This window comes from Melozone crissalis, unplaced genomic scaffold, assembly GCF_028551555.1.
Source record: "Melozone crissalis strain CALT ecotype California unplaced genomic scaffold, PUWL_Pcris_2 ptg000042l_1, whole genome shotgun sequence".
In the NCBI taxonomy this organism is placed as follows: Eukaryota; Metazoa; Chordata; class Aves; order Passeriformes; family Passerellidae; genus Melozone; species Melozone crissalis.
Window position 1 is genome coordinate 27,221,127 of NW_026535820.1, and position 144,179 is coordinate 27,365,305.

A 144,179-nucleotide genomic window follows, 5' to 3' on the forward strand; every position below is an offset into this window, starting at 1 on the left:
TGATTTCATATCTGGGTAAGATGATGCACTTCTTTATCAGATTCATAATGGATTGGTCCATGTTGTTGTTGGTCCATCATATTATTGTGTATGTAATCATAGCATGGTTAGGTTGGGAGGGATCTTTAAAGGTCATCTAGTCCAACCCCCCAGTGCAATAAGCAGGGACATCTTCAGCTAGATCAGCATGATTCCAGCTCTGTCCAACCTGACCTTGAACCTGACCTCATCTGTCCCATTGCCTAATTAAAAGCTGAGGTTACTGTTCAACATCTACCCTCTATTGCTTCAGCTAAATTAACTTTTCTACCTTACCAGTTTCTCTCTTAATCATACTATTGGTACTTCTGTTATGCATAAAGTTCTTATTGTCCCTACATAAACATGTCTACAGGAAGTTTTTAAGTGTTAAATATAGATGGTGATATGAAAAATGTTATTTAAATTTCCTCCTTTCTTCCATCCAAATTACAAAAACTTTTTACAGAGCTGACCCAAAATGGATAAAGCTTAATATCAGTTTAGTAAAAGGATCCTATAGAAAAGACTCCTTGAAATATTAAAAAATTCATTAAGTCTTTATTGAACAGTCTTTATTGAACAATGTCAAGAAATTAATCAGTAATTTGACTGGTGATACTTGGAAATCCTGCTTTCGTATGTGGTGAAAATAATTCAATGTGTGTCTGAAACAGTCAGCTTTGCTGTAATCTGTATTAATTTTCCCCAATAATAGGCCTTTCCAGGCTCAGCAAGATTCCAAAATGGCATGAAATGTCAGTGAGGAAATACTGACAGAAAATGAATTTTTGAAATTCTTGATAGATTTTTTGGTCTTTTTCTTCTTCCTTACTTAACTTTTTTTGCAACTGTTATTGCAAAATAGAATGCTTGCAAAGGTTGCAGTCCTGTTCTCTTAACCACAACACAGAAAAGCTGCACAAATGCTGTAGGGGAGCAACTGAGTTTTGGATGCTGCTGTGAGCCTTGACATTCACACCAGTGTTCCCACAGTCTGCTTGGGAATGAATGCTCTGTACCCAGGGGGATTTCCAACTTCTGCAGCCTTGGCTGAAGTGGAATATGGCAGTAGAGGTTTAAAACTACCTGTTATTAGAAAATAAAACAGTTACTTATTGGTAGGTGGTCTTAAGCAGAACTTTTCACTGTATGTATAAGTTTATGGTATAGTTCTAAAGACTGGCTATGATCCAGCTTTATATTTGCTGTGCTAAAGTTTTTATCATTTATATTGAGGCTTATGGAAATGATTGTTTTGAAGGTACAGAACCCAAATGTATTTTGGAAATGTTTAGGTAAAACTCTCTTAACTTCTATGTATAAGAGTAATTTAAACTGCAAAACTAAAGAACAGGGGTTTGGACATAAGCATATAATAATGAAAATAAACTAGAACCCAAGGTATTTTCAAACCACCACACTTATATGAGGGAAAACATTCATATTAATGAGAGCAATAAAATGACAATGGACTGCTTCATTAAAGTTATGTTCTTGAAAAGTGGACAGTCAGTATCCTTATAATGTGTTTTAAACTGTATTTTCTGGTACCTACAAAATCAGTATTTTACAGCATATCACCTGTGATACAGAATTATGAATGATGTAATCCCAATGAAATGTCAGTATCTTATGAAAAGTATCTAACCAGTGCACATATTTTCAAACCTGGGGATAAAAAGAAAAAAGATTTCTTAAATGAGAATCTGTATATCTTAGAAGTGAACTTAGGTGTAATTTTCCATTTATTACTGCTCAGATTGTGGTGAGCATTTCAGCTGCTCCAGCTACCTTGTAACACTTCTTTAATTTTAGGAATACATACCTTTTGTGATGTCAAAATACAGTATTTCTTGTAAAAAAATTAGAGAGTAATATGAATGTTAAATTAATTGAATTATTTATGGCAAAGAAGTTAAAGAACAGACAGTTAACATATTCTAGTGCCAGAGCAATTACATTAAAGGAGACACTTTAATTGACAAAATAGAGGTAAATATGCATTCTGCAGGAAAAGAGATTATATAGGTCTCAGAAATCAGACATATAAAAATTTTAGTAGTTTAAAAAAGGCATTGCTAACTTTGTTGAATAGATTTCTCAAAAAATGTTAATTATTCATTACAGGTAAAAGTTGTTAGTGGAAAAATTCTTGCTAATTTGATTGTTAAATTTAACAGTTTGTTGATGCAAAAATTTAATATATTCTTCAGTTTTCTCATATTCTGGGCTTCAAAGAGTTGAATTTTGCCTGTATTAATGCATGAGACGGAAGCCAGGTTGAAGTTGGCATTTGTGCTTCAATATTTTTCTTGTTAGGAACAGGCACTCAGTTAATGGAATCTGAAAATGAACAAAACAACACATTCAACATTTTTTGGAAAGAGTTACTTGTTTTAAGAAGGAAAAAAAAATATATATAAAAGACTGAGAAATACCTATTTTCCCTCCACCTGAATATAATACAAATATTGTTTTTCCTTTAGTGAAGATACCACTTTGTGATAAAAGCACTGTGCACTTTGGAGTTATGCTTTAGTAGTGTCTAAGGTCTGATTCCAGCCTCAGACCACCTGTAAGCTGGATCAGGTGGAAGTGATAGGCAATGTTCCTTTATCTGTTCTGCAGGACAGACAGTGTGTTTCTGGGATTCAGGTGTACTGACGTTCTTTATGGTGTCACCTCTTTTTGTAGAACAGGGGGCTGAGCTCTTAGGAAAAATTTTTTTGCATTGCAGGTCCTTTATACTGTGCAGTGAAGGTGACCTATTTTCCAGCACTTTAAACTGCATTTTCTTCTCTCACTTCATTGTGAATGCTTCTCACTGTACATCAATAATGATTTCAGTCCTCTGTGAGAAGTTTAAAACTTCAGACTCAGTGCTAAGTGTGAGTATTTTTATTTGTCTCATCACAGTTTTTCCTCACAGAGGCAAGTTGCTACAATGTCTGAGAAGACAAGGAATCCATAAAAAGTATCTGGTGTTCGTTCAGTGAAGTAAAACAACCACAATATAAAATGAATGATCAAAATTAGGAAATGAGTGAATCAAAATTAGGAATGGGTGAATGGAGAAAACTTGTAATTAAAAAAATTAATGAATTAACATTTGGAAGAATTAGATTATTCATATGAATGCTGTTTCATATCTTGAAGCCAAATAAGCACCAAGTACCACAGTGAATATTTGTCTTAAATACATCATCAGTCTGTTGAAAATAACAATTACGCACCAGAATTAGTAGAATAAGGAGTCTTGAAGGACGGGTAAGAAATAACTTGTGGGATTATGCTCAATGAACACTAAAACTTTTCAGCTGGGTGAAATTTGCTCAGCTGGGAGTGCCGTAGTCATTGCTTTGATTGCAGATGAAGAGCTGACATTTGACTTTAGTGGTTAAAGTACAGTCAGTATGGCAGCACTGTGCTCTGGAGTTTCAGATGAAATGTATTATGGCAAATGCCATTAACTGTAGCGCTTAAAATGACTTTAAGCACCATTTCCTATGCGCTATTATGTGCTGCTACGAGTGTGACAGGCAGTGATCCACCTTTGCACGCATCTGTGATTGATTTCTTTGTAACCCTGTTCTGTGCTACTGTGCTCGCTTGTGATTTTCTGCTTCCTGAAGGATGTTCAGATGGATGTCTGAATCACCAGTGGGAATGTTCGAATCAGCAGCAAATGAGATGTAATTTAAATAGCAGTGGTGGTATGGAACACTACGCATCGAAAGAAGTCACAGTCGTAAGCAACTTGAGCATCACACCTAAAATACCTAGGCAAGCTGTGAAGGAAAAAGGGTGTTATATTATTTTCTCACCAGGTTGCTTCTGAAGATGCTGAAAGGAGCTGCTCTTCTAACAGGAAGGAAGAATATTTATTTTCTGGAAAAAGAGTACATAGTGAAAGCATTTAATCATTGCATTGACTTGAAATTGATTTGAAGACAAAATGACATTTGAATCAAACTACTACCTGATCCAACATCTAAACCAAGATGCTTCCCTTAAATGAAGTGCTGAAAAAATTTTTCACCCATTATCATGAGAAAAGACTTATCAAAACAGTTGTCAGAACTAAGAGGTCTGTCTTATGAATGTGTACTCAGGCTGTGATCTGGTAGAGAAATGTGCTGCAATGTGCTGAGAGTATGAGGACTTTACTATCAGGAATAGCATTTCTGCAACTCCTGGTTGACACATCATTAAAATATAACAGCAAATAGTCCTGTAAATTAAGTAGAAACAATTTTGTGTCAAATGATTCAGTTGTTATGTTTTTTTTTTGGTTTTCCCTTACACATTTTTAGTAATTTCTAAGAATATAATACAGCACCCATCTGGATCTCCTGTTTTGAAACCTGCTGAAATAAACTATACATATGAGGATCTTGGAAGTCATGTTGAGTTCAGAATTTGTTCAACAGTGTTCCAGGAAAATGTAATTTTCACAGCTGTGGAAGAAGGAAGCAGAAAGCAAATGGCACTATTTGCTGTATTTCTGTTTGGAAAGTCACAGATGATCTCTGGGAATTTATCCAGTGCATCTATACTGACAACAAGTACTGACTGTAATAGGCCAGAAATAAAACTCTTTTACACAATTAGCCTGGTAAGAAACAGTAGGAAAAAGTGCATTTTAAAAGAAAATAACTACCTGCCTTGAGATGAGTGATTTTGAATCGACCATAATGACTTTTTCTCTCATACCATAATTCTCTGTAATCTGTTGTCATTTTTTTTTTGCCTAGCAGACAAACAATCCCTTTGAACAGAGCTCTCTGTAGTGTCACTCCAGGTATGAAGGGATGGAGAAGAAAACTTTGAGCTTTGTGTGGTAACAGATGCACCAAAATCCATGCAGGAGTGAATCCTGCTGGGGTCATCACTGGAATTCAGGTATAGCTAACAAGGCATAACCTGCTATGTTTATTTTACATTATCCTTTCTGTTTGCATGTGTTGAAGATTTCTAAAGCCACTGTACTCTTGACACACCCATGACAAACCATGACAAAGTGATAACAGATTTGGCTTATTGATGGGAAGCCTCCCAAGCCTGAAGATGTACCATCTGCCCCTTCCCCCCTCCACACACTGTGCATTCTCAGCCTACATTTGTTTTGTTACTTTTAAACTCTTTTAATTTTAGACAATTCATCATTTTGGCTGGATTTCTGTTAGGTTTTGGGAGCAATGAGAAAGATCAGAAGTGGCAGATGACGCATTTTACTTCTGATTTCTTATTGAAATGGCAAAGGTTTCTGTGAAAATCTGACTGCTCCAACCATGCTCTGTGATCAACAGTATTAAACCAATAATTTTCTGTCATTTCTAGGGTATCCTGGGCCATTCTATTAATGTTTCTGTTTTTAGAGAGTCTTTATTTTACTAATGCCAGAAACTTTTGGTTTTGCTAACAATCTAACACAGGGCATAAAATTGTATACTTCAGCCTGCAGAAATGACACATTAACAACATATTTATTGTACAGACTTGCAATAAACAGATGTGAAAAAAACCCACCAACAAAGCTCTCCATTTTTATGTATCATAAGTCTTTTATGTGATGGATGAAATATGGCCTATGGCCTTGAAAGGACAGTACTTAGAAAAGGAACAGGATTCTACCTCGTGCACTAGACCTCTGGAAATGCACTGCATGCCTGTCCTACTGTGCTGATAATGAATATAATCAGATTTAGTCAGATGTGATGATAATTTCTCTTCAAGTATGCTGAATTATTTGGATTTCCCACCTCCCTTGAAATATTGTTGGGTTATTACACTCTTCATCCAGATGACTTTTCAGACCTGAGGTTGAGTTTTTGTTCAGATGTGAGAGCTAGCTGTGAAAAGCAGCCCATTCTGCAGGATTTAAGCCAGTAGAGTGTTGACAGGCTTGCAAGGGTTCCTCAGGGGTGAAGAGATAGACGAGAATGTTGCACTCATGATCAGCAGGCTGGATTTATTAATTTTATGATATATAATACATTAAGACTATACTAATAGGAATAGAGAGCAAAGCTCCAGAAGCTGCTAAGCTAAGAATAGAAAAAGGAATGAATCAACAAAGGAGCTCTCTCCGAATCTGTCCCAGAGAGAGCTTCGTCTTTGATTGGCCCTTAATTGTACACATGGAACATGGGCCAATCACAGGTGCACCTGTTGCATTTCACAGCAGCAGATAACCATTGTTTACATTCACTTTCTGGGGCCTCAGCTTTCCAGAAGAAGGAAAAATCCCAAAGAAAGGATTTTCCACAAAAGATGTCTGTGACAGTAGAGGGAATAAAAAATTATTTAGTCAGAGCAAGATTTTAAAGCACATATTATATTACAAATAAATGCACTTGAAGATGTATAACAAAGCATGAAACCATCCCATTTTTTTGTTTACTTTTGTCCCCAAAAAGTAACTGCCTGTCAGATTTTGAACTTGTTTGGCATAAGATTGGAAAAGAATCCAAAGTGTTCTTTGAGTCTCTTTTGCTGTAATATAAAACAGAAATAAAAAGAATTATCTTATTACTGTGATAAGTTTAAATACAAATTGGGCCTAATCCAGAGCATACAAGAACTCATTTGGTTTGATGGACATGCAACACAGGATGTGAGTTTTCATTGGGGAGTGAAGGCAAGAAGCAGGGACTGCAACTCCATAAAGTTTCTTATCAAGAATATTTTGAGATCTTCCACACTGTCTCAGAGCTCAGTCACTTACATACATTCTCAGTAAGAAAGTTGCAATTAAAATTAATATCTTATTTTCTCTCAGTGATAGTGATTCTGTCAGTGATATCTTATTTTCTAGCAGTGAGAAGTAGACTGAAATATCCTTCTGTAGTGGTCTCTTTTTTTGGTTAGAGAATCTATAACTACTGTGAATACCAGTTTTGAAAAAGTGAATGAAAAGAAAGGTTGTTTTGGGGTTTTTTTTTTTAATGTGCTATGAACATATATGCATTGTACAGACAGCATTTCTAGTGATTAGAGGAATTAGAGATGCTTTGGTAGTTTCTCCTGCTCTCAACCAGTTTCTAGTAGCCTATGGGTTTTGTATCTGACTCCTTGATGACTTCCTGGACTGCTTTCAATTTCTCTTTGAGAATACTCAGTACTTAAGCAAACCAACATCCATAGTTAGGCAGTCTGTGTAGCTGATGAAATCTGTCTGGAGAGATAAACCAGTGCTTTCTATTTCCTCTGACATTTTCAAGACTTTACAAGGCAAGTGGACATTCATGCCTCATTACCAGCTGTGGCAATCAATGCTGATGCTTATAAACTAAGACTTTATAATTTTAGTTATAAGCTAAATAGCCTAAGAGATTGGTGTCTTTGTCATGCTGTGTTATATTTAACATTTTTTTTTTTTTGGTTATTTGGTGAGTAAACTTACCATACACAGCTGCAGAGGTCTCCAGAGGAAACTGCAACAGGAATGCCCTCTTCAAGCATCTTCCTAGAGAAAGCAATAGTATAAGGGAAAATCACACAATAATGATTACAAATACTTCCTCATAATAAATTTAACAGGACTGGGCTTTTATTTGCACTCAGCTTAATTATGTCCATTTTTTAAAGATGCAAGGAGATGTATAAATGAGCAAGACTGGAACAACATGTACCAAAATGATAAGACACACTTAGAGAGCTAGACTTCTCATTTTTGCATTTAAATAAACCTAAAAATATGTTGTGAAAAGTGAAGTATAAAAGTAATTTCATGTTGCTTCTTCAGTTTTGGGAATTATGATATACTGGGCTTCACAAGTTTGTTAATTCATATAATGTATTACTTTTACCTTTAAAAATATGTCATATTAAAAAGAAACCCCAAAGGGTTGTAAAGTATTTGTAGAATCAGGTATGTATATGATAAAAGATAAATGTATTATCCAGACTTTTTGGAAGTATTTTCTCTTACAGTTTGGCAATTATAACTGGGATATTTCCTCTTTGTCCTGTAACAGCAGAGTAAATACCAAGTTTGGTAAACTTGTCCTTATTGTAAGCCTTCAGCTATACTATTGCTCTAAATTATTCAAAAACTGATATAACATGACATTATCTAAAATTTGTAGGTTTTTGAGGGTACTGCACTGGTTCATATGTGTAATAAATGTTACAACAAAGTGAGGAATGATGGAGAAATTTCTTTTTTCAAACAGGCCTTTTATCTGTTCTGTAAGACTTTAGTATTGAAAACAGCTAGGAATTGTGTCTGATTTTGGTGCTTCTGGTAGGAAGATTGCATGATGCTCTGCGTGAAGCAGCAATCTTCAGATCAATGCAGTTCTGGTCATCAGTGTAGCAATGGACAAATCTCACAAGGTTCTCCTGACTTACCTGCAGAAACTGCTTGTTTTAATGGAGAGGAGCCCGATGGGGGTACCTGAATTCTGCTGGCACTAGGGGGTTTCACCACTGCTGCAAGGTGGCAAATTCTTTCTGTGGCAACTGAAAGCAGGACCGTGTAGAACTGGGATGTCCTACATAGCACATATAGCTCTCTTTCTGTACTCCTTTGTGCTAGTAAGAGCAAACTGTGCATAGAAAAAGTAGAGATAGAAGGGGAATCGAGAGTATGGACCAGTAAAATATGCAGAAAAGAGACTCAGTGGAGTTTTCTCAGGCAGTCTGCTCAGCTTGCTTTTTTTGCTCTGCTCAGTTTGCTTTTTTTTTTGGTGCTTGTTTGTTTGGTATTTCTCTTTAAAATCCTGTGCAGCCAATGAAGGATGAATTAAGGTGGTATTCTTTGTGTGTTTGCTTGTTTGTTTCTTTTGGCAGAGAGATCTGACTCCCTTTGAAAACCTGAGAATATTTTGCATTTTTTTGCTGTTTTGCTTATGTCTGCATCAAGGCAGACAGGCAGTGTGCTTATTGGCCCTGGACCCCTTCGGAGTTCATAATCGATGCTACCGAACAAGTTAGATCTAAATACAGCTGGAGCAGAAATAAACTTCTCTCACCAGAGTGAAAGGAAGAGGACGGGTAGTGTGAGAATATTGAAAACTGGAGTGTTCTTGTCATTTTTGCTTGATGTTGTTTAAAGGAGTCCCTAACCGAGGCTGATTTCAAGAGGTGCCAGCACAGAGGAGGATGTGATGTGTCCTGGGTACACCCTTTCCTTCCTTGCCAGTGGGTCTGCAGGTGCCCTGTAAGTAGATTCTTACCAGGATTTGATTTAAATGGATATATTAGCTTGAAATAAACATCTCTCTTCTGTATTTGTGCATTTTTAAGTAGCGGGAGTGTCTCATTAATTCATTTAATTATGCAGAGGTGTGACTGAATCTGCTTTCTCTGTTGCACAGCAAATTAAGGCCGAAAAAGGGCCTCTGAGGAGCCACATAACCCAAGCAATTCCCTGAGAAGCTGCAGCCTCCAGAAAATTTGCCCTTGCCTTGCCCATGCCTCCCTGAAAGCAGTCTTGTTCTACTGATGTAGACCGGAGCATGAAGCTTTTTCCTGGTAACTTTCCCCTATAATAGCATGTCCCATGTATTATTTCTTTGTACAAATCCTTCTCTTTTCATAGGAAACAAGAGCCCTGAAAAATTTTCTGTCATCTACTGTGGCTGTTAACCGGATTTACCCAGAAGAATAATTAGTAGGACATAACAAAGCAATATCTCGGCAGGGTTTGGACAACCTGCCAGTTTCTGTTTTGTACAAATATGCCATCAAAAAAACCCAATTAGTTTTAATGGCTTTGGCGCTTTATCCTTGTATTAATGCCTCCTCAAGGCTGGGAAAAACAGAGGTTTGAAAATCGCCGACTCCTGTGGATCACCGCTGTCAGCATCAATTCCCCGGCAGTTCCCGGGATTGGCCACAGGAGGGCGCTGCGCGCTGCCGGCAGCTCCGGCCCGGTGCGCTCCCGAGGTGCCGGGGGCGCGCACTCGCTCGGGAGCGATCCCGAACAATTTCAGACCGGGCGCTGTTGGCTCTGTCTGCGTTACACATGGCAAGATATATTGGATTCGAATAGGAGAAAGAGCGAAAAAGCCCATCCACAGAGTAATAAGGAAAATACGTCCTATTCAGCAGCCACAGATATTAACAAAATTAAAAACTATTAAGCAGCGTGCTCAATTGCAAATATGTCTTAAGGGCATGCCGTTTTTATTCATAAGATAGTCTAATACACACCATGAACTTGCAGCTGATGAGAATCTAAAAGCTGTGATTTTCTGCTTGCATGTTCCACTGCTTTCTCCAATCCCCCCAAAATCCAAACTTCCTAATTGGTTTTAAAAATCAAATCTCTTGGAAGTTCCTGTGGACCTGCTAAAGTGCTTTCTAGTCTTACCTGGTAGAGGTGGGAATATGTTCTTTTTTACTCACACAAATTTTCTTGCCTGTTGCCAAGAAAAATGCGAGTTCAGAGGGCTCAGCAGCAGACAGATTGCCTAGGGAGTGTGAAAGCTCCACTTGTGCCAGGAGAGATTCACAGACAACACAGATCAGGAATGAAATATTACCGGGTAAACTAATTCACAATTTATCAACTTTAGCCCAGGGGACACCCTCTGAAACCCTCCTTACCTGTTTTGTAGAATAAGCCCTCCAAATGTGTACTGAGGAGGGAGAGATGCAGTTCAACGTAACTGGAGTGTGTGCCCAGTGTCATCTTGCAGCTGCAAGCTTTCAGTTAGGCAGGTTGCCTTTCTGGGGATTTATATAGCGTCAAATTAAGTAAATAATTTAAAATAAATGCTTTATCTCTCTGGTCATTGCAGTTCTTGAAATGTAGCACTTCACAAGTATGGTTAATAAAGGGATATGGATAAATAAAGGATGTATCCTCCATCATTAGTAGGATGATATAATAATGAATTGACATCCTGGTAGTTGAACAAAACAAAGCAAAAAAAAATCTGTCAGATGCATGAAATTTTAAATGCAGAACATTTCTAGAAGCAAAATCATGGAGCAGTAGGCAATCTTCATATATTTATTCTTTAGTAAGTACAACTTTATTTTGCCCTTAAAAGCCAAAAAATGGCATTCCTAATGTCCTCAGATGTCTATTTACTACTAATTGCCAGAAAAAAAAGAAATCCTGAATGGTGAAAAATGCTTTTAAACTATTTGTAAATTATATTATTTTAATTTGTGGAGTTACTGTTTGTCTATATATGGCATTTTTCCATTGTGACTCAAAATCCAGTTAATGTTTTCCTCCTTTATTAATTTCCTTCTTGTCTTTCTCCTCATGCATACAATTGAGGATATTTGGGTCTATAGGTAAAGGTTCTATAAGAGAGCCTGGGTTTGTTGTGCTGGTTTGGATGCCTTATGAAACACAATCCATATTAACAGATTTCACAGAAACACAGAATTTCAGAAGTGTCTAAGGTGGGAAGAGTGTTCTGGTCCAACCCCCCTGCTCAAGCTGTGTTGCCTAGAGCTGTGTACAAGACTGTGTCCAGAGGCTTTTGGATATCTCCAGGGTGGGACTCTCCCCTGCCCCTCTGGGCAATGTGCATCACTGCTCTGTCACCCTCACAGCGAAAAAAGATTCTCAAAGGGGCCTTGGGTGTTTCAGTCCTGCCCCTGGGCACCACTGAGAGGAGCTTGTCTCCATCCCCTCTGTTCCCTCCTTTCAGGTATTTGTGCACATTGATCAGATCCTCCTGAGCCTTCTCTTCTTCAGTCAGAACAGCCCCAGCTCTTCCAGCATTTTATCATAGCAGAGGTGATTTAGTGCAGGTGCTTCCAGGAATGCTGCTCTGCCAATGTTTCTGCAGTTACTGCTTCTTGATCCCGGGGATCGTGGCAAAAACTAGAAAAAGCACTTAAAAAAAATTTCAAATCGGTATATAAAAATAAAATCTTGGTTAAAAATATGAGCTTCATTCTGTAGAGTCTGGCTGAACAGGAAGACAATCCATTCATTATTTTATTCTTGGTCCCCTGCTAGGCCAAGGTAAATGTCATACAAGATATTGACATTTCAATTTATATTAGACTATGAACTAGTTCAGAGAAAAGGTAGAAAAAACCCCACACTGAACTCTGTCAGCATACAGTCTGCAACAGAATCATTTGTATATATATTTTACAAATATCTGCCAAGCTGTGAATTTTTAGCATACAGCGAGTAAAGTGCAAAACAACAGCTCATGTGCAACAATAAACTAAGGACTTCTACTAACTACTTTTGAGATTTGACATGCAAAGCAGTCATCAGGATGAGAGTTGTATCTGCCAACACATTAAATCTGTCACAGATAAATCAGCACATAGTAACACATTGCCATGGGTGAAGAGAGAGCTTTAGAGAAAGTTTAGAGAAGCCCTTCCACTGAGTCACGAGGTGCAGGAAGGATCCCCATGCTCTCTAAATGCCTTCTCAGAGAGGAGCCTGGCTGCAGCTGGACTCAAATCTAGACCCAGCCTTTTTCAGTGCCTTAAATGTAAGGAATTATGCAGGTGTGGTTGAACCTTTGTTCATCTTTGTCCTGTAGGTCTAAGGATGGCCAACCAGATATATTTATATAAAAATTAATGATTTACTATGATAAATGACTAGGCAAAAAGATCATTATCAGAATTATTTACTACACAGTACAGAAGCTAAAACTACTATTATAGCATAGTGCAGTATAGTGTACTATATTAAAGCAGCTATATTAAATCTAGCAAAGAAGAAGCAGTTATTAAGTAGAAATTGATGTTTCTCACCCATACCAATGACACAGGGCAAATCTCTTTTGCTCAACCTTGAGGGGATCTCACCCAAGGGAGGAATCTCTGCACACAGTCCAGGAGGAACCTGCTGTTTGAAAGTGGGACTGGACTTTCAGAGTTTAAAATGACTGATTGTCAGTCGTATGTCTCAGGCCAGCTGTACCAGCTCAGCATTTTTGATAAGGATAATTTACCATGTCTGCCACATCTTTACCTTGATGTCAGGGTGTTTAACTTTGGGATTGATGAGTCAGACTGGTTTTGACATAATTCAACACCAAAAGCAAAATGACACCCCTTCTCAGTTCACCACTTTGCAGACAAGGCACTGTTTGAGATTTTTGTCAAAATTCAGGCAGAGCATCCTGCTGCACACACCACTGCCTGAAAACTGGAATTACCAACATAATTGTAATTGTACAGTATGTTGCTGCATTATTGTGTCTATGCAGATATGTAATGTCTAATGTAATTTAAAGCTAATGCACTATTTTTGAGCTTCATTGTTATATTGCTGGGATTGCATTATCCAGACATACCTTTCTGCAGGACATAAAAGCCAAGTCTGGGAGGACTGTGCAAAAACATACAGTTTCTCCAAACTGAATTGCTTTTCAGGATTGTCAGTGATACTGACTTTGTATTGCTTCTAATAGTTTTGTTTTCAGAGAAGAGTTTATATATATATATATATTTATTTATACATATTTATATATATGCTCTAGACTTCACATTCTGTGCTACTTTTGGGAAACCTGCACTTATTTACTCTTGTTACTCATTGCTCTGAGTAATATCAAGGATAAGACTAATGAACAGCAAAGCAAAAATAATAAAAATATAAAATTATTTTCTAATTAAAACCTGATAAAAATATGGTTAGTGGGTAGAGAGGCACAAATTTCATAGGGCATTGAAATGCATGTCCATTATTGCTACTGATTTTGGTGTATTTTTACAGGTTTAAGTAAATAGGCATTCACTTAACACATTAATTAATAAGCCAGGACCTTTGTGAAGAAGCTTTTATTTTTTTCCTCTGTAGATAGGGGCTCTAGAGACTTTTTTTTCACAATATGTGTGTGCAGGTGCAGTCCACATCAACACCTCAGCTCATTTGGTCTGTGCAGTTGGCTGGTGCAGTTGTTCCTTTCTCCTTGGGGATATATAACTATAAAGCACAATGTCAGCTTTTGTTTTAAACAAGAACCTCTAATCCTTTTCTTTGTGAGTAATAATCTTTAACCAGTGTAATGTTGTAAGGCTGTTACTGAGGTTGAGCCTCTTGCTCTAATCTGTCATTCTCTGAAGTTCAAGGCTTACTTGTGCTCCCTGGGACTATTCAGAGCCCTTTTTGGGACACTGTCAAACTTCCACAGCATCTATTCATGTTGGAAAGGAACATCAATTAATTTCACAGTTAAAGGGAGTTTGCACATCTGGCAATAAACCCACATAAATCTTTTGTTTACTATCAGATTATATTTTGTTTGATTTTAAGCTTTACTGCAATCTATTCACGACTTCATATCCTCTCTATATCTTATACTAGCAATTTTTATGTCTTTATTTCTCCCACTGCAAACTGAGTGTAAAATTCCATCTTGTATCCTGGACAGGATGCTGAACAATCACTGTCACAGTAGCTCAAGTGAATTTATTTTATTTTGTAGCTGGAACAGGCTAAGAAATCATGAACCATACATTTGGCTTTGATTTACTGAGCTTAAAAATATAAAAAAAATTATTTCCAGTTCTATGGACAAAGTAGATTTAACTATTTGAGATTCATTGCAGGAAATTAGGCATTACAGTGTCTCAGATCAAGGAAAATTCCTGGCTTGATCACATTCCTGTTTCTGATGAAAGATGAGGGACATTTAAAGAAAACCACACTGACACTTATTGCAGAAGGGGGACACAGCCCTGTGAATAGTTGTGAACAGTTGTATAGACAAAGATGATGAAAGTGAAAAATTTCAGGGAGGTCAGACAGTATGTGACAAGTGTGATCTGTTTGTTATGAAACAGGAAAGCCAGATTAACACAAATGCTGAGAGCTTTACTCTCAGGTCCTTATTTGAATAGACAAAATCGATATAATATAACAGAATTGGTAAAAATACTTTGGAGCAAAATTTTGCTGTGGTGTAATTGCTATGTGCACTCACAAAATTAGTGTCTGTGTTTCCAGACACACCCCCAAAAGTCATGCAATTCATATAACAGACATCCCTTACATTGTTAGTTTATGAGTCATCATACTTATATGTGCATTGAGTCTTTTCTTTCACACAGTTATTGTTCTACTTATTTCCTTTTTCTGTCCTTCCAATATCACCTTCTCTTGAAATGCTTTATTGTTTTCATTGGCCGTCTTGCTTTCCTTCCCTATTTTTGCTGTATTTTTAGGCTCTTTTAATGCTTTCTTTTCAAAATATATCACACAGCGCTTTTAATTTAGCACAGGGAACTACTCAGAAGCCTGATGAAATGCTTGCTGATGCTTAGGATATGGCACACAAATACTACCAAAGTCCATTTAGTTCTGCAAGACTGTACTTAACAAATTCCCTTTTGTGAATTCTTTTTGAGACATTGAAATGTGTGAAGGTACAGCGGTCATTAGGGACAAGGGCCAGGCTAAGGTGACACAGAATAACATCATTCATATTTTTTGACAAATCAAAAAGAAATTGGTTAGCTCTGACTGTCCTTCATTCTCTTCTGTTTCTCTCCTTCAAGAGTGAAATGGAAATTTGAAGCTGGGAAATGGCATCTGGCATTTGGTTAACCACACAGTGTTACCAGACAATCATCCTTTCTTAAAGCAAACAAAGCTAAGTTACAGAAACCAGTTCTGTAATGAATAAGTGGCAAACATAAAAGGGCATTGCAGATAATGCGGAGCTTTATTGTTTTTCCTTACTAGTTGATTTTAGATAGATGTAGCAATGCCAGATAGGTTTTAATGGCATCTAAATTGCCATGCAATTTCTGAATTAGAGAAATTAAGGTGATATCAACACAATCCCTATTGCATATGGTCAGTGCAGAAGTGATAAACAAGAAAAAATTAGCAAGACAACCCTTCTGATGGAAGAAGATGGATGATGATATTGGCAGCCATTTAAATAGCTGTAAAAAGTGCCTATCAAACAGGATTGTTCCAGCCCTGGGACCATTTTACCTGCAAAAGGGGGCAAGTAAATCACATGAGACAGATTCCATTGACTTTGAGGAAAAGGAAAGACAAGCCTTTTTTATTGCTATTGATGTTTGCTCTTATTGACTAAGTGTTTGCCATGGACTCAAGTACCACCAGACACATAAATACAAGGAGAACCTTGTGTGTGTCCTTTATCTGACTGGGGGAAACAATTTGCAATTTACATCCAAGGGATCTGCGGCTTTCCTCCAACACACACAACAGTTTGAGAAAAGTGTGCTGAAAATTGGTTCAAATAATCCTCCTGTCCTACAAAGTCCTTGCTGAGTTCAAAGAGAATGTTTTCCTTTATAGTGCAGAAGAAAACATTTGACACTCTATCACTGTGATTTCACTGCCTGAATTATCTCTGAACTTTGCTAAGTCACAGCCTGGCTTAGTTTGCTAATGCTATATTTTGTGAAGATGCTAGGGCATAGGGTCACCTTAAAAGAGACTGCTGCAGGAATTCCCTTCCTCGTATATTTTTGTCGGAAAAAAACAGCTCTAGTAAATGTGTGCAAAGGAAAAAGAAAATGAAAAAAATTGTAGCAGCCTGGATGATTAAGAAGAGGAATATTTCTGAATGATCAAGATACAAGTGAAAATCCATGAAAGTAATATACCTCTCAGCTGTCACATCCCTCTCTGGGAACCACAGAGGAGCTCATGTTTCCAGAAGGGATAACAGACTTCAGCTGTTACATCTAACAAGGTTACTAATTTATCTCTGGGGGTAGAAATCTGTAATTTGTTACTAGGGGTTTCCTGTCCAGACCTCTCAGGAGGGTCCTTACAGTGAGACCAACTGGGGATTGGGTAATATCAAACAGAGAATTTAGGCTTTTGGCCAGGATCACAGCTGAAATTCTGGGAATAGAAAGTGTGTTCTTGATATTAATAGCCATCTTTATGGATCGTTATTTTACATAGGCCTCAACTTATTTCAAAAGAGCTTTACAAGAATAAAATCTTCCTATGCTATCTGTAGTAGTCATATATTTTATCATATATTTCATATTATACTGCTATAATATGGGAATTCATATATCATTTACATAGAAAGCTAAATTTTGGACTTCTTTGTGATTTATTAATTGTAAAAACTTCAGTACTTAGAAGAAATTAAAACTGAAAAGACATTCTATTTTCCTTTGCTGATGAAATACTATACATTTTATGACGAAATACAGCGTATCATTACAAAGCATAAATTCTAAATTTGTAAGCACTGTTAGACAATATGCATCTTTTGAGTAACTAAATATAATGCAACATAACCTCAGCTACAACCGTGCAATAAATGTGAGCAGATGACTTTCCTTTTTTTATTATTATTTTTGTTAAATTGCACTGTTGGTCACAGTTTAGTGTGAGAAAAAGAACATGCAGTTTTAGTTAGGTGAGTTATCTGGGCTAAAGCAGTTTTCACAGGGACAGCTGGCAAGCATCTCTTTGTGCTTAAAAAGGGATGGGTAAATTTCAGAGGGAAAGTGATGTTGTTGCTACAAGGATTACAAAGACAAACTTTGAAATATGGATCTGTATCTGCTCCTGCAAGGTGACACTCCATTGACTTCACTTGATACTTGCTTTACTGAGAATCGTTCCAATAGATTTTAATGCAGACAGTATAACAGAGAAAAAATGCTTTTGGCACAGCTGGCAGTCCAATGTTGTTTTAAACAGATAGATAAATTGAAACGCTTTCTCTCCCTTCCTCCCTGTCTTTTGCTTCAAGTGTTTGTATGACGATGGTCTTTTTCTGCATTTAATCAGCTCATAGATACAAGTGGCTATTCTAAAGTCACTTCTATTTTTGTCAACCTGTTTGCTTGCATATTGCTGGTGGGAAAGTTTTCTAATCACAGCATTCCATTGTAAAGAAAATCTATAAGAGGCAGGAATAAGAGATGGCTCAAATCACCTTGTAGCCAGTGTTTGTTCCAAAAAGAACAGTCTCTAGGCATTTGTCATTAGAACTAGAAGGATTTTATGGCCCGAAAAACAGAGGTCAGAGACTGTATATACTTCTATGCTGCATTAATCATCATTTACAATTGTACAAGAAATGGTGTGAAATGGTAGTCAGATTTTGTTGGTTTTGTCTTAACCTCTTCTCATTTAATAAAGTCTATATCCCAATGTGAAGCCTGAAATTAAACACTAAGATTTCTCTGTCAAGTGTTGGGTCACTGTGCTCTTCTGAAAAGGTTTGCACTACTCATCCTTGGGGCAGAAAAATAAAAAAAGAGAAATAATAAAAATCTCAAGTTGTTAGACTGAGTTTTTGTAAGCCTCCAGGATGTCAGTGTTTCACATTTAGCACACAGTTTCCAAAGAAATATCTGTTAAATGTTCAGTGGCTAAAGTAAAAGAGGAGATATTGACTGAGCTAGTGAGCTAGAGGAGCCTGGGGTTTGGGATATCAGTGCTGCCATTTTGTGAGCTGTTTAAGCTAATGGTGCTTATGAGGGTAATTCTGGGCTTGACTCAGAATTTGCTGAAGACAGTAGAGGCCCTTCTGTCTAGTGTCATTTCAGATAGGTTCATAATTGAGAAGGGGATAAAGCCAGCTGGGGAGAAATAGCATTCCTTAGATGTCTTCATTGCTTACATATCTGTATGTTCTTTGTATATAGAAATATTTTTAAAAATTAAAAAATCTGTCTTTTTTGATCCCCAACAGAATATGCTTTTTCTTCCCCTTGCTTTTTTGGTGGTTGGTATTTATCCCAGCAGCAGCAGCATGACTCAGTCACTAAAACAAATATCATAGTAATGAGGATTTGTGGCTCTATGCTTGACAATTCATAGAAGTGTCACTCAGATCAGTCCTTTCTCATGTATGTTAATTAAAAAAGTGAATATTAATGTAGAGATTACGCTTTCTGAGAGTTATTTTCTTGATAACATGACTGTCTTTTATAGAATCAAAAATTGCCTTGGAAGGGACCTTAAACATCATTGAATTCAAGTCCCCCTGCCTTGCACATGAGCCACTCCCATAAGAGCAGGTTGCATCCAGCCTTGAACATTTGCAAGGATGGGAAATTCTCATCCTTTCTGGGAAACCTATTCCAGTTCCTCTGTAAGAGCAGGTGGGCACCTTTAGAAGACTTGTAACTGTAGAGTATCTGCTTGGCAATTGCTTGGCAGTTGAAAAACTCAACATAAATATTCACATTTTAGACTTTAGCCAATACTTGAATTTCACACCAGCAGAACCATGGGCTGAAATTAGCACAGCCTTGAATGCTTCAGCTGGGCTTGTAGCAGAGATTTACAAGTGATGTTTCAGCAAGCAGTGGCCAGAATCCCATCAAGGATTTTCTAAAAAGCCCAAAAAGCTTAAATCTAACCCCCTTTCCAAGGTAACTCAGAAGATACATAGTCAGATGACCTAAAATCTCCCTTGAGAATTGTGTGGAAATAAAGAATTTTGTCTTTTGGTGAGAATGGATACAACTCAAACAAATATTCTGTAGGAGAAAACAAACTAATTAAGAATTTTGCAGCAAAAGAGCCACAGTATGTGGCAGACCCCTGCTACTGAACTGCATGATGCTTTGCAACACAGACCATCCCCCTAATTGCGATGATTTATTTTTATTCAAGAGCAGTTAGAACTCATTGTTTTGTTGCCTGCTTAGCCCTGCCCTTGCCTGGAGACCACTATAGCTTAAACCTCAAATATGTTAAACAAGAAATTGTAAATAGTGGCATGAAACTGTGGAGGAATTAATTGGAATGTAAAAAAGGCAGTATAATTTAAAAGTGTAAATTGTAAACATAAGCACAGGTAACTGCTGGAACAGCAAAGTGCAAGGAAGAATAGAATCCATGGGATCAGTCTGCTGCCCCTTCATAAAATAATCATGAAACCCAGAAAATCACATCCATTTAAAAATATTTGGAAATATATACATTCCCTGAATACCTCATTCTCCCTTTTTGTGATAAATATATTTTTTCCTGTGGAGCAAAACCCCCTCCTCCCTCCTCTTCCCAAAGCCACCTCAGGGAATAAATACAGAAAAACCTTCCTACAAAGCCTCACAAGCTTTCTCTCTGCCTTGACTTTGCAAAGGGGTCAGCCAGTTTTGCCTCACATGAATATCAGATCAATTAGTACATGCAGATTTGTTGATGGTTTATCATATTTCTCATCACAGCAACAGCTTCCCAATCAAAAAGACTACACAGAGGACACCTTATAAAAATGTAATTATGTGACCTGGAATTTCAGCTCATATGGAATGAGAAGGGGTAGCTAGATGTGTATTCATGAAGGATGGTTCCAACACAGGTTGTGTAAAATGACAGATGCGCCTTTGGGTAGCTACTATGTGTGAGGAATTTTAGAACTAATCAAACTGTACTTGATTCTCAAGCACTCCCAGGACTTCTAATGGAAGTGGAGGGTAACACTGTGGGACTTGTGAGAGTTATCCTGTACCAAAAGGAAAGGAGTTTTCCAGGTGGGGAGGTTCCCACTATGGCTGATAACTTCAACCTTGGAGTACAACACAGGGCAGCTGAAGGAAACAGGCTGGTTCTTTAAGTGGCTGCAGAAAAAAAGTCACCTCTACTCTGTGCTCCCTTCTTAGTTTGTGGCTTGGATTTGAGGACAGATGAGTTTGTGACACGTGGAAGAGTTAACTTGAGATCGTGATGCCATAAAATTTCCTTCAAAGCTATAGTTTTCTATAGCAGCAAGACTGTTGTAATGAGATATACCTGTTACCTGTAAACTTTGATCTCTTACATATAAAAAGTGATTCAAAATCATCCTGTGGATGTCAGGAACATAAAATAGAAATATATTTTGCCAGAGATATTGCTGACTGTAGAAATGAGTATTTCTTAGTATTACATTGATTAAGACAAAAATCTGCCTCAGTAATACTGAAGTAGGAAATAATCCTAGGACACAAGTTATGAGAGACCAAATTCTGCTTAAATGTGGTATTAATGGCAAATAGTGGTGTAGGAGGGGAAATAATGATAGAAAATATCAAAAGAAGAACTTTTGACCTATAAAAGAGGATCCAGAAGCAGTGGTAAGAGAAAGAGCAACGCAGATACAAAAGTAATTATATTGCTAAGTAAGCACATGCTTGAGAGATTGAAAACAGCACTCAAAAATAAAGAGAGAAGAATTTAAAAAAATATATTAATGAACCAAGGGAAAAAACATAATCTGTGGTCAAAGTGAAGCTTAGAAAAGTTTTAGCCTTCAGATAAGAAGAGGGGTGTTGAGACTAGGCAATGTAACAGGGAAGCAAAGGTGAAGACTGATGCTAAGGTTTCACAGGAGATTAGTAGTGCAGTTATTCATTTTTTAATTATGTGTGATACAAGAAATGCAAGGCAACAACTATTTAACAAATGACCAGCATTATTTATTAATAGAAGACAGAGCCAATGGAAAAGGACAAAATATTAATTAATTTTTCACTTCAGGATTCCCAGCAGAATGTGTAGAACAGATGCTGAAGGTAAACAAATATCTTATGCTGCAACTGGACTTTGCCATAGTCACTTCTGGTTGTAGAAGAGGAATAGTATAAAAACTCAGTTTCCAGACCACAAACCTAATATTTTATTTTCTTCTGCAAAGCAAGTGTTATTTTATCAGTATTTGTTTTATAATAGTTTAATGTACAAACTTCTGACCAGACACTTTGTTCTTTGTTCAAATATCTCAGGCCTCACAATGTCTTTCTGAGCCAGTGTTTCTGAACCTTTCAGAAATGAAATTTGATTCTGCCATACCTTTTCCACAACTCCTTCCACCAGGTGTCATTGCTTGATTTTCTCTCCAATCTCAGTTTTTATTCTTTCCTCCTGGGATTCTGCTGCTTTCATCTCACTTGTCATCCAAAAGCAAAAGCACAAAGGGGTTAAATAAAATCCACAGAAATTTTGCACCAGGACACAGCTACATATTGCAGCTCACCTGTAATCTACTCCAAAGCATCCTTTACCAATCTGTGAAGTGACTTGGCTAGACACTGTATTCAACAGGATGATACCATTGATTGATTAAACTGAAACAGAATAGAATTGTGAAAAACACAACTCTAGGCCCATGTCCTTATCACTGTCTGGTCCAGAATTGAAAGAAAGAAAATGATTGAAAAAAAAAAAATTTCTGATTTTTTCAGAAGTTTTTCAAAAGTTTCAGTACCTTCTGAAAATTAAAACCAAAAATCTCAATATTTAAAACTTTACCCAGATGCAAGTTAGCCATCTGCACAGAACAGTAACTGGTGGAGTTTCTGGAAGCTTTGGATCAAGTCCCAAGTATCATATATCAAATGCAGAATAGTTTCCTTCTCTAGGAATTGACTTTTCAGAACATAAGTAATTCCCAATATTGAAGTGTTTTGGATCTTGCTGCAGAGGATACAGACAAGAGATGTGTTAGATTTCTCTCTTGCAGGCTGCTTCCTGATGAATAGGAAGTACTGCATATGAACCACTGCTGAAAGGTGTTTTGGAAATTATTCTCTTGAGAGCAACAATTTGAGAGCTGGTAAAAGTTATGAGATAATAAATCAAAATAACTTCTGCTACACAGATTGTCAGAGGATGGTCTGAAGCTCAGACAAACAGATATTAGTCACTTTTTCAGTGTAGAAGAGAGATCCCACCTATTTAAAAACATACCTTCTCTTCTTTCTTTGTGTTCTTTGACTTGGTGGTATTCCACAAATATCAGCTGTGCCTAAAAATAGAGAGATTGGGATGTTCATAGAGTCATTAATATTACCGGCATCATGAATTATTGATTATTCTCAGGCACATGGAAAAAAAGACTTTATTCCTTGGAGAAGTTAGATGTTCCATAAATTCTGATTTCAGATAAACAAAACATCTTTTTTTGTGCTGTTCTTAACTAATGGTAACAATTTTATGTGGAACAATAAATGAAGCATTCACAATTATTCACACAATTCACAATTGCTACCAAGGCACAAAATCACTGTATTAATTAGAGATTTTTTGGGAATAATGGGTATGAAAAGCTCACAAATTTGCTGCCATAGCTCTATTACACCATAACACACTTTGCAAGAGATAGGAAGAAAAGATTTAAATAGCACACACTATGTCATTTGAAAACTAAAACTTGACAGAGGATGAAGTCCATAGGACAGGGTTTTATATAAGTTTTAGAAACTTGTTGAAGCTCCTAATTTAACTGTAGCCTTTCTTCAGCAGTGAAATCAAGTTCAAAGAGGACCTTAGAAACCCAGCTCAATTTTGTTCTCAGCAAAACCGGGAGGAGGTCAAAGAAACATTTTTCTTTAGTTAGATCTTTAAGAAGAAATCACTGTGAAACGGAAAGATGTTTAACAGGCAAGGAAATTCACTAGAACTTTACACATATCTTAAGTATAATAAAAAAGAATAAGATTTTAACAGGAACTTGCATAATATTGCAGATTTTAACATCATATTTTGCGTCTCTGAGCGGACAACAAGAGACAAAAGACCAATTTTGAAGGTGCCATCAGAGACTTTCAAAGGTGATCTAGTATTTAAGAGTCTGTTCTATTGGAAGATTCATCCAGCTCTTTTCTACGCATCTGAGTCCTAGAATTTGACCAAACTTTTCAGAAGAAAGAAAGCTATGCTTTTTCTCCTTTACTGTATTGTATTTTGATTTTGGTTATCTTTTTATCCTTTCACTCTGAGTACTTTTCCCCATTAGTTACAAGAGAAGTAGACCTAGCAAGCATAAATATATTTTGAGATTGTCAAGAAGCCTATTTGCTACCTTTAGGTTAACTCTTCAGTACCACCTTTTTGATAAATCCTTACTGCTAAACTATTTATCTTGGTGATTAAATTGAAATTTTTGGTTAGATATTATTTAGCTTACGTGTAAAGTATGCTCATGTCTTAATGGTTCCCCCATTTCTCTTCCAATTTTCAGTTGCTCAGTGAAATAATGTTTTGGCTATTTGATCTTCATATTTCCCTTCAGCCCTTGTTAATAATAATTGCTTTATTGCTTATCAGACAGGATAGTCTTTCTACTGTCTTCATGTTTAGTAATATATATGAACACATACTTGCTTCAAGTAAATTAGGAATATTGAATGCATGAATGTTTTTACTATTCTGAAAGAAAAAAGAGAGTACTATCAGGTTTTTTTTTCCCCCATTTTTATCAGTGGAGCTTAAGGAAGCAAATTTATACTGTGGAAATAGCAGTTTTTACTTTATGTGTAGGCATTAAATAAGAACTGCTTGCAAACAAAATTCAAACACTTGTTTGAATTTATTCTTACAAAGTTCTCATCAGGAATTATCAGACCTGAGTGGTACTAACAGAACGACAGAAGCAGAAACAGTGCACTGTGAATGATCTGACATCAATTTTTACAAGCTGAGAGCTAAAAGAAGAGCCACCAGGTAGAAAGACATACAACAGACTTGAAATGGAGATCTGGTTTTCCAGAAGGTTTTGGAAAGTGACCACTGGAGAGGGATGAAAAATCTGGAACAGAGAAAAAAATATCTCGTGCATGAAGACAAATATAATGAAATATCATTCTATGGTAGTTCTGGCTGAATAATAATTGCTAGTGAGTTCTGAAAAGATGACTGATTCCACTCATTGATTACTTGCCTGGGAGACATATCTATTTTTTAGTTCCACTCAGTGGTGGCTTACTTGCTGAGACGTATCCATTTTGATTTTTTAAATCAATCTCCTGTACAGTTGCCACTGTACACAGCAGCATTGCAATAATACTCTTTGATTCAGTGAAATGGGGTGGAAGGCAGGTAGGACTGGTACCCTGGAGGTAGGTCAGGCAGCCTTCTCAGAAAGATTATGTTAAATATTGGTTTCCTTTGGTTCTTGATGTCTGAAAAAGAATATTAACTTTCTAGCAGGGAAGGTTCTTAGACATTTATACAGATTATGAACCAAATATTTAGTTTGTGTGCAGAAAAATTCCTTAAACATAGTAAAATGAGCTTTGGGATTAATCCCATCAGACCAGAGAGGCACTTTCATGTCAGGCAGAGGCTGCAGGGGTTGCTGCGTATAGCTCCAGGTACAACAGCTGTGCCCTACGTAGGTAGAACTCATGTCACCAGGCTACTCAGGGATGCTGCAATGTGCTCACAAATGGCTTTATTTGTGGGGCTAGTGCTAAATTTTACAGACCTGGCAATGTGCCCTCACAGCCCAGGGCACCAGTCCTATCCTGGATCCAGAGCAGCGTGGCCAGCCGTGCAAGGGAGGGGAGACTTCCCCCTTGCTCTGGGAGACCCCACCTGCAATGCTGCATCCAGCTCTGGGTGCCCAGCACAGGAAGGACATGGACCTGTTGGATCAAGTCTGGAAAAGGGCACCCAAAAAGGTTAGAGTGCTGGAGCACCTTACCTATGAGCACAAGATTAGAGAGTTGGGATTGTTCAATCTGGAGAAGACTTTGGGTTGACCTAATTGGGCCTCTCATCATCTGAAGGGGCCCTACAAGAGAGATGGAGAAAGACTTTTCAGAAGGACTGGTAGTGACAGGACAAGAGGAAATATCTTTAAACTGAAAGGGGGTAGGTTTAGATTAGGTGTTAAAATTATTCTTGATTGTGAGGGTGGCAAGGCACTGGAGCAGGTTACCCAGAGAAGATGAGGATGCCCCATGCCTGAAAATATTCAAGGCCAGGTCTGGGAGCTCTGAGCAGCCAGGTCTGATGTATGGTGTCCCTTCCCGTGGCAGTGAGGTTGGAACTAGATAATTAAAGTTCCTTCCAATCCAAACTATTATATAATTCTATAATTTTTGAAGATGTCCAGAATTTATTCAGCATTGCAGAAGCTCAGCATTTGCTGTTTCAGCTGACATGGTACCTTTCAGAGCCTGTCTTGGCTTGCCTTGAACAAAGTGACAGCATCTCCAAATCCCATTTGCTATTGACTAAGCAGCAGAGGAGCCAGATGACCTCTATCAGCTGTTCCTGAGACACCAGAAGAATGCAAATGCCACCTCTGTAGGTCTGTGCTTTGTAAGCCCCCCTCTTGTTGACAGCGTGGAGATACGGATGCTATGCATGACAGCACATCAGAGATTTCCTGATCTAAACTTGTACAAGCCTTGCCATCTGACCAGACAACAATCCATCAATTGTTCAAGCAAGCAGAAAGTGCTCAGTGTTTAGCCACAAAAAGAGAGCAAAACTACTTACACAGAAAGTGTACTTTCTACCTTTGTGAGACTTCCAAGGGGGCACCACCGCCTCTGATGGTAGGTTTTGCTCATGATTTCCCACAGAGTGCTGGTTACCCAGGTTTGTCTTTGCCTGATTTCAAACCCTTCCTGGCGGTGTATCCATTGTCAGCATTGTGCACATACATCTGAGGGGAGAGAGCCAACAAAGAGGGAAGGCACCCAGGGGGAAGGCCATCAGTTTGCAGAAGTCTAACATCCTCAGGATGATCACTAAGGGAAGCAGATAAATTAAAAACCTTTCCCAGCCAGCATTCTCCTGAGGGGCTGTCTGTGCCTGCCCCTCTCTCTCTGCTCATCACACTTCACTTTTGCAAGCAGCAGGCAGCCCTGAGATGCCTTTCTCCGTGGAGGGCTGTTGAAAGGGCTCATCCTTTCCAATGTGTTGTTTATTTATGGTGCTGTGCTGCAGCGGGCGTGGGGCCTCTGCAAAAGAACACACGGCTCTGGAAGACAATAAAACAGCCAGAAGGCTTTCTGCGTGTTTGTGTCACAAAAGGCTCTTCAGAGAGGAACAGTTTTAGTGTCTGAGGAATGAAGAGCTATTTCAGAATCTGGAGGCTGCGGGTTCTTTTAACAATGGAATGATTTGTCCATATTTTTCTTGTAATAAAAAGAACAGCACAATATGCCTCCTTGCTTGCTTAGAGACCATTTGAAATTTTTAATGCTTAAACCAGAGAGAGAGCATGGAGTTCATTGCCAGGTTGACATGAACACAGAAATACTTTGTCTGTCTTTTCTGGGGACTGAAATGTATAATGGAAAAGGCTTTTAAAAGAGCTGTGGTCAGGAGGATGAACTGGGGAGTTGATGGTCAAGATCTAACTCTAGCTTAGATGCAATTTCAGATGTCATATTAGCATGGCATAGATTTGCCTCCTACTAGACGACTTCAGCTGAAAGGTCTTTAGAATTTTAATCCTAAATCTAAGAAATTAGATTTTAGTGCTGCTCTTTTTTTAAAGCAAATTGCTTTTATGCAGATGACTTCAGATTATCTTTTGCAGCAGGCTGTTGAGATTCCTAGTTTTAAAGAAAAAGAGATGCAAATAATTTTTCTCATAGTGTTGCAAAAACTTTATATTCAGAAATTTTGGGTTGAATGCTCATTCCCTTATTTGCTGAAAGTCAGACAATTTTCTGTGTGAATCCTGGTCACTCAACCATTCTGTACGGACTCTCACCTTTTCAGTTTCTAGATCAATTCACATGGCACATTTTGGTAAATAGGGTGATTGGTGCTGCTCATCAACATCTTGGTTTTAAGTTTCTTGTACATTGCGAACAAAATCCTTTTGTTTACATTTGCAGAGTTTGTTCTATAACTTAGGCAAAAACCAGATTTGTACTGAAGCATATATTTTGCAATAATGGAACCAAGGTACAAAAATAGATAAAAAACCCAGTATAAGTTATTACAGTTATAATCAAGTGTGGAGATTGGCATGTAAGGTACAGTATTGATTCTCCACACCCTGCATCATCGATTGCAAACCTTAGAGAAAAAGTAAGTATGTCTTTTCACGTCCAGCTGTCCAGAATCACACAGCACAGAAGCTTGGGAACTTCTCTCAAGAAGGATTAACCTCCTCTTTCTTTTTATTTTAGATTTATATTTAGATATATATAGACTCAAATGTGTCATGATTTGATGCTAGGGCATGGCATCACATGATTTGATGAAATATATTCTTTCCTCTTCTTTCAGTGTTAATATTACTGTTAGATACCTCAATGAGGTAATTACTGACAGCAGATTATACTCTACTGACTGTTGCCTCAGCCTAGCGTGCATAACTTTATTAATTGTATGTGAGGACCAACAGTCATGTCCTGTCTCATTACAAAATGTGTGCTTTTTCTCTTGATTCATACCTCTCTAGTTTATTTGCATTCCTTAGTCATTATGCACCTGAGATATTTGTTTCAATTATTTTCAAAAGGACTTTTTTTCCTAGAGATTATGAGTTTATTGCATTCATGATTATAATTTCAAAGAGGAAGTGCTGTTTGTTAAGTTAATAGCCGTGTGTTTCATCAGTTTCTTTATTTTATGTATAAAACTGGGTGACTTAATTTTGAATAAGCTTCCCAATGCAGCTATCAAAGTAGCTAGATGGACATAAGTCAATTTTATTTTTCGAAAACAAACTGCTTTTGTTAATAAATCTCCATACTATAAAACCATCAGGTAATGAGGAATAAGAAAAGGCTAAGAGAAGAATTATATTTCTATGTTAGAAACATTAATATTACTATTATAAATCATGAACTGGAGGGAGAAAAGCAGTTCTTTTTTAATGTAGCTCTGAGGAAGAGATACTGTATTGATAATGCAGGTGAATGGAGTCGTGTGCCATATGGGTACTGGTTGTCCAAGCCTCTGCAGCTTACTCTTAACTGTGTTTGTAACACCTCAGGCTGTGAAGTTTTAGCTTTGAATAGTTTATTCACTTCCACACACATTCAGCTTATGAAATACCTGAGAGAACCTCGAGATAGAACTGGTTATATTATTTCCAGCAAGTAATACTGGATATTAATTTTATCTGCTTTGTGACTCAGTCCTGCCTTCCTTTGTGGAAAAGTTCTTTAAATGACAACACAGTGTGCATTTGAGGCCTCCTGGTTCTCTTCTGTTTCTGTGTTATAGCATACAGGTTTTATATCAGAAAAATATCTGTGAAATGGAGAAGTGACTCATTTTGCTAAAAGCATGAAAGCATTTGAGAGGCACTAGATAAAAACTTAGGCAAGGACAAGGAGGAAGTCATCTGCATCACAGGTCTAATGGAATGGCATGTTCCTTCCTATCCATTTGCATAACTGAAATATTTTCTCTATAAATGTAGCTTTTTCATTCCAACCACTGGTAGCTGATTAATAGCAAAAATACCTGATATGACCCAGTCTGCAGTCTCTGGGATTTGTGTGCCTGACAGGCTGCCCGGCAACTGTAAAGCTGGGCTTCATAGGAAAAGGAATTGCAATTTTAAGCTGAAGCACAACAGTTTTCTAATGTTGTGTCGCATTCCCTTCACCTCAGACACATGCAATTCTGATTATTTTGTTTACTAATTGCTGTATTTGCAGTCTTTGAGATTGGTTCTCAAAGAGAGGTTAAGGAAATAACTGCAAAATTGTGAAAATTAGGGAAAGTTGATTATATTCTAGAGTAAGCAGAGACACAAAATTTTCCACACAAGTGTTAACAAGACTGAAATGTCTCTGATCTCAGTTTCTTGGAATAACATGACCCTTTACTAACACTCTTTGCTATGAGAAAAAGGACTCTCTATCACTATTTGACTTGATCTCTGAGACACTTAAAAACAGGCTTTTAAAGATAATTTTAAAAATTCTTGTAAATCACCCTTTGAAATTGTTTTTTTTAGAAAAAATATGAAAAGTCCTCTTATATTTCCATCTTTGATTTATTGAAACAATATATAAGGCAAATATAGGAATAGGAGGTTTATACAGACTTTCCATCCTTCAATTTTGCAAGATTTAATGCAGCAAGACAAATCTATGTATAGCACACACTAACTTCATATGTTTCACTGCTGCAGAAATCAATAGTCCTTGGCTATGAAAACAAAAGAGAAGCCCTATTAATTCATTAGCAGTCCAGGTTACATGTTAGTATGGTCAGTCTACAATAAATACTCTCTGGAAGTGAATCAGAAAGAGTAGTCTCTGTAGTATGCCAGATTGCAGTTGGCAGAGAAAGAAATGTTTTGGTTTTGGGATAAACTTCTCAATTGCATTTCTAACAGAGCCTGTGACTGAAAGATGTAGGAGCTGAAGAAGTCAAAGGAAACCTTCTGCACTATTTATGACTTCTCTTATGCTTCTTGATGGAGCAGTAAGAACATTTCTGCCCATTTCATTGTACTTGAACATGCACTGAAACCTAGAGGTTTCTTTCACAGTTGTCTCTTCCTGTGCCTTTCCCAGATCTGCAAGTGAAAACTTTGTATGTAATATATTAATTTCCTTCTGTTTTCCTGTTGGTATTTTTCCGTGGTAAGCATCTAATCTGAAGAGTGACTATTTTCCTGAAGTGCCAGCTCTGGGAAATTATATCTAATGATTCAGATGATAATTCTAAGGTTGGCAGTGAGCATGAGAAGTAATGCATACTTAGAATATGATAGTTATTCTATTTTTCAGTCAGCAGATGTAAATTTTCTTGCTAAAAATCTATGCAAAGGCAATGGGAATCTTAATTTTCTGTTTCTTTTACTGTTTCAAAGATTAAAGCTAAAATAAATTCTTATTTTTATATGCCACTCACAGAAAATGTGAGGAAATTATGTAATTCACACATGAATATACAATTAAACACAGATCTGGATTTTAAGCAGCTATGATTGGTACTTGACGTACAGAGTACTTCATGTGAGGCACATGTTCTGAAACCTCTAGTCAAAAAAATCTTTTTGGTCAAAATTTTCTTTTTACTTTGCAGTGTTTTAGTATCACAATTTCCTGTGTTTTCTAGATAGCACTGTGGTGAAGGTTTGGCCCCTCACATCCTCTTAAGGGGCATCTCAAGCTGGCTGCTGTGATGGGTATGACCATGGCACCATGTAGCCTTGTCCAGACATTCCTCCTCCAAGCAGACTCAATACTGTCATTTAGTATGATTTGCAGTCATGTAAAACTCAGATTGAGTATTTGGCCTACTAATTCTAGCCCAATAAGGTGGAAATAGTAGGCTCACATAACTTCTGCAGCAATGTTGTCTGGTTTCTAAAACATAAAACTTCAGTCCTTTTAGACATGAACAAGTCCAAACATAAAAATTAATTAGATAATGCCTATATAAGTGAAAAATCAAAGTCTGTGGGATTTTTTTGTCTTTAAATAAAGCCATGAACTGTTGTCTACTAACACTTGTTAAATCAAGTATATTATGAATACTTTGTAGATTTTTTTCTCTTGATGATGAAATACCTAGTGATTCTTGTTGGATTGCTTTGTGCAGGTTTATATGCTTTTATCACATATTGTTGCTCCTAAATTATGAAAATTCTGACCTAGAACAAGAGAAGATCCCTTGTGTAAGATGTAATTGGAACCACCAGCCTCTGTCTTTAGTCTTATTGCTGTGTCATGGATTTGCATAGCTCTTGTTGGAAAGTACTACTGCCTTCTTATTTTAGTTTGGCTTGTATTTTTGCACACTGACTTTATGACCAGTTCCACAACAGTAGTTTTGGCAATATGTAGAATATAGTGCAGAAATGGAAATAAATTTTGATTAGAGAAATTTTCAAACTGGAAAATTATTACAAGAAAAACAGCAACAAATGAATGTCAGATCCTAGACTACCTCATCCATCTCCAATGGAGAAACGTTCTGATCTTTGGAGAATTTATCACTTGCAGCTGAACTACCTACAAGTCTTTCTACTTTTCTTGCATTTCAACCCAATCTTATGTCGCAATAACAATGTATTGTGTTTCTATAATTTCTGACAGTACAGTACTCTAATGCTTAAATTGTATTTGTATGCCACTGACTTTGATATCTCATATTGAGTAAATAAATGCCATTTTCAATATTAGAAAGTATTAAAAAATATGGAATTAAGATAAAACAACATAGTATTTTATTTTAAGTAGGATAATTTCTTTATTTACCCAGAGAAGGATATCTTTAAAGATACAGTTTTGTACTTGCTCATCTAATTTTTTTGCTATAATTCAGAGAATAATTTGGCCAAACTTGTTTTAGAGTAATTAGAATTATTTTTATTATGACCATATTTAAATCTAGGCATAATGCATAGCTGGGCCTTGCTCATCAGTAAATAAATTACATTTATTCTGTGGCAATCCAAGAATGACTTTCAGAGCAGCTTGATATTCAAGTGTTCTCTATTAGGAAAAGAAACAAATACATATAAATCTATAGCACAGGGTACAGAACTTGATGGCAAAGATAAAAAGTGTAAATGGAAGCTTAATAGCAATAATAAGAGTTTGTGAAGATGCATAAATTCCCAGTCTTGAGCAGTATTTTAGTAGTCAAAATACAATTCTTCAATAATTAAAACATTAGTCTCAAAAATTATTGTTGCAAACTAAATCCACAGTAATTTATTAGCAATTTGCACGTCAAATTTACAGAAAAGAATATTTCAGCATATTTAACTTGAAAAGAAAATGGCCTAGCAATAAGGAAGGAGCCTCAGCCTCAGAGCATTATGCATGTCTGCTTGCATATATTTAATTTCTCACAGTTATATTTCATTCACAGAAGAAAATATGTAGCATGATAGATGTGACATATAAAGGTTTTCAAATAGGTTGGTATGCAAAAGTTTTCAAAAACTTGAATTATGTCTTCATTTTGAATGAGTTGCTCTACAAGTTCTCTCCTCAAGCACAATCCTTTGAATTTCTCATTAAACAATGGTCCATGGGGCAAAAGGATGGGGCTAGAGGTGTGGCTTCCCAAAGCCCCTGCTGATGGTTCCCTGACATGTGCTGTCTCAGTTTTATAAATTAGAAAACTGCTAATTTCAGATTAATATCTAAGCAATGCCAGCTGTCTCCCCTTCAAGATATTTTGAAGCTTTTTCATAATTTTATTTGTAACATTACTGCAGAAAGGCACACATAACTGATGATGACAATAAAAATATTGCCTATTATTTTCTAAAAAATCCCAGATATTGATCTCTATTGAGTAAAATTCTTTAGACTCAAAATCAAACTAAAATACCTTTGCTTTTAATTTCTAAGTTAAAAGGAAAAATAATATACAAGGAAGTGCCTCTTCTGTGGATGTGTACGGTATTTATATGAGATAAGCTCCCTCTTATCTTTGGGTTAAAAGCGTTTTGCACTTGCCTGCATAATCATAGACAGGAAATTTGTGTTGTAGAAAAATGAAGTTATGGGAGAAAAATGAAACTTATGGGGGATGTTTGTTTACTTCATATTGATATCTATATTCTTCACACACATTTTCCACAGCATTCATCTAAATTATTTGCTCAAAATGAATATGGGAAATACAGTCACAAAGAGAACCACTGGATGGAGCTGTTTGTTGTGACTTTTATTTTACTTTGGGATATTAGACATCTGTAGGTGCAAACAAAATATCCTCAGGGAAATAAAAAAAGAAAAGAAAAGATAATGGGGTACAAATGACAGAGGAAATGTACAGAAAATTAAACAGAAGCCAGGATCTAAGTAGGCGAACTCCCTGGACCTAATTAGGCAAACTACTGAATGGAGAGATCTAGACTGAAGGGGAGAGGATTGAGCATGCTAGGAAACTGGGAACAAAGCTGAAAAGTAAAATTTCCCCCCACAATTGCAGCAATATCATATTCAGGTGTCTCACTGGATATTTAGTTCTTAGGAGATTGTGTTTGCATGTAATTTTCTCTTCTGCCTTTAAAAACAATAAAGCACTTGCAATTTAGTGAAACAGATATTGTTTATTTATAACTGAGAAATGAATGATAGTAACAATAATGAATGATACTTTTCCAAAACAGCACTAAAACTCCACTTCACTAGGCTTGCCCATGTTTTCTTCAGATGCAAGTTTACTAACTGAAGTAAGTAAGTAAACTTCAGTTTTAAGTGTTTAAAATAAAAAAGCAGAATCTGTGAAATGCAGCAATAAACACTTGGCCATATGCTCATTTGTACTTTCTGAAGTTTAGATTTTTATATTTCTAATACTTGGAAATGCTAGAATGATTTCTAAGATCATGAAAGTGCTGGTGGTGAATAGTGCTGGTGTATACAGGGGAGATCCAATACCTTTATTCATTTGTTTCATCCATCACAGAGCAAAATGTGGGAAGGTAGTTGTTCTGGAAATAAAAGGAAAAAAATAAAGGAAAAATCCCAGCAGAACATCTAGATAAATTCAGTTTATTGGTTGTCTCCTAGCTTTTTTTTTATTAAAAAACCCTAGAATTAAATGAGAAACTTTAAAGAATTATTCTTAAAATGGTAAGTTAATTCCCACCACAATCAATACTGCAGCTTTTAAAAAGGTGTGAAAGAGCAAGTATTGAAAAATAAAACTATTAGAAGGATAGTTAAGACAGGTGTTAATAGTAATTATGGATGAGAAAAACTAAACCCTAAAACCAGAGAGCTTTCAATTAAAAACATCTAATGCTTTTTTTCAGGAAAAATGAAATTAAAATAAAAAATACCCTCATTAAGGGATTAGAGTCAAGCTATAGAACCTCAAAAATATCTTAATTATTGTCCATAGGATTATTGTACATTTTGATAAAAAGGAGTCATAAAACAATAAAACACAAGATGACAAAAGTGAATAAAATAAGCCTTTGAAGAGATCTATAAAATATTTATTGAAATTCCTTCTGTGTACTCAAGAAAGTACACAGGGCTAGTGACAGAGATTAAATGTACAGCATCTATATTGAGATATGTTGAGGTTTTAATGTACTGAATATTGATTGTGTGATGAGTCCTAGAAGTTTGTTTCCTGCAGTTTCTTACAAGGGAAGGGAGAAACTAAAACATCACAGAAGATTCATGTGCATAAAGTAGGGTGTTAATGGCTTTGTTGAAAGGAGAATCTCCTCTTCAGTCTGTGCACGTCACTAATAATGTCTAAAAGCCCATCAAAATTGCTGAACTTTTTTGTCCATGAGGGTTGAGAAGTCTGAGACTCAGCTTATGGTTACTTTTAGGATGGGAGCTTCCAAATAAAATGCTGGGCTCTAAAGGAGATTCTTAGGAAAGTGATTTTTCTTTTGCTTTGGGTCATCTTTTCAGCACTTGAGAAGTAAAAATTCTGTTTCAGTAAGAATATACAGTTCAAGAAAATTAATAACGTGCATGTCGTGCAAATAACAAAAGTATAAGAAAACTTGTACTGATAGTTGATCTCAGGCTGATATTCCTGATACGTCAAAGAGCTTTACCAACACAATACCCTGGCACCTATGAGCCATTCAAATAAAAAATCTTGCAAGATCTACAATCTTGACATTTTCTCCAGCTTAAGAACTGAAATGATGTGAGAAAAAATGGGTAGCACCCTCGCTTTGAAGAAGTAAATTATATCTGGTAAATCCATTGGCAAAGAACTCTGTTCTGCAAGCTGTTGGTCTCAAAAGCTCCAAGTTGAGTTTGGTCTGCATGAGGGCTGCAGGCCATCTGCAATTAAGTCACTGGATCTCATCTCATCTCCAGGAATCATTTGAACTCTGCAAAATTATCTTTTATGGTTAGGCAGACATCAGGCCTCACTGCAGTGTGCTGGCACAGGAGGTAGACGGGGAGCTTGCTTGCAGTAGTCATGCATTGTTTCCACTGCTCTCCATCCGCAAGGTCCTGTTGCTCTCTTCTGCCACAGCCAAGGTGATTCTGTAGGAAAGAGATCTTAGAAAGTGATACTGTTAGAAAGTGATACCTCTAGGTGGTTTAAAAAATGACAGATCTTATGGCCTGACACAGCTGGAAGGAGCAATCCTATGAACAAATATGAGGATTAGAAAATGTCGGTTGACTAATTCAATAAAGTAGGGAGCCTGCAGAAATCATAAAAATATTAACTGGAGTTCTATTTACTGTTTTTTTTTTTTTTTTTTAATTTTAGGAAGTAGAATTCTTTTTAATTTATCTTTTTTCCAAGATTTTTAAATTAGGAGTTTAACATTTTTCCAGATGTTGACAAGCAAATAATGACACTCAGTATACTGTGGCACACATATGAACAATCCTCCCTGTTCTGACATGAACAATATTTTCACAAGTAGGAAAGTGATCTGTTCACTCACGTCTGTTTCCAGACACCACTTTGAAAAATCCTGACTGAAAATCTATTTTCAACATGGAAATGAAGCTAAAAGTAACTTTTTTGGAAGGAAAAATCTTTACAGGAAAAATTTTTTGCTGTTTCTGACAATGAAGGACATCACTAAACCAAGTTTATTCTCTCTGGTCAAAGTTAAACTAGAATAGAAATTCCAGTAAGGCTTGCTGATTTTTCTACAGAAAATGCCTTAAGCTATTTCAATTAAGGTTCTGGTGAGCAACAGTCAAAAAATAAGAAAGAAATAGTGAAAATTTTCTTACAAATTCCACGGGGAAAAGGTATGTGTAGGTTTTGTGGTGGAATATTTCTATATGCTGACCTACAGTCTACACAGTCTGTAAGTATGTAACCATAGGTGCTGAGCATGGGTGGAGAGGCACAAAATCCCTATGTTAAAGATCTCACTGGTGATATCCTTGCAGTGTAGTCTACCAGGTGAGCTGTTCTGTAATCTATTTCAGCCTCAATTTGCTTGCTGATGAACTAAAACAATACATCTTTGTCCAACTGGCTTATTTTGACTAAGTGGCTAATGAGCTATTCAGTAAACAGTTGAATTTTCAGACTCTCAAACCAAATTGAATACTGCAAAATAGCTTCAATCACTTTCCCTGAGAGAGGCATACGTTTGTGCCAGGAGCTGAATGCAGTTCTCAGAAAAACAATAAAGTGATGTAAAGTTATAGGGCTTGCTAATTCCATCAGTCACACCTGCACTGAAATGACCCATTGCTCAACTATGCAGAGATCTAAATATCTTAGATATGTCTTAAATATCTTAAATGTCTTAGATATGTCACTCATTTTTTTAATAAGTCCTCCTGGCAAGCAGAAAAACATTATGCATATAGATAATTCCTTTATTCCACAGGCTACAATTTACTTTTCCTTATAAGCAGGAAAATGGGAGAAACAAACTGTATGTGACTCATGTTGGCTACTGAAAACTTGTGATATTGGTGCTTCCTTTACTTGAGCTGTTCAGCCTGAAAAAAAGAGGACTTGAGTGTTTAATTCACTTTTCTATGTTCAACTCCTCTCTGATGATTATTACTAAAGAAAAAAGAAAAAGGAAGCTAATGAAACAAAACAAAACAAAACAAAACAACAAATCCAGCAGCCAAGAATCACAGTTTTTAATCAGTTTTCTGTAGACATATGTAAAACAGGGAGAGCCAGAAAAAGGGAAGTTTCCTTCCATCTCATGTCACAATGCAACCTAGAAATCTAACAACTCTAGACTTTTTATCATTTATCATTCCTTTTCTGCTGACTTTTATGCTCTAGAACATTGTTTAAAACATAACATTTTGTATTTTCTAATAATTTATTTACAAATCAAGATATTTATGTTATAATTAGTCTGAAGAACATGGAACTATTCAGGCTGAAAATATTTTAAGCACTCAAAATGATATATATTCTTTCTTCATAAACTGAGAATAATTTGAAAATATCTATATTCATACGTAGTGTAAAAACCTACAGCATAAAGTTAAGAATCATTTCACATTGGACAAATAAAATAGATTGAATCCCATTGTTTTTCCTGAATTGGTGTGTCATAGTTTAGCAAATATTGTAAATATTTCCTGAGTCATCAGCCTGTTTTTGTCAACCTGTATTTACTACAGAATGGTAGTAAATTCATGAAGGTTCTGGAAAGGAAACCCAAAGAGTTGTGTGACACAACTTGCTGTTGATGGTAAGCTCTTCAGTATGGCATTCATATTTATTTTCAAGAAAACTGACAATGAAGGATTACAGAAATGTGATGCATTAAGTGGCTGGGTGGTACCAGGGGACATTAAGGTCAACATATACAAAGATAAAATAAGACAGGCAAGGGAAACCTCCCTCTGCCTCCAAGTCTACCTTTATGCATGCAATAGTGGTCTTGCATTTTTCCTTTGCAGAGCATTCCTGGTGTTTTGACATATGGTTTCACCTGAAGAAGGGCTCAAGAATGGTTGTGAAAGTAAAACAAGTGAGTGTGATTCAGAAAGCAATAGGTCACAAAGCAAAAACCTGCCTGACTATACTCAGCAGGGCCCCATCTTGAAAATGCTGTGCTGTTTGTTCCTCTTTTGTTAAAAGACATACACTGGATCTTAAAAGGACACAGAAAAGAGCCCTGGAGTTCACCCTGTACTGTAACAATCAATTGTTAGATGAGGTAATTCTTTCTTTCAATTCACCCTTTGGACAAGAACATCTGAAATTTAAATTTCTGGGAAAAGTCTTGCTTTCTTTTTCCAGTAGCACTTCCTGACTTTGTCTTAGAGAAGTCTTAGAGAAAGAACTTGATGTTCTTATTTCTTTCTCTTTTAAAGAAAGCAGGAGACTGGATGATTCATTCTTCTGTTACTTATCTAAAGTCCTTTGCATAAACTATTTAAAAGCTAATATTACATTCCTGATGTTTTTGAAGTAAAAAATAGCAGAAAAAAGTTAAACACTATTAACTCAAATACTAAAGATTTCAAGAAGAGGGCAAGCAATGCAAAATCAATTTGAAAAGTAACCCAGCAAATTTTGACTGGTGTAAGCTACTCTGTCATTTGTACTTCAGAAAGGACAGAGTCAAACACTATGGCTCCTGGAAATTTAAGCTGAAAACCTCCTTGCCACCAAAGGGAAAAAAAAAGGAAAAAGAGGTTAAAATAGCAGCCAACTGTTACTTTTACACTTACAGAGATATCTCCTTAGAGAATACAGCCCTGTTTTCAGCTTTGCTGTTACCATCATAAAAACCTCCAAACCAACAAACAAACCCAAACCAAAAAACAGAAGTGAGAAATGCAGTGCTGGTATTTCTGCACTTCCCTGTGCAGTTGTATTAAAAATGTGTTAACCATTCTCTTCCAGGCTACCACACCTAAATTTCAGCTTTTTTAACAGTATCAGACAAATGCATGGTCTGTACTCTGGAAATGGAATGACAACAGAATCTTTTATTTAAAGTTTAAAGCACAACTGTTCAAGTATTTTTTTTTATTTAATTTAGTGAAAAAACTTGACATTATTGTAAAAAAAAAATAGAACTATTCTGTCTTGGGTTCAAATATGTGTCTTTTGGTCACATGAAATCCTGTGTGTGCATGTCTAAAGACACCATTTTTCCCACAGCATTCCAACAAAAGTAAAATAACCATTCATGTAATTCTGTAACATACTTTGGTTGCTATAATTACATATAAGGAAGAATAAATAATGTCAAATCATTTTTTATCTTATATATAATAGCTATATCAGAAATAGCTATCAAACCAAACTGCACTGACTTGATGTTAAACTACAACAATCAGGAATTGTTTTTAGGTAAGTAATAGTTTTGCAACACCCACAATCCAAGGAAAGAGAGTTGCAGATTAAATAAGAGAAAAGAAGATTTTGAAATACTGATTTTCTAATATAAATTTTAATATCATAGAAAAAAGTGAAGACATGATCACATTGCTACTTCAAAATATAACTCTATGCATTATTGCTTTCTTGTATTTTTAGTCAATTTAATCTTAATTCATATTTATGTGATTGTTTTACTCTTTGTCATGAAAATAGGTCAACTTTATGTCACCTTTGTTTCTTACATGAGAATAAGGCATTAATTTCTTCCCATTTTTATACACTTTGACATTTCTAAGTGAGGAACAGTGGTTTCACACAGATCAGTTCTAATTCTTCTGCTGAAATTAACTATTCAGGGTGTCTTCCAGCTACCTGACATGGGTACAAAGGGAACATGCTTTTGTTTTTGTGTCTGGACAGCTGTGGATGTTGCTTATGATGTCTGATCTTTCTAGCTGTTTGTCATAATGATATGCATATTAAATAACTAAATATTCACAATTAAGCATCAAAAATTCCCATTGAAATTCCAGAGATTTATTACTGTAAAAAAATTGTTCAGTAGGTATTATACATATAATTTTCTTCAAAATATCTCCTTCCTCCTTTTTATGTTTATTGTTTTTCCTCTTGACAAGACTGTACTTTAGGAATTTATAGTAATTTGAATTCTTAATTCCTGAGTGCAGAACGTAGTTATAAATGCCATTTTGTCTGTCATTTGGTGTGTTTCATTCTTAATGCTGTTTTATTCATTTGCTAATCCATTGTGTGTGTTTCTGTGCAATGTCATTGCTTTGAGCTAAAACAATGCTTTCAGAGTTAGAAAACAACCAGGGTATATATTGATTGAAAAAGTAAATCCTTCCTGTTTTCTGTGAGTGGGCAGTAAATGAAGAGTGATTTTAGGTGTGGTTTGTTTTGTTCTGGGTAGAACAGTTGATGTCTTGTGTCTAAGCCTCACTTAGCAGGAAATCTCCCCACTAGCAACTTAAAAATCTTGTATAGCTCTGATGTTAAGGCTAGTTTCCTCCTTCAAAGGCTAGGCAGATGCTGTGAGTCTGGATGATGCAAGTCAATACTCTTACAGCATATTTTTTTCTTTTTCTGTAATAACTAAGTCCTAAATACTTGTTGTTGCTGGTGCTGCGGTTTTCTTGTTTGGGGGTTTTTGTTTATTTTTGTTTTGTTTCCTTGAATAGGCGTAATGATTTTTTAATTTATTTTTATGGTGTCCTATATACACTTTCAGAGTTCATGGGCCAGACTAATCCAAGTCCAGACACAGGATTGAATGACCTTGTGTACCATGCATTTTCCCTTTGCACTGCTGATTGAGAGAAATGGCTGTGACTGAGGACTTCTTACAGATCATGACAATCGAACATGTGAGCTGGCCCCCAGGATATCCTGAGGCTAAAGGAAAGAATTCCTGAGGAATTTGCCTTGGAGTGATTAAAAGAAAATGTTTGCAGAGAATTACTTTCCCAGTGAAAAGGTAGGTTTACTGGTAATAGAGCTTGACAGGCATTTGTTTTTGCTGGTGATTATGAACCTGTACCATATGGCCAGATGCAATCACTTTGCATTCACTTGCTGCAATGATTGAAAAATTAATTTTGAAATCCAAAGACCTGCAACTGACAGCCTTTCTAATGATGAGTGATGTGGCTATACAAAATTGCCTAAAAAAATATTTCTTGAGTTCTGATCTTTTGATTCATGTCTTTATGTTTATTGAAATATTACTTTTTACAGTGTCACTGTGTATATTGCCAAAATGATTCTGCTGAAGCTGTGTTTTTATGTTTTTAATTAGTATAAATTGTATTATATCATATTGGAACTTACCCAGGAGGAACTGAGAGCAATGCATTTTGGGTAAAGATATTCAGTATTTAATCAGTCCATAGTAAAAGTATATAAAGAACTTAATTCCCTAAGTTTACAATCCAGTTGTTAATCATCAAAGCTATTCAGTTTCTTTATTTTTTTGTGTTTTTCCAAAACAACATTAAATATTTCCAGTTATTTTAATTTCAGTTCTATTTCCCCACGTGAGTAGAAAAGTGAATATGATCTGAGGTTCTTATTGCCAGCACAGGTGCTATTGTTATCCTAGGTAAGACTCTTGGACTCTTTCTTTGGGTAAGATAGATTTGCATATTGAACTGATAAAAACCAAACATGAATAATGTCTATATTCCAACCATAATGGAAATGTCATGCTCTGGTAGTGGAAAATAAGGACTCTCCCTAACATGAGTGCATCTAAAATTATCACCCTAATGATAAGATTAATAACCTGAATTTCTGTGCTGAGAAGGCAAGGTACCACTGTAGCATCAGCAGCTCCTGCCACAGGTTGCCTAGACAGCTACTGAAGAGTTTTGCCATCCCTGAACTTTGCAAGGAAAGGTAGCACCATGACAAGAATCTTCAGAAGAGGCCAGGGACATTGGATGGCAGTCTGGAGCCTGAGTCAGTATGATACCATTGCAGAGAAGGGAAAACACCTCTCTGGAATGCACAGTCCTCTGTTCTAGGAAGCCTTGGCAATACCAGAGATGGAGTGCTTCGTCCTGTTCAGCAAATGAGAATGGGCAGAGCTTAAGGAAATGTGATTTATGTTGGGTTTACATGGCCAGGTTTTGGTAGTGTGGGGTGGCTTCTGTGAGAATCTGCCGGAAGCTTCCTCCATGTCCAGCACACCCAATGCCAGCTGGCTGCAGGATGGACCTGCCACTGGTCAATCAGAGATGAGGGTTAATGCTTCTGTGACTACATATTTAAAAATGAAAAAAAAAAGGTGTTGTGCAGATGTAGCTGTGGCCAGAGAAGACCAGGGTGAGAACAAGTGAGAGGAGCAACTGTGCCATCCCCCAAGGTCAGTGGAGAAGGAAGAGGAGGGGGAAGAGGTGCTCCAGGTGCTGCAGCTGAGATGCCCCTGCAGCACATGGTGAAAACCATGGTGAGGCAGCTGTGCCCCTGCAGCACATGGGGGACAGATCCACTGTGCAGGAGACCTGTGCTGGAGCAGGTGGATGCTCAAGAGAAGGCTGTGGACCTGTGGAAAACCAGCATCAGAGCAGATTCCTGGCAATGACCTGCAGACCCATGGAGAGAGGAGCCCATGCTGGAATAGGTTTCCTGGTAGCACTGTGGATGACCCATATTGGAGCAGGCTGTGCATGAAGGACTGCATCCCATGGAAGTGTCGCCTGTGTTGCAGCAGCTCATGAAGAACTGTATCCCATGGGATGGACTCATGTTGGAGAAGTTCATGGAGAGCTGTCTCCTGTGGAGTTCTGGAGCAGTGGTAAGGCTCCTCACCCTAAGCAGCAAGAGAAACAACCTGTGATGACCTGACAATAACCTCCATTCCCTGTCTCCCTGCACTGCAGACTGAAAGGGAAGGGGTAGAGCTGGAAAGGAGGGAGGGGGGGAGAGAAGGTGTTTTAAAGATTTATTTTACTTCTCATTATCCTGCTCTGATTTTGTTAGTGATAAATTCAAATAATATCCTCAACTCAAGCCTGTTTTGCCTGACATGGTATTTGGAGTCTGACCTCTCCTAGTCCTTATCTCAACCCATGAACCCTGCATTGAATTTTCTCTGTCCTGCCCTGTCCCCCCTGTAGAGGGGAGTGATGGATAGGCTTTGGTGGGTTCTTCGTGTCCAAAAAAGGAGATCAAATAAACTGAGATTTTTTGAAACAGGAAGGGAGACATGAGTACAGCTTCCTGAGGCTCCACATATACACATAACTATGTTTGTTTTGGCCCAATGATTTTTTCTGTGTTTTAGAATGTCAGAATGGATGTAAAATATACATGCAATACAGTAATTTACTATTAAGCCCAAGGGTTTTTTCCTAAATGCACATGCCTGTGAATATATGCATACTACTTGCAAAAATTATATTTTTCTATCAAGTCATCAAAAAGGAGGGGACTGTATTTTATTTATTCAGAGATCTTAGTCTCCTACTTTTCTGACAGCTAACAGCCCCAAATGCCACTCAGTTGTAATAGAAGCTACTAATAAAGATCAGAATTTTAAAAAATATTTTGTCTGTGGAGTGAAAATTAGACAGTCATTATGAAGGTGGATGTGGGATGGCAGAGTGAAGGAGAGAAAATGTGAGATTCAGCAATGTTCTGACAAGAAAGTGATTGTGTAGGTGGACTTCCAGAGGCTTGTCTGAATATTACCTTTGCAGTGTGTTCCTGATGGGAATGACAGAATTCATTTCAGTGTCTACCATGAGAAGGGTAAAGAAAAAGAAGGAGAGAGAAAAAAAGAAGAAAGGCTTAATTCATTAATCAGCTTGTTAGACAAGAGAATCTGCTTCATAATGAGCTGCCTCTGAGATCTATAGAAAGAACTGGAAATAGTTTTACTAAAGAAGACTGATAGCTTAATGTGAAATGCAGCACACTGCATTTTGTCACTAAAATGTGATGGCCAGAATTTGGGGGCTAGTAACATGACATTTATTTGGTGCTATAGTGTTGCATAAAATAGTCATGATACAGCAGATTATTTCAGGAAACTACTAATAGAATTAAACAGGTCATGATTTGGTCACTACTTAACTCTACCCTTTACGCTCTTGAGAAGTCAGAGTGAAGCTATGTACACTTCCATTACATGTGGTCATTCTGGGCTCTGGGCTATTCTGCTCCCAGAGTAACTGGGTATGTATGCAAGTCTGAGAGATGAACACTGGAATTATCTTAAGAGTTCTTTGTAAAACTGAAAATGTGATGTAATAAAATATATATGTATGTTGCATATACATTGACTCTAAAAAACTTTATCGCCGTGAAGAACACTACATATTTGGTAGCTGAAAATGCACAAATATTTCCCATTCAAGACTAACAAAAATTTTTCAAATATGTTTTCTTTTTAAATATTGTATAATATTTAATAATATGCTGTATTATCTGAACTGATCTTTGTGACTAAAGAGAGGTGATCATATGATCTGGCTGATGTACAATCAAATTGCCAGTCTACTGTCTAAGTTTCATGAGCAACATAGACTGTGTGGATGAAAGCAATTTTTCAATGGAACTAGCAAATATGAAAAGCACACCTCCAATTTAGATGGAGTGGAATTACAGATACTGAAAGGTACTAGAAGGCTGCATTTTTTTAAGGTAGAAGTGGACTTGGAAAATATAATGGCACATCCTAGCATCTGAGATAATTTAGGCTGTGGGGTACAAACAGGCACTGTTTTCAGGGGTGTTAATCAGGGAACTGCAACAGAGAAAATTTGTGTCTGTGTCTTCCCAATTAAAGATTTTTCTTTTATGACATAACAGAACTTTATGTATCATTTTTGTTTAGAAAACAAATTCCCACAAGGAGATAAAATTATTAACACTTGATGCATCTAGGTACTCAGAGCAAAAAAAAATTTCTTTTTCAATAAAACATGTTGAAACACTTTTATAGCATGAGATGGTCATTTGTAGATGCAGCCTTTTTCATTATTAAATGCCAGAAGCTACGCAAGTGGAATTTTTATTCTTCCCTTATTCATTCCAGTATCAGCCTTGTCTTCTCTTGCCTAGCTTTCCACCACATTTTAACGTTCAGTGCAGAGGTATGGTGCCATAAACACAGAGAACTGCAAGAGAGAAGTGTATCAGGGTTGTGTGGCGAGACTTCAGTAGAGGAGAGCTCCAGAGGTGGCTTCTGTGAGGAAATGCCAGAAGCTTCCCTCATTTCTGGCAGGGCCAATGCCAGCTGGCTCCAGGACAGACCCACTGCTGGCCAATCTGAGTCCATCAGCGATGGTGGTATTGCCTTTGGGATAATGTAGTTAAATAGGGGAAGAAGGAGGGAGAGGAAGTGCTCCAGGTGCCAGGGTAAAGCTCTGTGTTGTGCAGGAAGTTCAGGAGTGCAGGGAGACCATAAGGTCCCCCTGAACCACAGAGAACATGAAGAAATATCTTCAAAGGAGGATTGCATGGAGTCAGCCCCACATGTAGTAGGGCTTCATTGTAATCAGAGTGCCAGGCTCTGTGGATGATGCTGGCTGAAAGCGGTGTGTGCTGAGCATTGCATGTGACAGTCCATTATCCCAGTGGCTCTTAGCCTAGCTGAGAGGGCAGCAGTCACTGGAGAGGTGATTGTTGGGCAATTCTGATATGTTTTAAGCCATTACTGAATCCTTTTATCCAAAGTTGTATCACAGCTCTGTCAATCAATCTGTACAACACTGTCTCTGTGCAAAGCCTTACTGGGCAGCTGTCTCTCAGTATCAAAGTGTTTCCTGAGAGAAGACAATCTTTTGTACAAAATAGAGATGTCCTGATTGTAAACCCTTTCTGTTCTGCAATACAAAACAGAACTGAAGGCAAAACTGATGGTTTAGTGTCTGATGACTCTACAAAGCAGCATGGGGTTGAGGTGACCCTACACTGCCTTCTAACTGGTGTGGTTTAGTGCCCACAGGGGAAACTGCTTCCTAAAAACAAAGCATGCTTTTCTTGTGTAGAAGCATCACCCACAGAATCTACATATGTATGTTTTAACTTTTTAGATACACTTCCCATATGTTTAAGGAAGCTTGAAAATGCTGTTCTTTACCACAGGGTTTCTGGCCATCCAGGCTGTGCTGGGAGAAGCAGTCTGCAAGGAGTGGCTGTGCAAGAGCTCTGGAATTGGCAAGGTGACACACTGAATATGTAGGAATCACAAGAAATGGCCTGTCAGTTGAAAGACTCTTGCTCAGGTGCTTCAAAACACCAAACAGCTCCCGTCTTAGTTAGTTAGAAGTTATCATTAGATCTATCTGTCAATAGCACTACTTTAGTTTGACTTCCAGAAACTAGAAAAATTAAGTACAGACAAATTATTCTTCCACCTAAAAATATGGCTTGTAATAAAAAACTTGGAAAATAACTTTGTAATTTTTCATGTCTCTCAATTCCTTCTATTTATCTCTTCTAAGGAAAATACATAGCATTTTTAAAAAATACTTTGTCAAGTAAAGGTACCAGAGAAACACTTTGCTAAGCATTAAGAAAACCAAATCTTATTTATACTGAAAGCAGAATGAATCTTTATTGGTTCAGTTTTGGCTGTGATTATTCTGTAAAGCAGTTTAATTCTGTAAAACATAATGCTGGTATGACAAGTACAAGAAAACATTCACCTGCTCTACTTAAACAGGAAAAAAAATGGTATGGATTTCAGTGCATGTTGATATAAATTATGCTAATTCATCCTTCAGAGAGATAATTTATTTATGTGACCATGCATTCAAAACTTCACTTGATGCATAAATATACTATTATGTACTGCAGATGTCCCTTGTGTCTGATGGTGGTGTTAAAACCAACAAATAGCAATTATCTAAGCAGATGCATTTTATGAATACAATGTAGGCCCTCAAATTTGAATCCAAAATGAAATCTTTCACAGTGTTTTCCTAGTGTTTTCACAGTGGTGTCCTAGTCTTCTTCTTTTGACAGTGTCATGGTAGGAAATTCTAAATTCTGTACTACAGATACTAATTACACTAATCAGAAGTATCATGTTGCACATGCTATTTCAGTCTGTGTTTTGCAGGGAACACATGTTTGGAAGCACAGGTTAAACTATCAAAATCTTAATAATTACTGGGACAAGGATGGCAGTTATAAAGATAATCCACATTTAAATAAGACAGTGTTCAACATTCAGACACCTCTAGCAGAGATCCATCTAAGGCTTAAGGACATACAGAAAAAACAGAACTTAATTGGAAAACAAGTTGGACTGAAGAGTAGGTAAAATATGTAAATCCATTTTTATTCTCCTAATTTAATCTCTTGAGTCTAGGTTTCAAATTGACATATGAAAATAAAGCTATAGTCAGTAAGATATCAATATGCATATTTAACACTAGGTGAAAGTTCTTATATTTGAAGCAACTTGAGTATAAATGTCTCCAATAAGCATTTAATTTAAATTTACGGAGGCAGCTCCTCAGCTAATTAGAAACCCATAGACTGGTGGAAGTGTAGCTATCAAACATTAGTATAGTGCCTACAAATGACTAGTTCAGTAGTCATGTAATCAGTTCAAAGTTATATAAGCAGTAAAAGGTCATGTCCTCAGGGATTTCCTCAAATTTCTTTGCACTTTTTTTACTTTTGTTTTTCATGAGAGTTTCTACAAATCTTGAGTACTATGTATTAAACAGAATATAGAGAGCATGAGTTTGTCTTCTCATACTTAAGTATATCGGTATTTCAAAAAAGGCCTCACAGAGTTTAATTTTTTTTTTTTTTTTTTTTAGTAAAAAGTTTCAGCAGATCTTCAAGATCCATATAAAAGGAAAAGGAAAAGAAAAAAAACATCAGATGTTGTCATAGGAAGGTATGCTGGTTTCAGTTGGGGTAGAGTTAATTTTCTTTATAGTGGCTAGAGCACAGCTATGTTTTGGGTTTGTGCTGAGCACAGGGTTGATAATCCAGAGATGTTTTTGTTATTGCTAAACAGGGCTTGCACAGAGCCAAGGCCTTTTCTGCCACACTGGCAAGGAAGTTGGGGCTTCGTGGGAGGTTGAGAGGAAACTATTGGGGCAAGTGACCCGAAGTGACCAAAGGGATATCCCAGACCATATGGCATTGTGTCAGTGTATAAAATGGGGAAAGAGGGAAGAGGGAGAGGTATGGCATTGGTCAGCAGGGCATAGAGTAATTGCTCTGTGCATCACTTGCTTGTTATTATTTATCCTTATTACTGCATTTTATGGTTATTTTCTGTTGTTAAATTGTTCTTATTTCAACACAGTAGCTTTATGTTTATTCTCCTCCCCATTCCACTGGGATGAGGGGGAGGAGAGGGCAGTGTTGAGCAAGTGACTGTGTGATGCTTTATCTCCAAATGGGTTTAAATCATGACAGCAGGAAACAGAGTTATTTACCTGCCTCTTATTTCCCATCATTTTCCAGCAGAAAGACAGCAGAGGTGTGGAGGGCAATGACATGTTAGAACTGAGACCCAAGCGTGCTGTGTTATGCCTGCAGTTGAATTCAGCACAGTGTAAAAGGCACAGAATTTCTATTCATGCATACACAGACGACATTCCAAGGCACAGTGTGGTTTAGTGGTAAATGCAGTGCACCTGTGGAATGTAGTGATGACAGTGTTTGCAAATAACTTTCCTTGAAGGGAAACATCCACTACGTTTGGCAAGGCCCATAATGAGAAACAATGACTCACTTCCATTCACTATTAATCTCCCAGATGCAGTTACATGTCATGGTTATACAGGGAATATGCCAAATATATACATGCATAGACATATATATATATATTTTATATAATAGACATATATATATATATTTTATATATATATGTACACTCTGGAAGGTGTGAACAGGAACAGTCAGCACTGGTGTTGCTCTGTGTTCTGCTTGAATGTCATTAAAAATGTAAGACAATTTTGGATTGGACACAGTTGAATAATTACATCGGAAAATGCATCTTTCTTTATAATCTAGTACTTCTTACCTGACTTTTGGTGTACTTGACAGAAGGAAGGGAGGAAGGAAGGAAGGGAGAGAGGAAAGAAAAGAAAAGAAAAGAAAAGAAAAGAAAAGAAAAGAAAAGAAAAGAAAAGAAAAGAAAAGAGAAAAGAGAAAAGAAAGAAAGAAAGAAAGAAAGAAAGAAAGAAAGAAAGAAAGAAAAGAAAGAAAGAAAAGAAAGAAAGAAAGAAAGAAAGAAAAGAAAGAAAAGAAAGAAAAGAAAGAAAAGAAAGAAAGGAAGGAAGGGGTTTTGCTTTCCCTCACTTTTTCTCACACTGGGCAGCATCTCTGAACTCATACATGAGTGGTAATGAAGTATGATAAGGCAGAGTTTGCTACAGCTTGTACTCTTTTAGGAAGAAAGGAAGGAGGGGTAGAACTGAGTCTCTCAATCTTTAGCTCCTGAGATTGTGAAATTATACCCAGTGCTTTAATAATAATAACAATAATAATAATAATATTGAAAAAAAAACCCCAATAGAGTCTGCATTTTAATATTTAGTTATACAATGATTGTATAACCAGGGGAACTTTATGAGCTACCTCTTGCCCTGTGTTTTTATGAGCTTCTGATTTCAAAATGAACTGCCTTCTTTTATTGCCTCTGACCAAGGTAGGGCACATTGCTTGATCTTTGGAGATTTGTTCAATGTGGGTATTTTAACCTAAATTTTTAGGTGAGTTAGAATAATTTTGGACCTTCTTTCTTTATCAGTTAATTTATTTTCCTTCACAAATCATCCAGAGGCATATTTCATTCTTATGCAGTTATCATTTACCTTCCTAGAAAAGTATAAATAAATTGTATCCCTAAAATATTAGAGGTAAGCACTGCCATTTTCTTTGGAACAATTAGTGAATGTGAAAGCAATCAGATTGTGCTGTTATACTTCCCATAGGAATGCCAAATGGTGTTTTATGAATGTCATTAATATAATATGCAAATGGCCTGCTTGGCTTTTGCTCCTCTGCTTGGATTAACCCAGTCAATCAGTCAGATGTTGCTATGAGAAAGTTGATGAAAGCTTCTCCAGTTGTTGAGAAGGTCAACGAAATGACAGACCCCTCTCTCTTTTCACTTGCCCTACAGCTAGAATACCATAAATAGCAATGTTTGCATGATTAACTGAAGTTATCTGGGTATTTATAAGGGACGCCGAAGCACGTTGTTATAAAATTTCCTATAAAATACTTTTATCATTGTGTGAGCTATTATAAAAGAATTTAACTTTAATGTATTTGTATTAATAAGGAGCATTCAAGTAAAATGAAGGCTTCTTATAATCAGAAAATGCATTTAATCATAAAGATAACTTTCTAGAAAAAAAATTTAAATAGCAAGAAGTCCCTTCAAGGTACAGATTTTGCTTTTCAGTCTTTTTAATTTATTCAGTTTCCTCCTAATATTTTTCAATAATTTTTTTCAAGTGAGCAGAAGTGAAATTTAGGTTTTCATCTTCCTAAACTCTATGCTGCTCTGCAGACCCAGAAAAATTACTAAAAATCTCCTCTTTACAGAAGACAATGCTCACACAGAAGATAAAATCTCGAAATAATGATTATTTACTGTTGGGATAGCAATAGAAATCTTTGTTGCAGGGGTGATTGTAGCAGCATCTTCAGCTCAATCAGGATAGGTGTCCTGAATCACTTTTCTACTTGGTTTTTGTACTCTAGCTGCCCAAGGTCCTACATAACCTCTTCAGCAACACCTTTAATCCTTCATTATTGATTGTATTAATCTTAATACAAAATACCTCCTTAATATTGATGTACAAAAGACTTATGATGCTGCATCTGCAGGAACAGTTTATACTTACAGCTATGTAAGTAAAGCTACGATTTGGAATCACCTGATATTCTCTGTGATAGTCCAAGTCTCCACCCAGGATATTAATCTACATATTTAAACATAACAATTGGTTTATGCACAGCAGAAGCTGCCTAGGGAAATCTCTAGACCTTTCCAAAATTCCAAATTATAGAGTTCCTGCAGCAATTAGGAAAAAAACTGTGTTGTGAAGGAGGCTGGGAAATACGTCAATCACCTTTTCTTATCTCAAGCCAGTCCATTGTATTTATTCAGCCTCTGTGCAGAGGTCATCTGGGGAGTTCCTGGACCAGACAAATAATAACTTAGTGCATTGGGTGTGTACACAGGCCTTGCTTTGATACCAATTGACACCACAATTATAACCATAGGGCAAATCTGAATTAGAATCCTATTTTTCCTTTATGATTTGCATACTAAAGGTATTATCCCTGTATGTTTTCTACTTATGTTTATAACATGGCAAAAGAAAATCCTTAGGTGAGAAATTATTAAACAATACTATAAGCTTTGCTCAGAATAATTTGAAAACCAAGTGGTTTAAAATGTTGAAACTAAGAAAAGAAAGTCACACACTAAAAATATAATTAGATTTCATCAGCGTTTCCTTTCAGTGAGAATCTAGCTGAGGATGCAAGTACATCATGATGCTTCTGAGCTTTGTATTTCAATAATTTTATACTAAAATGTCTTTTTAGATGATTGCATTATACAGAAATATCACCAAATAAAGACTGCTTTTTAGAAGCTATTATTTCAGAAAACCTTGAGTACTGCAACTTTAGTCAAAGGTAGATGACTTCAGGATAGCTCAGTTAAGGAGAGCGCTAAGAAATTCTGTTTTGGCCTGCAATCTTTTTCTAATTAAATATAATTCCTGTGAAATCTAAACCAACAGTACAATATTTTTAATATTAGATTTCAGTGCTATATCTTAGTGGCTTTTTTTATGGGAGAGCTACTTCTCCTCAATGTCTGAACTTCTGGACTGAATTATGCTTCCTTGTCTGTCTGGGCTTCTACTAGGAATTTCTGTAAGAAACAGCTTTGACTGTACTGTCTGAAATTTCCTTCAAAGTTCAAGGAAAATATGGCATTGAAGATAATATTTTTTTTGAAAGTAATTGTCTATTGGTCAGTGCAATGCAGCAGTTGTGTTTTAGCCCCAGCCACCAGCTAATCCCCATACAGCCACTCACTGAATCAGAGCTGTACAAGTGAGAGAACTCATGGGTTGAGACGAACACTGTTTAATAATTATAAAATAAAAAACAGAAATAAAAAAACCACCAGAAACCAGAGAAAAATTTTAAAGAGGAAAATATATTAAACCAAGACAGACAAGTGATGTAAAACCCCCCAAATGATCACAGCCTCATGCCCAAGCAGTCCCCAGACAGATATCAGCAGCCACAGATGACCTTCCTCATGGACAGTTTTATAAGGGAGCATGATGCCATGAGGTTTGGAATGTTCCTTTGGTCAGCTGAGTCAGCTGTCCTGGCTGTGTCCCCTCCCAGCCTCCTCACTGGTGGGGTGGGGTGAGTGGCAGAAAAAAACCACTTGCTCTGTGCAAGTGCCGCTCTGTGGTATCAAAAGCATCCCTGTGTTATCAGCACTGTTGACAGCACAAATCCAAAACACAGCCCCATCCTAGCTGCTGAGAAGAAAAGCAACTCAGTTCCAGCCAAAACCAGTACAGCAGCTGATGAAATTCCTCATCGAGTTAAGATGGAGGGCACTTCAGTAAGAGAGCTGACCCAGCATGACTCCTGGAATCCGTCTTGTCTCTAAATCTCTTGTCCAGCTGCAGTAAAACCTTTCAAAATTGCCTACAATCTCAGCAGCCCATTTACTCCAAGGCCTCTTACTCCTGTCCTCAGGAAGTGAGTAGGCATACAGTGTCTGTAGCCTCAGATTGCTACGAGAGTCCAATTCCAAATGGCTCATTTGGCACAAACTGGTGTGTTATTTATTTCCTCACAAAGAAGATATTAATCCATTCAGCTTTAGTGGGGACATAAAAATGGGACTATTCTGTGAGTGTAGAGTTATAGCACTCTGCAGTCCTTGGATACATGACAATAAATGTACCACAAAGTTCCCACAGTATCTAAGTCTCCCAATTATCTCTGGACTAAATAATGTGAATACTTATGTAGTAGTAGACTTAAGAGTAGTATCAGATTCACCATTTTCATGTAACCAAAGATTGTTTTAAAATCAATTGAAGTAATTGAAAAATTGTTCCTCAGATTTCTGTGGCCTTTGCTTTGTGCCACAAAAAGAACAGATGAAAATATGATTACTTATTTTATGAATATTACTCTTTATGTGACTTGTTTAGGCATTTCTTATGAGGAATATTTATTTTTGGTTTTCATGAGGCTTTAAAAAAGTAATCGAAATTGGATCTTTCAAATATCTGAATTCTAGGCATAATTGAAATATTAGCATGTTTGCTATGAATACAAAAAGAGACTTTTTCTACCATAACAAAAGCAGGAAATTAATTCATTGTAACAACACCATTAGAGAGATATTCTGCTTGTGCTGTCAAAAATGACACAAAGGTATTTAAAGCAGGAGATTTCAAGTCCCATTTTGATTTGACAGGAGAAATCAATAGGCATAAAAGAAGATTGGTTTTGTTTTGATAGCTTTTTTTTTTCTTTTGTGCACTAGTGTCCTGAATTTCCACTGTTCCTTAACAACATTGCTATTATTTTAAGAAAGGATAGTTCAACAGAGTGCTCTTCCTGGACTTGTAGCCTTCAGGAGGGCCATCTCCAGGAGCTGTCCTTAGAGCTGACATGCAGATATTCCTTCTTCCTGCTCTTCTGCTCTAGCACTACCTATTCCAAAAAGAGAGCCAAAAAAAAGAATTACCTTAAAAAGGCTGACTACTTTTTGTAATGATGAGTGTGGCTTCTCAGTTGACACTGTCTGCCAATAGCTGATGAGCACTGCCTGTATGAGCAAGGTGTCACTGCTGAAATCTTCAGGTAACAAGGAAATATCTCTCAGCAATTCAAAAAATAATTGTCACTTCATTCGTCTTTGCAAAAAAAAAAAAAAAAAAGCAGCAGAATGGAAAAAGAAAGCTGTATAAGGAAAAAGAAAAAATAATTATAGGATGATTTGACAAGTAATACAATGTAATAATAATCTTTCCATTGCAATGGGTTTCATGTCAAATTAATTCAAGGTCAATTTTCATAAATTCAACATTTCTGGAAAAAAAATGCAAGCTATTCTGCCTTCCATAAAAGTGAGGGATTCTAACTTTCTTCTCTGCTGACAAGTCATAGTTATATTATGTGTCATGACATGGAACTGTCAATGAAATAATGTCAGCTAATTTTATAAAAAGCATAACTGAAAGAAGTGTAATTAGCTGGTGGCATTGCAACCAAACTGGAACCTGGGTGTTTTGTGAAAGTCCAGTCCAGACTAAGTTCATTTACAAGGAAAGTGAGAAGTCCATAGACACTTTTTTCCCCAATGTGTTTATAATTAGGCTGGCTGGCAAGATGTATTTCTTCTGCTAGACATATTTTTAAAGCCATATCTTTAACAAACTGGAACAAACTTCTTTGTGAGATCTTTTACCTAAAAATCATTATTAGTTTCTATTATCTGACTTTTTGGGATCATAGAGCACTCGAGCTAGCTACGGAAGCAACCTCCTGAAAGTGTCAAAAATCCTTGGGGACATAAGAAAGGGACACCTGCTGTGTGAACGAGCAGTTTTAGGCACAGACAGGGAATGTTTGCCATGGAGCCAGCATGTGCCTGCAGCCACAGCTGAACAGGGGATGCAGCTGGGGCCAGCCTGAATTTCAGTGGTGTCCCCATGGTGGGGGACAGAATTGTGGTGTCCCCAGAATGGGTTTGGCAGGGTCTGACAATGTGACAGACCTGGAAGTGGAAAGCAGCCTGGAAGGCGAGGGTTTTGGTTGAGTGGGCCTGTGGGCAACCATATGGAGCTTCACATAAAGTCCTTCCAACCTTCTTCCAGCACAAGGCGAAAGACATGCTGCCCCTTCCAGGAAGGGTGTCTTCTGCCCCAGCCAGACAATGCCTTTTAAAAAAATTTTTATTTTTAATTTTTTTTTTTTAATTTTACTTGCCTGTTTTCTCAGAATTCATAAAGTCTGATAGTCAAAATTTAATTTATTGAACATGGGCCTCAATGATGTGGGGTAGCAATTCAGAAGAGATGGAACTCATTCTGCTGGTGTTTCCCCTGAAATCTAGCAGATTTGAATCAGTGGTATGTATATACTGGAAAAACTAAGAAACAATCAATAAATAAAATATTACAGAGACTGTTACAAGATTAGATCCAATCTTCTTATGGCTGCTGCACACAAGTGCTAAATGTCACACACCAAGAGCTAACTTAATATTAACATTTACCAGAACATCCTCAGAATAGGCTTGAGTTTCTTCAGCATCAAAAAGGTGGGAATATTTGTTAGTTGTGGCTTACTCATTCATTGAAAGGCTGGATGTTCAACCAGGAGATACTTCACTCCAAACTCAAATAAAGGCTGTAATTTCAAACTCTTTTTATTGATTTGTAACAGCTTGTACCGTAATTCTGAAAACTCTTGAAACTGTAAAGAAATTCATACTCCATGATGCAGCTGAGGGACTGCTGGATATTTTTATTGTCTGCAGTATTGAGGCTCTCCCCCTTTCCCTCATTTGAGCCTTTCCTGGTGCAGAATATTCACACTGCATGGAGCAGATCAAAGCATCTTTGTGTGAGGTCCCTTCCTGAGCTGAAAACTTCCCTGGTACCCTACAGGAGCACCACTGTTTCAGCCTTGTTTTATCTGGGGAGAAAAGTCTGAAGGAAATTTATTTTTCCCCTCACTCTTTGACCTCCTCATCAGCTAAGCAGTCATAGGAAGACCTCTTTTGCAACCCTGCCTTGTATCTGCATTGTTAAGCTCTGTTCTGCTGTCATGGCCCCTCCTTTATCCTGAGCTCTACCAGTCAAAAAGGACCAGAACCTATTGAATTGCAAACAGCAGCTGCTGGGCCACACCAATGAGCACCACAGAAACCCCATCTGGTCTCAGCTGTAAAGGTGAGAAAAACTCTAGTGGTTCATTCAGTATTCCCACATCCTTAGGTCTTCCTCTGACCAGCTATACCCTGCTCGCCACTCCATTACAAGATTGTCGATAATCCCTGTGGGTTTTTTTTCTCTCCTTTCTCGATATTCTAACTCTTTCTACCAAATTCCTATGGATTTAATATACCATGCTGTGAACAGCACTGGGAGCTGGGTATGATCCATGTCTTTATAAAAGAGAGACACATCTATACACATCAATAGCAGTTTGAACAGTAAATCAAACCCCATTTCAGTAAACCAGTGGTTTATTATTTAAATTGCATAATGCATGCCATTGATACTGGTATAACTTTGATTTATGCTTAAAAATAAACGTGAATCTGTTCTGTTGTATTATGAGTCTGAAATAGTCATGGTATAGAAGATTTGTAAGTCTGTTACTTTTGATTTATAAAGCATTTGCTTTAGTAACAAAAGCAACCCCAAAAAATCTGAAACTGTTACACCTCAGAGATAATGACCAAGAGAAGAAAAAGTGGTTTTGTCTAAATAGCTCGATAAGATTATATCAGGTCAAATTATATTTGTGTCTCCTTTCAGTTATAAAGAGAAATCCTAACTAAACCCTAGCACACTAATGGATAGTGGTAGAGAAATGGAAAACCACGGATCATATAATAGATTTAAATGTCAAGGTCTCAGAAGCACATTTCTTTACTGTTTCTGAAAGAAAGCTTGGCTCCATTACCCCAGCATTTAAAAGTAACAACTTCATTTTCTTCTGCCTAACTCACACAACCTTTTAACATCAATAAAGTTTCAGTGGCTTAAAGGAAAACCTTGGTTCTAGCTTTTATCCAGAGATAATGAATAAATAAATAATGAAACTTCTATTCATTGCATTCGCTCTGTTTCTGCCAATGAGAAAATGAAAGTTTTGTTGCAGAATGGTAAATTCTTTCTGAATGATAGTAGTTTGCCCTGTTCTTGTTCATGGATGACCCGAGATTTTTGTGTGTTGATATAGAAAATATACAGAAGAAAACTGCATATAAGAGAGAGTTTTTCTCCATATTTTGCAATTATTTTCAAGAATAATTTGCACTATTTCATTTAACGTTGGTCTGTAAGTTCAGTGTAACATTTATAATAATGATTTATATGTGTGATGATAAAGGTTCATTCCAAGAAATGTCGTTGTAAAGAACTATTTTGCTCAATTAGTATAGACTTTATCTGTTATTCATATAACATAGCCAAAAGATTAATAAAATGTAATTAATAAAATGTAATAATAAAATGTAATTAATTAAATAAATGTAAAAAAAAATGTAGTTCATTCTAGCTTCAAGGAAGACATTGGGGTGCTGGAGTGAGTCCAGAGAAGAGCAAGGAAGCTGGTGAAGGGTCTACAGGGTAAGTCCTATGAGGGGCAGCTGAGGTAGATGGGCTCATTTTTCCTGGAGAAAAGGAGGCTCAGGGGGGACCTTACCATTCTCTACAACTGCCTGAAAGGAAGGTGTGGCCAGGTGGGGGTTGGTCTCTTCTCCCAGGTAACGAGTGACAAGACAAGAAGAAATGCCCTCAGGATGTGCCAGGGGAGGTTCAGGCTGGACATAAGGAGGAATTTTTTCACAGCAAGGATTGTTAAATATTTGAAATGTCTACCACCAGTTAGATGGTAGCATCACCTTCTTCCTGGAGGTACTCAAGAAATGACTGGACTATGGTAAACCAGGCCATTGTGCCATGGGCTCTGGTTGACAAGTTGGTGTTCACTCAAAGGCTGGACTTGCTATTCTCAGAGGCCTTTTCCTAGCTAAGTGATTCTGTGATTCTGTGTATCTACTTAGGTTATACAAAACAATACTGTAATTCAAAGTTCTGATCTGGAGCTAAATACCACAAATTTATTACCCCAATGGAACTAAAAGAGAATCATAAGATTGAAAAAAGATGTGAAATAAGTGAAGTTCATATCCTCATGTGCATTTGGTTTTGCCTTCAATGCTGCCCAAATGGAGCATTTGATGAAGAGCAGGTTGTGACCTGCAGTTATTATCCTATTATTAGTAACCTTACTATTGCTATACAGTTTCCTGCTTTTTGGTGTAGCTCTGTTAATTTTCCCTGATACTTAATTCAGAAGACCTAGGACTGCCTTTTTATCTAGCATTTTAGAGTCCAAGTACTAAATGTTAATTTAAAAATTATATTATTTTTAAAAATTACATCTGGTTATCTGAATTTCAAGTGTTACAAAATAGAAGTGTTCTGTCACCTTGTGCTCGTGAAAAGAACCATGAGGGCAAACTCCCCCACAAATGAAAATACAAAACACGTCTCTCCATCATCTCAACATCTAAAAATGTCCTGAATGTCTTCTCTAAATATTTGAAGTGAAATAAGTTTATCGGGAGTAGTCAAATGGATTCATTGAGGGGAAATCATGCTTGACGATTCTGATAGACTTCTGTGGTGGAATGACATGACTGATGAGGCGACAGCAGTGGATGTGAGGAGGTCAAGGCTGCTGTCTCCCATAGCATCCCCACAGGTGAGCTCAGGAAGTGTGGGTTACATGAGTGGACAGGGAGAGGGTTTGGCCATGGCCAATGGCATCCTGAGCTGCATCAGGAAGACTGTGGCCAGCAGGTCAAGGAAGGTGACCCTGCCCCTCTACTCTGGTCTGATGAGACCACATCTGGAGTTCTGTGTCCAGATCGGGCTCCTCTTTATGAGAGATACATGGAGTTTCAGGAGAGGATTCAGAGGATGGCTGCAGAGATATGACGGATCTAGAGATACTGAGGTAGCTGTGGCTTCTAGTTTGGAGAAGGGATGACTGTGATGTGACCTTATCTATAGGCACAGACCTGGTCTGAGATGAGCTCAGGTGGTTGGAGCATGGTGCTAATAATGCCAAGGGTTTGTGGGTTTGAGAGTTGGACTTGATGATCCTTGGAGGTCTCTTCCAACCCATAATATCCTGTGATTCTGTGAAACATCTTGAAGACGAGTGTCAAGATTATATGGCCAGACTCTTTTTAGTGGTGTCCAGTGACAGATCAATAGGCAAAAAATTACACACAGGAAGTTCCATATGAATGTGAGAAAATTCTTTACTTTGAGCATGTCAGACCACTGGAAGGGGCTGCCCAGAGAGCTTGTGGAGTCTTTTTCTCTGGATATATTTAAAGCCTGGATGTGGTCCTGTGCAACTTGCTCCAGGAGAATATGCTTTGGCGGGGAGGGCTGGACTAGATGGTCTCCAGAGGTTCCTTCCAACCACAAACATTCAGTGATTTATTCAAGTAAATTCTCATAAGTGATGTAGGATCTTCAATAGGACTTAGATGTCTAACCACTCTTAATACTTTTGGCCATTTATTTCAATGAAGCTAATTTCTACACTATTAAACAAGATCTCTTCAAGAGACAAAATATTTAAAGCAGACCAGAAAAAGAAATTTACAACTTGTTGGCAATGTGCTTTAACATTTCCTTCTGAATTTTACATACCAAGACCTTCTTACAGTTTTTCTATCCTGACTTTGAGGTGGTCCAATTTCAAAAGCATGTAGATTATTTTCTGCCTTCCAATAAAGTAGTCATGAAATGTGTTTTCCTTTTGATAATTCAACAGGCATGGAATGTATACACTCTTGGGGACAAAGAAATAGTGCTAAATAAGGTGTCTGGTTATCCTTCTATGTTCTGCACATAGCTAAATTGACCATAGCTAATTTTGTTTTCACACGATTGGCAAGAGGGTAGGTGTTTGGAACCAATATGTTAAATGTTCCACTTCATGAACTGGAAACGTGCCTGGAGCAGCTGATTGTGCCAGCTGGCTGATCTTAGCACAGGGTGTGTGTTCACTCTGTCTCATGGCATTGAATTAGCCAACTGTCTGTTGTCCCCTTTTGAGTCAAAACTAATAAGAAGTGTGATTAAAGAACTACTTTATTTCACTGATCTTTGCCTCAAAAGTAGACAAAAATCCTATGCCAAAGGGTAAAGTTCTGCCCTTGGTTACCCTGTAGGTTAGCAAATCCAACTAAAACCTCAATTATGAGAAAATATTCAAAGTTTTCGTGGTGATGCATTTGCTTTTCATTTCTGCAAGTGGAAAATTGAATGTCCATGTGTGTCACAGATGAAAATGAGTAACACAATTTGAAACCTCAATTATTTATTTAGTAATACTGAAATATAGGAATTTGCACTTAAACAGAAGAGAATAAAACCTTTTTCAGTGTGAGTGTGTTTAAAAACTGGAATAGGTTTCTAGAGAGGTTGTGGAGCCTCCATCTTTGGAAATACTCAAAAACTGACTGAATAAAGTACTGAGCAACATGCTGAATTTGACCTTGCTTGAGAAGAGCTCTTGAACTGAACAATCTCCAAAGATCTTTTCAAGGCTCAATTATTCTGTGTTTCTGTGGTTCTGTGATACTGAACAAAATTTCAGGAAAGTAAAAGGGAGAGTTATTGATTTTATTTGGCAATTGAAGTGTATTTTGGTTATTTTTGTGGTTTTCTCTCTCAGAAAATGCTATTAGCTGAAATCTGAGCTGCACAGATTTGTGCTTTTACAAGTGTTTGTATCTTTATGAATACTATATTTTAGACTCCCAACAGATGTTTTGTAAAAAATTGAATTTGCTAGGAAAATAAAATACAGGTTGCAATGTTTTATAATATTTTGTGGATCAAAATGAAATAGATGCTTTAACAACTAGTATTGTTTATACCATTTGGCTTAGAGCTTTCCATGGATTCAATAAAAAAAGCATGGTGTAGGAAGGCTAACTCCTGAAAAGCAGTCTAATTGGGTTCCCTAGAAGATTGTTTTGTTTCTTTACAGCAGCCACTTCTCTCTGTGTTTTCTCTGTATCACAGTTTTCATACTGCCTGTGAGGGTTGTTTATCCCTGTATGAAAATGGCAAAAGAATGAGGTGGGAAGAGAGTGAGTGCTTGAGTAGACATGAATAATAGTTATTGAGAGACCAAGTGGCATCATCAGATATGTACATCTATGAGGCACCAGCTGTTAAACAGCATGCTCTGATTAGGTGCCGCCATTCCAAGCTCTTACACAAGTGGAAGCTGAGGAGAGTGGGATCACTTGTCAATAATGCCCCTGATCTTAACCAGCACTGTCAGAATTGATGTTCCAGGTACTGGTGCAGAATGTTACTTAGAGGCATGAGACCTGGGTCAGAGGTAGGATATTTGGCAGGGTTACTTCTGTAATTACTGTGATCCACAGAGGAGCCTTTCCAGTCATCACTCCAAGAGTGACTCAGCTTTTGTTGCTGGATTGGCCCTGGAAGAGGAGGCCTAAGCCAGGGTGAAAGAATCCTTCATAGCAGTCACCCTGCTGTTCCTGCACGCCATTAATGCCATGCTGTTGTAGCAAGGTGCTCTACCTAAGCAGAGATACAGAAGCTTGAAATCGATCTTGTTCCTTAACCTTAAGAGTGTGTCATCACACTTTTTAAAAGTTATCAGTGATGGCTTGAACAAGGAAGGTCTGCTACTTGCTGGAGCAGGAAAGATCTGCTGATCAGTGATAAGACCAAGCAAAGAGGTCTTTCTGCTGCTTTTAATGTTGAAGAATGCCAAGACAAGCTTGAGAACTATCAGACCCACCAGGAGGACATGTGTCTCGGTTTGGAAAGACAGGAGTCTGCTAAGGAGCTCTGCAGGAGCCTCCTCTGAAGTGGAGAATGTAAACCCTCCCCACCCCTCCGAATTGCTATAAATTCCAAATTAAGGGGCTCTCAGGCAAAAATATGGGAGCAGGGAATAACAGTTCTTTAATAGGGAAAAAAATTTAAAGAATGAAATAAAACAATGCAGTACACCAGAACAACACTGACAGAGTCAGAACCCAACCTGACACCCTGTGGGTCAAGGTGTTGGTGACAGTCCAATTGGAAATGTGGCTGCAGTCTTCCTGAAGTGTCAGGTGTGGTTCTGTTGGATCAAGGGGGAATCTGTAGAGAAGGATGTATTCTTCCTCCGAAGATCTAGTGGAAGAAGAGGCAGCTGCTGTTCCTCTGGGCAATCTCGTGGAGAAAAGCCATGCTGGTGCTTCAGAATCTCAGATTATATCTGGGTAGCAATGCTTGGCTCCTCCCTCTGGGCAGAGCATCTCACAAAGGGATAATTCTTACCAGTCATGCACTGACATGCAAGAGTCTGTTATCAGCAGATGTCTCCTCCCGAGGGAATTGTGAATGTGGTCACTCAAAGAGAGAGATAAAGCAAACTGCCCACTTGACAAAGGTAATCTGCCATACAGATGGTAATGGAAAAGACCTTGCATGCAATCTCCAACAACATGCAAGACAGATGCTCCCTGACTAAGCCTGGCAGCAGCAAGGGTGTGCAGGCCCTGATAGAGAGGGGAGAATCAGGATGAACCAAAGAGCTGCTGACACCTTTTTCAGCACAAAGTGTGTTTTCCTGAGTAAACCTGACAGAACATAATCTAAGAAATGATGCATATGACTGACAATCACTTTATACTATAAGAGGCCAGTCCCACTTTTGCAGTGACGACTTCTAGCATGTCTCCCTAAGGTGTGTAAAGATCCTGCCCTTGAGTGGTCATGCCCCTCAGTGTTACTCCTTGAGGCTGAGAGAAAGAGATTTCACAGGCATTGGTATGGGTAAGTATCAATCTCTGCTTAGTAATTGTTTTGCTAGCTTTACTATAATTGTGCCACTATAATTGCTTTAATATAATTGCTTCAAAATAGATTTTGCTGTAGTAGTAGTTGTTACAAATATATGTATTGTGTAGCGACTAATTCTGATTAAGGTATTTTTAGTTATTCATTGTAATTATTTGAATAAATTTGAATAAATTATTTATTATATTTGTAAAAATAGATTTGTTTTGCCATGCTTAATCCTGTAGAACAGGATTGTATAAAGGTTCAGTTATATCTGTATAATCCTTTAGATGTAAACTGTTGACTAAATCTGGGCCTAGGATTGGATACAGCCATGCCCAGGTGACTCTGAGGAAAGGTTTAGAAAGCAAGGTGGTCTTTCCTGCACCTTGACACTCAATGGGAGCATTTCTTTAATTGGTTTCATCTGAAGCTCCCACTCTTCCTGTGACAGCCATACATTGTCAAAGCAAAGCCAGCAATGACAATGAAAAAGTTTGTCAGTTTTGCTACATTGAGGACCAGCAGTAGAAGAATTTGAGAAGTGTTGATTCTATGACTCATAACCTGAAGCAGCAGTAGTGTGCTTAGGATACCTTCTGAGATACATACTGGTAAATTGAATCAGACCTTGACTTGAAGATGGTCCTGAATTGCTGCAAAAATTAGGGACTTGTAATTTTTTGTGTTTCTGATCACCTGCATGCTATCCATGAATGAGTTCTGGGGCCAAACATGCAGTCATTCAGGAAATTCGGATGGGAAGGGTCCAGGAACTGTGCATGGACTCACCTTGTGGTGATTCCCTCCAAAAATTCACTCTGTTCTTTTGAACATTGCATTCTAGGAAATACTGTTAACATTGAAGCAGACATAGTTTGTAATTTTAGGGCTCATTTTTTATATTCCTAAAGATGAGGAGAAATATACAAAAGGAATACTTTTTTAGTGATTTGTCCTGTTTTCAAGAATAATTAGATTGTAGTTAGACTATTTATTGCTGAATCTGATGATGAAATACATCTCATTTAATGAAAGCAATGAATTCATGCTTTTGAAGTACAATAGCTCAGAGTAAAGAAAAAAAGGAGCATTAAGTATGTACTTCTGAATTTTAAAATTCAAGGTGTTCCAGGGAAACTGCTCTATGTGTTTCTTTTCTTTGTTAATGGAGGAAGGACAATTGGCAACAGGCAACTTATTCATAAGCTGATGATATATATTTGTGTTGATGCCAACACATCACATCATTTTAGATTTCATTGACTGGATGATTAGCATGTTTCTCATTTTGCTTGCCACAGGTTTATTGGAGAGAGATGGAGGAAGAGAGATTTGCTCTGAAAAATCAGTACACCCGTTTTGAGGAGGAACATTAAACAATTTAAACCAGCATTGCCTTCTAGCAATTTAGTTGCTTCCCTGCTGCAATATCTCCCAGCACTTCCTAAATATTGTATGAGGTACTTAAAGGTGAGGACACAGCTGTTGTGAATATCCATATCCATGAATCATTATTAATGACAGTGCTTACTGATAGAGTTCTCAGGGTGACTATTGCCCCTGCCTCGAGTGGGACTGACAATCCCTTTAAAAATGCATCAGTTCTTTTCGCTGTTTACATTGCGTGGGCTTATCAAACATGATTAACCCTGTTATTCCTTGGACAGACTGTAATAAATGCTCCAGCACTTTTTCTCTCTCCCAGGGCTGCTTCAAAATCTGCTTTTGCAAAGAGTGACTGAAACATATCTTTCAAATTAGAAGTCTGGGAAAGTAAGAAAGACAGCTAGAAATGTAGCTTATCCTGGCTTCAAAATAATCACCCTTTAGCACCCTTTAGCATTGGTAATGCCCTATAATACCTTTACATTTACTTCCTGATATCCTCATAAGAAGCATCGTGCTGTCATGGACTAGATTTCTCAAGGAACTATGTCATGAGATTGAGACTAAGAGCATAACATGTCTCACCAAGCTTGTGGAAGCAAACAGAATGTAGATATTTTCCAGGAAAGACTTCCTGGGTGGACCAAATTGAAGCTACCCGAGGGAAAAAAAAATAAAAATAATTATGAGACGTATTTCCTCTTTACTGCAAATTCATTCCTCTGGAGGTTTTCAGGCCTGCTGTTGTTAGATTACATAGAATAAAATATTTAGTCATTTATTGTCTTGTGTCTAGACTAATGTTATGGTTGTCATGGATCACAATACATTCATGTGGCTCACTGCCCTTTGTTACTTTCTATAGGTTATTGCATGTGTAGGTTTCCTTTTTTTTTTTTTTTTTAGTTCAGAAATTAGGGTGATATTTTATGGTACCAAATAAAGCTTTTGTGGCTGTTTCTATATCAAGTTCCAATTTATATTTGAAAGATTATATTATTTACATTTTTAGAGTGCCCCAAAAGGATTTTGCCATAAAAATGATTTTCTCTAATACTGAGGAGTACAGAAAATCTATTTGATACCAGAGAATTCATTGCAGTCAAAGCTGAAGATATTTGGGTTGATATGAGGCAACTCCAATCACTGATATTTTGTATTCCATGATTTTCAGTTTCCCTTAAACTCCTACCTTGCTATTAGCATTTAGCATGTACAGAATTTGGTTCAGAATTTTAGATAGTTTAATGCTTAGGGATGGAACACTTTTATATTTAGAAATGACTCTGCTGTTTTAAAAATGTGATCATAATGATTTCTTGAGTAGCCTTTTGTCTTGCTGTGTTACAAAGAATTGAGCTCCTTTCCCAGAGCTAGTAGTTTCTTTTAATTTCTCTTCTGGAGGAGAATAAAAGCTCTTCAAGCAATTTCCTAATTATTTGCCTTGTTACAGAATGTAACAGAATGTGGTCCCAGGTGTTGTTTACTGAGCAAGAAAAGTTTATCTCTCAGTCACACGGATGCTCCACCATGGACATTTTAATCTACATCCACCCTGTGGAACATAATTTTTCTTGTCAGGAAGGATTTGAAAGAGTAACTATTGATGACCATAATGTAAAAATCTTATAGGAAAATAGGCAAGATATAATTAATAATTAGGATTTAGGATTATATGCAAACAAAAAAAAATGAAACAAGGGACTCTGTATCACTTATTAAATATACCGAGTAGCTATTCAATGGGAAACACTAATCTGAAAACAGATAAATACTGAAATCTAGGTGGTAGAATAGGAGGTTGATAAAAATGGACTTTGACATGGAAGGATCTGAGCATGAATATGAGTGCTCAGTATTCCTCATATTAACCAGAATCCTCTTCCCCTCCACACCCCCAAAAAAAGAAACAAACAACAAAACAAATAAAAATCCCAACGCCTCAAGCCCTTGCTTTTCAATGTTTCCCAATAAATACAATCCTAAACAAAGAGCTGCATTCTCAAGAATATTTTTTCCTTCTAGCCAATAATTTCTCTGTCGTCTTCCTAAAAGTTCTTTTGAAACAACTTTAGTTTTAATAAACTATCCTTTTCAAAGTCTTCAGAAGGCTTTTCAGAAGTAACACTGTAAGAGATAGGGCAGCATAATCCAAATTTCAAAACTTTTAAAGACTGCTATTTAAAAAAAATGTAGAAGACCAGCTTTCAACATGTAATATAACATTGCATAGCATAGTGAAACATAGCATAACATAACATAACAAACACAACATAATGTAACAATATAGCATAAAATATAAAATAAGATAGCATAAGAACTATGTGTAGATGTTTTGCGTGTAAAAGCAGCTATCAAAAATGATTGAATCTGGACCAGGAAATCACGTTTTTGGGTTTTATTTATGTATTTTTTAAAGATTAATTATTTTAAAAATAAAAAAACCCCAGGTATTATGGACTGAAGGAAAATAATTTAATTTTTTCCTTTGACTATATGCATGTAAAAAAATGTTACTCCATTTATACAACCTCATGCAATATCATCAGTATTTTAATAAGTAAAAAGTATTTCCTTGTTAACATGCCTGTAGGATTATGTGTTGATTAAAAAAAGAAATGTATTGCAGTACATATTGTTGTGTTTTCTTTGAAGATTTTTTGTGTGTGATGTCAAACCGCAATTCTCATTTTCCTACTACTTCTCTCAGAAATTTGTACTTGCTAGCATCAAACAGAATTCCAAACTTTGCTAATGGTACCCTGAACAGAGAGTTTTAACTGGAAATCTAAACATTCCTATTACCAGTATTTTTCTCCTACAGAACATGAAAAACCTTCATCTTTTCAGTAAAGATATTTTTCACACATTGAATGATTCAGTTATGAGAAGGTTTCTGGTATCTTTAGGCTTTTTCATTTGAAATGGGATCTAAAGTCCATTGAGTTTGTTAACTTTATATTTGTATGCTGTATGTGATGGCACTGGCTAAATCAGAGACTCACAGGAGCTCCTACAGATTCCCAGGCTGAATTACTGAAAATGCATCTGAGGACTCTGAGATCTGTGTATGGTCATGCACAGTCAAATAAGGTTATGTTTTTGGGTATTATACAAATTTTTTAAAATGGCAGATTGTAATTTGTCAAAACTTTTGGAAGCCATGGAGTTTCCACAGACATGCAGGAACATTTTCATTACAGGTTTTGAATTTCAGAGGTTATGGCTTGTTACAGACATAAAGAAAGTTTGCTTGCTGTGATTCCAAAAATGGAGAAGAATTTGTGTGAGAACTTTAAAATCTTACTGCATCAAATTAAATAGGTATATTTACAATAGGTATATTATATTGATGCCTCCTTTTTGGTTATATGCTTTTAGCTTCCCCTTTTTTCCCAAACTTGCATGGATGTCGACATCAGTGAAAATGCTAAAAACCCCTAAAATTTGTATCATATACTCTTGTTGTTTTGTCTGAGAATTGTGTTATGACCAAAGAGATTGTTGTTGATGAAAGAGGTCCTGAATAATTCTGTTGACATGGAACTATAACAGAAACTATTTTCAGGTTTTGATTTTTAGCATTTTGTAGGTGAAAGGTTATAAGTGAGAGCACAACATTTTTTGAAAGCTATAAAGTAAAATTATAAACTGTTGTGTGAGTGGTTTTCTAAAAACTCCAATACTTGTATCATTTCTTAACAGTTAAAATTATTCAGATTTAATATTTTGACCTTTTTTCTCCTAACAGAATTTAAAAACACTTCATGAATTCCTATGGAAGGGAACTCTATCACTTGAGGAATTATATGTTTGGCACATTTCATTTCATTCAATACTGGCATTTTTATCCATATTTGTATTATGTGCATGGAATTTAAGAAAATATTTCTCTGTAATAGATGTTTGTATCTGAAAAGATTGCAGCAATATCTTGGGCAGACAACAAGGAGGGTCTACCTATAGGGAGAGCAGTGTGGCTATGGTACAGGACAGGAAAAGCCATTTCCCTGTCTCCTCCTGGGACATTTTGTTACCACATTCTCACAGGGTCAAAAGTTCTCCCAACTCTCTGGCTCGAATTTTAACTTTTTAATGTGGATTTTACAGAAAAGATCCCATTGTAGCAAGGAATCTGTGCAATCGTGCTCTCCTGAGTCTGCTCAGATGTTTTCTATGGCTGTGGATGCCAGTGAGTGCAGAGCACCAGCTGTTCTGGAAATCTGGAAGCCTTTATGGCTGTGACCCCAGCCTGTCCACCTGGCTGCTCTTTCCAGAGCAGGAGCTTCTGAAAGCGCCAGGTCCATGTCCCAAGGGCAGGGGACATGCAGGGCCCAGCTCAGAGCAGCAGACCTTGTGAAGTCAGACACTGCAAAGGATGGCACAAAAAACTGACATTGCGTTTTAGGCTGGACAAGATTGTCCTGTTTGTTGGGAGAGAAGGCAGAGATGAAACAGCCAAATGCTGCTGGTTCAGCATTTGGTGGTGAAAATCTGCTCCATTTAAATGTCCCTCAGTAACGTTCCTTCAGCTTTCCTAATGTGCTTCAGTTTTAACCTGGTAATTTACCCTGACATCTCTATTTTTTTAAAAAGGCATTTTGTCCTAGTGTTATTTTAGTACAGGTAATCTCATTCTTCCACTTCTTCCGTTGTAAATTATTTTATAAATTTTCTTTTATTTAATTTTAATGTATTTTATTAATTAATTATACTCATTAATTAATTGAATTTTGTTTTCATTTGTTTTAATTTTATTTATTTTTTTCTTAGTAAATATCATCAGTTAAGACTACAAGACTTGATGTAATTTTTCTCTGTATTTTATATATTTTATTATATTATGAAAGCTAAAATTTTAAGGAACAAGAATTTTGCAGAAGGTGACTGGCATTTTTACAGACTTCCAGATCATTAATAGATGTGATTGTTAATGTTACCATGCAGAAGGACTGTCAGTATTCCCTCCTGAGCAAATAATTTGCATGGGTTTGATTATTCTTGCCCCTTAGCCTGGAATTACTGGTTGATTCATCTACTTCTCTTTTATTGAGGGGTCATGTTAGAGCTTGTGCATCCATCTGACACTCAACATGTGAGTTAAAATGTCTTAATTATATATAGTGATTTTTTTTCCACATTAAGGTTTTTTTTTCCTTTTTTATTTTAAATTATTATTATCATGACTCAGTCCCCTTCTTCTCTCTGATTCAGGATTCTGAGTTCTGTTTTTGAGAGAGATTCTCTGTACATGTAGAAAATATTTTTGTTGTTGCTAAACTGTGTTATGTTCAGACTTTTGTGGCTGTAGGCCCTGTTATATGGGAAAGAGGATCATAAACCAACAAATTATTGAACTTTGAGTGTCTGATAATGGGCTTGTTCTTTTAAATTTAGAAATATCTAAAAGAGTCCCTTGAAAATGCTCACAGATATTTGTGAACCACTGAACTAAATGTTAGAAGCAATGTAGTTAGATTAACCCACAAAAGAATTCTTATTATCCCCTAAAGTCCTGGAAAAGACAAACTATCTTCCCATTCTGGTAAAAGAAAAGAATCAATTAAAATTAAAAAAAAAAATGGAAGGTGAGGCAGAATCAAGTTGTGAAAGGATAGAAACTACTGTGGGAATAATATATTTCTGATGAGCACAAAGATGATTCAATGTGGAGGAATAAGTGGAAGAAGAAGGAGCTCTCAACATATTTGATTTTAGCTTTAATTAAAGGTGCTCAAATACCTTAATTATATGAAAATCTGTCATGATGCTTGGTAAGATGCTCATGCAGAGAAAAGGCAGCCCTGAAAATTCAAATATGAAAATGAACTAGCATTTTGACTTTTGTTGGGTCATAGTTACGAGGCCCTCTCTGTCATAATAGGGGGCAAAATCTGGACAGTGTTAGTGAACTAATGGGTTTGGAAATCCTCAGACTATGTAAATAGAGATAGTTGTTTCTGCAGTTTATTTCCGACTCACAAAATTCTGGGTATTTTGGTGCAACAGCATTTTGTGCTGCTTAGCTTTTTTCTTTTCAGCTGGAGAAGATCTGTTGCCCTTTAGCAACCTTGGAGGATCGCTTGATCAAGGATATTTTCACTTCTTATCCAGAGCAGTGTGAGCAAACCTCACATGACAAACAGCACAAAAGAGCAGCAGACAAACTGCAAACCAGATTAACTGTGCAAAGACTGTCCAGTCATCCCCAAAAAATAAAAGGTAAGGGAACAAAAAATAAAAAACAAAAAAACCCCAAAAATCACAGAAAGGGGAAAATAAAAGACAAAACAAACAAACAAACAAACAAAAATAACAGGTGAGGGAACAAATTTGGAGAGACAAAATGTTTGGTGAATAGAATGAACAGAATCAAAATCAAAGTATGGCCCAATCCTACTAAAATTGTCATGAAAAGGACAACTGAAAGAAAAGATGAATGAAACAGAACCCATAAAACTGAATTGTCTTCAAAACAAAGAAAATTAAAGGACTATTAGAGACATGTGATAGAGCAATATAACAAAAAATATCTCAAAGTATCATAAGAAAGCGCATGTGAATACACATAGAAATATGTACTAAACACAGGATAGTATAAGCTGTCACAGTTACTCCACACCTCCTTTTCCATAGTCTTTATTGAAGATGCCAATTATACCTCTAAAATGAAGATATGCATATCTCTATTGTCCTTACTCAGTTACTGGAGCATCTAGCACCTACTTGCATTTATGTGGAATATGTACATTCTGAAGGTATGATCAATATTTTATAATTTGACTATGTTTTGACATTTTTTTTCCCAAATGAGAATTTAGAATACAAATCTTCAGCATATGAAAGAAGAAACGCAAGAAAGAGAAACAAATGAAAAGCATGAAGATGTCAAATTTAGATGAAGTTGTCCCTGTCAAGTTAACAATACACAGTGTGTGACTCAGTCACTTAAAGATGCTGAATAATTGAGAATCAGGAAATGGAATGTCTCCTTAATAGTATAAGTAATAGTATCAATAATAACAACACCTAATTTCTAGTGGGAGAACTTACATGAATGTATGCAGGCATGTATAAATATTTACATATTTCCTTCTCACTCATAGACACACACGTTCCAATTAAGATGCACAATTTAAAGAGTTAAGAGCCTTTGTTTAACATATGAATGTCTCTTTTGTCTAATGAAGTATTTTTATTTTTCTAGGTTGACTTCGTTCATTGTTAAGAAAGGAGCAGTTCCATAAGCACATAAAAATATGTTTTCCCCTCCTAAAATGTTATGTTTTGCTTCATTTTGTTTCTTTGTTTCATATTGAAATGCATTCAGATAGATCTATTCTTGAAAAAGCATCAATTTTTCACCAAACAACAACAAAAAACTTCTTAAAATTCAACTCGTAATTAAGTCTGTTTAGTAGAAATGATACAACATAAGTGGTAGAATATTTGAGGTTATCTTGGCACAAAAAGATATTTCTAAATCAGCCTCATGACAGAATTTGAATCACAGAATCATTAAGTTGGAAGAAACCTCTGAGATTATGAAATCCAGTCGTTAACCCAGCACCACTGAGTTCCCCACTAAACCCTGTCCTCACACACCACATTCACCTTTTCTGCACATTTCAAAGGATGATTTCACCACTTCTCTTGACAGCCTTTTCCAAAGCTAGACAAAAGTAACCTTTGTAAAAATGTGATGTAAACCTCATGCAAAATAGCTTCAGAGACCTCAGAGTGTAGTTTTACAGAGTATTTATTACAAAGCCAAATTCTTGTTTAATTTACTATGATTCTAGATGAATATACAATAAGTGTACATGAAACCAAGAATGCAATCTGGGCTGTAGTGTTAATATTGTCTCACTGCAAATTGAATATTTAAACTTAAATTGACCATTGAACAAATGCAAATTTTGAGCCAGACCTAAGTCTAAAAAGAAAAGCTTACTCAATATATCAGTAAGAATTTCACAGTGATTAGCTTGAATGTTGAACCTTGCTATCAGCTTGATCTCCTCTCTTTAAAAAGGGGTGTATTGCAAATACAATTTAAATTATTTTATGCTTGTATGGAGACAGGTTAATATTGATCTGTAAGACTTTAAGTCTGTGTTTTTCATGCAGAGGCTTTTCCTTTGATGCAGATTCACAAACTCATCACCTTAATATTGCAGTGAGAAGGCTTTTTCTAATACCTATTTTTAGGGATCTCAGGCGTCTATTTGTATGGGCCTGGTTCTCATGCTAGGTTCTTGGCACTTTTAGAGTTAGAACAATAATATTGCTTTACTCTTTTTCAGCTTTTGAAAATCAATGCCAGATCCTTAAACATTCTGATTGTATAATTTCTCATATTTAGGATGTGCTGTAGACCAGGTTGTACAGATGCAGCCAAGGATGAATGTTAGGTGTGCCCTCAGGCTGACTAGTTAATCTGGTTAAAAACCTGTTTCAAAACAAGTGTCTGAACCCTGATGTATAGTGCAGAAAAATGCTTCTTTTTTATTGTGCTGCTTTTGGGTATATCATACTGAGAAGACTCTGGGTGATATGCTAAGACTGAAATTTGATGAATCATAAAAACTGGGTTGAAATGCTTTAGAAAAATGGTGTATTCAATATATTTTATGTCTTTTAATAACTCACATACTGTCTGCAGGCGTATTTTTACATTAAACTAACATTTAATGACCATGGAAGCAGAATTCCTGATTTGTTCCAGTAAATAACTGTTTTAATACACCTGACAGCTAATCTTTACATTCTTTTCTCCTCCATTTTCCCTTAACTTTCTGCTGTGGTGGACCTTCAAAATTTACCAGCTTTGTTAAATTGCTCAGTATCTCACAGTCAGAGCAAACCAGTGCAGGACACTTTCACAAAGCACTCTATTATCTCATGGACAGAGACAGCTCTACACCCATTCATTTAAATACTGTCCTGAGATGATACCTTTTGATTATCAAAGATGAAGTTTAGTTTTATCTGTCTTGACATACAGTGGACAATTAATATTTTCTTCTGGTTAATGTGTCTGAGTGATGTTAAATGGATGAAGAAGCAGACATGAATTTCTGAGTACTGTTCATGCTAAAAGCAGCCTATGATGAAACTATCTATGAAAACCTTAGTATTTAAATATGTTTTCTATCAACAATTATACATGAAATTCAATATTTATAAATCATAGCTTAAATACTTTTATATGACAGAATTAAGGTGGCTTGCTAGGGTTTTCATATTTTGAAATATGAAATTTAATTTAATTTAATTTTGACATCTATTGTGTATAATATTACAGTGTTTTGCAGGTTTTGATGCTACTCTTGATGCTTCAGAGTTAGGAGGGAATACAGCTTAGCAAATTAATTATGGCATACCCTCTTTCTTCAATGTAGCAAAACTGAGCAGAAGATTTTAAAACTTTGAATATATTTGAGTCTTCTTTGTGACAATTGCCACTATGTTGGTTTGCCCTAAACACTGGTATTTTGGAACAGGTGCAAAAAATTGTATCCTCACCCTGTTTTAGGAGAAATAGACACAGGTATAAGAAGGGCAAGTTTTGCCAAATCTCAGCTGCTTTTGAAAAACCACGATTTTTAAAAACATATTTATTTTTCTATTTTCAAATTTTTTGCTGAAATGCAAAAAAACAATTTTGCACAAAAAATATGCCCATTGTAATTTTGTAGATAAACTCATTTTCAGCTAAGAAGACAAATAGAATTCAGAGGATTTAATGAAGTTCCAGGTAATCATAAGAAGAAACATTTTGTCTATGATTGCACTACATTAACAAGATATTTAACTATTAAAAATATTTTTCATTCAGTTGTTCAAAAGTTTTTAATGCCCCACTCAAGTAAAATTACTTAGTAGAGGTTCATTTGACAACCTAATATAAAGTGCAAAGAATACCCATAATTTATAACTCCTCTCTGCCGAAAGGCTTTGGTAAAAACTTGATTGATTGATAAAATCTGATAGAAATCTTTTTTATGACTAAGATGACTCTGAACTTTAAAAGAAGCTTTTATGGATAGTGAATATAATATAATTTTTATATAACATCTATATGTCATATATTAAGAACAACCCCTTGGGGAACTGGTTGTTGAGTGAAACAGAAGTAGATAGAAGTCTTCCAAGGAAATTTAGTGGTTTTTTTTTTGTTTTATGAGTGAGTTTTGATTATCTCGTATAACATTAATGGATTTTAAAAATGCAAATACGTTGCACAATACTCAAAATAGCTCAAAATTTATTTATTTATTTATGAATTTCATATTTTTATGTAATAAATATGGTTTTGTAATCCTGGATACAGTTTAAGTATATTCACTGATTTAAAAATGGTATGTTCTGTTACTGCTGAGATCTCTTACACACTTATAACATTTTGACATGAAAAAAAAGGTTTTGTTTTATAAATTGGTAGGCAAGTCTTATCACAAATGATATAATCACAACACCTTTCTAAAACAACTTTAGATCATTCTAAAACAACTTCTCCTGATTCAATTTGTGTCATATAACATTACATTATTTTGTATTAAATAATCCATTATTGTGGATTTTAAAGCATATGAAAGTTGAATAATTTACAGTGGATAGAATTTGTAAAGCAAGGTAGAGGTATAGATATGATAATTTTAATTTTTGAGTGCAGAAATTGTTATATCTTTCAGTTAGTTTCTAGATTTACATGATATTAAGATTACCCAAGGTGCCAAACCGAAGACTTTGAAAAAAAAATTGATAAAGCAGAAAGACTAGTATTTAATATATTCAACGTGTAAGCTACAATTTGATTTGAATTCTTGATGCAAATATTTTCAGCAAGGGATTTTTTTAAACAAGGTCTCCAGTGTCTGATTTTAATTTAGTCTTTAACTTTTAAATAAAAATTATAGTATTATAAAAGAAAAAATTGGGTCAACTTAAATACCTTCTTTGGTATTGCTATGGATGCCCCAGTGCTATGTATTTCATGCAGAAGGAAAGGAAGGCACAGTGAGTGCTAAGCATGAACCTGGACTTCCCATGGACATTAATAATACATGGGGAATTGTGCCTACCCAGACATTCAAAGCATTGCAGTCACGGCCTTGAGCTGCTCTTACAGAGTGATGTAGCAGAATTACAGCTGCTACCTGTTCCCTGCAGCACTTATTCATGTTGTAAGCATGCAACAAGGGTAGAACACCTGCTTTCCTAACTAACCCTAGGAAAAAATTCATTCCTGGAGAGCTTCTTCTAATTCTGATTTTGGTTTTAAAAGCACATGCTTTCATGCCAAGAAAAGGATAATTATGGAAAGATCTTGCTATAACAGTCACTATTGTTTTATGTCATGGAGTGTTTATGTATTATTTTCGTATGGATGAAAAGCAGATTATGAACTACAGTTATGCTTTATGAAGGATTTATGGAAAATGAAGTAAAAGCTGATGTCTTGGGCTTTCTGTAATCAACATTATTACATATGCATTAATATTATATTATAAATATTACATTATTTATAATGAAACCACTACCATGAGTCAAGAGTTAGTATGAATGTGTGAAAGTCCTTGTTTAGATTCGGGACATTCTTGGATACATTCATTGGTGTGTAAGGGAAATATGAAGTCCGCAGCAAATTATTCCAATTTGATTGCCCAAGACATTGAAATATTACAAACATCTGTTGAATTAATGACAATGGTTTTTTCATGTCAGAATGGAAGGGAAAACAATCCTTTAATTTTTCAAGTTCAAGAGATATGTGGGAGGAGATAGTAGTTCTATGAGGTTGTTTCCACGAGGTTGTCTAATTGTAGCATTTTGCATTGAAGAAAAAGGCAGTAATATTTAAAAATATTTATTTGCTGATGTTTCTGATTGTCTTTTTTTTGGTGTTTGTTTCAGAAAGACCAGAGTAAATGATAATGCATAAAACCTGCTCCTCTACTTTGTTCTCATGAGACCCTACCTGGAATGCTGCACCCAGCTCTGGGGTCCCTGGCACAAGAAGGACATGGAGTTACTGGAGTGAGTACAGAGGAGGCCACGATGATTAGAGGGATGGAGCACCTCTTACAAGAGCAAATGTAAACAAAATTGGAACAGTTCATCCTGGAAAAGAGAAGGTTTTAGGGTGGCTTAATTGTGGCCTGCAAGTACCTGAAGGGAGCCTGCAAGAAAGATGAAGAGCGACCATACACAAGAGCATGTAGACACAGGACAAGGGGGAATGACTACAAACTGAAAGGGCAACAGTTTAGGCAGATTAAGGAACAAATTCCTGTTGTGGTTAACTGGCACAGGTTGCCCAGGAAAGTTGGGGATGCCTCATCTTTGGAAGTTTTTAAGGCCAGGATGGATGGAGCTCTGAGCAACCTGGTCTAGTGGAAGGTGTCCATGCTCATAGCAATGAACCAGAAACCTTCAAGTTTGCTTCCAACACAGACCATTCTATGTTTCTGTGAAATCATGAAACACAATAAAGTACAATGAACATGAATGGGTTAACACGACTTGGTTTAGCACAATGAGCTTGGTATCTTTGTCAAAGCAGAAACTCCATTTCACATTAATACTATTGATCTGACACTAGACAGAAAGTATAAAAGTCTGCAAGGAACAGAAATGCTAAATGAATAGAGGAATGTTAGCGTTTTTGTTTAAAAATGTTGATGCTTTTCAAATAATATAATCACAATATAATGTGCATTTTGCAATCATCAAGTTGCTTTACAAATTACAAACTTATAGCTCCATCACACTGGAGAATCAGAGCTCTCATCTGGGGGAACAAAATATTTCCAACCCTTATTAATGTAAGAGATTAAAAATGTTTATTAGAAGCTCAGCTGTGTGCAAGGAGCCTATGAGACATAAACTGCCTCTGACTATTTCATTCATAGATGTCAGTGGGTTTGTCAGGGAATCAAATATTTCTCACTATTTCAAGAGATGGGGGAAAAAACCCCAAAACTACAAAAGACACCGATTCCATTTTTATGCCCATTATGAGAAGTGGACAGTTTCTACAGATAAACTGGAATCTTTACTGCCAGTTTTCATTCTCCACTAAAATTTTCAAATACTTGGATGTGTTCTTCAACTTTGTCACTCATGCCTTGGAAGAGGTCCCAGTGGGTGTTAAAAACACTACAGCTTCATCCTCTTCAAAATCTGTCACTAAGCACCCTTTTGCCATCACATCTATAGTAGTAAGTTGGTACCTGTGGAAGTCTCCCTGTTCCATGGGTACTTTCTATCAGGCAGCCCTGGGGTGTTCAGGTTCACAAATGTAAGCTTCTATCACTCAATTTTCAGAGAATTTACCTGAACCTGCCCACTGCTCTCCATTTTTCTTCAAGGAGGACTACTTTGCAGATGTCTACAGTATTTCTGGAAACAAACATGAGAGAAGACAAAGAGCAAGGATTCTTGTCACAGGCAGATAATTCAGGAAAATAAGGCTGCATCTGAGGAGAACAGCAGCAAAGGGTATGAGAAAGTGGATTGATGATGGGACTAGTGCTCCAATTCTCAAACACTCATGAAAAGAGGTAAGGAGATTCTGAATTGTCCGACTCGAGTCTGTATTGTAACCATTGAACTCAAATCATTTAATAGAAAGATGTAATTGTGCTAAAATGGTTTAGCAGTTGTGTATTCTTAGCATAAATCACAATAATGTAGATATGAGAGAGATATGAAAGATACTCTCAAAGACATAAATATTGCCACAAAATTTAGATGTGCTTCCTTGAAGTTTTTTGTTGTGGCAAGCATAACACCATTATCATGGGAACCTGTAAATTCTGTCAAAGATGCTTGAAGTAGAAGTTCATTTCCATAGGATTTAGACAAGAACTCTTCTCTACTCTAATTTGTTCTCAGCAATTCAGGTCCTAAAAGCACAATTTTTATATGTTAATTAATTTTCTTTGCAGACTTTAGTTTTTTACAACATTAAATATGTTGAATTAAATGACAGCGGTTGTTCAAAAGGTTAGGCCAGCAGCTGAGCTGTGTTCCAATAGGCTTTCTAATTGTACAGAAAATTTGCACACTCTATTATCAGAATAATACTCTTGAAGGCTGAAGTTTTGGCCATTTGCAGCAGCTGTGTTCTAGCTGTTATTCCTCAGCTAGCTGTTTGACAATTCCCTGCCTATCACTTCTTCATGTACTGCTGCTTCATGTCATTTCAATTTGATGAGTGTATATTCCTTTCATTTTTATGTACACCTGGTTTTGCATGCTTTTTCTTTTCCTTTTCATATGTCTTTTTTCACAGGACTCTTCATTCCATTATTACTGTCTACACCTGTACCATTCCAGATGAACCCTTCAAATGCTGAAGAAAAACATTCTGAATTAAATCTCTCTCATATTACAGATAGCACTGATTAGCCTTCAGCACCATAAATCACTAACTACTTATTCCTGTGCCATGCTTGTGTTTTTAACAAATAGGTGCTCCTGAAAAGCTAAATGTTCAGTTTCTGGAGGATTAATGCCTGGGGACCAATCTTTTCTGCATCATTTGAAATGAAGTTGTAGTGGTGCATATAGGATTTCGGCCATCAGATATAAATCAACGTGTCCAGAGTCTTTGGCTTCAGGAGCTGAAAACAAAGTGATTGAATTTTTCTTTTAGAATAATTTATAATTCTTAGTAGCCCCAAAATATAAAAGAATATATTCCTATGGTACTAATGGTACTAATAATTAGTGTACTTGTCACTGTGGTCGGTTTTTTGGATCATTTTAATACAGCTGGTATGATGGGTCTGCCTTTGTGAAATTTATTTGAAAAAAGGGTGGTGTAGGTTTGAAATTTATTAGTGTGGCAATCATTATACTAAATGCAGGACTTCTCTATAACGGGTAGAAATTAAAGACAAACAAAGAGAATGTATAAAGAATAGAACTGAGAGACATGGAATGTAATCACCAATTTTGCATAGAAAATATGTTTTATGATATAAAGTTGTTGCTTTGGAATTTGTAACTTCAGTAAGTGATCTGTTTATAACCAGAAGAGTTTCTTTGGTCAACACATATTAACTATAAATTGTTGCCAAGACAGGCTGCAGGATGCATGCATTACATTGAGAGCTGAGATAGCACTGAGGAAACTTAAAAAAAAAAGTATTTTACCTAAAATAATAATGTATGGACAACTGAAAACTCATGCAAAAATTTTAATGAGGAATTTTAAAAGTAAGACTTTCAAAAGAAGAGGTCCTGAAAGAATGGATTGCTAGTTTATTTTGTAGGATTTGTACACTGATTTATTTCATTAACTCACCTCCTGTGGAAGACATTTGCTAAACAATTAATTTTGACTTTGAGGAACAAAAGTATAACATTAATGATTTATAAATTAGAAGCCTCACCATGGCAACCTAAAAAGGAATCAGTTCTTCAGACTTGTCAGATCTCCCACAGCTGCTACTGTTGTTCAAGAGAAACCTGCTGTCTCAACTTACTGTGCTTTTGGACTTATTTCTGAAGGTCAGACCATAGTTTTTAGGACACAGTCAAGGTTCTTTCCTCTTAAAAATAAAGGAATTAGTGATACTCCCAGGAAGAGGCAAAAAAAAAAAAAAAATCCAATATGTGTTGCTGCTGTTGGGGTTGGAGTTATAATATGAAAAATAATTAGAGTATAAAATTCAACACCTTGGGAGATGGCAAAGAACTGGCAAAATTTCAACAAGCACTTAGAAAAAAATTAGAACTTTTGATCATACCTTGCTTCTTTCCAACAGAAACAATTTACCAGTGGTGGTCCAGCAGAGAGGCAGCGGTGATAGCTCCAAAAAAACCGAAAAATAACTCTGGGTTCATTAACAAACTGTTCAGGTATGTGATGCACTGCCTTGCAGGCTGGATGGCAGATGAAGCTTAAAGAAGTCAAACTGAGCAAGTTGTTGAATGACAAGAAAAACATAAGAAGAGATATTTAATATTTTTTTTCTTTTTAATGGGTCTTGGTGCTGGTAGTCAGGCTTTAGAAGAAAATGAACCATAGAAATGTCATTATAAATATCTTCTCAAAAATAACTCAAAATAGTCCCAGTCAAAAAAAAATTATTACATTTCCCCCTATGTAGAAGTATATGTGTTTTTTTTAATGCAAGTACAGCACAGAGAGTGTTCATAGATGTGAGGTCAGTGCTGCCAAATCAGGTAACTGCATATCTGAGTCATATCAATCAAGGGAGAGGAAACCAGCTTCCAGAGAAAGAGTGTTTTTGGGAAAAAAAAAAAAAACCCCAAACGATTTATATTGCTTGGAGGATTTATTGCTGATGAATGTACAGATCCCAGATCATAGTCAATAAATACATCTGTAAAGAAAAAAAAGAGTAAGTGTAAAATTAGTTTTCTGCTTTATTTATAGATAGCTGAAGTATCTACCTGTGTAGAAGGAATGCCTTGTTCAATGTCAGAAGTGAAAGTTGTGACATTTCCAGAGATGAGTTCTTGATTTTATGTGTCACACTGGAGCTTCAAATAAAAGACCTATACAGTTCTGTAAATATTAAATTTCTTCAATACCCGAAACTTTTGGGTTTTAGTATTTTTAAAGACAGTCTTAGAAACAGGGAAAAGAATCCCATTGTTAACAAGGTCAGCTGCAAGAAAATCAGCTGATTTACACATTTCTTCAGAAAATTCCAAGAGTGCACAGTAATAGAGGTGTAATTTACAACAGTCTGTAGGCACTTTTCTTCATGTCATTCAAAATTTCCTCCTGCCCCCATTTTGCTTTTTTATCTCGCAATAGCAGCCAGGAAGGGAAATGAACTTCCAAATTTATCTGACTTTGTAGTTGCACTAGATTCAAGTGACTCCAGTGATTTGATGTGGCATGTTGATTACAGTCACATCAGAAGGAGAATAAGACTCAGAGGGAAAAATGTTGTTTCTTTCACAGAACCTATGTAACTTAGTGTATAAATCAGAATAAGCATGCAGAAGTTGTTTTGTTATATAATCATATTGCATTGCTATTATATCTGTTTGACAAAAGCTGGAAATAAGCTGTGATTGTAAGAAATAGTTTCAGTGAAATAACATTACTAACTTTATCCTCATTTCACCTTTACTGAAATAGAATAAATTCTGTGGGTACATGATTCTTTGAAAGTTTCAGAATAACTTGCTCTGCATGAGCTTTTTTACATAATTCCTTTTGAAATATTGTAGAGAATAAATAAACGTATTTATGGCTAACAATGTTTGTAATAGGTGTGTTGGAACATGCCAGTAGCTCACCAAGAGAATAAAGCCAGACCTTTGCTATGGTAAGAAATTATTTTTATTTAACACTGACAAGTTGTATGATATCTTTGATAATGGAGAGAAGAAATGGTACAGTGTAGCGCATGCAGAATGCTGTGACCATCCTGGATTTTAGGAAGCTGATGTGTGAGGCTAGATTAAAGAGAAACCTGTGTTTCACCTTCATTGCAACAGTGTCAAAATCATATCCAGCATACCTTGGAATCACCCTAATGAAGGATACTATCATTTTCTGTAGTATTTTCCTATTTCCAGTAGTAAAATCCAATCCCACCATTGGATAATATTCTATTTTTAATGTTTGTAACTGAAGAGATTAAGATAAATATTTGTAAATTTCAGAAACATCCTGAAATTGTTTGAAATCTTGAAAAATGTTTGGTTTATAATTTTGAATTAGAAGGTGCCACAACTGAAGATTTAGAAACTATTCTCTAAAAGTGAAGAAATTTGTGACTGGAATATTAGCATGCTTGATTCATCAGAATTTAAAACAGTATTAAAATTATCAAATAGATCAACAAGCTAAGTTAATACTTTTTTGTTTGAGCAATTAGAAAATTAGTTCAAATAACTTTGGAGATGATTAAAGTCTCCCGTTGCATTTGCTTGTATCTTTTCCAGCCCTTCAGTTTTATGCCCTTGCTTCATTCTCTGTAAAAATTTGTACCTAATGGTGCGTATAATAAATTCCATTTTTAAAACACATGAATCCATGTACAAAGATTTTGCTAGCTATTTTGCCACACCAAGAAAAGAGAAGTTTCTCAGTATTCAACAGTATCCAGTCCCTGAAAATTCATAATTCTTTAAAAGTGGTAACATTTTCAAATATGGACAGACTGCACAGAAGTGCTCCTAGTCAGGTGATGTGGTCACACATCAGAGTCCAGCCAAAACAAGCTATTTCCCATTGCACTTTCCAACTTAGTTGTCCCTACTTTATTTTACGTGTTGGCATGTAAATGCATGTTGACAATCATGGCACAGGCCTAGAACTGGGAGAAGAAAGCTGTTCTGACTAGTAGGCTCTACTTTTCAATAGTCACAGAGAAAGGAAGAGGATTCTGCTGAAAAGCGAATTTATGTTAATTCTATTAAAATTCAGCATCTCTCTATTTCTTGTTCAAAGAGAAAAAAAGGTTGTTCATCATAAGCCGCCTGTCTTCCTACCTGAATGGTCTCTACTTGAAAACACTTCAGCTGTGGATTTTGTTCTGTTGTTTAGGAAAAGTAACAGAGGAAACAGAAGGGGCAAGATATGAACACACACCTTTTGTCTAACCTGTTCTCATAATTTCTGTGTTTTATATTATGAAATATGAATTTTTTTTTCACCAAGCTCAGACTTCATGGATCTTGAAAACAAAATGTTGATTAGTTCTTTTTAGTTTCCTTTTGACAGATCTGAGTTGAGCTTCTAGGCAGGGTAGAAAACATGTCTTGGAGGCATCTCTCCAGCTTACCTGCTTTTTGTCATTGCCAAACAGAAAGTACCTACAGTCTGTTTTAAACATTCTAGAACAAAAAATAACACTGAAAAATGGATATTAAGGGTGCGTGGTGAAGCAACTATCTGTATTCTGCTCTCAGGGCACCCAGGTGTTCCAGTCTTTTGAATTACTGCCTACATCAAATATTCCTTGTGTGATATAGATCTGTACTAAAGAAACTCCCCAGTTATTACTGAGTTATGAATGAGATACAATAATTCAGCAGGGAATTCATATTCCATGGCCTTTCTGCAGCACTTTAAATGAATATGTCTTCAGGCAGCAATGTAAAGTCATTCCATCACAAGTCATATGTCAATATTGTTACTTAGATGGGTCCTCTCCTGATATCAACACATGGCTACATAGCTTATTTGAAGTACCTTTAAATAGGAGACAGCAGCTTCAGGTGAACACCAAAGGGGAAAATCACTGATACACTGACAAATGATTTTTAGACCATTTCTGCCTGTGTGACCTGGTCTGTGTTTCTCCTTAACTGTTCTTGCTTGGCCATAAATCTGCTTGGTGATTCCAAAGCTCACTCACAGAAAATGCGAATGGAGGTGGCTGGTGTTCCCTTCCTCTACTCATATCCATGAGAGGCTGCAGGGACAGGGCAGCTGCAGGGCTAGAAGCTGCTCTCTGAAATCACTCTAAGAAGCCTGATATTTTGACATCACCACGTAAGACAAAAAAGCTTTTGCCAGCACTTTGACAATAGTTTTCTACATGGAAAGATTCTGCACTGTGGGAAAAGAGTGTCCTGGCTAGCCACATCATTATCATCATCATCATCATCATCATCATCATGGTTTTCCAAGTTACAGCCCTGTGCCTTTCCCAGAAGATGGTGGCTGAAAAAAATCTGCAACACTCACTACCAGGCTTTCAGTTAAGCGAACAATACAAACCTTAATTCTAGTGCATTTTTTGCATCAGTCAAATTAGTTTCTACTAGAGTTCCTGTGCTAGTCTTCCTCTTTCCTTTTCCACTTTTCCTCATTTTTTCCCAGTATGAGCATTTTTATTCTGCTTATTTAACATGTAAAAACTTTATTAGTAAAATTGGCACTAAGAACAGTTTCAAAAAAATCTGAACATGTCACTTCCAGCTCCTAAAAATGCACAATGTGATGCTGCCATTCATTGTGATCCATTCCAAACTGGAAATTAGAAAACTTTTGTTTGTGTGTATGTTTGCATGAATGCATTGTGTGCATATACAAATAGCCAGCTAGCTAGCTGAGTAGATATGCATATATTTCTTTTTCATATCTATGAACTTACTGCTTCATGATGAAAATTTTCCATGGTGACAAATGCTATTTTAAAGAGAATGAGAATGCAGGCAAATAATGCTTCACCTTTAAATTTCTTACACCTATTTTTGTCTCACCTTCTTGTCTTCCATACAGCTTATATACAGGAGAGATTTTTTTTCCTCGAGTATTTAAAATAATGTTATCAAAAACCTAGCCTTAACTTTTAAGAATGTAGAAATCAGCAGTTTTCCTAAATTGCTTTAATTCTCTGGAGATCCCCAGCTCTACCTTTTCCCCCTCTTTGTTCTTGCTGTCTTTGTTAACTCCCATTTAACTGAGTGATAGCTTTAATAAACACTGAACTCAGTCACAGGTTGAAATTGCACATGGAAAGGAAAAGGCATTGGTGAACTTTGTTTTAAATGCCAGCCTTCAAATCACTGGTGGCACACATTCCTTTAATATTTCAATGCCTTGCTATATCTGTACTTTTATCAGTCTGCAGTTTGCTGCCAATGACTTTCTGCCACATAGCAATTTGTAAGTAAGCCTTTCACAGAATATTGTGAAGCTCTTTCAGAGGTGCATATAAGGCTCTCTGAAATGCAGAGCAGACAATAACTTCATGACTGAATTAGTGGCTTTAACAGGGAAAAAAAATTAAGAGATTGTTTAAGAAGATGAGGGTTAGGGTTAATTCTGTATTACATAGTCGACTGTACTTAGACACAGAGAGTAGTGTCATTGAGCTTCATTAGTTTTGGCCTGGACATCAGCTTTGACCATGTGTGGTAACCCAGAGCATGATATCGTAGAAGCATGGAATGCTTTGCATTAAAAGGGAACTTGAAAGATCCTCTAGTTCCAACCTCATTGCCGTGGGATGGGCAGGAACACCTTCCACTAGACCAGATTGCTCAGAACCCCTTTCAGCCTGGCCTTAAACACTCCCAGATATGGGGCATCCACAACTTCTCTGGGCAACATGTTCCAGTCCTCACTACGCTTATAGTCAAGAATTTCTTTCCAATATCTACTCTAAACTGATGGTCTTTCAGTTTGAATCCATTCTCACTTGTCCTGTACCACGCTCTGGCAAATAGTCCCCATCTTTTCTGTAGGCTTCCTTCAGGTGTTGGAGGGGTGCAATTAGGTCACTCTAAAGCCTTCTCTTTTCCAGTCTGAGCAACTCCAGTTCTGTTTGCCTTTCCTCTTGGAAGAGGTGTTCCATCCCTCTCACTATCTTGGTGGTCCCTCTCCGGCTCACTCCAGCAGGTCCATGTCTTTCCTGTACTGAGGACCCCCAAGCTGGATGCAGCCCAGGACTCGTTTGGCTTTCTGGGCTGCAAGTGCACAGTGCTGTATCACGTGCAGCCCTTCACCCACCAGGACTTCCATTTCTTCCTCAGCAAGGCTGCTTTTGGTACTATACCCCCTTCCACTTAAGAAAGTAATACGTGCTTTTTCTGGCTTATTAGTTTGAGGATACATTGTGGCTTTGATAAGACAAATATCAGCACAAGAAATTCTACCAAAGACTTCAGAAGAGCTCTGACAGCACATGGGTCCCTTTGCCTATTTAATATATGGTCTCCTCAGACCTCACAGACCTTCATGTTTCTGAAGCACTCGTAGTTGTAAAACTGTTTCTGAACTCTTTGACTACTCCAAAAATTGAAAAGGCTGCTAAAGAACAATTACCTGGATTTAACATCCTGTTGTGAAGGGAAGAGGCAGCTTTCAAGAAGTATAACACTTGGGGCTGTCCTCTCTTTTTGTTAGCAAAACACTTCAAGGCCTCTCTGAAAATACAAAACGAGAAGAAGAAATAATTCACCAAGGAAAATTCCTTTTCTTGATATTTTCTTTATTTCAATTACATTACAAATTATATTTATGGAATGAATTATACAAGCCCTGGTACTAAGAACCCATGAAACAGGCTGCATATTTCTATCTCAGTTATTAGCAAGATCAGAACAGGAAAAAAAGGCCTTTTATTTTAAATTTTTTATAAAGAAATTTCAGAAATTTCCTCTAAAATAGACTAATAGTTTCTTAGAAAAAAAATAAGTCAGATGTGCAAAAACATTACTTTAGTGAGACTTTTAAAGATTAAGTGTTTGCATCTTAACTGTGGTATTTCTGAATGATTTTCAGCTTTCATAATTCTTTAACTTCCTGTCAGGATGAAACTGAAATGTGAACCACACTCCCCCCTGCCATTGTAATTTTTGCCATAGAAAGTACTTGAATGTACTTCTGTTTAAATAGAAAGGAATCCTGGTTTCATGGGGAGGAAGGAAAAATAGGATTCCATGACAGGTTCACAATCTGCGTAATTGATAAACCAGGACTGAGGTCTGTGTGGTGCAAAACACTTTCCCTTCAGTTTTAGTATAAGTTTATCTGTCCTTTCAATATCATATTACTAGCATTCAAGATTGAATCAACTATTAATAAATATTACTTATGTATGTAATGCAAATACTAGAAATGCACTCTGGTATCCTGCACATTATGAACATTTCATTTATTATTCATTAGTAATTCAGATAAATACAACTTCTTTTAGTTGTTTTTCTGCATTTTTTCATGTAGATCCATGACTATTTCATTGCATATTTTGTTGAACCCATATCAACACATTTTTTCTGAATTTGTAAACTAGCTGATGGCTTCCATGAATTAGTGTTACTTCTCTTACATCTCCTGAGAGTTTTCCTGCAACATTAGCTTTCATTTTTGATGGATTAAGATATTGTAACTATATAAATTCTTTTCCCTGTTACATGAATGTGAACATCCTTATGGCATGCATGCAATTAAATTGCACAAAAACTAAAATGTCAAAATTGTGAATATTATTGTAAACTACAGTAGAAAATTCTGATAACCTATTTGTGCTATAATCAGCATAGAAAATTTTATAAATGTAGTTTCCCTTCCTTTAGTAGAGAAAGCAAAAGGTGAAGAGAAAGTAACATTTAAAAAGGGAATTTTCCCAAGAGCAATTTTTCCTACAGCACCATATAACTGTTTATTCAACACATAATCTACTCAAAAACATTTTGTCACTCACCAAGTGAAGTGTTGTATTTCAGTGGGTTAAAGAAATAGCACAGTATCCCCACATGGGAGTTTAATCAATTTAACCAGTCAGCAATCTTGCTCAACCAGCAGGTGTTTGGCAAGAAAGTGCACAAAACAAGTCCCATTAATGCAGGGCATAGTTTATCTTATTTGAGTGCAGAGGGGGTTTCATTTGCATATGGAATTTGCAGTTGAACGGTCTAATTATTACTAATACCATTTATGTATTTAGAAGTACAAATAATACCTGTGGTTTCCTTAAAACAGCATACCATATTTGAATCAAATTAAAAATGGTGCAAAATTTTAAAGAGTTGATTCTTGTTGACCTAAAAATATTTCTCCCTGGTAGATTTTTTTTGTCATCAAAAAATTTGTAAATTTTGAATACCCAGAGCTACTTTCTTTATCAGAACTTATTTACTAATAGAAAAAGAAACTTCTCGCCCCTCTTGACATTAACTCTTTATCAAGAAAAATTTTAAGCATCATTTATAGTGTTTTTTGTTGGATGACTTTATGATATAAACTGAATTTAAGATTAAGATGTAGTGCTTCTCAAAGGTGAGATTACAGAAACATACAGAATTTTCTATCCTTTACTAAGGAGAAAATGCTTCAGCCTTTTATCTTTTCCGAAGTCTGATCATTATCAACATTGTTTTATGGGCTATTACCATTTCCAGTTCCAACTCTAGTTTTCCTTTTAACTCATTGATTCTATTCAACACGTAAAAAAAAAATTTCATTGTTAAAAATATTTACAGAGAGTATAGATTTAGATTGATCTACACAGGAAAATTTCTTCAATATCACCTAAGATTTGGATATATATAGATGTACAAATATTGTCACATGGATATTTACCATGCAGGTTGTATCCAAAAGGAAGAGATCAGGGCAGTAGTGGTTGGTTTAAGATATTTTTGGCTTTGTGCCAATTGGGTAGGCAATGGTCACTAAGCAATGGAGGCTTTGTGCAATATTGGGTATGCAATGGTCACTAAACAAACATATTTAGAAAAATATTTACCATGTGCACAGTTTTTCCTTAAAAAACTGATGAACAGCTATAATAAAAGTGTTAGATACTGAAGATGTTGTTTCAAATGTCTTTCATTTAACTTGTTTATTGTGCCAGCCCTTAGCATACTGGTTCATGTCTACTACACTCTTTGTGTCTTCCTCATATGGGAAGAAACCACCAGTGTTTTATTTCATAAGCTTCTTTTTCCTCATGATGACCTTGCATTGTTAAGTGACAATCCTTAATTTTACAGAATTTTGCAGCATTGTACCTAATTTAAATTACAAGTCCTTACAGATCAAATGGGGTGACAACTCCTTCATATCCTTTAAAGTCCTCAATTGACTTTTTAGGTTTTCCTTTGCAAACTTAAATTCTCCTTCAGCTTTAGAAAAATGTAAAACTTTTCTAAAGCCTGGAAAGTTAATTTATTTGAAATTTCTCAGTAGGTTGAGGAAATCCTACTGCTGTTTGTACAGAATGTCAGCTATCTATGGCTACTTCACAATATCTTGTCCAGTTTTCCAACATAACCCTGAAAAAATATCCTGAGCCTTAAAATCTTTGTAAAACACTCTCTCCTATTGCTGGCTAATCCCTAGTTTTTCTATTCCAGGTACCTCTTTCGCTATTGTACCTAATCACATCTGCCTCTCCATGTTTTAGTTTTCCTCTCTGCCAGTAAAATAACTTGTGAAAACATCTTCCTGTTTTCATCTGAAGAGATCTGTGCCTGTCTACTTCCCACATTTTCCATTTTTTGGACATATCCAATCAAAGAGAGACAACTGATATCCTCCTGTGTTGGACACACAGTCAGTGCTACAGAATAGGATGTCTTTCATGGCTGTGACAGATAAAACCATGGCACCCAGATTTTTTGTTCCCCAGACCATTCAATAAGAAATACAAATAATACAGGGAACTTCACACAGATTGTGAGATGGATATTTGAGTGCTGCAGGGACCACGTTGTCAGTCAGGGTATGTCTGACAATTGTTTTGCAGTCTACCCCCTCTGCCTCATTTAGAAATTTTATATTCTGTCCACACTCTTGCAGATGTACATCCCCTTTATTTGCCAGGACCTGGAAAAGTTTTGACCAAAAGACATTCCAGCAACATGAGATCCAGTTACAGACTATGGTTCCCAAAATTTTATCTTAGTTTTTAACTAACAAAGCAGTATGATGTGCCCTGTTTTCTTTGTAGTCAATCTAAGATATTTGCAAAGGAAGAGGAATTAAACATATAATTTCTCCTTCTTCTTAAACTTAAACCTAATCTCACTGGAAATATTGTACTTTTAACATAGGGTGATAATTTCAAATGATCATTTTTCTCTGGAGCTATCCAGTCTTTTGAGCTGTTGATGACAGCTTTATGTTCTCCCCTCTTTCCTCATGGTTTCTCCTCTCTTTTTTGACTGTTTAATTGTAAACTTGGGGCAATTTTCTTGATGCTTAGGAAGTGCAATTAGTTGGAAACTTGAACATCTGCTAATTAATCAATTTATCTTGAAAACCAAATAAATTAATTCTATACTAGAAATAGCTTGCATATAAAATAAAATATGATCAAAGGTAGCTAAAATATAAGATTTTCCATCAGTTCTACAGGCATCTCAGGAATATAGATCACATTGGTGACTCTCAATAGTGGATGTAAATATCTGGGACTTTGAGTTTGGTGCTTTGTGCAGGAAAGAAATAAATTTTATACAGAATATCAGGAGGATTCAAGTGAGCAAGAAATCCATGTCTCTTTATTTTTACTAAAGAAGAAATTTCACTCATTAATATTTTTCCTTTCTTAATGCTAAAATAAATGTGAAATATCCTGATAGACTAAGAAATAATTATTCCCTTTGAGGGCTGTAGGGAGACCATACTTCGTTAGGCAAGGTCCTATTCTAAGCTGCTGCAAATTATTTATTATTTATGCATAGTGTTCTTTACTGTAAATAGATAATGAATATCAGAGATTTTTCTCTTAGGTGTGATCTGATTCATATTAAAATAAGGTTATGATCATTGTGTCTGAATGGCAAAGGAATACAAAATTAAATATTAATCTCTTGGTATGTATTTCCATATGTCTCTTGGTACTTTTTTACTTTATGATTTGGAGAAATTTGTTATGATTGTTTTGTGTTTGAAGAAATATTTGAGGAAAATGAAATCAACAGTTATAAAATAGATTTGATTTTAAAATAAAGTTTTATTTCTTCTTGAGCTTGACTTGCTTTTCAGTTTATCTTCTGTTTTAGTGTAATTAAATTCTTCTGTTTAAGAGATGCAGTGAGTGTATCTGAAGAATAGCTAACAAATGCTTAAACCATAGCAGCACTTTTTCCAAAACAGGCTTATTTTGTACTGCATTAAAAATTAATTTTTTTCCTTAGATTCCCTTATAAGAGATGGGAATGCCTGTGGGTTTCTTTTGTACATGTAACTATTTGCTGATTACCAAAACCAATTTCAAAGTCCAATAGTGGTGAGCAAGAATATCCTAATAATGTTAAGTTATTCAGGTTACTAGAGGACAGTTGAATATATTCACTACAATGTGAAAGACACCAGAGAATATAATTTTAATATTTCAGTTTATTATAGGGTTATTATAGGATAGCTGTCCAGTTTCCTCACATGGGATGAACAGCAGTAATAGTGAATTTCTTTTTCATTTTATGAGATGGTGTTTTTCATTTGGTTTTTTTTTTTTTTTGGTGTTAATTAGAATGCTAAATTCTGTAGAAAAAAATTACTGTTAAAAGGGACCTAAATTTTTATGCATTACAAATGTCAGTTTCCATTATTTCCCTCTTTTTGTTTCCATCCTACTGAAGTTTCTTTTCCTGCTTTCTTTCTTCTTTATTCTGATGATATCTGATCAAGACAACTGCCAAATAGATAAATACTACATTTGGACCTGATGTTAGAATCTAAATCAGAGACTGGCCGCAACAACACAATGTCCTCTGGCAGGTATTTAAACACTTTTAGATAATAGATGCTTCTTTAAACACCAAGAATTCCTGTGGCATCTTGAAAGCTTGCTATGCTGTGAAATGAATAAGGTATCATACACCCCCCCAAGAAGTCATCTCTCTGGAATTCTGAAAGGCCTTTGACATGGTCCCCCCACAACACCTTTCACTCTAAATTAGAGACACATGGATTTGATGGATGGGCTGTTCAGTGGATGGAGACTGAGAGCAGCCCTGCTGAGGAGGACTTGGAAGGGCTGTTGGGTGAAAAGCTGGATGTGATCGAGGAATGTGCACTTACAGCCCAGAAAGCCAAGAGTGCATGGGCTGCATCCAAAGCAGTGTGGCCAGCAGGATGAGGGAGGAGATTCTGCCCCTCTGCTCTGGTGAGGCTCCACCTGGGAACGCTGCATCCGGCTCTGGGATTCCTGCTGCAGGAAGGACATGGACCTGTTGGATCAATTCCAGATGAGGGTTGTAGAGAAGATCAGAGGGAGGGAGCACCTTCCCTGTGAGGAAGGCCTGAGAGTTGGTGCTGTTCAGCCTGGAGAAGGTTCTGGTAGACCTTTTAGCAGCCTCCCAGTGCTTAAAGGGGGCCTATACAAAAGATGGGTAAAAGCTTTTTAGCAGTGATAGGACAATGGACTTTTTGTTTTTATAATAAAGACGGCAGATTTAGAGTAAATATTAGGAAGAGATTTTTGCAGAGAGGGTGATGAAACACTGGCACAGAGAAGAGGTGGATGCCCTGGAAACATTCAAGGTCAGGTTGGACAAGGCTCTGAGTAATCCAGTGTAGTTGAAGATGCCCCTACTCATATATTTCACTTAGACTTTTTTTTCTGTTTTACATAACAAAATTTCTAAAAAATATCGTATGGGTGCTTATTTTCAGCTATGCTGAAACCGATACATTAAAAATAAAGCTTGTATTTTGGACACATAGGCATTTATGTATTGGCAAGCTGGTTTTTTGGATGCCATTTGGCATAAACTTCAAGTCCTTTTTCTCTGGGAAGTGTTTTCAAATCAGATGGTTTTGCTCATTTATTTGAAGTAAAAACACAAAAACACCAGAACAAATAGTAAGCACAAACTCTTCAAATAAAGTTGGCATACTGAGCACAGACTGCCAGGAATAGCCTTTTGTTTTAATTAGGCCCACTTCCCAGAAAGACATGCACATTACTTCTGGCTTAAGTGTATCAAGTTCCTTGACCATGCTGTTCTGATGGATCTGTTGTTAGGACCCACAGGTTTGTCCTTTTGAATGTGTGTTTATACACTCCAGTGAAGCCATGTTTTGGTTCTTATTTTTGATCCATTGTACAGATTGAAAACTCCTCCAGCAACTCTCACTGATATATTTTCTTCTCTAAAATCATGTGATTACTAATGGACTAGACTGTAAAATTGTGCTAGGAGTAGATTCATTTATTGTAGAAGAAGTTCTCTGGGACAATTGAATGCTACATTTTCTGTTGCCATTAGATCTGGCAGAATAATTTCGCTAATTTATGTTATCACTTCTTGTGATCTCAGTGTTGTTGAATGTGGTGCTAGTTACAAATCAATATCAATTAACCTAAGTATAAATTTCTGTTCCTTGAATTCAGTAAATCCTTCATTACATCTGCTTTAATGATAGACCTTAACAAATTTACCTGATACATACAAAATGCAAATGTAGGGCTCTAATAGTAATACAGACTGATCTGAGTGAGATATTCTCTGCATCATTCAATTTTCAAGTAATTTAGAAATACATGTATACTGCTACTTCTTAGATAAGGTAAATGGCTACCCAGATCCTGTGAGATCTATAGATATATAATTATCGATGCAAAGGCAAACTTGCCCTAAAGCTTTTCTGCATCATTTCAAAACAATATTTTGGAGGTAGGGTAGTTAATTCCATAAACTTCAAGATAGTTTTAAATTATGAGAGAAATGCACACGATAAAGAGTATATTTTCATGAAGCAGTATGAAAAGCCCAAACTTTTCCCCTCAATTTATTCTGTTTTTTTATTTCTTGGATGGAAAGTTACCTTTAAGAAGTTTGCACCTTTAAGCAATCTTTCTTGGCTAATATGCTTAGGGCATTGTGATACAGTACAACAGACAATGTCAACATATATTGAAATTCCAACAATTAATTCTTATTTCTGGATCCATGGTGGTGATTATGTATCCTTTTACTTTTATATTTCTTTATTTTCCCTTATACATTTTTAAGTGATATTTTTATGATTTTATATCACTGTCTTACAATACACAATAACCAAAATGGCTACTTACCTGCTTCTCCTTGCAACTGAATTGGTCTATAAAAAAACATACATAGATGTATGTATTTATGAACACTGATCATTCAGTGCTATTTCATTCTAATCTGCCCCAAGGGATCTATTAACAAGAACTTCACATTCTGGGGTGAGTCGTAAGAGATACAGGTGGAAGAGTAAAAGTAAAAGTTTTCTATCTGGTAGTACAGAATACAGGTGGAGAGATAAGCTAAATTAGGTGAGCTGCCTTATATTGAAACCAGATATTTATTTTCATCCCGTCAAGGCCTAGCTTGACTATGTTTTAATCATTTGAGTTCTTCTTCTGGGGAGGAAGAACAGACGTTTTTAAAAAATACTGTTTAAATTTTCTGTCTGTTTACACATTCGCCAGTAAGAAAATATTCAGAATTCTCTCATGCCTGTGCTCCCACAAAGGTCTGTCTTATGGAACATTTGCTAGATAACAGCTTCTTAATTACTGTTTTGTTCAGAACTGTGTCTGGCTGTTTCCCCAGTAAAATTAAACCAGTACTGGGTCTGTTTCTCTGGCTCTGAGTCTCTCCCAGCTGCAGCTGTACCTGGTTCTACATTTCCCCTCTCCTTGTTAAATTCTAGAACAACTATCTGCTGCTTCATTTAAGAGGAATTCCAGATTTGATTGTGACCTGCCACTGGAAGTGCATAGCCTGAAGACTCAGGGTGTGAGGGAGTCAAGATACAATCTCTCTTTATTAGCTCTTCCTGACCTGGGGTATTATAGCAGTCAAGAAACTTATATTCTGACACTTATCTCTCTCTGAGTAACATATGGGGAGTTTAGGTACATGACTCACCTGCTACATGTACAGCACATTTAAAAACTGCTTTCAGTGATGAAGGATGAATTAACTTAAGCCTTCACTGAATTTGTTGTAGCTTGTTAAATCAGTGCCTGTATTTTCTTCACCAAAATTTTATTTCATATTGACTTACTCAAGCTAAAACCCCTTCTTTCAAATGGGCACAGAGCCTCTAGGAACACTAGAAAATTGACCTATACAATAAAAGCTTTTTAGAATATCAGATAATGAGCTGTCTAGGACTTGTCATTTTTTAACACAGAAATAAAAGAGAAAAGAGAACTGGACAGGACAGACCTATTGAGTGCCAATTAGGTTTAAGGTTCAATGACAGGATGTAATATAAGTCACTTTGTGTACAAATGTTGCAATTGATTTTCTGTTTAACAGTATTGTTTTCATCCTTCAGCAATTACTATGTTTACTGCTAATTTTTCCCTTTAATGCCATATATAGAATAATTATCTTTTTTCCTCCCCAGTTTTCTGCCTTTCTGTGCTTACATTACTCTGATTTTCAGACAGAAGTATTGTGATCTGCAACATCACTTTTTCTGAATTCCTTGTATTTCAATAAAGGGCTAAAATCATACATCAAGAATGTCACTAGTCCGCATCATTGTATTTCATGAAAGTAGTTCACTTGCAGTACAGTGAAAGAGAACCCTCAGTCTCTCAAAGAAAACATTACACTTTATTCCAGTGTTTACATAGGCAGTTATTAAAAAATCTATGAGATTATTTTTGATTTTTGACTTCTTAATAAAGTCTGACAGGAAATATCTCTTATTTTTTCTCATAAAAATGTTATTTTGCTGTTTCAGCAAAAATACTTTGAGTCTGTATTAGGTTTCTATGGCCAGGTGTTGATACTGGGAACTTTACAGGGGTGGCTTCTGTGAGAAGCTGACAACAGCTTTCTCCACCTCAACAGAGCCAATCCCTGGCAGCTTCAAGATGGATGTGCCACCAGCCAAGGCTGGACCAACTAGAAATTGTGATAACACCTCTGTGATAACGTATTTAATAAGAAAAAAGTTTATGTGTGGCTGTAATTGTGGCCAGGTCAAAGCAGGGTGAGAACACCTGGGAGCAACAGCCCTGCAGACACCAGGGTCAGCGAGGAAGGAGGGGCAGGATGCGATCCAGGCGCCTCAGCCAAGGCTCCTCTGCGGCCTGTGGTGGAGCCCACGGTGAAGCAGCCGTGCCTCTGCATTCCCTGGAGGTCCATGGGGATGCAGAGATCCACCCTCTGGAGGAGCCTCGTGCTGGAGCAGATGGGTGCCTGAGACTGGGCTGTGGCTCTGTGGGAGGCCCTCTCTGGATCAGGCTCCTGGAAAATTCCCTGCGGACCTGTGAAGAGAAGAGCCCACTCTGGATCACGTTTCCTGGCAGGACCTTGTAGGGGACCCACGCTGGAGCAGGCTGTACCCCCATGGAAGGGTAACCCACATTACAGCAGTTTGGGGAGGAATGTTGCCAATAGGATGGACTCAAGCTGGAGAAGTTCATGGGTGGCTATATCCCATGGGAGACACCCCATGTTGGAGCAGAGGAAGGATTCCTCTCACTGACCACAACTCTTATTCCCATCTCCCTGCACTGCTTTGGGGAGGGGGTAGAGCTGAGAAGGAGGGAGAGGTGGGAGAAAAGTGTTTTTAAGATCTTGCTTAATTTTCTTATTATCCTGCTCTATTTTTGTTGGTAATAAATTCAATTAATATCTCTAATTTGAAAGTTTTTCCTGTGATAGTATTTGGTGAGTGCTCTCTCTCAGTCATTACCTCAACCCATGAACCATTTGTTATGTCTTCTCTCCCCTATCCAGTTGCAGAGGGAAGTGATAGAATATATTTGGTTGTTTCCCGGAATCCAGCCAGAGTCAACCCACTACACTATATGGAAAGTTCAACTCACCTAAAAAGTGTTTTTTGCAGTATTTAACCAGCACCTTAATTTTTAAAAGGGTTTTCCATACCTACACAAATGTCACCTTGCAATCAAGAATATGCATGCATCAGAAACTGTTCTGAAAAATTTTAATTTACAGAACAGATAGATACAAATGACTGTAAGACTGATAGAGGTACAGTAAAGATGGAAAGAACTATTCTGGTAAACATTATCAGTTCAAGAAGACTTACCATGAAAATTATTAAGATTTTGCACTCCTTGTACTCTATAAATTTCAGTCTTAAAGTGGTAATTTCATCAAACATATCTACCTGCTTTAAAATAGAATTCAAATACACAACTATATGAGTGATTTCCTTTTTTCCTTTTTTTCCTTTTTAATATATACCGTTGTTAAACACCGAACTTCTCTACAGATTTTATATTTAGAAGCTCTATGACATCCAAGGGATTTGTAGTGTGCTCAGTGGTCTTCTGATGATTCCTGGAAATATTTTAATTTTGAACAGTTGACTTCACATCATGTAGGCAGGACAATAACCAATAACACCCTGTGTCCCTGTTGAGCTTTAAAATTGAAGTCACACTTTCAGAGCACTCTCCTAAATTTGGTTTCACAGTAGTCAAATTGCAGCACACAGGTGGCCTCAGGACTAACACCTGAGCTAATAATGCATACATGGTGAAATGCCCATGATTTTCCACAATTTTCTTTTTGGCTCTTTCATACCTGAAAAATCCACTTTTTTTTTTTTTTTAGGTTTATATTGGGTCATGTTGGCACAAGCCCCTCTAATCTTACCCCCCTCTCCTTCTTCCCTTTTCCTCTCTCTTTTGTCTATCTCACCCCATTTCTCTCTCTCTCTCTCATTCTCTTGGGTGGGTATTCTTCAGCCACTTGTCTTCAGAGACGTTTGAAACAATGGTTATGAGTGACAATGGAATATATCAATCTGCCACCACAGGCTCTGGTGCCCCACAGAGAAGGAGCTGTTCAGTAACCTCCAGAATATCTGCGAGTTTTGTGACCCTTTCCCAAATGCCATCTAATTATTGTCTCACCACACTTTCTTCAGGAATCCATCTGAAAATTGACATTCCTTAGAATTTCCCATGCGTTCCATCTTCCACTTCTTTGAGACTTCCCTGTAATATGTTTCTCCCACCCATGTCCCCTCTGCCTACAATGTAGCTATCCAAGCAATTGCCTAAGGAGTGCCTTGCTTTCTCAAGAAAAGCTGGAACAATCCTTCTTGAGCCCAGTTATACCCAGCCCGAGTCAATTCTTCACTTCTTTAGTCTCCCTTACGCATTTGAAGGGAAGAAAAAATATATTGGTTGCAGGAGAAGAAAACAGCCTCCCTAAAAAAGTATTTAAAATTAAAATTGAAAAATACTCAGACACTTTTTAATCTTTTTTTCATGCTTCTTTCTTAGTGATGAAGGATATATTCATAAGTTTTTGAGTCATTGGATTGTTTATAAAAACGAGACAGTATTGTGTTCCTAATGATTACTACCTTTAAGAACTCCATCTGTTGGGAGGATCTACGCCTAATGTCCTTAATAAGCTCATATGGAAGAGTATATATTTCAAATGGAATAAAAATAATGGTTTTTCACAAATATTAGGTAGCTATTTATTAGTTTTTAATATGAGCTTGAAAATGAAGGCAGGGATCATTAGTGTATTTCATATTTGGAAAATCTGCTCAACGTTAATGGGTACTTCTGTTTTTAATATATTCTTGGAATTACTTGCCGGAACACATTTGTCTGAAAAGCCACACAAAAGTAAAGTTTCTATGAATGATCTTAGATTTTCTTTGCTTATTTGATGCTATATTACACTCCTCACTCCATGAAATCACAAAATAAAAACAATTGGTGAATTTGCATTCCCAGCATGTTGCATTTGTTATGCAGACAGGTAAGACATCACAACACTTTCAGTGGTTAATAAGAGTCTTTCTACCTGCAGATTCCACAGCTGTACTTTAGTCATGTTTTGTATTTTGTAGCCTAAGAATTCTTACATGAAACAAATTTCCTTTCACAGTTCTTTCTCTTGCTTTCCTTGCTACCTAAATGGCTATTGAAATCTTAAAATAATTTGAAAATAGAGATGTAACCCATCCACTCAGAAGCCAAATAATGGCTGTAAATGACAAAGCTTTCTTTGCTGATTTATTTAAAAGTGTGGTGCTGCTGCTATGCAGCTATTCTTTTGAGAGATGACAACCTATGACATTTTGTGGTAATAAGGGTAAAGAGAAAGGGCTCTTCCAACATATTGTCTGATGAGAAAGCCTTTGGGTATGTTTTTAAATGCTGAAACAAAAGATCACCAGCATGATGCAAAATTATTAGCTGTGCTTCTACTAATTATTGCTGTTTGGAGAGAGACAGGTAATTATTGCTTTGTCAGAAAGCTTTAACTTTGTGTTTGTTAGCCTTTCCCCAGACTCTGAACCAGTGTTTTGCCATAGTTCAGTAATATTGGCCTACTACAATCATGCAAATAATCTGTTCTATTTGCAAGCAGAATTCTTGATGAGAAGTACTAGATGGACTAAGAAACAAAGAGGAAATGGCCTCGCTAGGATCAATGTATGAAATGAGCAATTACAGAAGGTACATATGTTATCTGCTGGATGGTAGATTAATAATTAAAGGCAGATCTGAATCTGTCATTGAACTGGAAATTTTTTTCATGAAAAAGTCTTCAACTGAATGAGCAGCTGAAAGTGAGTGTGGTCTGAATTAAAGCACCACCAAAGTGAGGCTTGTATTCACACACTTCATCAAGCCAGGCTGAACTCCTCAGGAGATTGGACTAAGTCTAGATAAGGAACAGAAGACTTGTTTCTGATAAGAACAGGAACCATGGAGTTGCAAGGCCTGGGCTGTCCTCCAGAAATGTTTTTTATAGTTGTAGGCAGATCATTTAATCTTGGTTAAATCACTTAAGTCAATGAGGTGGAGACATACCCTTTAGTAGAGAAAGGGAAAACTACAATTTATCTGAAAGCAAATGAATCATTCCCTTCAGTCCTTGTGTTGGATAATTGTGAATCAGATACTGAAGGGTTTTTGCCGTCTAATAACTCTGCTCAACATGCACGTTAATAAATTAAATTACTCGGTAATTTAGATTATTACATTTATCAGTACATTAGATTAAGACAAAAGCATTCTGGGCCTGTATCCTTTAATTCATCTTAGAGCGAGAAATCAATTCAGCTCTGAGTCCACTGATAGGAAGTTTCAAGAAATTATTATGACATAGCTTCTAATACTTTTGTGTGTTACTTAACAAACTGACAATATATTCTACTTCTGATTCTCTGCACAGGATTAGGTCCTCTTTTCTTTTCTATTCTGCTTATGAAGGCATTTGGATTCCCTGCTGGGAAACATTGTATCTTGCCTACTCACCAATTAAAGACCAATGTATTATGTCACTTTCCAGAAAACCGTGGGTAAATTCAGAACAAAAAAGGAGCAATTCCTTTAGTCTTCATATAATTCTTTGTCATTCAGAGGTCCCTCCTAATTAAGTGCCTTATATGTCTTTATTTGTTATAGAAGTCCTAAGAACTGGTTGACTTCCATTGCTGATAATTTGTTTTAATTTATATATTGATAGTGTATACTAAGATGTGCCAATTTTAGCAGTTTGTAATCTAAGAACATTTCTGGTATAGGCTTAAATTTCTTCACAAATTGATTTAATTGACCGTAACTCTGACAATTTTACCTTTCTTTAGACCCCTAAAAATAATCCCAGTGCTGGAGGAATGCTGTGACTGCCTGATGCTCCTTCTGCTCCTCTCTGTCGTGGAACTGGGAGTAGTGATACAGAAACTGTGTTGGACTGAGAAATTTGGCCTGAGATGAAGAAGGTGACCTGTGTCAGATTCACTGGCTGGGAATAATATAAAGGTGCATCCAATATGAACTGTATAAGTCTGTGAAGTATTCATAACATGTATATTATTATGTGCTTAATATGTTACATGCAAAAATTATACATGGCACTTTCTACAGATTCCAACCAAGAAAATGATGGAGTCAGTACTGCAAGTGCAGCATGCTTTTCCCAGAACGTTTTCATCAGAAAATCCTTGGATGCAAAATATATGGGTATATATATTAAATATACACACATTTATATGCTTATATGTGACATATATTACTTGTATACATAGAGATGAACATATATTACTTGTATACATAGAGAAAAAAAAAATAAAAAGAGAAAGCAGGGGTACAGTCTGATGAAAACAGAGATGTTTTGCTCAGTTCTTTACCAGTTGTATGTTATCAATTTGACAGGAAAAGAGCCAGAGCTATCTCTTTCTGCCACTCCCTCGATGGGCTGTGAGACTGATGGGAACTCTCAGGGAATTTCTTCAACAATTTCTTCTGAAGTTGATACAGAATGCGTATAGAGCCCTATAAGCAACACCAATTCTTAGGCAATGGAAAAAGAGGACAGTTTTTTCCTCTGCTGTATTTAGTTGGCGTAACATGAGACTGAATCCATCAGTGAAGTAATGCAATATTTAACACTCTCAAATATCACATGTTTGGGGTTTTTTATCAGATTAGACTAACAGGATATGCTAATGTTTTCTGGGAAAAGGGATGCTGTGAATTTAGTAACAATGTCTCTTAAAATGGAAAAATAGAGTGAGTTTCTTGTTCAAAACACAGATGTATCAATTCCTACAGCTAAAAAAATTGAAAAGCTAATGAGCGACAAAATCTTCTGCTTGATAAACAAAAAATGTGTCTTTGATACCCAGTTAATATTCTATGAGAAGTCACCACTGAAGTCATTACAAGAGCTTGATGTCTATTTTTTTGCCATTTTGTTTTCATAAATATTTTAGCAAGCAGTTTTTTCACCCAGTAGAATGTATATAAAGATATCTTAGTTGAGTGGGTGGTTATAGTCTCAAAATGTTAAACTAAACAAAATGTGTGCACTTAAGATTACAGTAGAGACAAGATCTATGCTTTCCTACCAATGTTATTTTCAAACTATGTATTCAGATTTATATCAGACGAGTACTGCACACCACTTGACATATAGTGTTGTTCAATAAGAGAGATTGCTGCTCCACTTATATTGTGAAATAATGCCCTTTTTTTTCAGATAATTATAGGATGACAATAGAAGTGGAAACTCTCAGCCAGAGACCTGTGCTAATGCTGCAAAAAACTTATGAGATTGATTTGGAAAATTGATTTATTTTCATTCTCTTTAAACTAATTTTTGTTTGCTTTCTGATGTGAATAATCACTCTATAAAGGTCTCTATATAAATCAGTTGATGCAGACTAATTTGGAATCCTGCTTGCAATATGAGTGGCCTTGCTTTGAAAAGGAAATTGAAAAATTAGACAAGTTTAGGGACAGGCAGTAAGTACATTGGCGAGCATAAAAAAAAGTCCAGGTTTTTATGAGAAGACAGTTTTTGAAATTACTTGGATTATTTAATTTAAAAAGGTCAAAGGCATAAACACGGCAAACATAGCTTTTATATAAAGATAAGAACAGATAATAACTTTAAAACACAACAAATATTTTATTAGGGATTTGTTAACCAAACTCAGCATAAGAAAAATATCCTATGAATGAAGACATTTATGATTTCTATCTAATGACAGGATTTTTTGATTAATATTAAAATATATTCACAAATGTGCAGATTTTATTTTGGGCTAAAATTACGGCAAAGAATATCCAGATTTTACTTTTATTTAATATTGTGGCATATGTCTATTTTCTTCATGTATTTGCAGGCCATTGCATGGCCATTGCATAGCTATCAATATTTTGCTATATTCTTCCAGCTTTCAACAGCCTTTAACCTTCAGCAAGAAACCTGACATCAACCTCCTAAAAAGTCAACTTTGTTGATGCTTTTGAGGCAGAGATTGCAGTCTTGGACTGATGACTGCAAGTTGAGGGAGGAGGTGACCTGCAAGAGCATCAACACAGGCAAAAAGCCATATAATGCTTTCTCTCTTTGGCATCTCTTTTTCCCCTCATCCTCCTGCTTCATCTCCTGCAGCAGCAAGAGCTCAGTTCTGCTCTCCCTTACCATGGCAGCAACATTTCATTTTGATTACACTGATGGGAATATTGGAAATGAAAGAGCAACGCTGAGCAGGCTAGAGACATTTTTATTTTGCTGCAAATGGCAACAAGAGCCTTTTCTGGATATTGAAGTGTCTGCTAGGGTGAAATAACCAATAAAAGAGATCTTAGATTTTGTTGATTGGCACAATATTTATGTGAAATATTAAGACATACAAGTGTTTCCAGATTGGTATTATTTTGCAATTTCAACATTCACTGAGATTGAACTAAGGTTGATCTGATTTTTTGAATAGGCCAAGGAAAATTATATGGCTTTAATTTTTTTCAACTATATATTACTCCTAAATTTAAAATTGAATTTCTCAATTAGGTAATATATTAAAACATCCTGCTAGAAATTACTTTTTTTTTTAATCACAATGACAAAGTTGTTTATTCATAGGAATAGAAACTCCCATGCAAACTTCTTAATGATATAAAGACCTGATTTTCAGCACTGAAGCTGTCTGCTTGAAAAAATGTTGACTCATTTTAATATTACAAAGTGTTTTAATTGGAAAAAAAAAGGATGAGTTTTCTCTCACATTATGTTTTTGATTTTTTTTTTTGTCCTTTAAGATTTAATCAGTCTCCAACATTAAGGCAAACTTTTAATTGATATTTGGGGATTCCTCTTTTCAAATAAGATATTAACACTTGTCATATAATTAATTTACTCATTTTGCTTTGTGAGCAGTCCTCACAGTTTGTTCTCTGTAATGAGCTGAAGGTGTGCCCATGAGAAAACTATATTCTGTTTTCTGAAGTGTTTGTGAAACGTGAGCTGCACCATGCTGAGGACATTTTCTTGTTTCTCTGGCAGAATTCTACAAGGAATTTCAAAGGTCATATCTTCATGCTGCTGCATGTGAAAGGAACAATCTCCTTTTATTTTAAAATTTCTTTCCCAGATGTAACTGAATATGGAGCTTCTGTCAAAAGGAAGGAGTTTGGGGAAGAGTCCTGATGACATCAGAATTAATTATTTTCATAACTGAAGGTACTGGGAACTTAGCAAACCAACATTCTATGCATTTAGTAAGGTCAAAATCACAGGCCTTGTATGTGCTTTGAACCTATTCATTTTTATACTCTTTAAAATGTTCTAGGTCTTCATTATTTGAAAATTAGGTAGCAGAAACAACTTTTGTGTTTTACAGGTGGATTCCAAACAGTAGCAGAGAAAACTGTGGTAGTGATTTGTCCCTTATCAGTGAATAAACATTTAGAAGAGTCAGAAACATTTGTAAATAGAATCGCATTCATTTTTAAATTTAAAAAATTCCAATTATGTTGAGGAAGATCCCTGCAATTGTATTCCAAACAATAAGCTTACTTGGATTTAAACACAGTTCTGGAGATCACAGACTAATACCATGATTTCACACCACAAGCAACAAGTCGTCTTTCCATTTAATATGTACTTATTGAATATATGCATCCGCTGTGTCTTGGTGTGCTAATTTTCTGGTAGGTTTATGTCAATGTCTCACTTTTTTTCTTCTCAATTTTAGAAGACGTTTCCTGGATGGAATATTGTGCTGACTTTGGCCATGGTGGTGTTAATATTTGTCACAGTAGCTGGTGTGAGGCTGTGTTTTGGATTTTTGAAGGAAATAATCTTGCTAACCCAGAGATGTTTTAGTTTCTGCTGAGCAGAGCTCACACAGAGCCAAGGCTCGCTCTGCTTCTCATTGCCTCTGCTGGCCAGGAGGCTGGGGCTGCACAAAGTGGGCACAGCCAGGACACCTGACCCCAGCTGACCAAAGCATCACGAGTCATCGTGCTCAGTATATAAAGCTGCGTGAAGAAGGAAGGGAAGGGCATTTGAAGTGATGATATTTGTCTTTCCAAGTCGCTGTTATGCAGGAGGGAAGCCTGCTTTCCCAGGAAAAGCTGAACAAAACTGTCTTCCCATGGGAAGTGGTGAATAAATTCCTTGCTTTACTTTACTTGTGCACATGGCTTTTTCTTTCCTTATTAAAGTTTATCTTAACCCATGAGTTCTCTAGCTTTTACATTACTGATTCTCCACCCTATCACACTGGGGAGTTCTGAAGGGGAGTGAGCAAGCATCTGTGTGGAGCTCAGTTGTCAGCTGGGGTGACAACTGTGAAAAATTTGAAGTAAAGGTTGATGGTTTAATGATCTAATACAATCACCTTAAGCATGTTTTTTTTCTCTCTTCGTAAAATGTCTAGTTAGGTGCCCTAAAACCAGTGGAATTAAGACAGGAATCTACAGAATACATAAGGAAACTGGTTCAAAATGTGCTTGTCTGGTACACTGTAAAATGTTGATCAAACTATAATTTTCTGCTGGATTCCTTCATGTAAAACCAAACAAAAATTTTCAGCTAAAAGCTTGCTACACTGCACACACACACACACATACACACACACACACACACACACACACACACACGAGTATGTGTGATACATGTTGCATGAGTACTTACCAAAACCTCTGTCAAGAACACTCATAACATCATTGGCTTAATTTAGTTTTGCTGCTATAACCACTTTCACTGCTTTCTGCCTGGTGGAGAACCTCTAGAAACTAATGGGAGCATCTAGATATTTACAAGAAGAGCATCTATAACGTGTCAGAAGTCCAGTGTTATTTTACAATGAAAGGTCAAGTTGAGTCATCATGAATCTGTTGCACAAGAGCTCTCACCTTGTTCAGGAAAGCACTTATGATACTTCCATGAGCTGTAATTTTATGAAATACTTGTTGAAATCCATTTGCTCAGAAAACAAGAAGTACCAAATAAACTCTACTGCTGTTAAAATTTGTATATTTAAAGGATTTATTTTGACTGGAATAAAAATTATATGTCAAAATATTCCAAAACTAGTAATATTATTATCACCACATGGCTGAAAAATGGCACTTTTTATTCCAAGTGTGTGATTTTTTTGCAAGGATCAAAGATATTGTACAGGAGGGATTTTTATTTTAACTAATTCATAGTGTAACTGATGTAAAACTTGAGAGCTTTATTTGATTCTTAATTCAATGCTCAATTTGAATAACACAACCCCCACTCAAGTATCAAACAGCTACTGAAGAAACTTTAAATGAGCTTTGATATGGCACCCGGAGTATCTGAAAAAGTAACTTATCGTTGTTTGCCTGCGTTATTTCTGTGTGGTTTGTTCATGATCAGCATCAAAAACATCGAAACTGCTTCCCATAACTACAGGATGGCAAGTTCCCTTACTGCCTACATCCTTCCCTCTTTGCAACTTTTGCCACCCTCATCCTTACTCAGATTCTCCAACAGCATGTACAAAGAGTATTGATTGCAGGCTTTTACAGTTCTGAGCAACCACTAGAAGGAACTACACATTGTGCAGAGTGAGAAGAAATTCACTCTAAACACGTAAGCCCAGACAGCCCGAAAGGTAAATTGGCTTTCTGAGGAAATTATGCCTAAAGGTTTTAGCCATTCTGCTTGTTCTCACCCCACGCAAATGGGACTGATGCAAGTGCTTATGCAGCCAGGGGGTAAACAGCATCAGGGAACTGATCCAGCTGAAAGTACTTCTCTGGGTAACTTTTTGACTGGACTGATTTCTCTGGTCTGATAATCTGTTTGCACTTCTACATCATGCTTGGGCCAATTGGCAATGCCATGGCAGAAGCAAGTGGCCAGGGTATTTTGGGAGCAGGTGGCAATTAAAGGAACTAGATTAAAACCTACAAATACTGACTGAATAGCTATGATCTTGGCTGTCAGCAAAATTTCAGCAGTCATTATCTTTTGTTTATGCAGGGTAGTTACCCCATTGCTTATTTCCAGATACCTGGTAAGCATTAAAAGCCATAAAAGACTTTGTGGTTTTGGCGTTTTTTACCTTTTAAATTGCCATTTTATTGTCCGTGAAGCAGTGGGGAGTTGAGATGTGGGCACTGGACAAAGGTAAATCCTATTAGGGTGAGATGAAGGAGGAGTCTGCATCAGAAAAAAAATTTTTACAACCTAGGACACTTCTACATGGAACTAACTAGTCTTAAAACTGTCTGTGCAATGCACAGTCAATGTGATTTGCCAGCTCCTTGCCTCTGCCTCTGACTCTTTCCATGCCTCTTTTTCCTCACTTTTCTCCCTCTTCTCTCTGACTCTTGGGTTTAGAGACCCTTCTTGTGGTGCTTGTTGGGCCCTGAAAGACATCAGGTAAGAAGTCTGTTTCTGTAAAATTCATATGTGCTTCCATGGGTGTCCAGATGTGCTACAGATAAGTTAGTGAGACAAGAGAATATTTATCTAGGACTAAAGAAAAATGGGAGAGGATTCCCTCTTTCTGGGACCAGTAGATTGTTAGAGTGGTCCTATTATCTGGGAAGATATTAATTTTGGTGGAATTTTTTATTGGATGAATGAGACTAAAATGCTTCATGTTTTCTTGATGCTAGTATTCCCATCTGACTGACCTAAAAATCTGAGAATGTTTGCTCCAGCTTCTACATCATCACCACAAGTGTATTTTCTGAATGCATTTCTGTGCTTGAAGCAGATACATTATTCTGCTGACATCAATAGATTAGGAAAATGTAGAAAGTGTAGTTTGTCAAAGAAAATCAATGCTCCTTATCACCACCAGCTCTTACTATATTATATTTTCCTTGAAAAATTTCAGTATTTGCCATTTTCTAACTGTGAAAAATTCCAGACAGGGAGGTTTTTCCACATGGCAAGTATTTTCTTAGTTCTATTAATTATCAGATGTTTATGATAAATACTGTTTTTATTCTTTCTCCCCTATGTAGAGGAGAAAGTGAAGGGACTTCACAAAGCATGTCTTTGGATGCCTGGATTCTCTTTAATACCACCAAAGACCATTTATCAGAGATGAAAAGGAATAGCAATTTCTGGCTGATTCATATGAACTATTTAAACAACCCTCTTCTGGGGATGAAGTGGTTCATGGTGTCTCTGTAGTGCAATGTTTCTGAGAGCTTGTCATGGCTTAACCCCGGCTGGCAGCTCAGCCCCACACAGCCAATCACGCAGTCATCCCTTGTGGCATGGGAGACAGAACTGGAAGTGCAAAATAGAGGATCTCTGGGTTGAAATGAAGTATAACAGGCAAAGCAAAAGCCATGTACATGAGCAAAGAATTAAGTCACCACTTCCCATGGGCCATTCATGCCCAATGGCCATTCAGCCATTCCCAGGAAAGCAGAGCTCCACCAGACATAATGGTGACTTGGGAAGACAAATATCATACTCTGAACAACCCCCCTCCTCCTTTCCCCAGGGCTGTATGCTGATCATGACCCTACATGGTGTGGAATGTTTCTTTGCTCGATTGGAGTCATCTGTCCTGGCTGTGTCCCCTCTCAGGTCCTTGTGCACCCCCAGCCTCCGTGCTGGTGGGGCAGTATGAGAAGCAGAAGAGGCCTTGTCTACATGTGAGAGCTGCTCAGTAATCCCAAAAACATCCCTGTGCTATCAGACTGCTCCCAGCACAAATCCAAAACACAGACCCGCACCAGACACAGTGAAGAAAATTAACTTATCCAAGTGCAACCTGGAAATTAATTCTTGCGTCACCAGGTAGAATATAAGAGAAATAAAACAGTTTTTCTTGAAACTTGCATTTTAATTAATGGCTACATAAAAGTAGTCAGAATGGGATTAATAAAAAAGCTTTTGCAAGGAAAGAAATAAAGGGCATCAATCATTTTTAAGCAAGCCAAATCAATTTTATCTTTGACAAACCCCAATAATTTTTTTTAATTGATGCTGATGTTAATGGACACAATGTTAATTTTGTTGCCCTTTTAAGAATAATTTTTCTCAGACTTTTTATCTCACTTGTAATAGATAGATTTTTCCTTGAGTCAATGCATTAGGAAGTTAGTTGCCTAAAGAGGGTTTACACTGCATTCCTCTGACCTTAAATGTTTTCCTGGACATCTAATCTATTTTGAATTTAGGAGTGCTGCCCTTAAATTTCACACTTCAAAATCAATAATTTTATTTTAAATGTTTGATCCATGTCTGCAAAGAGACCCCTGTTGTTCTAAGATCAACAGAAGATAGCTGTATCAGAGGAACTCAACTGGAGTTGTACAAAAAAATCAATAGTCAGAAATATGTCCATAGACAGCCTTATGAATAATTTCTTCTCCAATACCAGCTGGATGAACTATGTTCTCCTTCATGATTAACCAGAGAACTTTATGAGCAGTTTATCTATATAAAACTCACACAAGTAAATTATTTGATGTATACGATTTTTAAATCAATGTGTGGAAAAGTGGAAAATAATGTAAATTTTAATGAAAAAATTCTTGGTGAAATAAAATAGATTATAGATTGTGGAAAATGGATTAAAACATTTCATTTTAAATGACCATATTCAACAATATTCAACATTTCTTAGGTCTCTATAGGAGCACGCATTTCCCTCATGGAGAAGTACTGTATTGATTGTAATTCTGACACTAATAATTCTCAGCGTAAGAAAAAATAAAAATAGAATCAGCTTGCTAAAATGTGCTCACTTGATTACAATATTGAATGTCAAATGTTATTTATCTCATGAGTACTCAGCATCCTCATGGCTAAAAAATACATCAAGATGTATTTATTGCCCAACTAGCTAATCAAGAGTTTTCCGGGGCAGAAACTTGCAGAAATTTAGCCAGAGTCTGTTTATATTGATTGTTTTGGTCTTTGGATCCTGTCCCAAATGAAAAATAAATAAACAAACAAATAAATCAGAATTTTTTAATGTTCTCTCTTTGTTTAATTCAGTGTTCAACTGATTTCAAAAATCTGACTTCCAGTCTGGGTGTATTTACTGTATTACATAAGTGAATAGACAGAAGTGTTTCACCTGAGTTGGAAATCCAGGGCCTTATAGGGAAATAGAAAGTAAAACCAATGCACTGCTATGCAACATCACTATTTCAATTGTATCCAAAAGAATTAGTACTTTGCAAGTCTAAGTTCTCAAAAGGAGTCCTAAATGGCTGAGCACAAAATGAATACTTTATCTAATCCCAAGAGTTGAAATATTATTTTAACTTCAAATATTTGTCATGTTTTGGTGCTCTTGATAGCTTTTTCAGTGAGATTTTATGTGAGAGAATTCTATGACTGGTGGATTGGTGTTAAAACCCAAAATAAGAAGGTATTTTGTTAAAGGTTAATGAAATTATCAACAGTTAATCCTCGAAAAGTCATCAAAAGATAAATATTCTTTTAAACAACAGCCACATGGATTTGGTTATTATCTGTTGGAGATACTTGTGAACCAATAATGAAAGGCACTAGCAATTACTTTTAGTAACGAATATTTAATTTGTAACCAGGAAAACAAAGATATATACAAATGAGCACTGGTTTACTTGAGGAATCTATGGCTATGATTAAGCTTGTGTGGCATTATTCTGGTCTGATGAAGGAAAAAAAGTGCATATTTGATCACTAATTCTTAAGAAAAATACAAAAAAATGACTGGATCTCTTTTATGTTTGGAACCTGGAGTGGATTTTTTCCATTGCTGGTAAAGACTACTTGTAATTAGAAGAATAAGATGTCTTTTTCTCTATGGCAACCTTAGAAAAACACCAAAGCAAGGAAAAATGACCCTTTTTGATGCAATAATATTTCTGAGAAGGGGTAGATATAAGTATTCAAAAGGAGAAGTGAATACTGAAGATGCTTCAGTATTTGGCAGACTTTCTCATTTCTACATTTTATGTTACTCATCACCAGCTGCCTCATTTCTGTTTTGTCTGTCATTGTTTAAAGCAAACAAGCAAACCAACAGGCAAACATGAAGGAGTTTCTGAAAGACTCCCTTTGCCCACTGTTTGCTGGAAATGATAATGATACACAAAGCAGGCACAGGCCTGTTAGGAGATGGAGAGCATTTAGAGCCTTGTTAAGATGCTAAGTACCAGAAGTAAAAAAAAATTACTGTATGTGGGTAGATAAGTAGAAATAATTCACAAATTACAGGTGATAATGTGGAGAGAATATGTATAATTTACTTCTCTGTTCCACATCATAGGCAATTTCTCCCCCCTACAATGTAACAGCAGATGTATTTCCCACTTTTTGTCTGTGGACAAGCTAATAATTTAAACTTCAGTAATACCTTTAATTTCTTTCATGGTAATATTTAATATTATGATCAGCTTTTTTAGCAGAGTCCTTCAAATCCCTTTTAGTAGTTATTTTAGTACTTTAAGGGTTTTTTTCCCCCTTTTTCTTATTTTATTATAGTTTCTTTTACTTAAGTTTCAAAAAGCTTTTATACAAATTTAATACATATTCTTTACTGCAGCATTCATAATATTTCTTAGAATCTTATGAGTGCTTTTGTTTTTTGTTATAGGAAAAAACCATGGTAATGCAGTTAAAGTAAATAAATTGTGATGTGAAAAATGGGGAGTCACTGTCACAGGAGAGAGTAGTTTGCAAATGAATAATTCATTCAGAGATTTTTTTTTTCTTTTGAGATATTTCTGAAAAAAGATAAATTGCAGTTTCTCAAATTAATTATTTGAAGCTGTTTGCTGAAAAATCCTCATGAAGAAATATAACTTATTCATAATCTCATTGTCGTAAATATTTAGTAGTCAAAATTTTAATTTCAAGATTTTTTTGATATTATATTGCACTGCCTGCTGAAATCAAGAGAAACCATTTCACTGTCATTTGTGAGCATTGGAGAGTGGAGTGTTTGTGTGTTTCATCCCTTTTTTAAGATAAAGTGAGATTTCAGGGTCAACCTTCTGCTACTTGTGCCTCATTTGTCAGCCTCTACATATATCTACACAAATTTTTGGCATGTTTGCTTTACCAGGGGAAATATTGCTGTCAATACTGTTAATTCCTCTTAATTTCATGCCCTAGGCTGCTACTGAAGTTTGAGGACATAATGAGGTATGTTCACTTTAAATTAACATTCATAAATATAAATTTTAGGTTTTATCTGTGTGGGGTTTTTTACTCACACAGACATACTTGTAAAGATCAGCATTTCACTTGTGCTATGAAGAGACTACTGAGAAAATTATTGGAATCTGTTTGCCATCGTGGTGTGAAGCCTCTGCTGCTATTGCACTTCATTACCACCTAGGGATGTTGCTGTATTTAATGGGATAAATTGACAAAAATGTTAATAAACCTCTGCAGAGAAATTCATCCATCAGCTGAATTTGCCTTTCTAAAATGCCCTTTGTGAAATTACCTGGGGACATGCAACACAATTAATTTAAAACAGAGACACCAATAAAATTTTAAAAGGCTTAATTCTATGCAACATTTTTTTAAATGAAGTCTTAAACATGTTGTCTGATTCGAAGTTCATAAAGAAATTGACCCACAGTGCCAAAGTGTGAAAAGGTACAGCCTTTTGAAAATGTTTATAAGAGTATTTATAAACTGCATTTTGGTGAATGGAGCATGGAAAATTGAAATCCATAAACTTTAAATTAAAATCCCTTTGATTTAAGTGGTCAAAAGCTTTAATTGGGAGAAACGTGTCTTAATTGCAATTTAAACAGGGTTGCAGAACTGTTTGAGGCACAATATGTGTCTTTTCAGTTGAATTGCTCACCAACAAGAATTAGCTTGGAAACCAAGAACAGAAAATTGCAGCGTACCAGTTAAGGCAGGGAAAATAGACACCCCCTGAGCAGTATGAGCTAATATCTGTGCAGCTGCCCTCAGGAGCCCACATCTCAAGTGCTCCATTTCAGAGGTGGTAACAAGGCACCTTGATTACATGACTGCTCTGAACTTCTAAATAAATCTCAGAACTGCTCCAGCTTCAAGGTTACAGAGTTACCTGGAGGACAAAGAAAACTTCCACTGATATGAGAGGCGAAAATATCTGACCATTATTTCTTTGCTATGTCTTCCAGGGTAAAGGCAGGTCACCTAGCTGCAACATAAATTAAAAATTCTTCCAATTTTGAGCCCAAAACACCTAAGGAAAAGGCAGTTCATTATCTAGCATCTTGTAGAAAAGGATTGTAAGGATGGTGCTATAAGTAAATTTTCAGTTTCACCACCAGTGCAGTGAAAAGCAGCATTTCATTCTAAGGTCCCAGAGCAGTACTCAAAGAGAAGTGTTGAACCCAGCTCTTATATGAAGACAGACTGAGATTGCTTCCCCCAAGCTGCTGCAGTTCGGCTTCTTCTGAATATACAATCTTACTGTATTGGAAAATTATTGTATAATTATGGCATTTGATTATATGAAATAGCCCCAGTGATGATTGATATGAATGAAGGACTTTAACAAAGGGAAAAGTAGGGCTATTCTATGTGGCAGGAAAAGCTGAAAAATGGCTAAAGGACAGAGTTATTTTCACATTTGTAACCAAACAAGAAAATTAAGATTTAAAAACATAGTGTTATGTTAGACCTGAAATATGCATGCAGAATTGGATCTAATAAGTGATGTAAATCCAAGGAGTGCAATATTCACAGTCACTGAACTGTCAGAGACTGATGTGATCCACCTGCTCCCCTGTCAATGCCTGTGAACACCAAAAGAAACACCTCAAATATGCTGTAATTAAACATGAAAATGCTTCTTATTGCCCAGCCATTCTGCCAAAACTGCTCAAAAGACATAACTAGGGGCAAGGAATGCTTTTACATTACCTGGGGAAGAGAGAGGAAGAAGCTCATTATGAATTCATTTCACTCCATCGTTTTCTTTCTAAGCAAATGGCAAGGTTTTGAGGAATTATTTCAGTGGATGGCTTTAAAAACAGAGATTCAGTTTGGTAATTCCAGTCCTAAAAACAGCAGCTTTAAAAACAGAAGTTCAGCTTGGTAATTCCAGTCCCAACAACAGAAGCTCCCTCTTCTGAAAAGATTTCTGCCGTGTTTCTGTGACAGGGAAATGAAGGCCAGGAGCTGATCTAAGCTCTCTGCCAGCTGGCTAAAGGTACTGTTGTGGCATGGAGAAGATTTTTGGGCAGGCAGTTACAGCTCATTTTATGGCACAGTCACAGCCCATTGTAATCCCCTGCTCATCTTCCAAGTGCAGTGAACAGTTAGCAGAAAAAGTGTATTCCAAATTCTGTATTTTTAAATGGGTTTTTTAAAGTGGTATTAACAAAATTTATAAAAATACTTGGATGGGAGAAATCTGACACAGTCCAACATATTTCTGTATTACTCATTTTCTTCCTTTGCTCTTAAATCTTACAGGAGTCAACTTTTAGACTGAAGCCTTATGTAAGTGTCCCCCAGGCTCAGACTAGTGAGTTATTTCTATTTCTAATCTGACAGAACAACAAACACCTCTGCGGCATTCTGTAATGCTCCTGTGCTTTTTGTCGCATCTCTGTCATTGTCAGTCTCAAGGAAGAACATAAAGTCCTTTTCTCTTTGTCTGTTCCTTTCATTCTTTCTTGTCTGTTACATCTCGCATACCTTACCCATCTTTTGTTTCTGATAGAGCTCTTTTTCTCTCTTTTACAGGAGCATCCAGAATGCATTTGCTCTCTGCATTCAACCTTTCATTAGATGGGAAGAAAATATAAATTCTGATGGTCAAATTCAAGTTAGTGCAATTTCTATCAGGCTTTTTCCAAACAGTAAAGTCCTTCTTTTTTTTCCCATACATATAAATATTTGACCTGATATTTGAAGTAGGAAGCTTCATGTGACCATAGGGCTGAGACTTCCAGAGGCAGCCATTCAGTTTCAGCGGACTGTGAGGTCATTGCAGCACTCCCAGCATATAGAGCTAATCCGGAGGGGAAAAAATCTGTCTCTGTGCTCTCTTTCTTGCCCAACCCCTGTTCAGTATAATCCCTTCGTTATTTGGATATCTGAAGATTTTTTTTTAATTTTAATTAATCCTATCTTCTTCAGAAATACTATACAGAGACAGTTTATCATTGGTCTCTCTGTGGGTGGAAGTTTGTTCTTTTCTTGACACTGTTTAAGAGGAAATGCTGCAGCATATGCTGTAAATGTACCAACTTATGAGAATATGGAACAAATCTGGAATATGGTATGTAATGGCATGTAATGGTACATGATGTCAGCTTCTTCAAATGGTTTTTAAATTTGAACTACCTAAGCATCAAAACATATGATCTTCTGGGACCTATAGGATCCAGACTGTGTTTGATGATCATTTGATATAACAAATATTAAATATTGGTAATTATTTCCAATTATGCAAGAAAAAGACATAACATATGTAAAATCTGAAAAGATGAAATGCTCAAACTGTGTAAAATAGTGTGAAGGTAAATGGTTTTTTTTCTTTTTTTTCAATAATCTCTTCCAAATACTATGGGTTTGTTTGTTTTTTTGTTTGTTTGTTTTCAGGGAATGCATTTCTTTTCTCATGGTAGATATTTACTTTCAATGTATCTCAATATTTCTACGTATTTTTCAGATAGCTGGAAAACTGAGTCCCTAAATATCTAAGCAAATGAATAGCTTTCTTAGTGGGAGGAGTTTTACCAAAATTCCCATTTTCGGTCAATAAGTTTATTAATGCAGACAAAAACTATTCTAATACATAAATGACACTTACAGGCTTGAACACCATCTTTTAAAAATTACTAATAGCAAGAGTACAAATAAAAAACATCTTTATAAAATAATAACCTCTGAAATCCAAACAGGTGTTACTATAAAAATTTAAAACTAAGTGAAAGCTATTGTTTATTGTTTTAAAATAAGCAAAGAATAAAAATGTATGTGTCTTACTACTTATTTTTTTCTTTGTAGGTAGTTTACTTTCTGAATCTGTTGCACTGCATTCCAAGAAGAATAGACTACAGGTAGAGTGTAGACATTTTTTGCTTTCTACTGCTCTTAGCAATATTTTTGGACTCCTCATACCTAATTCAGAATAGATTTCTGACTGCTTTTCCAATGTTTCTCTTTCACACACATCTCCTTACCTCAGCAGAAAAGAATGAAGAAAATAAACCAAATCATCCACCCTACCTCTGTGGTAAGGGAGAATAAATAGACATAAAGTTTTATCCTGTTTCCCCTTTCCATCCAGACCACCTATACAGTTTTCCAATTATACAGGGATCATCTTAGCTCCTCCCTTGCATCTCTGTGCACTCTTTGAGGGTTCCTTTATAGCTGCTGTATCAAAGATGTGGAAAATTTTTCTATAACTCAGTTTACATTTTCTGCAAAGCCTGCACAAAAAATGGCTTAATGTCTAGAAGAAGGCAAGCATTTATCATGCAAAGTTATTAACATCTTTGTTTGCAAAGGAAGACTTTTTTTTGTATCCTTTATGAAACAAAGTTTTTGCTGAGGTTGATAAAAATATTTAGAGTAAATTGTGCTCCCTCTGTGCTCAACACCTGATTTCATCTGCTGCCCTGTGAGAGACGACATCTTCTAGGCTGTCTTGCAAGAACTGCAAAGCTCAGCCAAAACAGAGCTCAGTTGCTTTGACAATGAACATCTGGCAAAGCGCTTATTGGTTCTCGTGTTCTTTTAAATAAAATTAAGACATCACAAACCTCAGTAAAATTTGTTTTCGAGTTTTCAATGACCGGAGCATCTTTAATAATGTACTCCCTGTGTCATGCCATGGTGTTATAAGTTGTTAGACGTTACCTGGATAATTTTAAATATCATCTGGCATAACTGTCTTTTGACATTTGCCAGGACACCTCAGTGCTAATAGGGAGCATAGTTCTGCCACAAGGATATAAGGATCAAAATACATGCTCCTTCTAATTGACTGGGTTTGCATAAACAAACTTTTTCCTTTTTTTTCTTTTTTTTTTTTCTTTTTATTTTTTGTTTTTCTTTTTTTCTTTTCTCTGAGAACATCATGTTGGAGATTAATTCCTGATACTCTTCATTCAATCTTCTGGTATTTTTAATAAATTTCACCAGTCTTCTTCCTGCTCTAAAACTGTTTTCTACCTATTAAACACCATGCCAGAGTCTCAGAGAGAAATGAAAGTTTAACAAATGCTTATAGTGCTCGGAACCAGAGATTTGGTTCTGCAGGCTCCAAAATTAAAGTTAATTCAGTCAGAAATGATGCTCAGTTAAATCAGGAAAAAACTCCACATGTTTCAGTGTCTCATGCATTGCGTCTCCACATACATTGTGCTCCTCTTGAGTATGTGTGTGTACTTCCTGAGAAATGCGGAAATAATCTTTTCAATTAATTCAAGAGGAATTTACATTTTCCTGAAAGAAGTGAAAGAAAGTGTGATACATTGCATAGGAGTTGAACTGTTAAACATTATTTGAGAAAACATAACAATTTTTTAATTGCATGAAAAAATTACTAGAGGAGTATTTGTATTTTTTTGGATGACTTTGTACTTTGAATATTTGTACTTTTTTTGAGCTCTAAATTTGTTTTAGGTTTTGGATATAAGCACATCCTTGTCAAAAACTGCTCTTGAATTTGCTTTTCTTCAGAGAAAAATAACTAAACTTATTACAAAAACAATCCTTTACGTTTCAAGAAGCTCATTTAATAAAGGTTTCAGTGAGATAAGAGGAAGGCAAGTAGGAAAATTACTTTTCTTTGGAGGTGGGTTAATCCTGAGAAATTGAGTTAGAGGAAGCAAATGTAAACTATGATGGAATTAGTGTGAGACTAATGTGGTTCATGTCAAGTACCATGAAGAAAATTAGAGGTGTTATGCAAAAGCAACAAATACTTCTTTCTCTGATGATCAAGGATAATAATGATATTAAACTATGATTTGATCTTGCTGCATCATGGGCTTGTCCTTTTGCAGATGTTGAAATCCAGTTTCAGTTACCTTACCATCACAGCAGAATTTGCCCTAAGAGATGTACTTGTCTTGGGTTGGAACATCAGTTTTTAAGATGAGCTCTCAGCTCCATTAATGTAATGTACATCAACCATAAAATCTGGAATTTCATGGCAAATTTTATTTTTTATCAGCTATACTTTAGAGGAGACACTGGCCCCCTTTTCTAGAGGGGCTACTTCTATTTTTCTAGCTACATCCTACCATCCTCAACCTAAATCAGGTTGTCCTGGCAGAATGATTTTATATGCTAAAAAAACCCCCAAAATTTTAGTTTTAATGAGAAATCTGTTTTGAACAAAGCATTCAAAGCAGTGGGTTATTGTTGTTGCTATGCCATTTACACAGTTATTGAATATATCCTTATGTCTGTAATTTGGGACTGTTTTTTCCTGTTAGATGCTGTTTCTTTTCTTTGCATAAATGATGTGAATGAACATGGTCTCAATGTTCCTATACTTGTCTAAAATCACATCAAGACCTATTATGCATCTTCTAGAAAGAGAGCCAGACAATGCTGTGGGTCAGCCACAGTCATTCTGTTGTTTTAGCTGAAGCATTGGAATACCATTTTGACCATTGTGGAAGGTATTTCATAAAAATTAAGATGACTTTTGATTTTTTTTGTCTTTTTTCTTTATATTTTCCTTTCTTCTGGGACTAAAGTCAAATAAAGTTCAGACAGATATGATTGACAAAAAAGTTTTGTTACTTTTGTTTTTTACTGTGAGTGATATGAAGTTTCTTTCCTGGCGTTTTCATAGAGGCATCATGTGAGAAAACAAGCTGTACTCAAAAATGTACAAATATTGCAAAGGACCTTTTGGTAAAAACCAGTTATTAGCTGGCATTTCACTTATTTTCGTTAAAATTTTTCTATAGTTTACTGGATTTTGGTTAATCTCAGTTTTCTAGCTTATGCATCTATTTTGAGGAATATTTTGTTAGTCTCCAAGGCAGGAAAATTCATGGTACTTTTAAAAAATTTTTTCTCTTCTTTATGTTGAGTTGAAAATTCCCTGCTCTAAATTCTATTAACAAGTCATAAACATGTAACTAATGCCACTATAGTAGAGGACCCATGCCACAGACAGCAAAACTGGAAAGTAAGACGAGAGTATTTCGGAGAAACCTTTGTGTATTTTAGACCAGCTCAGTGACAGTGAAGGAATAATATGCATGGGTCCTGCCAATATATTTCACTGCGGATAGTAATTGTACTAATCCCTTATTATATTTTTTTCTGAAATTTTCTTCCAAGATGAAAAAAGGCAATGCAAATTTATTCTTGATAATGTTATCAGGCGTAGAATTTCTACCAGTAGCTCATTTTAGGGTTAAATTTCTTTTTAAAGTATATATCAGAAACCTTCCTATTTGTAGAAAAGTTCCCCCTAGTTTACTCCAAAGATGATTTGAAATTTATTACAGGTGAAATGAGGAGATTTATGTACATCAAGATACTAAGGGGAAAAAGACTATTGCTTTTTTAATTTACTCCCCCTCCTCAATCACACTTTTTCCAGAAATAGTCTCTATTAAGCACAACTGCTCTAGAAAATATTTTCCATCCTGTCAGTCTCCCAAGCAGATGGCAATGGTTTGGTTTGTTGCACAAAAATATCTTATAAATCACTTGTGTATGTGGTGACAACAAAGGATTCTGAAGTCTTCAGTTGGCAAACATGATGTCATCATTATTACATGCTTGGTAATGTTGTCAGCAAAAAGTATTATGGATGTATTAAGGAAATCTCAACAAAAATATTGGGAAGTTTTTCTTAAACTTCAGTAGTGTAAAATAATCTCAAGTGATCAGAGTAAATGTAGAACTGATTTTTAAATTCTGTTTTAAATGACAGATAATTAATTTCTGCCTGTAAAGACAAGTTTTAAAAATAGTGTTTATATTATATAGCAATTTGACTTTCTCAGCACTTAGTAAAAAATAACAGCTGGGTGATAGTAATTAAGTTGTTTTGTGAAATTTAAAGAAATTTCTCAATAATTATAAAAGAAATTTTTCAGAAAAATATAGAACGAGAAAATACAGCAAACAACTGCAGATTTGATCGGCATCCTTTCTTCCCTCATAATGCTAAGACCATTTTACACAGGGCTTAGATACCCTATATAAGAAACCAAGGCATAGGTTGGTGAACTAATTAACTTTGCAGCTGTCATGCCAAAGGCTGTTAACAGCCACACAAGCAGAACCTTCTCCTTCTCAGCTTCAGTGTCTATTGCAATAAGCCTCTTTGCCTTTTTAGCCGTGTCTTATCAAGAAAAATGGAACAGTAAGCAGATAGTGCACTGAAAAAGAAATTATTTTTTAAAATGGTTATTCAGAATAATCATTACAGCCATTAAAAGGCTTAGCATATGTCCAGGTGTATAGCAAAGACGTATCTGAGTGCTCTCCAAAGAATTCAGTCATTGAGTACCTTTGTAGGATCAGAACCAAGGAACAGTTTGGGTTACAAGGGACATTAATGATCATCTAATTCCAATCCCCCTGCCATGGACAGAGAGGCCTTCCACTAGACCACATCACTCAAATCCCCATCCAACCTGTCCTTGAACACTTACAGGGATGGGACAACTACAGCTTCTGTAGGCAACTTATTGCAGTACCTCAACTTCCTCACAGTAAGGAATTTCCTCCTAATATTTAGTCTGGACCTATCCTCTTCCAGCTGAAAGGCATTCCTTCTTGTCCTGTCACTACATGCCCTTGCAAAAGGTCCCTCTTCAGCTCTCTTGTAGCCTCCTTTAGTTACAGGAAGTCTGCTATAAGGTTTCTCTGGAGCCTTCTATTTGAAAAATCCAAGCTCTCTCAGCCTGTGTTTATAGGAGAGATGCTCCAGTCCTCTGATCATGTCTCTTGCCATCCTCTGGATTTGCTCCAACAAGTCCATGTCATCCTTGTGCTGGGATCCCAGAGCTGGATGCAGCACTGCAGGTGGGGTCTCAGCAGAGTGGAGGAGAGGGCCAGAATTCCCTCCCTTGCCATGCTGGCAATACTGCTTTGGATGCGACCCAGAACATGTTTGGCTTTCTGGGCTGCAAGGGCACATTGCTGGGTCATGGCCAACCTCTCATCCAGGGACACCACCAAGTACTTCTTGACAGGGCTGCTCTTGATTCATTCTCCATCCAGCCTCTGGGATTGCCTTGACCCCAATGCAGGATGTTGAACTTGGCCTTGTGAACTTCATGAGGTTCACACAGGCCCACATCTCAATCCTGGCTTGATCCCTTTGGATGAGCTCCCTTTCCTGAGGGAGACTGCGCCACACAGTGTGGTGTCATTGGCCAACTTGCTGAGGGTTCACTCAATCCCACTGTCCATGTCACTGACAAAGATGTAAAACAGCACAGGTCTCAACACTGACCCTGAAGCATGACTTGCCACTGATCTCAACAAGAATATTGGTTCAGTGATCCAACAGACACTAGTCTAGCTTAGTTAGGCTTAGTTATACTAGCTTATTTAGAAGTAAACCGTAAAAAAAAAAATAAATCCCAGTTTAGATGGCCTGAAGATGATTTTGAAAGGTGTCAGGGATAATTCAACACACTGGGATTAACCCTATTGAAAAAAATAAAATTGTCAAGAAGGATGAAAATGTGGACAAGCACAGGACCATTTAATTCCATTTAATTCCTAGAGATGTAACTTTACATAAGAAGGTTTGTATCAGGTAAAATTTTGTAATAGATCACCATAATGTACTGCCTCATAAAAACTGCAAAAAAAGTTGTCTGATGAGCACGCAGCTCTTGCTCACTCAGATGGTATGTTCTGAGTTCACGTTACCTTGATCAAAACTATTATTACAGTAGTCTCTGAAGTAGTTTGTGCATTGCACAAACATCAGAAAATATGTCACTTATTGATTCTAGACTCTTAGCTGTTTTTCAGAGTTTGGTATTGTTGCTCCTAAGTATAGGCAGACAAGCTAAAGTGACCTTCTTTATGTGGAATCTTATCTGAACAGAAAAATACTGTACTCAACGTCATCTCAATGTAAAAACAAGTATTTTTATCAATGATAAAGTCATAACTGCAACAACAACAACAACAACAACAACAACAACAACAACAACAACAATAATAATAATAATAATACCAAAACTTAAAATCTAAACTTTGCTCAGTGGAAAATAGACAAGTTTCCTGAGACATAATTCCTACATAATAAAACTAGTTTACAAACAAAAGAGAGACTAAATATCATAAACCACTTGTTGGGGTGTGATATTCTTATTCTCATCATGCAGAACAAGGACGTGTCAGGGAAATCTTATGCTTTTATTGCATATTTGCCGTAATTTTGGCAACCAGACTACTGTTTTGACTCAAAAGCTGTAGGATAACACGCCCTTCTTACAATACATTTCCATAAAAAGTGTTGGCTATAAGTCTTTAATTTTGTACAGTGCACTTCTCACCTCCTGCAACACCCTCCCCAAAGGTGCTGGCTCACGAACAACCGCACACAACCAAAAGTGCTGGCACACAACACACCATTACAGAAGCTTCCCAGTTCCATGGCCAAGTTCAGTAGGAAGAATGAGGTAGATTATGGTCACTGTGCTTAGCCCAGATAAAGCAAGGAAAGAAAACGCAGAGTATCATCAGCCCTCAGGTCCTGCATTGGTCTTGCTGCATGGATGGTCCAGAGCTGGGGCAAACAAAGAAAATAAAAGAGAAAGACAGGAGGAAGAGAGAGAAAAGAAGTAGAGCCAAGGGGAAAAAAGAGATGCATTTGATGTGGTCCTTCCCTTTTGCAGTTAACCTGGTGCACATCTCTAATGTAAACTAGATTTTTCACACTTTTTGGAAAAAAGTGTGAAAGTTTTTTGGAAGACTCAATAATGTCCCTCAATTATTTCTTGTATCTCTGGACAATTTAATTGTTTTAACATTTTGTGCAGGCTCTTGTATTCTTGAGGCAAAAGAAGAGGAACAACTAGCCCCTTAATAGAGGAGAAACAAGAGAACGTATTGGTCCAGGTCCCAAACCATTTGGCTGAGACTGTCAAAGAAAAAACTAGATGTCTGGAAACATCTCAATCTCATTAAATGAGTTTTCTCAATGCTACTGTGGTCTTTTTCCTGCAGCCGTTCAGTTTTATTGCTACCAACAAAGTATTGCCATTTTACCCAATGATATTCTGCATCACTGTTGAAAAGGAACTGATACAGACAAATAAAAAATGAATAAATGAAAATTGTCATGAACAAGCATTTTTTAATCTGAAAAACTGTCTGTAACTTTCATGGACAACTACAAAACTAGTTGTGGCAGTTCTGTAAGTTTTACTGTATGATTTTTGTCAATGACTTGATTTGAGATTGTACTGTAAATGTTTTCACTGAAGTATGGTACAAGTTAAAAGTGAACTGCAATTGATTTTGAATAATATACACATATAATGGAAAGAAAAACTGAAATACTGAGCTCCTGAAGACTAATGATGGTTCTGCCACTGACTTAAAGTGAATTCATATTGCATTTGAACATTTTCTGCACTGTTTAGGCGCCATTTTGAACAAAACTAGTCTGCACCCACAGTTCTTCACAAGTGCATTTAAGTGAAAATTACTCAATTCATTAAGTCAGCATTTAAAATGTGGCTACAAATGTATTTGATGCTAGTAAGTGAAAATGCACATAATAACTTTCCTTCCAAATTTTAGGATTTTGTTATAGATATTTTAAATAAACTTATACATATAAGGCTCTCTCAAAAGCTATATACATATACATCTCTTTGCTTGAAGAACTAAATAATGATTTTTCTATTTTAAAATACCAGAGGTGAAGTATCAGTGAGGAAGCTAGTAGAGCAAGATCTTTCTCAGCAATTCTGGAGGAAAATATGTGAGGCATAGCAAATCTCATTCTGAAATGGAAAACAAGGATGACCTTATTTTAATGATTTGCCCGGAAAACAACAACAACAAAAAGTATTCAAACTTAGCTACATTTTGAAAGTGAACAGGAAAAAATGCTCTCTGTGCGCAGTAGGGAGTTCCTCTGACTTTCATATTTCTAATTCCAGGCAGCATGCTATCTGCTCCAAGGAGCAAGAAAACAAATGCCAAGCTTTAATCAGAATTATATTGGCTGTGTAGGGACTTTCAGATCATTTGCCCATTCCTAACAATGTCATGCAGATTTCCTTCAGAATATCAATGCAGAGGCCTTTGCCCTTGCTGTGAAGAAAAGGTTGCAAAATCCTGAAGATGAGCAGCAAGTCTGTTTGAGGTTAACATTTCTTTTTGTGATGGGGAGAGGAAAAAAAGGTAAAAGTTCTGCTCTAATTTAATTCCTTAATGAAACTAAGAATTAGAATCCCTGCAGTGTAGTGCTAACCTTTTCTCTGGTGTCAAGCATTTTTTTTTTTCTTAAATACATCTTGGATAATGCTGTAGACTCATGGCTGTCTGAGGGTTGGCTTGGAGGCCATTAATAGAGATACTGTGCTGAATTTGATGGACCTTACACATCTGCCTTAATCAAAAATCTTTTTCCCGGAAAGTAGAGCCCTGTCTTTCAATAAGAAATGTTAGATAATTCCAAAATTTTGTTTATTTCTTTACAGAAAATGATATTTTTTATCTACTTAACTGTTACAAATTAAAAGAAATATTCTTTTCTGCTTCCTTTTTTCCCATTCCAGTGTTCCTAAAATTCTTGGTCTTCCATCTCTTATTCTCTGAAGGAATAATAAAACATGCCCAGGAACAAGTAGTCTTCAATGGGGGTAAGATACACTTTGACCATCATATTATTTGGACAGTAAGGAAGATGGAGAAAACATGACAAGGAAAATAGCTCTGCTTTTATAACTTCTGATTATGAGGAAAAAGGCAATTGTTTTGGATGCATTTGAAAGCCAGCGCTGTGTCTCCCCTTACCTTCCCTTATTCTTCTGGCCAAAACTTGTTCTAATTAATTTACTTTTTAAATGTCTATTATATAGCTAGTTTATTTCTTTCTCTATTACTACAATTTGAATAAATTATTATCACTGACAGGTGTTAGCGAACATGATGTAATGGTAGGAAATATTTGTATCTTTCATCCATGTTAATTTTATGAGATTTTCTTGAAAGAGATATGCTCTACTTGGTAGTTGAGCTTCAATGTTCTTATCAGAACCTCTTCCATTCTGAATTCAACTTTGCTGGACATGACTAAACAGATCTGGAAATCCTGGAAGAGATTTCATGGTGACCTTTTACTGCAGAAGCATATATCAGGGAGAACAGAAAAATATCAGGGACCATGTGATACAATGAAATATTCATAATTGTTTTACAATCAACTACTTGTATTTTTCTAATTTTTTAAATTTCTAATTTGCACTATATGTTCCAGTGTCAGTTTAACCCTGTGTTTGTCCTTCATGCCCTTCTTTTCTATGGCCTTCCTGATCATCACATCCTGGTTCTTCTAAATCCTCGGCTCTCTCTGTAATAAAACTTCATGATATATTCTTTATAGATGTCTTCGCAGGACAGACTTGTACTTTTGTTTATATTTCTATTTCATTTTCTCTTGCAAACCTTTTCATAATGTCCTAATGAGTATATTCAGCCTACAATCCCTTCCTCTTTGAGGGATTTTTTTCAAAGAAATATACTATTCTTCTTAGCAAAGAACAACCACCTTTTTAATGATTATTCTTTAATCTGTGTTCTTGAAAACGAATGTCTTCCCAAGTGAAAAAATATCAACTGTTTAAACTACCATAGATCTGCTTTATGCATGACAGAGGTTGTAGCTGGACAACTTGCTGTAGCTGGACAATTTATATGGGAAGTATAACTTTATTCTTGCATTTTGAATAGTATTGCATATTAGAAGAATGATTCAAATATTTGCAAATAAACATTGACTAAAAGACAGCAATGAATACTTAAGCTTAACTCTGCTTCCTATTGGAAATGTTACTGTTTCTGTTGTATTTCTTAATTCTGGATCAATAGGATAACTCTCTATTCCAAACTTGTAAGAGGTTTACAACTTGTTGTTTCACAGGATATTACTAGAGTTGTTAATAACTGGGATTAAATGTTTGAGTGCATGATCCCAGGATCACAGAACCAGCTAGGTTGGAAAAGACCTTTGAGATGACTGAGTCGAACTTCTGACTTAACACCACCCTGTCAACTAGACTCATGATGTGTTAGGATTCCTTATTATGAGATAAGAATGTTAAAAAAGAATTTCAGTTCAAGTTTTTCACCTCTTCCTCTTTCTTTTTTGTTGTATGCTAGTAACCAATTGCTCTAGATCCTTCTAATGTGAAGTCTGCCTATAGATCTAGTTTAACTATGTAACTATGCCTTTAGAGGGCAAAAGTCAGTTTCTTTATTACGAGATACAGAGTTAAGCATATATTCAAGATTCCATTGGCTTTCTTACCCCCACTATATAAGGGATATTATACATCACGCATCCATATTCTTTTTCAGAACCCTGGCTACATTTCCTGATTAATGATGAGGAACTGATATGCCACAGGAGAAAAAAATATACAGTCAAGGAATCAACAAAGCTAGAAGTGATACATGCTAGATCAGTTTATCATCCCTCACCACTTCCAATGAAGTAAATTCACAAGAGAGAAAGATGCACCATTGTGAGAGACAGTGAGATAATTCTTCTGAAATTGCCTAGAAACTCCACCTTGGAGACCCTTTATCTCTTCTCAGGTCAGTGTAACTTAAGCTAGGGGCTCAAAAGCAAAGCTGTATTATGGATGTTTTATAGAAGACTTTTTAACCGTTGTGCTATCTTCTTTATTTCTTTTATTTCTGCTTTTATTTATTTTCTGAGTATTCTGCATTTAAATATTCCTACTAAGATCCTGAACATTGCCTATTTCCTATTAAAATAATAGGAAACTAGTTTGACTAGTCTGTGTCAACCTAATCAAATTCTAAGTACCATTTTCTCAGTATCTTTGTGCATAGGGTGAGCAGAGACGAAAATCAGAATCAGTTCATCTGGACATAAATCCAAAAAATCCAGAAATCCATTTTTAAAAACAGCTCTACAACATAATTAGAATAGAAAAGTAATGTAGTCAGATAAGCACAATGGATGGCTCAAGCACAGGAAAGTCATGAAAGTTCAAAAGATTGGGCAGAAAACTTGCCTTCAAATTCACGTTTTCAAACAACTGTGAAATTTTGATCTTTGGCAGAATTGTATTTCAGAAGTTTTATAGATGCTGCTCTTAATTTTCAGAACAAATAAAAAGCCTTAGAAAGAAAGTAAATTCCCTTTTCAATGCTTGAAAAATTAGGAACATGGGTAAAATACAGTCTCAACTTGTGAAAATATGTATGTATGTATACTTTGTGCAGCAAATAGAGACATGAAACATTAGCAAGAGAAAAAAAAGGGTAGTACTACACTTTTTGGAAAAGGAACCAGTTCCTTCATTCATACAGCATCTAATCTTCCACTTTTCCTCTAAGTCACAACTTTCACACAGCTGTATTTCTCAAATAAATATTTTTTGGTTAGGAATTAATTTAAAAGAAAAAAAGGTAGTCTTTCAAAATGCAGCAGTTTTTTATCTCTATTAAACCACATATAATCGGTTTCGCTGAGCTATTCAGAATATTTGAAATACACAATTTATACTTTTTATGGTTTGTTTTTATCTTCTTAGCTTGTGCTATCACAATTCTCTAATAAATGGCGTGTGGCACAGAAATATCTTACCTAGAAGACATCGAGCTATCTTGGGAAATGCAATGCTATGTTGGAGCAAAGGTTTTGTGTGAACTAATTTGCTTTAGCTATGCTGTGCTGAAATGGCCAGACTTTTCCTAGAAATATTTATATCAAATGTCATTGCACTACAGAGACCTTATATCAATTGAAAATAAAAGAGACAATTCTCACTGTCGTGGCAGTCATGTCTGAGTGTTTCTCAAGAGGAATTAGACACTTAAATAAGATCTTATGTATCATCTTTGTGAACTTGGATCTTGGCCGCCTTAATTTGTTTTAAATTAAAATTTCACTGAGGATACTTGGCACGAGACACAAACACAGGAAGTGCTCAACTTGCCAGTGGCCTGCCAAACATATCTCTGATTGATCAGGTAAGAAACTAAAGGAGTTGTAAGAAAATTGAGCAATGTTTCATACTAAAACACATGCTGTTCCCCATAATATATTCTAAAATGTCATCTATCTGAGTATCCTTCAAGCATGTTTTCCTTTCCTCTTCACCCTTGGTGGTTTTTTTTCCTATAAGATGCAGTTTATAGTAAAAAAAGAATAAAATTCTTACATTTAGTTAGCTTTTCTTGTTTAAAAACAGAGAACAGCTTTCCTGAGTTTTAAATCACAAAAAGCTCAAACCTGCAAATATTTCTATTATTTTCAAAGACAAATAAAATTGAGTAAATTGTGTAATAGAACTTAGAGGTTAAAAAAATTACATATTAAATTGTATCAATTTTTTTTTCAGTGAAAATTGATATTATTGCCTGTTCAAATTGGTCTACAACATACACTTTTTTATTCCCAGTCACAACTTTTACATTACCCGTTCACATTAGAAGCACAGTTCAAGATATCTATAAGTATTTTTCATTTTATTGGAATAGACCATGGGGGCTCTCCTGTGCTGCATTCTGTATTATGTTTAGCTTGTGTTTTCTGATAGAGCATTGCTAGATGACTACCACCACCATTTCTTATATTGCTTCCCTGATCTGCCCAGTCTGGTTTTTATTCTGTTGCTGTCTATCAGGCCAGAGAGCAGAGTTTCTATCAAATGAGGATACTTGATCTGGCACGCACTTCCAAACTGTAGGACTTTTCTCTTCTTTTTCACAGCAGTGAGAGACTGAGGTTTCTTTCCTTTCCTTGTTGTCACTAGGTCTCTTTGCGTGCTTGTTGTATTTTAGGAATTGTTTCATCAGTGGATTGCATGCTGGTGTGTTAAGTGTGTTTTAACTCCAGCCAGGAACTAAGCCCTGCACAACCACTTGCTGATGAGATGGGGGAGAGAACCAGAAGAGAGAAAGTGAGAAAATTAATGTTTTCTAGTAGAGACCATTTAATAGGTAAAGCAAAAGCTGTAATATGCTAGCAAAGCAAAATGAGGAATTCATTCACCACTTGCCATGTGCAGGCAGATGTTCAGCCATTCCCAGGAAACAAGGACTCCATCACATGTAATGGTGACTTGGGAAGATAAACAGCATCCTGAATGTCCTCTCCTTCCTTTTCATTCATTTTCTTCCTCTAGATCTATATGCTGAACATGGTGCCCTAAGGTATGGAATGTCTCTTTGGCCAGCTGTGGTCAGCTGTCCCGCTGCGTCCCCTCCCAGCTCCCTGTGCACCCCCAGCCCACTCGCTGGTGGGGCAGTACGAGAGGCAGAAAAAGCTTTAAGTCTGTATAAGTGCTGCTCAGCAGTAAGTAACTCAGACCACCAGTGTGCTATCAACCCTGTTTGCAACACAAAACAAAAACACAGCCCCATCCCATCTACTGTGAAGAAAATGACCGGAGCCAAAGCCAGCACAATGGTGTTGGTGGAGCCCAAAAGCCCTGCTTGAGGCTGTTTTCCAGGCTTTTTGTCTGAAATGTCACAGTAATGTTCTCCCAGAAATCTTCTGCAAAACTGTGGATTTCGCATATACACAGATTATTAGGGTTATCCATCCAGTGTTTCCTTGGCTTTAACAAATCTTTACCTTCCAACAAAACTTCCTTTAATTCAGTGAAAACTTCCTCTAAAACTGAGAGGATTTACTGTGTGAATCCTCAGAGAAATGTTTTGGACCTGGAACTACACAGAATTTGTATTAAATGCTATGGTAATAAAATAAAAATTTTTCTTATATAGTAGGAAAGATCCAAGTGCTTGAGAAGGATAAGTTTTGAATTAAAAGAGGATTTTACAAGTGAGGATATGGTCTCAAAGTAACATGATGAAATTCAATAAGAATAAGCATTATATCTTTTAAGTAAACCTTGTCTCCTGTCCCCAGCAAATACCAAATTTAAAACAGACAGAAAAATCCTGCTAGGAGAGGGGAAATAACTGATCTTGGTGTTTTATCTATTCAAATATGGTATTTGAGCCAAAATGACTTTGTTGCAGATATGACAAATATTATCAAGGCCATTTTTAAGAAAAGAGAAATAACAATTTTTTATTAGTTGTCTGCTTTAGAATTGCCATGTCAACATTTTCAATAGAGATGTTTACAAGGAATTCTTCCTAGAATGACAGAACAAGAGAGATAGAAATAGGTGAGGTTAGAAGAAGCACAATATTAATCTTCACATAGTAAAACATTACTGTGTTTATGAAATATTTGTAAATATAAAGAATTTTTCTTAGCATCAATACATGATTAACTTGACTTGTCGAAGAAATTATTAATTTCAGAAACTGGGGCAAAATACCTGCTTGCAAGGACAGTTAAATAACAGAACAGGCTATTTTGTGAGGTTTCAAAAAGTAGATAAGATAGACATATTTCTTTACAGGCTAAAAGAGAGGACTAGTTGAAATACTTCATAATGGCCACTCAAACCCCAGGAAAACCAGTTTCTATGTATATTCCAGTCACTAATGCCAATGTTAGTTTCATCACCAGTTTCAATGATTAAGTAATCTAAACGCAATTAAAAATCTCCTCTGCATGCCAGTGAGATACACAGCAGATACCTATCATTATCTTCCTTTTACAGATGGAGAAATCAAAGTAAAGGATGGAAGACAATAAATGGCTGCAAGATAGCAATACAGGATTTTTCCAGAACTCAGAATTCAGTCACATTGCTGTATTCTGTATTCTGTGAGTAAGAGTGAGTCACTTCTAATAATGTGATTTAAGGGACTTGCCATAACCATCAATTTAATCCTAAACTCCCTTAAGTGTAGAAAGGGTTAAAAGATATGAAGATATAAACCAAAAGTAGTGCTTTCTTTAAACCTCTCTGGAGCTGTTGTTCTAACTTCTCTGGAGGCTTTTGAAAGTCCCACTCAATAATAATAATTGAAGTGGGCTGCAATGTGTTTTAAGAAAATGTTTTGAAAAATGTACTCCTACATTTATGGCACTAAAACTCTGTATTTTTGAAAGCTAAAGTAGGAGAAGAATCGCTGGGATGACATCTCTTGTCCACATTTGGGAATTCAAATGAAAAATATACTGCTTTGCCAGTGGTAGAGTTTTACAGAAAATGTTTTGTTTACTGCTTGGAAAACTGATGATTTGACTGAATCAACAAGATGCCCAAATAATACTCCACAGTTTGCACCTGCTTGTCTTGTTTTGATGAATGGGAAACAATGCAGATTAAACATGGCCAGGTGTAATGCAGGAACACATATGCTCAAGCATTCTGCTTTTCTTATTCTTCATTCCTCCTTCCCCCCCTTAAATCAGTTTTCACAAGCATTTTTTTTAAGAAACCTGACAGAAGTGTTCATAAGCCCTTTCCTTCTGATAATTGTGCATCACTATAGGCTCTCCATCCTTCTTTCCTTCATTTTACTGATCTAAATTATTTGCTCAAAATACTGCTTTTTTATGTGACTGTGAAGAACATGATACTTTCTTGCCTCTGTACTGAGGAGCTAATAATGAGAAAATATTGTGTGTGTCTTTGGCAACTAGAAGACCCTAGAGAAATCTGAAGAGCTCTTTCCAGAAGCATCTTGTTACTACTGGGAAACTTTATAATTTTTAACTTACTCTAAGATTTTTATTTTTCTTTTGCATGTTTGTGTGTGTGTGCATGGATTTTCCTTTTGAACTCCAGATTAATTTTGATATATTTTTCATTAAGTACAGTGATAAAGAATGTACCAAAACCAGTATCTCCAACAGAAACCAACAATCTTTGTCTTCCCAGTTTTAAATATAATTTTTCGTTCTGGGGGTCAACAACCTGTGTCTATAGGAACAGATTTTTCTCCAAGCATTCAGTTTTCACTAATGAATTAATTAATAAAAAACAGGTTTCTCTTCGTTAGGAACATAGATACTATTTCCAGCTCATTGATGGACTGGACTTGTTCAGAGATTTCAGGTGCAAGATTAATCTCTAGTTAGGTGTTTATTGCCGTTGAGATATGCATATGTATATGTGTGGAATGCAGTCTTGGCAGAAAAAAAGGAATATAAAGGAAAGAAGTGCATCCTTACGTTTCATCTGGAGCAATGCAAAATACTCCAGGGGTAGAAAAAGAAGACACCAAACAGGAAATTTAATTGAGAAAAAAACATGTTGTTAAAGCAGGTTTGAGAAATTAGTATTTATCACTAACAGATGAAATATACACTAAAATTTAGAATTCCTTGGCTCTGTCACGTCCCTGGAAAGAGAGGAATGGGAATGTCTCTATCACAAGAATTCCATTTTCATTGATATGATATGCACTAAACATTTAACCTTAGTGGAAAATTTGAGAAAAAAAATCTTATTTAAAAGTTACTCCTATTTATTAGTGAATGCATAAATGAATAGCAGCTTAATATATTTACAACCGTCTCTACAAAAACAGAGGCTGCTGAAAGTAAAAAATGGAGCTGCAGTCTTTTTACTACTTATGTCAAACAAGAATAATATGCAAAACATAAACTTCACATCAAAGTGAGACAAGAAATTCTGCGCTTTTAATTTGAAAACCCCCGACTGTAACATGAAGGTTATGTGGACTCTAGCAGCTTAATTTGAATCTGCATCTAATTGTTACAACAGGAGTCTCTCCCTTTGTGACAAAAGTAATGAAATCACTCATAGAATCATAGAATAGCCAGAGCTGGAAAGGACCCTCAAGGATCATTAAAGCCAATTCCTGCACAGGATGGCCCCAAAAGTCACACTCTGTGCTCAAGAGTATTTTCCAAACACATCTTAAGATCTGTTGGGCTTGGAGCTGTGACCAATTCCTTGGGGAGCCAGTTCCAGTGCCCAAACACCCTCTGAGTGAAGAAAATTGTCCTGACATCCAACCATAACCTAATAATTTTCCTAATATCCAACCTAAACCTCCCCTGACAGTTTCATGCTGTTTCCTTGGGTCCTATCACTGGTCACCACAATTAGTAGATCAGTGCCTGCCCCTCCTCTTCCTCTCACAAGGAAGTTTTGACTGCACTGAGGTCTCCCTTCAGTCTTCTCTTTTCCAGGTGAACAGACCAAGTGACCTCAGATGCTCCTCAAATAGCTTCCCCTCCAGACGTTGACACTTTATATCTCTTTTTATATTGTGGCACCCAGAACTGCCCCCAGCAGTCGAGGTGAAGCTGCTCCAGTGCAGAGCAGAACAGGACATGGCTGGCAATGCTGTGCCTGATATTGAATTGGAGGAGCCAGTGGAGTGCACACTCATCAAGTGTGTAGATAAAACCAAACTCAGGGGAGACAAGTTGATGTACTTGGGAGTGGGGACACATCCAAAGGAGCCTGGACAAGCTCGAGGAATGGATGTACAGGAATCTTGTGAATTTGAGCAAGGACAGGCATGAAGTGCTAGTCCTGGGGCAGAAGAGTTCCCGTATTGGCAACAGGTCACAAAGAGACAGGCTGGGAGCAGGTCTGAGAAATCCATGGTGAGCAGTGAGATGATCCTGAGCCAGCAAAGGGGGCCAACAGCTCCCTGATCTATATGAACAAGACCAGACCATGGCCAGGAGATACAGGCAGCAATTTATCCTCTACTCATTAGGCCAAATGCACAATACTTTGTTCAGTTTTTGTCCCCTGGTAAGAAGAAAGATGTCAACAAATTAAAGTGTATTCAGGAGAGGATCCTCAGAATGGAGACAGTGGGAGAACTTGCCTGTGTGATCAAGCTAAGAGACAAGACCCAGAGAGGAGATCGCTTTAGGAGCTGCTTCCCAAATCCTTTCAGGCATGCTATTGAGGAGATGGATCCTGACCTTTCTCAATTGTCTGGTGGGAGGAAGAGGAACAATGGCCACAAGCTGGGCCAAGGGACATTCATGTCGGATACAAGGAGAAATTTCTTCCCCTTAAGGGCATCTCAGCAGTGGGTCAGGCTGCTCAAAAAGGCGGCAGTTTTGGAGATTTTCAACATCCACTGGGACAAAGCCCTGAGCAACAAGGTCTGAACTCAGAGCTGGCCCTGCTGTGAGCAGGAGCTCACAAACTCCCTTCCAGCCTGAATTTTCTGTGGTTCCATGATTCTATGAAAATCCTGTTTCCTGACCAGAACAATGCAGGTGGTGTACATAAATGTGAAAGTCATGTTTGTGTGAGATTTTGTCCAAAAAGTTGCGCAAGAGTTAAGAATTAGGCTTCGAAGAACTTCCAGTTTTGGCTTTATGGGAAAAGACCCATCTGATCCTATAAAGAATATTACACATAGAGATTTATGAGGAGATTTTTAGTTTGTTTATTTTTCTTCCTGAAACATTAAAAAGAGGAAATCAGCTTATGGCTGCTCTTCTGAGGACAAGTTTCTGCTGTTATTTTTGTGGAGAATTAGTAGCAGGAGGTAAGAAAACTAATGATCAAAGTTACAGTTAACTATAACAAGCAAAAATCCTGAGGAAAGAGAGTCAGTATGGCTAAACCTTTAGAGAACTAACTTCAGCCTTAATTATTGCAAAGCATAGCAATAAAGACTTTCTTTATACCCAAACCATGTCTTTATTTACTCTTGTTTCTGCTTTGTAGTTTCAAATTTCCTTACAATTCTTTCCAGAGAGAGACTGTTTCTCACTGAGGTCTCATAATATTTGTTTTTATGGACTTTTCCCCCTGAATTTTATGCCAGAAGTCTAAGAACTATGCCTAGGGATGAAAATGCTAACAGTGACCATAAAGACGCTTTGCTGGTCAGAGAGACATGGTAGGCTTTTGTTTTGGCAAGTACCTTCCTCTAACCTATTTTTTTTTTCTCTATATTTTAACAAACCACAGCAAACTCTCTTAGGAGGAATCATTTAGTCTGATACTGGAGAAGCGTCTGTTCTGTTATCTTTTATGCAGGCAGACACTGTAGGCAACCTGTGTCTGACAGAACTGAACTTAACACAGTTCTGTTCCTTTCCTCAAGGCAACAAGACTCAGCAAAGATCCCCTGCCCTAAGCTGTCCACTGAGCATCATCCATCTGCATTGAAAGAGAAGGCAAACGAATACTATAACTCAGAGACTTCATTTAACATTTACTTCAAAACGACAAAACTGTTGTTACTTTGAGGTTTGTTTATCCAAAAAGAGGGCAAGGTCTGTAAAACCAAGAGTTTGAAATTCCCATGTATCACATTTTCTATTGATTGAGAGAAAACAATTATACACTTCTCGTTCACTCACATTCTAATTAATCCCCAGTACACTTGCACTCTTTCTCAGTCTTGGTTTGCAGGTTAGCCAGGTTCTGGACCATTTGATATGCAAATCAAGGGCAAACATATCCCCAGGTTTTGTGCCAGTTGTAATCTTTGACTTCTGAGTCAGATCTTCTGGCAACATGCTTGGAAAACTGGCAACCAAGCTGGCAGATTTCTGAATGCAAAAGCTGAAGAAATAATGATTTATTATCATGATCACTTTCTTCAGGAATTCTGTATCTTGTAGAAGGATAAAGCAAAAACTTTGTCTCAAAAATTTATATTGACAGACCTTTATTGATTTTCAAGTATAATTATACTTTTAAACATACAAAAAGATAAAACAGACATGTTGTTTTCATTAGCTTAGACCATATGAGTTCCTATCTAGACGTTCTATTGACATTGTGAGAAGTTAGGTTCCAGTAATAATACAATCATTGGAATCATGTGCTGTGACTTCAGTAAAAATATTGATAAACAACTGGCTAATAGGAAGCACAAATGAGATTTTAATAAAATTTAACCAAATAGATGTTATAAAATCTCTGAGAAATTGGAGTGAAAAATAGATGCAATAAAAGAGAAAAATCTGTTTTGATTTGCTCCAGACAGAGTTGTATCTTCAGTCAGCCATTGTCTATCTATGGATCATATTGAAAGTAAACATGATAAGTAAAGTCAAGGACTACAGTGTTTTGTTTGAATGCAACTTTTTTGACTCTAGAAATATTTATTTTTTAATCTTTATTGAGTATATATTTTTATTGCTTATTATAGTTAAATGGTAGTATCTTGGAGATTAACAAAAAGAATTTCTTCTAACTGGGGGCATCAAGTCTCAGTATAATCTGATGGTCAATAAAGGTTTTTTGATATTATCTTGTCAGTTTAAAGCCAGTGCCTTTATAATTTTTTTTTTTTTTAATCAGCTTATTGAGTCTGCAGGAAGTCTGAGCCTTGATATGCTGGTTTGTCCGGTAACCACAGAGTAAATGCTCTGCTCTTCCATGATTCACGTATTGACAGTGCTTTCTTCCACGGGAACAAAAATAGGCTGCATCAGAATACAAAGTGCCTCTGCATGGCCAAAATGCCTTTTTCACTGCTTTTCCATGTATGTCCATGTGGAACATAGTGATGAAAGATAGCTAATGATGTGATGTCACCAGACCTGGTGGGGTTCCTCAGTACTGCCACTGTCAGTAACTTTATAGGGGTTGTATCTACCTTGTTACAGCAAAACTGGATGAACACATTTGATTTGTATTAAACCAGTTAGTTAAAATCTGAGCCTTTACCCATCTTCTTGGGCAGGCTGTAAAGGCTGCCCTGAACTCCAAGCAAGTTCCACCTCAGGCAGATCTGTTCAATCTGCAGAAGAAATGTGTCTGCTGCAGATTTTGTCAAACACTGTAATGACACTTATGGAAGTCTCACCTTGGGAATCTGGGCACTTTGTATCACAGACAATGTATTTACAGGCCCTGACATTGACAAATACAGTGTAAACATATATCACATTATATATATATATATATATATATGTCCATATGTACGTACGTACGTAAGTATGTATGTATGTATGTATGTATAAAGACATAGATGGAGAGGACTTACAGGAATAAAGAATAAAGTAGGTTTTTAGATTTGTATTCCAGTTAATTTATTGTCTTAAATACTTCAGAAGAGAAAGCAACAGAAATCACAGCAGTGCAGAGATTTTGGTTTTTAAATAAAGGTCAGAGTAGAATGTCTGATTTAACAAAGCCTTTGGAAGTGAACACTTTGATTTGATGAAAGAAGAAAAAAAATATTTTTTCCTCAGGACTCACATAATAATACCTTGTTATTAGTGAGTCTTCATTAATTCAAACCATATTCTCTGAAGATTCCAGATTGAAATTTATTTCATCATAAGTGCCTATAAATTTTTCATGTCCAGTACACAACATAATACTTACAGAGTAAATAACAAATGCTAATGAGACAGTATCCATCTATCCACCCCACATACTGATATTATTAAGTTGCAAAATAGGTAATAAAAAGTTATTTTATTTCAAGTACCATTTTTTTGAGAAAAGCCATGTAAATGTTGATGCATGGTGAATTAAAGTAAATTAATCTGATTATATGAGCGAATTGAACAAGCTGTGCAATATAAATATTTTAATCACTTCTTGATCCAGAAGCACCTTATTTACAAATGAGCAATTACTTTCTACCTCATGGGAGTTGTCTTTAATTATGAGGCAGTCTAGTTGGTGCTATACAAAATGTGCATGTAAATATCAAACACCAGGCTCTTGAATTTGTCATTCATAATATGAACAGCATTTCATATCCCTTTGTGCAATCCTGTTTTTGCTTTACACTAGTGATTTTATTTGTTGTGTTTTTACCTGAGCAGACCAGTCATTACGAAGCTTTCATTTAATCTGTGGACAGAGAAACACTTCCCATAGGAAGTTTTAATGTAGGTCTATTAAATTTTAGCCTAGGCTTGTATTTCTCAATTCCTTATAGACCAGCCTGCCAGTGCTTTAGGCCTGAGGACTAGAGGTTAGAAACAAAGTTCTGATATAAAAGTGAATTATTTATTATGTGGTGTTTGTCATATGTGCGATATGTGTGCCACTAGTCCTACTAAAAGCTTGATCAGCCTACTGTGTGCTTATGTTCCCATAACTATAAAAAGGATATTGGCATCTGTGGGTGGAATGATGCCTGCAAAGGGAGACCAAGGAATTTTGTGTGGCCCACTATGGTGTACTGCTCTGGGCATTTTTTATTGTAGGGTAGGAAATAGCCTTGCTAGCCCAACAGACTGGGTAGCTTCAGTGGGTGTCATTTATGTACTGCATTTGTTGTCTTGTTGAAAATTAAGGACTTGTGCTCACTTGCTGCTGATTGTTTCACTTTTGTTCAGCCTGCACTGGAAATGCAAAAATAATGGGCTGAGAACCTTGGAGACAGAATTGTTTGTGTTACAATTACTAATTTTTCCTTAAAGGATACAATTAGACTTTCTAGTGTGACGCATATATAAAATATCAATTTTATATAATGTAAGAGTGAAACTCATATGTGCTTTTGGGACAACACTTTAGTCCACATAGAATTTCAATTTTATATAAGATGTATTTGAATAGACTTACTGATATTCAAACAGTATATATACTTTAGTGGGGGGAAAAAGTTTCCCTAGGTCATTTCAGAGAAGTGCTATTCATCATATGTCTTCCTGTAATTAAAAAAAAAAAAAAAAAAAAAAGTGAAGCAGAGGAAAGTGAGTGATCTGATAAAAAATATGTATGTGTTACTTTGAAATATGTTCTGGTTTTGTTACCTTTCCAGCAAATGTCAACTAAACATAAAAATCATTGTTTTCAAACATCACCAGAGATTATAATTACCACAAATCTATCTTTTATGCAACTCTATATTTTCATAATGTATTCTTACTGACAGTGACAGGAGAAAGAGTGTCATTATTTGTATCAATGGATGAGGAAGAGTCCTTAGAATTATTTCCCATGTATTTCAATGAATTTACTGCTTCTGCCAGAAACCCCCAATTGTTTCCTGAAATATTTATTTTCAAGATCCTGACTTTGATTTTACTCTAGTGATATCCTATGAGGAATCTTCTTCATTTCCTTCTTTCTACTTCAATCTTCAGTTGAAGAAATACTGCTTTTTTAAGCACATGGCTCTTTTGAGATGCAGATGGGTGACAAATGGGAGTATCTAAATTGATCTTTGTATCTTTGGGATTTCTGTTTGGCTGGGATTCATTCAAAGATTTCCATCATATTGTTTTGTAGAAATGAGATATGCAAACCTCTGAAATATAAATCAGGGTGTTAAAATTACCTCAGGGAGCCATTCTGTGAGAGGAGTACATGTTTTTACAAGGGATTAAACCAAGAGAATGGACAGTGCTAAAAGTAGATGGGAATGCACAAGGAAAATGGAAAATGCAGAATGGTCTTGCTTTCACACAACCTGCTCTCTTGTAAACACGATATGTTTATAAACACTAATGAAATTTCCCATAATACTCATATGAGGAGATTTCAACTCATTAATGGGAAAAAGCTGGCAAACAAAAATGCAAACAAATGAGTTTCCAACTGAATATTTGGTATTCCTAAATTAATGCCTTTAAAAGGCCTGCCTCCATTTTCTTCAATAAAATAAATACTCTTGGAATATGCAGTTAAAAGTCTAAAGGAAGATGTAATTCATAGATTATAATTATCAATATTAATAGATTTGAACCAGTATATCTCTCTTTAGTTTAATCTATTTAATTGAAAAGCATTCTCATTAAATAGGAAAGATTTTTTCTTGTTTGCAATGTCATCAGTGGTCTTACCAGTATTATTTATTAAGCTGCAACATAAAACTTTGTTTACCTAATTGAGACTTTGAGAAACTAATAATAATAATGGAGAAATTTGCCTGAGTATCCTGTTTGCATTTCATTAATTTACCGCTAATAACAGACAAATAAAAAACATAAAACATTTTTTTGCATAAAAAAATGACAAAATAATTTCAAGATATCTAACTGCCCCAATTGTACTATACCATACCAAGTTTGATTAAGTAAAATAAGCCTACGGCTAACTTAATTCAGTGAAGGGATCCAAATATTTATAAGTAAACACACAGTCTTTATGTTCCTAACCTGGAGCTTTGATAGCTAAATTCCAGCTAATTTCCACTGGAGCTCTTCTTGTGGATACAATGTTTGACTTTAAATTTTACACTGCAGAGCTCTCTTGCATCCTGTCCCTCCACATGATGAGTCATGGAAGTTAAATATATATACCAACAATCAGTTCAGTCTGTCCTTTGTGTCAGTGAGGACAGGCCAGGCAGTGAGGATTTGCTGTAGTTCACTGACAGAATTAGAAGTGATTCTGTCTCTTTTTGGGAGTGGATTTTATTGAGTGATAGGGCTGAAAAGATAACTGGTTTCTTTTATTGTTAAATAATCAATGCCAATATCTGTCCAAATGGATCAACATCCATATATGTATTTCTATCAATATCTATAGGTAGGCACACAGAAAAGATTTAACCCCCTTTTCCCCAGTTTGCTGTCCATAAAAACTAGAACATGGTCCTGACCATTTCTGTTCAGTACTTGGTACTTTCCTTTTCAAAGCCTTCTGTAATGTATATTACCTTGTGACACTTGCAGACTGTGAGGCCTCTCTACTCTCAAAATACAGGCACTGGTGAAGTGTATCTCTGTGTCTCAATTTAAAATCAGTCACTGTAATGACTTCAATTTAATGTATCTGTATATTTCTAAATCATATGAAAAGCTAGGTAGGGTATTAATGTGCAAAGAAACAGTTCCTGTTATCAGGCTCCTAAGAACATATTGTGCCCTGGCATCACAGAGTTTATCTGGAAGGTGCTCCTAATGCCTTCTGCTGAATTCCTGAAGAAATCTCTACTAGCAGCACTGTTCTGGGTCTCACTGGGGTGGAATTATTTTCTTCCTAGCAGTCCATATGGTACTGGTGTTTTAGACTTCTAACTCTTGTTATTAGTGTTTCAACTCTCACTTCTTTGCTATTTTCAAGCTACATAAAGGTGTTCTTCCATAAATATATTATATCTGCATGATTCAGTTGCAATAGAGACTGGAGAAAGTGATCATTATTTTAGCTTTTCTACTGGGTAAAATCATGGAACTAAGGATTAGTCATTTACATAATTAATTAATGTGTCTATACTACATTAATTAATTAATTAATACAAATAAATAGGAGTTTTAAAGAGAAGTTAGTTTGCTTTTGACAGCAAAAATATTTCAGTATATTTTTATCAAGATCTGGAATTGTTACATTTCCTCTTGCTGAAAAGAAAATTTTTGAATAAACTTAGAGGGAAAAGAAGCCGAATTCTGACTTTGACATCGTCACTTTTTGTCTCTGCAAATTTTTATGTCATTCCTGTGTCTCTTTATAACTTTGTTTCTGTCTTTTGTACATTGACATGTATGGAAAAAATTGAGAGAGTTAAAAGTGTCTTTGTCTACAGGAGAAAATTGTAGCTAATGATTTGTACTCTATAAACAGCAAAAGGCAAGATGACAGCAATGCAGAGGAGCACCACCTTTCCCTGGGCTGTATGAGCCTGTGGCACCATCCTGTGAAAAGTGTGGTGTATTTCTTGTCACACTTGAAAATCCATTGCGGAACCTCTACACTACATATTATTATGTAGCACCTTCCTCCACATTTTTTTAGAAAACTTATTTTCTACTTATTTTAGGATGAACTCAGATTTATTATCCACTGTCTAATGAAAAATACAGTGTGCAAAGAGGGGACTTATTGCTTATTTCCATATGCTTGGTTGCCTTCTGATCACATAAAATACAGCAAAACTCCATAAATGGGGATTATGCATCGCTCCTTTATTTATTTATTTTATAGCTCATTCTTTTTTCTATTGTTTGATTAATAATCTCTTACCTTCTGCTGGAATACCTTGCTTTTCCTTTTCCTTTGTTGTTGTCACTCTTAAAAAATGCCAAACACCTTTGAGGCTAAAGCACAGTGAATGCTCATGGGAGGAGATAGTCAGAATAGGCAGAACAATAGGTATCTAAGATACCTACTGAGAATAGAGGTGTCACCATCAAATGGGAGAAGGGTGAGAAAGAGAGGGTTATGTTTTGGTCATTTTCATTTGAAAAAGCTTGGAAAATCAAACATATAAAGCTGGCATAGTCCTTAGGCTCCAGAGTTAGAAATGCCATGGTAATTTACATTTCCTTTCATGTTCTGCCTGCTATTTGCTACATGAAATTATATGTGTTTTATGTGAAGAGCCAATACAGAGAGAATCCTATATGTTTAAATTTTGATTGATTTGATATTTGCTTTAAATGTAAAATCATTGAATAACAGAAATTAGGATATATTATTTCTGGTGTTATATTAATGAATTCCTATTAATTACCTCCTTGAAAAATTAGGAAAGTTGAATATTGTGTACATGTTTATGCAGGCACTGTAAGCAACTAGTAGTCTTGATCATATACAGAACTAAAGTTATAAAAATAAAAGAGAACTTTGGAGTCTCTTGCTAAGTCTTTTTGTCTTATGTAATGTAACTTATCAGAGAGGAGGAAGTTCTGTAATCTTTATTTATCACTGTGGAACTAACTTCTTTAGGAAAGAAAGACAGTTAAGCCTTGATATTTCATCAGAGAGATAAAGCTACATATGGTGATAACTGTTTTTCTTTAGAACATTTTTTGAGACGTCCTTGTGACCTGGAAGCAAGCAGGAATCTCAATCAAAGCATTTTATTTTCTCTATGAAGAACAATGTTTTATTTATTGTTTTCTCACCAATAAAATGAAAGCGTAGAAAGACAGCTTGAGAACACCACTGCACTTTTTTCTATTATAATGAATGAAGAATAGCCAGAGACAGCCTTTTTTGTTGCTTTTTGTGTGGCTATTTAAACTACATTGCGTTTTATTTTAAGAATAAGTATTTTCCACTACCACTAGGTGTCATCGTATCTATTATTAAATCCTGTACAAGAGCTCTTCCCAGTAGCTAGCAGACGAAGTTGATGACTTAATCAGCTGCATCCAAATATTTCAGTTTAAAAAGAAACAGAAAAGGTAATAATTCAAGACAAAATGAATTTGGAGAAGTTAATTCCTGAAAGCTCAGTTACATAGAAAATAAAGCATTCTATAAAATCAGAGACTCGGAAATTTAAATCTGAAACACTCATTTCATTAATTTTGCTACTGTTGAATACAGAGGTGCTGTCTTTTAATCTTCATCCCCTTCCATCCCTCCCATTACTGACTATTACATCAGTCAGGTTCCCAAAAGCACACAGGCACACAGCAGAATGAACTTTACCTTCCTAAGTACAAAGCTGTGACATCAAAGGCCAGGCAGCTCCCCATGACTTAATCCTGGAAACCACTCCTCATGGCAGGCACAACCCTTTGCTCTAAGCATCTGTAGGATCCAGGAATGGATGCATATGCTCACAAAGGTGTTGATGCCCAGGGCTGTGCTCCAGAGAGCTCAGCCCAGATGCTTTGAGGGTGTCAAGTGTATGTAACACCTACATAACACACTAATACAGGACTTGGTTGCCCAGCCATAAGAAGAAATACTTTTGTGTTGTTTTGTTTGGCTTCAGACATAAGGAAAGGTGAGGCAATATTTCTGGCTTCTGTAGGATAAATAATGTGTCAGACACATGCTCAACAGCAGATTCAGCATGTCACAGGCCCTGGTAACACTGTCAAAAGATTCCTTAGCTGTCTGAGTCTATGCTAGATTAGTTTGGTATAATTTTCATCTTTTCTATGAATGACTGAAGAATCCAAGGTCTATAAGGGAGCATGGAAATCAGTTAAATGTTTATAACTTGTCATGATATCCCCTTGATTCTGGTTTCCCGTCTCTGTGCCTTAGAAATATCCAGGTATTTTTTGCTGAACATAAAGACTCTCTATTGGTGTTTTCTCCCCTAGACACCTGCTCTCTCAAAACCTCCTAATTATGTTTCCACCAGAAAATACTTCATTCTGAGGCATGTTCTTTCTCATAGGAACCTTACACCAGAATCACTTGGCTAATTGCATCTATATGCCTTACAGGGAGAACAGAGACCTCAGACACTGCATAATGTGGGATTATTTACTTAAAATTCAGCAGAAGTTTAAAGGTGGCCATTGGGAAAATGAAATTGTGAAATATTGAAGTTGTTCAAAGAAGCCAAAGCAATTCCACCCTCATCCCCACACTTACAGTAATTTAACATACTTATTAGTCTCTCTTCTGTCATGATTCTACCTTTAAGTGAATTTAACTAAGTGTACCAATTATGTTATCTTAAGTTTTTTTTTTCAAAGCTGAAGCTGTCTAAACTCCCAGCGTGAGGAACTTAGAAGGTGACATTTCACTAATGACTGCTCTGAGAAACTGACAGAGATTGATAGAGTGGTTTTAAAGATGTCCCCATGAGAAGCATCTTATATAAAATGAAAATGACACTGAAACTTTTAAAAACTAATTCTGTGTTGTGCAAGTGGTTTTATTTACAAGAAAGTACTGGGATAGAGAAGCACTTCAAAGTAGTTTTTCAAATGGATGGAATATACTCTTTGTTTAGAAGTGTCCTCAGACTGTTTTTTAAACAGCAATTTTAAACAACCCACAGAAAACTCTTTTTCACCTTCCTGTATACTAGAAACATGCACATGATGGGAATGTGAATTGGCAGCTCAAAGAACCAATACTGAGTGTGGAATTTTCTGTTGAAAAACCTACACACCTCAGCATGAATGGATACATACAGCACACCACACCCCTACCCAGCCATGCATTGGGAAGTAGAGCCTCACCTCCCAGTTTGCTTTTATAAAATGCATTTTCTCACTATAGATGCTAGAAACCTCCAGGTTTCACTAGCACAGAGTGCATTTAAGGCTTTGCTCTTCTGCAGGAAGCACAAGGACCAGGAAGATTCTTCAACTTCTCCCTATTTCCCTCTTCCTCAATCTGGCAGGCACAGCAGACAAAGGTTGCTGAGACTGGCATCATTCACATGATTTCAGGTGGAGGATACATACTGAACAGTGGCATAAAGAGATGTTAATCATTGCTGCTATCTGTTTTTAAATTGTGTTT